Source organism: Lynx rufus, unplaced genomic scaffold (assembly GCF_022079265.1).
Source record: "Lynx rufus isolate CCGP_SWC_20201006 ecotype Redwood Valley unplaced genomic scaffold, mLynRuf1.p SCAF_2, whole genome shotgun sequence".
In the NCBI taxonomy this organism is placed as follows: domain Eukaryota; kingdom Metazoa; phylum Chordata; class Mammalia; order Carnivora; family Felidae; genus Lynx; species Lynx rufus.
The window spans coordinates 58,878,024-58,988,943 of record NW_025814834.1 but is presented as its reverse complement, the minus strand read 5'-3'; the positions used below and the strand labels follow the sequence as shown (position 1 = coordinate 58,988,943).

General features: G+C 42.5%; 1 protein-coding gene and 1 non-coding gene across 8 annotated transcripts; one reads left to right on the top strand and one right to left on the bottom strand.

Annotated features, from left to right (window-relative positions):
- Positions 1-15,586: 15,586 nt before the first annotated feature.
- On the bottom strand, positions 15,587-104,848 carry WIPF1 (WAS/WASL interacting protein family member 1). 7 transcript variants are annotated; one of them, XR_006962691.1, is made up of 10 exons: positions 66,807-67,000; positions 51,919-52,007; positions 47,560-47,689; positions 41,683-41,838; positions 38,046-38,819; positions 32,779-32,991; positions 31,949-32,062; positions 26,757-26,932; positions 22,450-22,597; positions 15,587-16,717 (listed from the first exon to the last, which is right to left on the bottom strand). XR_006962691.1 is itself a non-coding variant. In XM_047083255.1 (9 exons), the coding sequence occupies exons 3-9, from the start codon at positions 51,967-51,969 to the stop codon at positions 26,877-26,879; spliced, it is 1,494 nt and encodes a 497-aa protein (XP_046939211.1). In that variant the 5' UTR covers positions 51,970-52,007; positions 60,899-60,984; positions 104,777-104,843; the 3' UTR covers positions 23,860-26,876. The 7 variants fall into 7 exon arrangements, 5 of the variants coding, with proteins under 5 accessions (XP_046939211.1, XP_046939210.1, XP_046939212.1 ...); XR_006962690.1 differs by lacking the exon at positions 22,450-22,597; XM_047083255.1 differs by lacking the exons at positions 15,587-16,717; positions 22,450-22,597; positions 66,807-67,000 and adding exons at positions 60,899-60,984; positions 104,777-104,843 and having other exon boundaries at positions 23,860-26,932.
- LOC124516768 (U6 spliceosomal RNA) lies at positions 17,364-17,470 on the top strand. Its single transcript, XR_006963168.1, has one exon. It is a non-coding gene; the product is annotated as a U6 spliceosomal RNA (small nuclear RNA).
- Positions 104,849-110,920: the final 6,072 nt, after the last annotated feature.

Sequence of the window (110,920 nt, the reverse complement as noted above, 5' to 3'; positions counted from 1 at the left end):
ATGCTCTCACTAACATGGTTAAAGAGCACTCCATGGCCTATTCATGTAAATGTTCAAGGATGTTTAAAAAGAATGGATATTCTGTTTATTGAACACAAAGTCCTCTTTCTATGTGTGTATATAATGCAATGCATTCATTATTCAAGCAATAAGTATTTACTGAATGCCTCATATGTTTTAGGTACTGCTCTAGGCCCTGGGGATTTGGCTGAAGGCAAGTTACCTTTTTTGAAGCTTACATTCTTGGGGGGTAGAGACAGATAATAAACAGAAAATAATTTTATAGGGTTTTAGTTGCATGAAGGAAAAACCCGGGAAGGTATGGGGTCAGAGAGAGACTAGTCTCGTTCATATAGGAGAGTCAGGAGAGGCCTCTCTGCAGAGGTGACCTTCATGATGAGAAGGAGGGAGCCAAGCATAGTTTGAGGGGAAGGTGTGTCCCAGACAGAAGTTCAGGGATTGTGAAGGCCTTGGGTCAGGAAAGTGGTTGGTGTGGGAGAGACTCAAAGATGGGCCAGCATGGCTGGAGAGTATAGGATTGATGCTCAGAGAGGTAGGCAGGAGCTGGATCATGCTGGCCTTGTTGCTCATAGCAAGACATCTAGATTTTGTTATATTGTAATGGGAAGTCACGGAAGGGTCTTAAGCACTGATGTGGCATGGTCTGATTCATACTTCTAAAAGATAATTTTGATTATTGTGGGGAAATGAATGGGGGAGAGGGGGAAAAAGGAAGTGAACAGACATTTAGGTGTGACCAGAGAGACAGTAGCTTGTGTTAGGTGGTAGCTGGAGAAGTAGTGAAATGTGACCAAAACCGGGGTGTGTCTAGATGATACAACAGGACTTGCTGATGGTTTAGATGTCAGGGTGGGGTGGGACTAAAGGGAGGAAAGGATCAAGGATGATTCCTAGGTTTGGGGCCTAAACAACTGGGTAAGTGGTGGTGCTACCAGCTGAGATAGAGTTGACCGGGGAGGGAGACAGTGGTGCAGTGGCAGAAAATGGTGTGTGCAAGTGCAACGGCCTAGTGTCCATCAACAGATGAATAGATAAACAAAATGTAGTATCCCCATACAGTGACATGTTATTTAGCTATGAAAAGGATTGACATACTGATACATGCTACAACATGGCTCAACCTTGAAAACATGCTAAGTGAAAGAAGCCAGACACAAAAGGCCACATGTATGATTCCATTTATATGAAATATCCAGAATAAGCACATCTACACAGTCAGGAAGTAGGTTAGTGTTTGCCAGGGTGGAGAAAGGGAAATGGGGAGTGACTGCTTAATGGAGGTTTCCATTCGGGGTGACAAAAAAGTTCTGGAGCTAGACCTTGAGGTAGTTGTTACAACACTGAGAATGTACTAAATGGTATGGAATTGTATACTTGAAAATGGTTACAGCAGTAAATGTTATGTATAGGTTCCATTGATCATTCTACAAATATTGTGGGGAGTGGAGTTCCTACTGTCCAGGCATCATTTTAAGTGCTGGGATTCAGTGGTGAATGAAGTGTGATACTGAAATTTTATTTTCCAGTAACTTACTCTCTGAATGCTCTTGTGGTTTGTAGGCAAAATATTCCCAAATATTCCTGAATATACCACATGAACCCCATCCGCCTTTTTCTTAAGATGAAAATTTTATTCTGATCTTATTTTCTTTCCAGTCAGGTCTGTTTGTTCTCTTGTTTTGTCTATTAGATTCCCATGATGTTGGTTTTCCTTGATGTCTGGTGATTCGGTGTTATACTTTTACAAAAGGAAGAACTAGGTCGATTACTAAACATAAGTGGCATGGATTTTATCTGCTTTTGTGTGAGTGTGCTATTTGACAGGCCTTTCCTCTGAATGCAAAATCTGACATAAATTCTAGATAGGTAGGTGAGGACTGTCCTCAGGAAGCATTTGCTTAAAGATAAATGGGTGTAGAGTATTTTTTATTAGTCGGAAATCTTTTTTCTTTCATTTTTAGATTACAATTTTTATTTTATTTTATCTTTATCATTAAGTATAATTGACATACAGTATTGTATTAGTTTCAGGTGTGCAACATAATGATTTGACAATTCTGTGTATTACTTGGTGCTCACTATGATAAGTGTAGTCTCCATCTGTCACCATACAACATTGTTACAATATTATTGGCTATATTCCCCTATGCTGTGCTTTTCATTTCCATGACTCATTTATATCATAACTGGAATTTGTACTTTTAATCCCTTGTATCTATTTCACCCATCCCCCGCCCACCTTTCCTCTGGCAACCACCAGTTTATTCTCTGTGTTTAATGATTTTAACCTGAACACCTTTATTGAATCACATCACTTTAAATTTACAAATCTAGAAGTTACTATGTAGTGTTATGAATACATATATATTGTTATGAATAAATGATATTTTTCTTACATTTATATGAAACATTCATAAAGTTTTTAAATAACTGCTTTGAATTTGTTCCTTCCAAGTTCTTTGTAGATCTCTAGAAATGTATTATCATAAATCAAATTCTAGTTTCAGAAAAGAACATGTTGCCTTAACTTATCTTTTTTTTTTAATTGAACTGTAATTAACATACCATGTTGTATTAGTGATTACAGCAAAGTGATTCAGCAATCCTGTACATTTCTCAATGCTCACCACGCACAGTTAAGTGTAGTTACCATACAACATTATTATGATATTATTCACTGTATTCCCTATGCTATACTTTTCATCTTCATGACTTATTTATTTTATAACTGGAAAATTATACCTCTTAACCCCCTTTATCTGTTTCACCCATCCCCCACCCACCTCCTCTCTGGCAATCACCAGTTCTCTGTATTTAAGAGAATTCTGTATCAGTCAGAATTCTTTTTTTTTTTTTTAAGTTTATGTATTTATTTTGAGAGAGAGAGAGAAAGAGAGAGATAATGAGCAGGGGAGGGGCAGAGAGAGAGCGGGGAGAGAGAGAATCCCAAGCAGCCTCCACTGTCAGCGCAGAGTCTGAAGCGAGGAAATGAGGTTCAGACTTCACAAACTGTGAGATCATGACCTGAGCCAAAATCAAGAGTCAGATGCTTAACCGACGGAGCCACCTAGGCCCCCCAGAATTCTTGATTGTAAGTAGCAGAAATTAGCTCTGGCTAACTTATGCAGAAAAGTAATTTATTGGCTGGCTACTGAGTAGCTCACAGAATTGACTGGAAGGCTGAACATCGGGCTTGGAAAACCAGTAGGAACCAAGGGGGCCACAGCCAAGGGTACTCCACTAGAATAGCCTGGTTAAGTCATAGCTGCCAGCCTTTGTGAGTATCACTCCAGATTCAGGTTCCAGCTAGAACAGCCAGTACTCCAACTGCCAAACCAGAAAGCAGGGTTATCTGCCAGGTACCCAATAACCACATGTGGTAGGCAGAAAAACGTGTGAACATGTTCCCTTATATGGCAAAAGCGATTTTACAAATTAAATAATTTGACAAAGGGTGGTTATCTTGGATTATGGAGGTGGGCCCAATTATTAAGGTGATTCCTTTAAAGTGGAGAAACTTTTGCAGCTGTCATCAGAAGGAGCTGTGACTATGGAAGAGGAGTCAGAGAGATGTGGCACTGCTGTCTTTGAGGATGAAGAAGGGGGCATGAGCTAAGGCATGTGGTGGCCCCTACTAGCTGGAAAATGCAAAACAACAAATTCTCAAATTCTCCCCTTGTCTCCAAAAAAGAGTACTGACACCTCAGTTTTAGCCTGGGACTTTTGACCTACAGAACTGTAAAGTAATGAATTTGTATTGTATTAACCCACCAAGCTTTAGAACTTTGTTATGACAGCAACAGAAAGCCAATACACCATACGTTTGCACTATTTCCCTGCCATGATGCTAAAGTAAGTAAAGTAAAGTTTTGCTCTGGTGGCAGACTGTGCACATTTTCTTCCTTATAGAGTTACCTTGTCATCTCCTAACACTTCCTCCTGCTTTTCTGTTCCCTCCCCAGGCCAAACACTACTGATGTTTTTCTTTCTGTCACAGTTTTGGGGCATAGGAAGGCAATGGGCCCATGTTCTGGATCCACTTCTTTAGTAAATTATCCTCATGGTTGATTCAGAGCCTTTTTCTCTATTATTGCAAATGTCCCTCTGAATTTGTAATCTCTCTGGATTTTTTCTTACCTTCCCATTCCCATTTTAATCACTTATTTAGTTTGTATTCTGTAGCCAGTTCTTGGGATGTAATTTTGCTTCATGCTTGTCAGTGTTGATTTCATTTAACTTCTATCTTCCAGATATTTCAAATTTTTTCTGATAATAGTACCCTTTCTTGTTTACCAGAGCTGTGTGGATTTCTTCTTTAAAAACATTTTCCCCTTGTCATTTTTTTTTTTTTTTTTAAGTAGGCTTCATGCCCAGCCTGGAGCCCAATGGGGCTTGAACTCACGGCCCTAAGCTCAAGACCTGAGCTGAGATCAAGAGTTGGATGCTCAGGGCCTCCTGGGTGGTTCAGTCAGTTAAGCACCCCACTTTTGATTTCAGCTTAGGTCATGATCTCACGGTTCATCCCTTGTAGGGCTCTGCTCTGACAACACAGAGCCTGCTTGGGATTCTCTCTCTCCCTCTCTCTCTGCCCCTCCCCTGCTCGTGCTCTCTCTCTCTCTCTCTCTCCCAAAATAAATAAATAAAAATTAAAAAAAAAAAAAAAAGAGATGCTCCACTGGCTGACCCATCCACATGCCTCCTGACTCCATCGTTGTATGAAAATTGGGGTGGAACGGGACATGGTCTTACGAGCTCAGTTCACCATCTTGATCCAATCATTGCCTATTATTTAGGTTGATTATTCTGTACTTGGGGGCTCAGAATCCAAAAGACTAGAAAGTTCCCTGAAGAGTGGGCTATGTAGTCCAGTTTCAGCAGCATGTAATAGTAGAAATGCAGATTCATGATGGGTTAGCCCTAGGGAAGTCCAAGAGGGAGTAGATGGAACACAGGTATTAGGAGGATCCAGGTAAGCATCAGGGAAGCTTCTTAACAGGAAAAGAAAAGATAGACCTGGATTCAAACCCCGATTTGCTTATTGCCAACTGTGTAACCTAGGCAAGTTTAGCCTCTGTGAGCTGCAGTTTCTGCACTTGTAATATGAGGACAACACCATCTAGGAGACAGGGGTGCTGCAAGGATTAAACGAAGATAAGATTGGTAAAGTGCTTACCGTGGGCTTGGCATGTAGTAATATTGGGTATTTACTGAGTGCTTTCATATCGATTAATCTTGTTTAATCCTCATTATAAAGCCTATTAATATGGATCAGGAAACTGAGGAATAGTGAATTTAAGTAAGCTGCTTAAGGCTTTAACCATTAAGTGGCAGAGCAGGGATTTGAACCTACGCAGTCTGGCTCTGTCATCTCTGCATCTACACACCATGCTACAGTTTACCCCGTGGGTGAGGACTCTTGGGCTAAATGCTCTTCTCTGTCTCTTTAAATTCCCTGTGCATTTATGGGGTAAAGGAGCCAGATTAATTTTAGGAATTGGGAAAGGATTGAGTCAGTAAGAGGTCCAGTAAGAGGACCACTAAGTGGTTCCGGCAATAGGCAAGTTGGATCTAGCAGGTCTTTGTAGGTTATTGTTTTGTCTGTGTTTGTTGGCTTATTTGCTTTATTTATTTTGCAGAGGTGATATTTATATAACAGTAAAGTGCACATATCTTAAGTGTATAACTCAGTGAATTTTCATATATGTACACACCTGTGAAATCACCATCCAGATGAAGATACAGCAAGTTTCTAGGCCTCGAGAAGGCTCCCTGGGCCCCACTCCCAGTCAAAGGGAGTTGTACCAACCACTATCATTAGACGAGTTTAGTCTGTTTTTGAACTTCATGTAAATGGAACATACAGTTTGTGCTCTCTCATGGCCGGTTTCTTTTACTCATTCTGTTTGGTTTTTATTTTGATAAAGAACCAAATGCATTATAGGCCATGAACTTGTAAGCAGATGACCACATTCCACGGGCTTAGATAGCTAAGATCTCCAAGTGTGACCCCCAAGGGGTCTGTACACAAGGACAGCTTTCTATGCATCTTGGTAGCCAGCTGCAGGGGATGGGGAAGAAGAGGAAAAACACGGCCTGGTAGGGCTGCCATCTGCTCGACACCCTGTGAAGGCTCTCAGGACTCCCTGGGCCATGGGGGTAAACATTCCTGGTCCACTACAGGTGTAAAGTGCATGTTAGTTCCTTTTCCCTTTCTGGGGTTCCCCAGAAGTCAAGTTTTAAGATGGACAAGTGCCTGAGTTTGGTTGAGGGTGGCACATTCTTTGCCCTTTGCAACTGTGGTGGAGTGGAAAAGTCTGAACTGCTCTATACACTCGGGTACAATAAATGTCCACACTTCCCTCCAGCCTCTGGGGAGTCCATCTTCTCAGGGTAGAGCCCTGTCTGTCTTCCCTGTGAAACACTGCCTTGCCTCTTCTCTCTTTTTAGGATAATTTAGGCTTCTTTTCTTGAAGAGACAAGAACTCTCAAAGTCCTGGTTGGGGCTTTTTCTAGGATAGCTTTTGAAACACAAAGAAGTTCTTAAAGCTCTTATACCTGAGCATAAGAGTGTTCTGAGCCTCCGAACAAAAAGCTAGGTTTCTGTCCAGAGAGGAAAAGAAGGGGAATAGTACCTTTTCTTTTGATCAAACAAATCTCCACTAGGGGCGCCTGGGTGGCTCAGTCAGTTGAGCATCTGCCTTCAGCTCAGGTCATGATCTCGCAGTCCGGTCTGTGAGTTAGAGCCCCGTGTCGAGCTCTGTGCTGACAGCTCAGAGCCTGGAGTCTGTTTCAGATTCTGTGTCCCCCACTCTCTCTGCCCCTCCCCCACTCATGCTCTGTCTGTCTCTCTCTCTCTCTCAAAAATAAATAAACATTAAAAAAAAAAAGAAAGAAAAAGAACGGGGCACAAGTGACTACATCAATAATCCATCCTGCCCAACAGCACTGGGTCCCTAATCTGCCCTCTCTGACTAATCACAGGGAACCTGGCAAAATTACACACAGTCTCAGCCCACTTCTTCAACCACAAATTGGTGCTGATGCCAACCTGACAAGGACATCGTCATTAGGTAATGAAATTAGCTATTTGAAAGGTTGATTGATACTTAGGGTGTTGATAAGTGTATTTTATTTTCTTTTTGTCTGTAGGAGGAATTGCATACACGGAAGTATGAATATCTTGAGTTGGGTGGCCTAGATTATAGGGCTCTGAGAACAGGGAAGTGATGCACTTTGCCAGGTAGGTGGGAAGCAGGGTAGGGCCACAGAGGCTTTTCTCCCCTCCTCTATGGTTCCGAGCAGGTAAGTGGTATGACTTAGGAGGTACTGGGTGGTACCTCCTCAAAGTAGTGCCTGAACATGACTGATTGTTAGAATTACATGTGCACTGTGAAAACATTCCTACCCCAGTCCTTTACCTTCTCCCACCCTGCCTGAGGATCTGATTTAGTAGGGCAGGGGGGAGATAAAAATGTTTACTTAAAAAAGTCCCCGGGGTGTTCTTGATGATCAGTAAGGTTTGGAGGCTAGTCTTCTAAGATATATTTCTGTCTGAAAGTCCAATAGTTTAAAATATTTCCATATTATCTCAGCAGGGGCATAAAAAGAGGACAGGGGAATTCATGAGCCACCTCTGCTCCCCAGAAGGAAAAAAACTTTTGTGGAACACTCTAAATTACATGAACCTTGTCACGTGCATTGTGACAAGCCTTGTCACAAGCCTAAGGCTTGATTTTTTTTTCATGACAAAATTTTCATCAAGGAAGAAGAACAAAACCTACCAGTACCTTGAGTAATTGGTATCACCCTCATTCCCAAACACTTTTACTAGGCTACACCTTTAATTGGGAGTTTTTATTACATTAAAGTACATTAGAATGATCAGGCATGCTTGAAACCTTTTCTCTGTATCACCTCCGTAGCTTCTGTTATTGAAGTCATCTTTATACCCACCTCTTGAAGATGCTCCCTCTGAGCATTCTGATGAGAGAATATATGAGGATGATAGACCCTTAGGACTGTGAGCTGGTAGCTGAGAATGTCTATTAAATGGAGTAGCTTTAATTCTAGCTTCTAGGTTAGATCAGCACATGAAGAGTATGGGAATTAGAATTTTGATGGAAGATGGCTCAGGGGGATGGGACAATCTATCATTCTAGTAATGTTTTATTACATATTGCTGTAATTGAAACCTTGATTTGGGAATTTGTAATTGAATTTGGGAGCACTGAAAATTTAGAGAGAGGGAAGAAATGAGAAAGGTTTGGGGAAGCTAGAGGGACATGAGCATAGTATAAGCCTAGGTAGGAGATGAAGAGTGACAGAGCCAGAAAGTTAGAAGATCGTGGAGGTAGAAATATACCAAAGATAAACAGTATATCCTTCAGCCTCTTATGGGTCTTGCTGGGCAATTTGCATCCCAACTTTTCTTCACTTCTCACTATTTCATCCTGGTCCAAGAGAGAACCGAACTAGTTTTTTGTGAGCTGGTTTCAAAATGACTCAGAGAAAAGTCTGGGAGCTGCTTAGATATAGCTAGGAAAATAGTTAAATGTATCAGACTACAGTTTTGTCCTATGTTGTTTAGAGGCCTTACTGGGAACAATGCTCATGGATCTTTTACAGATAGTCTGGAGCTTGGAGGTTGTCTTCATCACTCTTTTTTTTTTTTTTTTTTGGTGGGGGGGAGTTTGAATACTGGCCTGTGCTGTTTGTGTGTGTGTGCATGTGGATGGGTATGTTTTGTATTTGTTTTTTTGGAGGGTTGGGATAATGAAGTCATGTTGGGTCAAAATTGGCTTATGTCTGTTAAGAGGTTTGATTTTTGGTTTTGCTGTCATTTATAGCAAGCAAATGAAGTTTAAAAAATAAGTGTCTTGGTTCTAAGTGCACTAGATTTATACCTTCTCAAAATAAACAGAGGCTTTACTGAACATGAACATACAACTGTAAGGCTTCAGACACTAACTTTAATGGCAATGAAACATCACTAGAATGTTATTTTTGTCTAAAAATATTTTCTTTAGGACCACATGGGCTAGAATTAACACTGTGGCCTAATAACACTTATTTCAATGGGATTGTTACTTTTTGGAGGAGTACTTACTTTAGAATAGGCAGGAAGGCTTTTCTCCATTTTCTCATAATAATAATGCAGATAGCAGGAGTACTTACTCCCAGACTGCTATTGTTAGTATTCCCTGAGACATCCTTGGCGAGGCCACTCTGCAGAAGCAGACGGTCCATTCCCAGAAGACCCAGATGCATGTCACAGTCAGTTCCTGCCCTGGACCGTGAAAGCCCAGTAGAGGTTCATTGGCCCAAATGGTTGACTAGTTAGGAGAACTGTTTACCTGACCCTTCTTTTTTTCTTCTTTATACTCCTTTCTCATTTGTTGTTTTAAAAAATTAAATATATAAAAATTTCTATTAAAAACAGGGAACAGAAAACAGAGAGAGCTGTATAATGAGCCCCCATGTGCATATCACCCAGCTTCCCAGTTATTAGTATTCACAGCCTGTCATTCCCCCATCCTCACTCCCCACTCCCACTGGATTGTTTTGAGGCATTTGAGGTAAACTCAGATATCATATCATTTCTGTTATAAACATTTCAGCGTGTGTCTCTAAAAGATATGGACTCTTTTTGGGGCGCCTGGGTGGCGCAGTCGGTTAAGCGTCCGACTTCAGCCAGGTCACGATCTCGCGCTCCGTGAGTTCGAGCCCCGCGTCAGGCTCTGGGCTGATGGCTCGGAGCCTGGAGCCTGTTTCCGATTCTGTGTCTCCCTCTCTCTCTGCCCCTCCCCCGTTCATGCTCTGTCTCTCTCTGTCCCAAAAATAAATAAAAACGTTGAAAAAAAAAATAAAAAAAAATAAAAATAAAAGATATGGACTCTTAAAAAATGTATCTATAATACATTTATCATTCCTAAAGATATTGACAAAAATTCTTCAATATCATCAAATATCCAGTCAGGTTTAAATTTCCGTGATCTCTTCTGGATTTTGTTGACTACTTCCCTGTGATGGTATTTAACAAGTTCTTCCATTTCATGTACTTCCTGTAAGCTGTTAGCCAAATTTGAGGATTAATACCAGTGCACCTTGGATGATGGGATGGAAATGTGGGAAGAGTCCTCAGCAAGGCATTGAGCCACTGAAATAGGCAACCACTAGCAAATGCCACACCTCTGGATTTCTTATTATGTGAGATTGTAAATTTAATCCACTTTTAGTTGATTTTAGCTATAAACAATTGATATACCAATTATATTCAAATAAATCTCTTTTGTGTTTCTGTTTACTATTTAAAGCCCTGATGCAGAAAGAGAGGGGGAAAAAAAACCTATTATACACCTTGACCTTGAGTTTCCCATAAAGTCAAAGTCTTTCTTATCTATTCTAAGAGAACTAAAATGATGATACAGATAGCACAAAACATTGAATGGTCAGAATAAACTATGATGTCTTATTTTAAGTAAAATCTGCTGTTGATAAGATATAAGTTGAAAAAGTGCGTGACAACTTAAAAAGTAGAGATGGAAGCCTAGAAACTTCTATACTGGTGATAGCAATTGGAGTTAAAATATTTTCCAAGGATTATTCCTCAAGTACGTAACTAAGCGTTGACTTTGAGTGTTGGCAACAAAGGGAAGCTTTTCTCCTGTTACATTATGCTGAACATAACATTCTTATTAAGTAGGAAAATTGGAATTTCTGAATCTCCTCCTTTGCAACAAAACAGTTCCCAAGTTTCAAATTGAATGCACGAGATTAGAAAGCAGAGTGATGAGGATTTAATTAAAAACAATAGTATGATATTTGAAATCAGTTTAAGAACTGAACAAGTAAAGGACAGCTGACAATCTGTCCTGTGCTTGCCCCTGCTTCTTGTATTTTGCATTCCCAGACTGTGTCGTTTGGAAGCAAAGCTTCATTGTTTTTTGGTGAGTAGATTACACCTCTGTCTTTGCAGACAAGGTGATGACAGCAAGTGGTTCCAGGAAACCCTGGGTAACAAAGGCTCTTTGTTTTGTGTGATGAAGCTCTGGCTTGTAAATGGATGACATCAGTCGGCCTCCCATCCACTCCTCTGGATCCCTCAGTGTACAGAGACTCCTTGTTAATGACTTTCACTCTGAACAGCTGCTGGCTTCATTTACTGTGAAGATGGTGATCATACATCCCAGATTTCAAATAATCTGTTCTGTTTTCAGACCATGTGTCAGGCTCTCCATCCTGATTAGAAAAATATCACTTTAAGTATGGCACAACCCCTTCTAACTTCTCTCTCCACTGGAGCTTTTCCCCACATGTCTCATTGTTTGGGATACCTCTTCAGGTGCTGTCCCTTCTCCTTTGCCCAAAAAGCAAATTCCACATGTATCTTCAATGGAAATATCCTCTCTTTAGGGATCCTGCCTAGAAGGGATTTCAACTCAGTCCATTCTAAAATTATATTACAATTAGTAGGGCAGGAGACTACCTCTCTGTGGAAAGCTGCCTGATCAGAATTTGAGTGAATGAAATAAAGATTAAAGCCTTTAAAAATGCACACAGTGAGGGGTGCCTGGGTGGCTCACTCAGGGCATGATCTTGTGGTTCATGAGTTTGAGCCCTACATCAGGCTCTCTGCTGTCAGTGCGGAGCCTGCTTTGGATCCCGTTTGGATCCTCTGTCCCCGCCCCCCTTTCTCTGCTCCTCCCCTGCTGGTTTTCTCCTCTCCTCTCCAAACAAACAAACAAACAAACAAACAAACTTTAAAAAATGCACATGGTGATGCATTTGAGTAGGTGAACATAACTTATCTTGGAAAAGTCACTGAAAGGAAGAAGTCAGGATTAGGGTTCAGTTTTGGAGATTAGATAACAGCAAAGAGCAACTTCAAAGCCCACTGTGGGGCTGTCTGCAAGTGGGGGCCAGGCAGTGTGCTCACCATTTACTCTGATGATGTGGCTTGGAGAACATGCCAGAATCTCTGGTGTCCTCTGTGCACTTAAAGCATGAGCCAGGTCCACCACAGGTGCTCAGGGGATACTTGCTGAACGGCATTGACCAGTAACATTTATTTAGATCGACTATGTTTGCTACACTGGATAAATGCATTTGCAACCATCTTTTCTGGTTCAGGGTATCAGACTATGCCTGAAATGCCATGAAGAATGTTTGTACTTGATAGTTTTTCAGGGAGGTAAGGCTTTGATTTTCCTGTGTTTTTTTTTTTTATTGTTTTTGTTTTTAAACCTGACTTTGTATTGAAAATATTAGAAATAAAACTTAGGAGAGGACAGACAGCCCTTGGGTGTAAGGAGATTGGTAATGGCTTGGGACAGCTGAATAAATAACATATATTTATCTGGCTCCCTGGGCCTTACCCAAGCCTTTTTACAACTACCAGGTGTTTTATAGACACATTTTTCTATGAAGTAGTCAAACTGTAAACAGAGTGAATCCTGACTGATTATCACGTCTTAAAAGAGAGAGAAAGGGAGAGGGAAGAGAAGCACCACCACCGTTTTCCTAATAGAAATATCTTTTGTTTTTGTCTTTGGAAGCACAGGACCAAGGGGGTGAGGGTGGATCTGGGGCTGTGGACTGTCACATGGCCCACAGCTCTGCTTTCAACCCATCCCGATTATGGCTTCTATGTAGCGATGTCCCACATATGTAAAGATGGTGCCCTGAGAGGAAACTGCACCCACTGCACTCCAAGCACCATCCCAGAGTGTTTTGTACTTACCATGGTAGGTGCTCAGGAAATGTTTCTTGGGTAAATAAAGCATCATGTATTGTTTAACAATATTCATGAACAGTCTAGCTTCTCCTTCATATTCATAAGCTTCTTGGGTCAAGGATGAAATCTTATGCACCCAAGTATCTCCTGGTGTAAAGATATATGTACTCAGAGGACGCCTGATGGCTCAGCTGCTTAAGTATCCAGCTCTTGATTTGGGCTCAGGTCATGATCTCAAGGTTCATGCGTTCAAGCCCCGCATGGGGCTCTACACTGACAGTACAGAGACTGCTTGGGATTCTCTCTCTCTCTCTCTCTCTCTCTGCCCCTCCCCTGCTTGCTCTCTTTCTTTCTCAAATTAAATAAACTTAAAAAAAAAAAAAGATGTACGCACTCAGTAAATGTGTTTGAGTGGAGGAAGGGAGCCCTCATGAATACCAAGGGGAGCCTGTGTGTTAACCTTCATCCATACTTAGCAACAGAAGTGTTCTCTCAACTTCCTTTCAGGGTATCACAGATTCATGGTAAGAGCGGGAAAAGAACCTGAGAGACTTTTAGGCCAAATTCTTTGTTTCATACATGAAAAAATTAGGTTTGGAGAGATGCAGCAACTTTCCCAAGGTCATATAGCTAGTCTTCAGCAGAGCCAAGAAAAAACTGGAATCTCCCTGAAAGCCATTTTTCCTTCTCAAGTATTTTAAAGTTTTATCTAAAAGATTTTCATTTCAGGGTTATATATATATGTCCTCAAATAGTTGTTATAATCAGTTAGTCCTTAAGAAAACTCTAAAAACTCTAAGAGCTTTTAGCTAGTTATTTCCCATATGACACATTTCAAGATATTAAATAAGAGGTTCTCACTGAGACATCAAGATAAAAAATATGACAAGCAAAAGAGAGGAGCCATAAAAGGATAGAGATCTTCAGAGGGATTATCCAAAAAGTGGTAACATGACTCAAATCCTTGGCCTACATTCAACGTAGAAAGGGGGCTCAATAAATAGCACCTCAATTAATAGCACCCCGCCCAGGTTCTGAACAGACTGGGAAATAAAACCCAAGGTAGCAAATAGAGGCCAAAATACTTCCTTTGTTACTAAAAGGCACCAAACTGGAGGGTAGGGCTTAGTGTGGCACCAAGTGTGGCTGTTCACCGAACCCTAGGTTTTGGCTGACCTTCTAGGCCGAACAGATACACATCTGAGGGTAGGACCAGTGCCAGAGGAAGAAGGGGGGGCCAGGCTAAGCTTTCCCAGTGAGTGGATGTCAGTAAGTGGCTCCAGGAAAAGCCCAGGGTGTAACAGCTAGTGTAGGACTCTCCACAAAAGTGGGGAACAGCCAGTCTCCACAGCAAAATATGAGGGGGGTTGAGGATTGAGAGGGAAGACTTGTGAAGAGGGTTTTTCTCACCCCAAAGACGCTTTCTCACTGAAAAGTCTTAATTTAGAGAGCTTTACATATATCTCCCGCCGCTTGGAGTAGGCTGGTGACTGAGTGGGCCAGCACTGGGGGAAGTGGGGGTAAGGGGAGGGAGGGGAGGAGGATGGCAGGGGAGAGGAAGAGCAGGGGAGGCAGTGGGCCAGGGGGAAGAGGAGGGAGGGAGAGGAAGAGAGGAGGGAGGAAAGGGGAAACTTAGCTCCTGCCCAACAGGGCCACCTAGAGGAGCTCTTAGGCTTCAGCAGGGAGCAGCCTGAGACAGCGGGAGAGGGTTTTAGCTGAGGAAGGAGCTTCAGGTGCGAGGAGGTCCCGGGCCTGGCCTGGGGAGGGAGGGAAGGTGGGGCTCTGAAGCACCGTGAGAGCACCCCTTACCGGGAAGAGGCAGCCTTCAGTTTCATAGCCTAGCTAGTAAACAGAGAAGCCACCCTGCGAGGCCACTAGCAAACGAGGAACTTTTGTCCCTCTTCCCTCGCTTACTTCTCTTCCCCCTGCCGGCTTTGACCCAGGAACAGATGCTGGTTAGTGAAATGGGCACAGACAGTTGGAAACAGTAGGTGGAGGAAAGGAACAGATGGACCTTGCCCCCTTCCCTGGCTGCTCGGCTGCAGAAGGCCCCAGAGGGGTAAAGGGAAAAGTGTCAGCTTTAAATCGGATTCTAGGAGTTGATTATTATGCAAGACTGGATCTCTAACTTCTTGATTGGGAATGTGTTGGAGATTTAAAATGGCTGTAGGACCTCTTATTACCAAAAAATGAATCAAAACAAGTCATGGGATTATGGAGGTTTTTCTGCAGGAGCAGGGGAAGAACTCGTCCCCACTAAGTAATTCTAAAAGAGATGGAATCAAAACCAAAGTTACTGTCCAATTTGAATAGGTGATTTTCTTCTTCAAATTGAACTGTCTGTTGACTTCTTTTGTTGGTTTTTATTTCTCTAGCCCACCAACATGGGCTTGTTGGTGCTGTCTCTACATTTATTAAGCACATTGCCTAAACCAGGATTGGGGACATGAAGAACACTGGAAGCTCCCAACTAACCCAGGGTCAAATCCCGCTGATGGCATTGCTACAGTTCCCCCCCCGCCCCCCATGGCATGGTGCATGCACAGCAGCTCCTGGGCTACTCATGCAGCAGGTTATGAATTCTAGAAGGAAAACAATAAATGCATTCTATTCAGTAACGGTAGTCTTCCTGTGACCTCTTTCTTCCCAGCAAATGGCGCTGTTAATTACACCTGTTGGTGAGTAAAGCGAATGAAATCTGTTGAAAGTCCCATCTAGTCCTGGCCAAAGCCAGGCAGAGGAAGCCAACTGGAACTCCCGTCACCATCTCCCAACACCCTTTGTTGTTTGATCAGAATAGTTTCCCTGTGTACGACATCAGTGACTCCCAAGGCTGCTTTAAGAAGTTTATTTATTATATGTGAAATGATTGAAAACTGCCAATCACGAATCTGGCAATCCCCTCTCATGAGCTTAAAGACTGTTCTGATTACGATAATTACATTTTTATGAATATCCTACCTAGGGAGTAACAATTTTACTATGTCAGACTACATCACACAAAGATGCATCAATTTCATCTGCAATGAAAAATAGAGCCTAATAGCACAGTTATATTTATATGATAGTCAAACATCAAGATGCAACATAAGTACTTCAACTGAAAGAATTCTGATCATTATTTAACCTTGAGATGATGATTAAGGGTGAAGGCTTGTCAGCTTTCATGAATTATTTTTTCATGATTTTTGCTGTTTTGATTTGATTTTTAAAACTCCATAATTAACACTTATTAACATTTGGATTCTACCCCACCCCCCACCCCCGGGTAATGTTGGCAAGGCAACAACAGTAATAACAACAAAAGAGTAATGGATATGATTAATGGCCAAAGAAAGAGTATTGGGAAATCATAAGACACCATTATGTCTCAGGTACAACAGTGCCATACCAACTGGTTTTCTACTTAGCTAAGTTTCTTAAAGCTGATGCAAGCAATGGACACAGTATTTAGGTTTGATGCTATATGTACATATTAGTTTAATGCAGAGAAAAAAAGTATTCTGTTATTATAAATAGTGATCAGTTCCAGTTAAAAAGTGTGGTCTAAAAACCAGTACAACCAAGCATAACATAGAACTCTGTTAGAAATGCAGATTTTCAGGCCCCCTCCTAGACTTGCTGAATCAGAATCTCCAGAAGTGGGGCACAGGGCCCTGTCTCAACAAGCCCTCCAGGTGATTCTCTGAGGTTTGAAACCACTCTTCTGGCAGGTTGTAACAGTTTCCATTGGCTGCAGTGAACCACTGCAGTGCTAGAAGCTGCATTCCCAGCCACAGTGTAGGCAGCCCCCTTAACTCCAGGAGTGTGCGTTCCAGGGGAGCGTAATTGAACAGGCTGTTTCAGTCAAGTCCCTGAGTCCAGAGGTTCCTCTTATGTGGCCTTGGTCTTCTCTTTAGATCTCCTGAGGTCACAAGCCCTAGTGTCTTCCCATTACCAGTCAGAATTGTTAGTCCATCCTTCCTGGTAGAAGAGAAGTTTGTAATACCTTTTATAATGTCAAAAGATTTCCATCACCCAGATCCTTGCTGATTCCTTTTCTCTGTTACAACCATTTACTTAAAGTCACCTTGGGCTACTTAAAAAATGGTAACATCCAACATGGTGCTCTTCTGTATTTCTTTATGGCACTGTGATACCATCTTTTGATAGCACTCTGGATCAAAATTACTGACCAGAACTCACCAGAAAAAAGTATGGAGAAAGGCCACACATTGCAAGCATACGTAATTCAAGAAAACAGACTAGAACATACATTTAGTAAGGAGTGTTGATGCTTACTGGCCAGGACTATGCAGTGCTCTTGTTACACAATTTTTTCTTTGGGTTTGGTAATAGATTAGCTAGCTAGCTGATTTTTTAAGAAAAGCATTTTTAAGACAAACAGCATTGTAATGAATCAGCATGCATGGGGGTAGTATTAAATGGAGTATTTAGTATGACAAAAAGTGGATGCCATCTCATGATTTAATTTTCATATAATATATATGAAATATATGAATATATTCTTTCAAAGGCCCAAATTCAGGGGTAGCACCTTAGAAAAGAGATTCTGAATCTGGAATGTGCATCAGAATGACCTTGAACCTTGTTAAAAATATAAATTCTCATTCTTGGTTCAGCAGTACAGGTACTGAAATTTGAGTGATACAGAGAAGATTGGCATGTTCCCTGTGCAAGGATAACACGCAAATTTGTGAAGTGGGTCATATTAAAAACATTTTCCTGGGTTCCAAGGGATTTTTATTTGGGTAGGTCTGAGGTGGATCCCAGGAACCTGTATTTAACAAGCACTCCTTAAGTGCTTAAGTGGTCCACAACTTTCATTTTGAGAAACACTGGAAGCCTTACTCAGAAAGATGAGGGGGGTGACTGGGTGGCTGAGTCGGTTAAGCATCCGACTTTGGCTCAGGTCATGATCTCACTGTTCATGAGTTTGAGTCCCGCATCAGGCTCTGTGCTGACAGCTAGGAGCCTGGAGCCTGCTTCAGATTCTGTCTCTCTCTCTCTCTCTCTCTTTCTCTGCCCCTCCCCTGCTGGAGTTCTGTCTCTCTCTGTCTTTCAAAAATAAACAAACATTAAGAAGAAAAAAAGATGAGGAAAACACACCTGAGTGTGGGGCAGTAAGGCTCAACCAGTTCACAAGAGTTGTACCTTCTTTGGGTCCTGGTGATGCATTACTTCAAGCTTTTGAATAGGTCATGTATTCTGCCTTGTCCTAAAGTTATTTGTGTACTTGCCTCAGTCCACAAAGGACTGTAAGCCCCCTGAAACACGGAATTTAGGTGGTCCTGACCTTTGTGTCTTCAACTGGATTCACCCCATGCCTTCTCATTACTGAGAAGGTGCTCAATACTATTTGTCAGATGAATGCAGACAACAATGGCAAAAATGCAGTTTGAAGACTGTGACTGAAGTAGTCTTGGCCCCCTTCACTCACCAGGGGTAAGACCTTGAGGTCACTTCCTCCCTTAGTGTGTCAGCCCTGCATTTGTAACATGGGAGATCAGTCTCTTCCTCCACCACAGGGCTGCCATGGGTAAACATGAGGGACTGTTTGTGAAAATACTCTGAAATTCTGGAGCCACTTACTTGACTTCTTTTGAACATGACTGTCTTTTGCTTTACCTTTATTTCCCCTGTGAATGAGTGCTGGGTTGTATGACTGAGGCAAAGAACACAAAGTGTACTTTGTGCCATTATGGGAAAGCAAATTCTATGATTTGTACTTTGTGCCATTATGGGAAAGCAAATTCTATGATTTGGAATTTAAACTTTTCCAAGTTCAAGGAGAGTAAAAAATAAATTCAATACAAAAAGTTTATAATAGGATTGGAAGAAATACTCCACAAATATTGAACAGTAGAAAGCAAGGGAGATACACTGAAGAGCACATTAACTATTCACATTGCAGTTTGGGACTTTCAGAAATCTGTGCTTAATGAAAAATGATGTCTGAATTTTAGAGGCTCCCCTGAGATCACCTTAAAAGGTAGCAAGTGTCTGATGAGCTGATAAATACAGGTACGTTCTTTTGAAAGTGTCAAAATGGTAGTTATGACCACTCCTTAAACTGTAAAGGAGCAAAGAACCAAAAGAAATTAGATCACTTAACAAGAGGCAATGTGCCCCAGCTGGTAAATGGTGGGTCTGGGACTAGAGCTAGTGCATAGCCCAGTGAGGAAAATAAACACAATGTACCTACGAACCTATGTTTGTTCAGTTGAGCCTACTATCTTTTATTCTAAGAGTTTGGCTTATTAAAGTGTCCTTGCTTTTATGAAACGTCAGTATTTTTTTTAAACTTGCATATGGAAAGTTGATAATATTATGACTTCCCATTCAAAGGTATTTATTCAACCTTGAGTTTGAATTCTGGATCCAATCACAGCAAGTGGCTTGAGGCAAATTTCTAATCGATTCAGGCCTCAATTCTCCACGTGTAAAGTCACATTGACTAACAATGACATATGCAATAATATTTGCAAAGACCTTAGCACAATTTGTAGTACATAGTAGATGATCAATAACTGGTGGTGGTTATATGGAAAATGAAAACAATATTTATGTTGTCATCTAGATAAGTAAATTAGGCAATGGGTCTTGTGTTTACACTTCTGTGTTAGATATATTTTTCCATTTTTCTATGGTGGCCCCATCTGGGACCTGTCCATACCTTTGCTCTAAGAGTAAGTCCAAGCAGGAAGCACCAAGGGGGAGGGAATTTCCCTTTCGTGCACACAGCCAACCAGCCTTGTGTTGGTGGTGAGGAGCATGTCTCTAGAACCAGTGGTAGAGTGGGTTTGTGCCTACTGGCTGATGTTGTTAAATCTAGAATGTAGACCCTTGATTCTAGGACTAGTGCTTCCTATTGTATAATATGTATCTTCATATTCCCTATGCGTAATAAATTGTAGCTACTCAATCAGTGTTGTTTATTTGAATGAATACATGTAAAAATGGATCTTTGGGAATACAATAGCTCCATAAGGCATTAGGGTTTCCCAATTATCTGATATTTGCTTCAGGTACCTATCTTAAATAGATAGCATTTTGACAGTTGACCTTTAACTTACTAAACTGCTTGGAGACAGAAAACAGGAAAAGGGTGGGAGTTCCTCATGACTAAAACACATTTATGTTGAGTCCATGATGGATACACCAGCTGTAGGTGTGTAGCTGTGTAGCTGGCAGGCATCTTCCTGGGCAAAATTTAAGCTAAATCTGAGCTCAATGTCTAATAGCATCCAGACTTCTTTCCCAGACCCCTCAGAGGTCAAACATGTTATCTAGATGGGTCACATTGTGGGGCCTTTAAGTGACTCTAATGCAATGTGAGCAGTACAATGATTGAATTATTTTAGAAATATCTACTGACCACTCTGGGAGTACAAAGGAGCACACACTTTTGCTGTCTTCTATTTGTCAGGGACCCTCCTGTCACTGTTATGGAAAGCTGGTGGCTTAAGAAAGCTTTAAAATACGCACTTTGGTTGATTTCTCTATCAGAAGCTGGGAAGGGCAATAAAGCAAGGACAGGTTTTGTGGGGCTGAGCTTTAGACAATTTAGGCTGCTATATTAAGAAAATTAGTATAAAATCATGAATAAAACATTAGATGTAAAAATGAGTCCTTCCTTATTAGAAGGGATCCTTGCAAGTGGAGGTCCCAAAGCTGGAGCTTCCTTAGCTTCCTGTAAATGTGCCTCTGTAATGCTAAGGAATTCGTGGTAGAGTGTTGATGGGACATTTCAAACATTTACCAATAAGAGAAATGTGTACAGGTATCCCCCGATTTTTTGAAAGGTTGCATTAGGCCACTTCACTTTTATGGAAGACCTACATTGTACCTTTTTGCTAACTGAAAGAAATCCAAAGAGAGTTTTGCTTTTAGGAAAAAGGCAAAAAGTGAAAATAGCGTTCAGTGTTTGTTTTGCAGCAAGCCATTGTAGAAGCAGTGCAAGCCCCAAGCCGTGAGGGTGGCACCGCCAAGCCCCTTCCCTGGAAACCACACTGGGCATCTCAGCGTCAAGCTCTGTAGCTTTGAACCTTGCCTCTGAGCATCTGTGCTTTATCTCAATTTATCTTGCACATCCATTAGCAAGATGTGTCCTAAGGGACCAGAGAAGCCAAAGAGAGATTGTTTTTCTGGGTCTGAGAATGCTCAAAAAATTTTCCATGTGAGTTCACGGTAATTGTTTCTTTGCTTTATGCCATTTTGGCTTAGGAAAGTTTTCATAGGAGCGCTCTGCTTTCGGGTAGTGGGGGAATCCTGCAGCTAACTATAGCTCCAGAGACAGACATGAAGGACCAAGTGCTCAGAGTGCAGGGAAGCCAGGCTGTGGGGAAGACAGCAGAGAAAGGGGCCACTCTAAATTATATGTCCAGGAAGCCTTCAGTTAATCGGAATGTCAGGGAACTGGGGAATCCTTTAGGAATTAATAAAAAAAAGCAGGGCACCCGGGTGGCTCAGTCAGTTAAGTATCTGACTTTGGCTCCGGTCATGATGTCATGGTCTGTGAGTTCGAGTCCCGCATCCCACATCAGGTGAGCCCCTGCTCCGCTTCGGGTGAGCCCTACTTCTCCATCTCTCCCTGCCCCTTGTGGGATTCCCTCTCTCCCTCCCTCTCTCTGCCCCTCACTCACTTGCACCCTCTCTCTCTCAAAAAAATTAATCAAAAAGTAAAAAGACATTTTTATAGGCCATCAAAACTTTTTTTAAAACCTTCCCTCCCCCACCTCCAGTTTTCCTGTAGTTTAAAAAATTTTTTAAATCAATTTAATTTGGGGCACCTGGGTGGCCCAGTCGGTTGAGCATCTGACTCTTGATTTTGGCTCAGGTGATGATCCCAGGATTGTGGGATTGAGCCCTGCTTCAGGCTCCCTGCTGAGTGTGGAGCCTGCTTAAGATTCTGTGTCCCCCCCTATCCTGCTCTCTCCCCCTCTGTAAAATAATAATAATAAAAAAAAATAATAATAAATTTAATTCACCCATTGAGATGAAAGGAGAAAAGAAACCAAATAATCCCTTAAGGGAGGAAAATTATAAAGTATTCACTTTCTCTTCTTAATAGAAAACTCTCTGTTGCTTTGGCACTTGTGACTGGTGGGAGCAGGGTAACTGCTACTCCGAGACCATTCCTCAGATAGAGTGGGGACACTATTTGGTTGTGGTGAGGCTGGTACATAAAAATGTACCGAATGGCTGAATGAACCAAATGAATGATTCCAGTTTTAACAAGTGAGGCCAGTTTTGAAAGCAATTTTTATCCTAAGAGTGTTGCAATTAAATTTTATTAGACTCTTTTTTAAAATGTTTATTTTGAGACAGAGAGTGGGTGTAGAGAGAGAGGAAGAGAGAGAGTCCCAAGCAGGCTCCAAGCTGTCAGCAGAGAGCCTCATGTGGGGCTCGATTTCACAAAATACGAGATCATGACCTGAGCCAAAATCAAGAGTCAGACCCTCCACTGACTGAGCCACCCAGGCGCCCCAAACTTTAGCAGACTCTTCTGAATGCACTGAAAATGCCTTCCTGAATATGGCCTCAGTTTGATAGCAAAGGGATTAGAAAATCGAATGGAACTAACTTTCATTGAGCGCCTGACATATGCCCGTTATTTTGCCTGATGTTCTGTATATTTAAGCACTGCAAACATTTTGCAGTTGAGGAAATTAGAACTCAGAGGGCTTAAATACCTTGTCATTGGCCTTCCAGGGAGCAAGTGGCAGAGCTAGGATCCAGATCCAAATTTGCATGTGCTGGGCTTGTTCTCTGACCCTGTAGCTTGTCATCTGGTCTTTTCTTTCCAGCAGATGTGAAAGACACATGAAGCAGAGACTTGCGCTAGAGGTGGGGAGGATCATAATGAAGGAAGCGTTGGGGCGCCTGGCTGGCTCAGTTGGCGGAACGTGTGACTCTTGATCTCTGGGTTGTGAGTTTGAGCCCCAGGTTGGGGGTGGAGATTACTTAAAAATCAAATCTTAAGAAAAAATAAGGGGGCGTGTGGTGGTGAGGTGACAGGCCAAGCTGCTTGTGCATTAGTAGTATGTGATTTGGGGTCTTATATACTCATCTGTAAGACCAGAGGGTGGGACTAGATGACCTCCAAATGGGGTGACCACACAGCCCGGTTTTCCAGGGCAGCCCCAGTTTGTACCTGTTGTGCCAAAGCAACAATTATCAGTATTCCCTCCTACTCTCAAAAGTGTTCTACTCGTGGATCATAAATTCTGAGGCTGCCCTATATATAGGTTCTTTCCAGGTCTTACTTCCAAATGGAATCTAATAATTTCCTTGATGACCATAGCAGCATGAATTTTCATTTTTCAGGCCTGTGAGGTTGAAGGGACATCATGTGAGGTGTCCTCTGTCTGGAGGTTGCTTTGCATTTCTGGTACAGATAGTCTGCCTGCTATCGCCTCTTCCTTTACAGGTACATTAGGAAATTCCCTTTCGGGCAGTTTGGCTCCAGTAAATTTGGGATCATTATATAAATATTTGTTGTTTTACCAAGAGTGGCTACCTGGCTACCAGTTACTGAGTGCCAGAATAAGTCAGGCCAAGTACTGAGTGTATTATCTCATTTAATGCATTTATTAATCCTGTAAGATAGTTACTTACCTTGTAGATAAGGAAGTGGAGGCTTAGAAAAGTTTGCAACTTGCAAGTAAGAGATGGACGCAGGTCTTCTAATCTCTTAACCATTAGACTGCATTAAGATACGTACACACATGTGCGCAGCAGATAATTAAAAAAATTATCGGGCCCCCTAAATTCCCCCTGGCCTTTCCTGTATTTCTCAATGTCAATTCTATTCTTTGTGGTTTCCTGGCCCATTGGTCCCACCATCCATCTGTACCTTACAGTCTTAAAGCATCTGCTTCAAGTAAACAGACAGCAGACTTTGGCTATGATGCAGGTTCTCAGGAAAAGCAAACAAGGGATTAGAAAGTAGATGTGAGGTACACACACCATGAACCTCCACCACTACCTTCTCCTTTTCTTTTCTTTGAGTTTGTCTTTCTTTACCAAAGTGTAAAACAGAAAACAGACACTTGCTTTTTCATTTGTATTTACATAGACAATACTTAAATAAAAACCACCAGTTGACACTCTTGTCATTCTGCTTTTATTTATTGTCTGGCTAACTTACAAAGACGCAGATGTCTAGGGTAGACTCTACCCCACCATTTAAACTGTCCTAATGACATCGATACCAAAATGTGCATGTTTACATAATGCAGTGGTATGAAAAACATTTTTTTTTCCTTTACTGTCCCTGACTATAAACAGGGAAAAATTAATTTCATGCCAAAAAATTTTGGCCACTTTAACAATCATCCCATTTCTGCTACTAAAATAACAAAATTGGTATTACAAGTTAAAATATAAAAGCCTAACAGTTTTTACAAATATGCAAATAATCTGCTACTTAGACATAAAAAGTCGATTTCTTTCAAATCACAAAGTAAGGCACCATTGGATTAAACATTTCTCTCGGCTTCTACTAAATAAAATGCATAGTGAAATAAATATGGAACACTGAATTTTAATACTGTAATACATTTCAATATAAAATGATATGTGAATATTAAAATACTGTATTGCATCTTGAATACATTTATCTGGAAATATTGTGGAAAAAAACCCAAATGTGAGCCCTGATTTCAGGGAAGAAAATATTCATTTTTGTGATTTGCCATAGTTGAAGATTTTAGCATAGAAATTATTCAGTTTGGGCTGCAATTAGGTTGCCAACTTTCAAAGAAAGGGTGTAGGTGTATTAATGAAACATTTACTTAAAAAAAGACCTGCTAAAACTTCTCTGTCCTGGATGAAGAGCAACTCTGTACTGTGGCTCTGTTTCAGACATTAGGAGGGCACTATGAGGTTGGGATATACAAGGAAATTGGCCATTCTTACTGCCCCTTATAAAATTCAGATCCAAAATCCTTTGGATCAGACTTTTCTATGCCATATTTGCTATTAAGGCCAGATTCCGTCTTTTCTAAAGTGGGTCATAAGGCTTTATCATAAGGATTTGTATCAACTATTGATATCTGATCAAAGAATCCAAAATAAAATGATGCTATTACCTAAAAAAAAATGTTTTTTCGAAAATACTTTGCCACGCTTGTTACACTTTTATATTTCTTAATTCTCTTTGGGTAAAGGGCCCCAAATGACTGTATGACAGACAGATGAATGGTAGAGGAGAGTTAGAAAAACCAAGTTCTCTAATCTTCTAAGCCCAAGACTTTGGCAAGGAAAGTTACAAAAATACAATATATTCAAATGGGCAACTTCATAATTTATTAGATATCCCATTTATTAGAACTCTAAGTTCTTTTGCTTTTATATAAATGAAACAATTATTTATTCTATAAATAGGAATGTGTCTTTCAAATTTTTCTTTGGATTGATTTCTCGTTAGCATCTCCCAGGAATACATGAATACACTGAAACCAGGATACAAAGTTTAGGTATACATATATATATATATGTGGCCACGTGCTTTTAAAAAATAAGCAATGGTAATTTTAAACATAATCAACCATATAAAACATCTAAATGGAAATACTCCCCTCCCCCAATCTATAGCTAGATTTAAAAGTCCCAGTAAAGTTTTGTAAACAAAAATCATACAAAAAAAGGGCAAGGCTGGCTCGTCCCTATGGTCCTTCCCATGGAGCTGTATTTGTATAGATCCAAGGCAAGTGATTCCCCCGGCAGAGTCAAGACAAATTCTCTTCAATTTGTAGTAGCAATGTCTCTCAACCCCATCAACATCAGATTTAGATTAGAGTTTTGCCCATCAACCCAAACCTGCTTCCTTCCTCCACATTTCCAGTTTGCCACCTTTTCCTAACTTTCTCGCACAACTGTGGAGCCTACGAGCCTCCCTGCCCTGATGTGCAAGCTAGACAGGGGAGGAAATGAAGTGCAAGGCAGGAATCCAACTGATAGGTGAGCTCAAGGCAGCTGGCTCTGAGCCCCAAAGCCCCAGCTGGCTTTCGGTTTCTTTCCCATGGCTTTATTCCACGTGACTGTACACCCTGTGAGATCAATTTCTGACCTTGGTATTGTGAAGCAACAGATGTTAAGGCAAGAGGGGGAATAAGGTAGCAAAATCTAAGATCAAGCTGTCTGCCAAACAAGGTGTTAGGTCCTAACCTCATTTTTGGTACTTTTTGAATGGCTAAAGCTCATCTTGCATTTTCTTTGTTTGTCTGTTTTTGAAATAAGAGGTTTTTGTACCATCCTCTGTCTTCTGTGCCTGTGCTGTCCAATATGGTAGCCGCCAGCCACATGTGGCTGAGCACTTGGGATGTGACTAGTCGGAAAGGAGATGTACTCTCAACGTAAAATATACCTGCATTTTGAAGACTTAGTACCAAAACACAATGTGAAATATCTCCTTAATAGTTGTTATACTAATTGCAGGTTGAAATGATAATATTTTGGGTATTCGGGTTAAATAAAATATATTAAAATTAATTTCCCCTTGTCCTTTTTTAATGTAGCTACTAGAAATTAAAAAACTGCTTAGGTGGCTCACATTGTATTTCCGTTGGAAAGCTCTATCCTAGAGCTTATCTCAGACTGCCAAAGATTGGACATCCTGTAACTGAAAAATGTTACATGAGCCCTGATGCAGCAACTTGCTTCCATGGTCCTTGGTGCATGCAATCGGACAGAAAGCCAAGCATGCAAAAAGGGCGTGGAAGCAAATAGCTCTCAGGGACTTTAATATTACAGTCTGTAGCAAATAAGCAGTGAATGTTTGAATTTGGTTGGTTGAGAGCTAGGACACAATTCATCTCTGCCACCTTGCCACAAAAGCCTACTGACCCCTAAGCAACCAACGCTGGCGGGCTGTAGCTGAAGCAAGCAATAGCTTTGAGAATATACACAACATAAAAAGCCAGGTGCATTTCTTTCCTGCATTCCCACCCCCCCCCCACCCACCCACCCCCACACACACATTCCCATGTTACCCTACCTTCCTCCCTATTGCCAGTATGAAGGGGCCAAGGGAAGACAAGGGGAGGAGGGTTTGCAGCCCTTGGATAGTAACAACAGAAGTAGCTCTTGGGCTCAGATGGAGAAGAGCAGGTAAAGATCACCTCGGGATGGGAGGGAGTGGAGGGGCACCCCTTTCTCTTCGGTTGGATCCACCTTGATGAAAACATAGACAAAATACAAATTTTGGTTAGAAAGCTTGTGATCTCACTATACAAACTGAAGGATGGTTGCAAAAGTACCCACTACCTCACCCTCTATGACCAAGGCTGTAAATAACTGGCATATGTGAATGAGAAGTAACAAGTGAGGGGAAGAAGCAAGTGAGGATCTGAATGAACATTACTAGAGATGGGTGACCCACCACTGGCTACTGAGTACTTGTGAAATCAAGGGAAAAAAATTGTAAACAGTTTTTTAAAGTTTACTTATTTAGGGGTGCCTGGGTGGTTAAGTTGGTTAAGCATCAGACTTCAGCTCAGATCATGATCTTGTGGTTCATGGGTTCGAGTCCTGCATTGGGCTCTGTGACAGCTCAGAGCCTGGAGCCTGCTTCAGACTCTGTGTCTCCCTCTCTCTCTGCCCCTTTTCTGCTTGTGCTCTCTCTCTCTCTCAAAACAAACAAAAAAAAAAATTAAAAAATTAAAAAAAATAAAAAGTTTACTTATTTATTGAGAGAGAGGGGAAAAAAACCAAAACAAAACACAAGCAGTGGAGGGACAGAGAGGGAGAGAGAATCCTAAGCAGGTTCCATGCTGTCAGTGAAGAGTCCTATGTGGGGCTCAAATCCACAAACTGTGAGATCATGACCTAAGCCAAAGTTGGACGCTTAACTGACTGAGCCACCCAGGAGCCCCAAGAAAAATTTTAAAAAGTACTTGTCTTCTTGCCACAAACATAGTATGTATTTATGACAGATTCAGAAAATATTGATGAACAAAAACAAAACAAAATCTCACCAATGCCTGTACCACCTGGAGATAACCAATAACATTATGTAAATATTTTCCATTTATTTTCTCTATATAAACAGTTCCCTTTTTTCTTCCCCAAATAGGATCATATGTAGTTGGTCTGAATCTTTTTCAAGAGTCGTTACTGTTTATACATATAATTATTAATGACACATTACATTCTATTATACAGTATACTATAATCAACCCCCTTTTGTTGGGCATTTAGGTATCTTCTAATTTCTAAACAATGCTTTTTTAAAAAAAGCTTATTTTGAGAAAGAGAGAGAGAGAGAGAGAGAGAGAGAGAGAGAGAGTACATGCGTGTGTGAGTAGGGGAAGGGCAGAGAGAAAGGGAGAGAGACTCAAACTCACGAACCGCGAGATCATGACCTGAGCCGAAATCAAGAGTCGGATGCATAACTGACTGAGCCAGCCAGGTGCCCCAACAATGCTTTTTTGACAGTAACTATCCTAAAAGGTGTGAAGTTGTATTTCATTGTAGTTTTATTTGCATTTCCCTAATGATCAGTGATTTTGAGCATCTTTTCATGTGTTTCTTTGGCAATATGGATATTTTCCTCAGAGAAATGTCTATGCAAGTATTCAACCCATTTTAAAAATTGGGTTTTTGTTGTTGCTGAATTGTAGGACTTCTTTATATATTCTGGATATTAATGTTTTATCAGATATATGATTTGCAAATATTTTATCCCATTTCGTGGGTTCTCTCTTCACTCCATTGACAGTGTTCTTTTAAAAACTATGCATATTCTGGGCTCTCAGTACCAAGTTTAAAATCCATTCACAATTTTTAAAATTCATTTATCTCAGGTACATTTTTTCTAGGATCTAACAGGTGTTAGGCATGCAGCCAGGTGCTCTGATGCTGTGAGCAGACGTAGCAGGGGCACATGTCAGTTGAGGAAGGCTGCTGTGGCCACCGCTCTGGAGAGACTTCAAGGTGGGCTGGCACTGACAGATTCTTCAGGAGGCATATCAGCAGGGATTTATGAGATAGAACCAAATCTCTGAGCAAGGGGAGGAGTTAGAAGAAGACACTGGCACTCCATTACCTTGCCTCTTCCTTCTGCGTCCCGACCACATTTTTTCTTGGGCCCATACCCAAGCAAAGACTCATCTAAATGGAAACCAGTCATCTATCATGGAGCCCTGACCATCAGCTGACATACCACAGGTGGTTAGAAAAATGAGGGCTGGCCTTATGCAAAGCTGCAATTAGGTGGCACAGCTCAGGGCCGCCTGGGTGCCCTCCAGGCTGGTGCCCTACCTGGAGGCCACGGCAGCTATAGGAGCAGAATAAAGCCACTCGGTAGTATTTTAGTTAAATGATCCAGAGATAATCCATTCAACACCCAGAATGCTGGAATATTTAAAGCAAATCTACAAAAACATTTTTGGGGGCAGTGGACGTTAATTCAATTTAAGAAACATTCTGAAATGCCTACTATATTTCAGGTTCTGTGCCACTTGAGGAAGATGCAATCATAAGCAGGACAGTTCCAGTCCTCAGGCTGTGTTCAGTCTTAAAGACAGAAGGGTAGGGAAGGGAATGTGTTCAGCTATTAAATTAAAAACCTAGGGGAAGGGGGTTGATTCTGTTACTGACTTAAATACACAAAGAGCACTTCAAGTAGATTAAGAATGCTTACACGAAACCAGGAAAAATATTTAGAGTCTATGTGAACAGCTCCTTAAAGTGAATTCATTTCTTAGTGCCCCCCAAATGAAGAGAAACAAGCTGTTTTCTTATCAGAGAGAAGCCCCTCTTCACGCCACACACACACACACAGAACAAAGATACCTGTCCCACACAAAGGCTTATTTTCCACTCTTGTATAAATGTATTACACTTACACCTTTTTTATTAGTTATCTTCTAGGAATAGAGTATTCCACATAAATGAGTTTTTCTAGTAATTACACTTTCCCTTCCAAGCAGCAGTATTCTGTTTACTTCTGGCATTTGTTCATGGAAATTTTAAAAAATATTTTCTAGTGTGCCTGGGTGGCTCAGTCGGTTGAGCGTCTGACTTACGACTCAGGTCATGATCTCACAGTCTGTGAGATCGAGCCCCACACTGACAGCACAGACAGCACAGGGCCCACTTGGGATTCTCTCTCCCTCTCTCTCTGTCCCTCCCCTGCTCTCGCTTTCTCTGCCTCTCAAAATAAATAAATAAATAACATTAAAAATAAAATAAAATATTTTCTAATTCTTTGAATTCTTCAGCAGAGGCACAGAGCACAGTTTGACCTATTCTTCACAACCCCGTGGAAACTCCTGTATTGTCCTGTGCTATGATACAAAGTACAACTCTGTGCCCCTGTCACACAGCCAGTCCCTCTCAGGACCTGGGACTCCCACCTATCACGTCTCCCTGAAGCCACTGATTTTGCTTTTAACCAGCCTTGACTTCAGCTATGAATCTGCTCAGTGGCTGGGAAACAACCAACCAAAAATTATTTAAGAACTGTGTGTTGGGACACCAGGTGGCTCAGTTGGTTGAGCCTCTGGCTCTTGATTTCAGCTCAGCTCATGATCTCATGGTTTGTGAGCTCGATCCTCAAGTGGGGCTCCGTGCTGACTGCATGGAGCCTGCTTAGGGTTCTCTCTCTCTCCCTCTCTTTCTCTCTGCCCCTCCCTGGCACATGCACATGTGTGCATGCACTCTCTCTCAAAATAAATAAACTTAAAAAAAAAAAAAAAGAACTGTGTGTTAAAGGGTCAACAGGCACCGCGTATGTGTGAGGAGCTCCATCTAAGGAATGAGGAGAAGGCTAGGGACGCTTTGGCATTTATTTGAAAATGCTCACTTTTTCTCCATACATTTCTGGTTTGGGAGTTTGGTTCTAAATCTAAGACTGTCACACGTCTGAGCCTCAGCACTGAATCTGTATATTTCATGCTAATTCTTTCTGAATTCTAACCACTTATTGTGTTGAAATTTCAGTTTCACTATTTCTTCTTGTTCACCTTTTTGTTTCAACAGGAGAAAGGAGATTCACTTCTTCATGGTGGCATTACATATTTTAGTAAAACCCAGAAACAATCTAAATGTCCAATAATGGTAAACTAAATTACTGTATGCTGACTTGATGGAATGGGCAAGTGTTTTACTAAGCAAAATCATGTGAATCCCACCAAAAAACTGCACTCTATAATTATAACTACAAATCAATTTGAGTTATATGGATAAAAATGAGCAGAGGACCTGGTAAAATGAAAATAAATGTTATGTGGAGATTTTATGAAGATTATGTAGAAAGATTATGGGTGTATTTAAAATTTTCATGTAATGTTCTAGAAGCTAAAATCATAATATATTTATTTTATTTTACTTTAATATTTTTAAGATTTTATTTTTTTAGTAATCTCTACACCCAAGGTGGGGCTCGAGCTCACAACCCAGAGATTAAGAGCATGCTCCACTGACTGAGCCAGTCAGGTGCCTCTTAATATTTTCATTTATTTATTTTTTAATTTTTTAAAGCTTATTTATATTTAGAGAGAGAGAGAGAGAGAGAAACACAGAATCCCAAGCAGGCTCCGTACACTGTCAGCACAGAACCTGATGAGGGGCTTGGACCCACAAACTGCAAGATCATGACCCAAGCCAAAATCAAGAGTCAGATGCTTAACAGACTGAGCCACCCAGGTGCCCCACCCCTTATTATTTTTTTAAGTATTCTCTACACCCAACATGGGGCTTGAAGTCAAGACCCTGAGATCAAGAGAGTCACATGCTCTACTGACTAAGCCTGCCAGGTGCTCCTAATCCTAATATATTGAAAATATCAAAGCAGTTACAGTGAGTTTTTGTTATAATTATTAAGACATTTGGCTAGTCTCAAAACTGGTAGTAATAGAAGATGCCTCTATTTGTGCTATCTTAGGAAAATCGAAATTGGGAAGGCTGTCCAAACAAGCAAAGCAATAAAATTTAACCTATTAGCAAACCAGTTATTTTGAGCTTGTAATGACACATTAAAATGATCATTTCTCATATGCATTCTGGATATCTCCATTTTTCCCTATTGCTTGTGGAAGGGGAGTTTACCAGAATGTAGACAGCTCCATATGGGGCTCTCTGCCCCACACTAGGCAAGAGGCCTGGATTTCCTATACAACCCTGAGTTGTATATAACCCAGGCTACTCCAGTATGAAGCCACCAAAAGTCCTTGCAGAAATACTCACTCCGGGTTTCATTTCTTGCCAGTTTACTGGGATAACTTTTGGCCGTTGGTACATATGGCTCTGGAGGTGGCAAATCAGAAATCGGATGGAAGTAGAATCTGCTTTCCCACTCATCTGAGAGAGAGAAACGAACAGTATCTTCAGTAACAATCTGCTATAAAGATTTATGTAATGAAAGGAGAGAACTGCAGAGATCACTTCTAGTTGTATGCCTAGAAATTTAAAGCTCTAAATGCTACAAGTCACTGATTAGCACGTCAATGGAATACAAAGCAAATCAAAGCAAAGACAGATAAATAATCCAAGTGACTTTAATTAGAGTGATTAGGACCCAGCCAGTCCCTCTCAGGAGCTAGGGGCTAAAGTCGGAGATACCTTTTTTCCCACCAGTGGGCAAAGAAGTAACTGGGGCCCTCTCATAACAAAGGCAGGGGAAACTGGCTTATGAACTGTAAACCATGGTGCCTCTTGACTACAGCCAACTGTTGAGAAAGGTAGATAAGGTAGGTAATAAGGTAAACTACAAAAAAAATTTTTTTTTCAGAGTGAGTCCTGGGATCTTCTAGAAAGTTAACCAAAATGAGACTTTAACAAGGAGAGAGAAAAATGAACTGCCTTTTTGAAAAGTGGAGGAGGGAGGATTACTACTTTTAATTTGAAATTATAGTGGTCTCTAATGGTTACTTAGATCAGAGCAGTGCAGTGTGATAAGAATGAGGTTCACAGAAACAAGAAATGTTAATGTAAGCACACAAACAACAAACACAAATTTACCATTCAGTTGTTCCATAGCCTGAAAATGTTTCCAAGGAGTTGGGACCCCACCTTACCTTCACCTGAAGAGTCTTGGAAGCCATTTCTAATTGATGTTGATGGTGGAGGAGGGGGAGGTGCCCCAGCACCAGGCCTGTCGGGAGGAAGAGGAGGCCTAGGTCCACTCCTGGCACTATCTACTCCACTCCTGGATGGCAACTGGGGGGTGGCAGGCAGGGCCCGAGATGTGCTGCCATTTCTGCTTATTGGAGGGGGTGGTGGGAGAGGGCCTGGAACAAAAAAAAGGACAACATTTAGTGCAGTACCTTACATCCTACATTACTAACGCTATGTCACCATCAATGTGCAATTATTGAACACCTGCTGGATACATGCCCTATAATTGGAAATGGTGGAGACTTTCTAAGAGATTTTCGTCAAGCAATGAGTAAGCACATATAAACAGAACTGAACTTACATACACATGTTTGTGTATAAAGAGTGCATATTGATAGTTAAATGGCTGTTTTGGTTTTGAGACAGTACTGATACAGTTAGGTTGAGAACAGGTGATAATTAATCCATGTATACTGACAGCTGTATACTTTAAAAAACACTTTATAATCCTTTTAAATAGCTACTGAACTAGTTTCTGTGACAATTATGAAATAAACGCCATTTAAAAAAGAATTACTGGGGTGCCTGGGTGGCTCAGTCAGTTAAGCGCCCGACTTCAGCTAAGGTCGTGATCTCACAGTCTGTGAGTTCGAGCCCCACGTCAAGCTCTGTGCTGACAGCTCAGAGCCTGGAGCCTGCTTCGGATTCTGTGTCTCCCTCTCTCTCTCTGCCCCTCCCCTGCTCATGCTCTGTCTCTCTCTGTCTCAAAAATAAATAAAAACATTTAAAAAAATTTTTTAAAGAATTACAAAAAGAATAAGATAGTTATGAAGTTATTTTAGGTCTTTAGAGGGACTAGATTCTTTAAATGCACACTGGTATTGCTAATTACACACGCATGTTTCCATGATGCATACAATCTGTTTCCAGACATGTGGCATGAGGAAGCCAAATACCAATCATCCTGAGAATGGCAGGAGTTCCTTTTTGGTTCTTCCTCTTTTGGGGTGGCAGACTAACAGGGAGCAACAAACAGCTAGTCCCTGTGCATGGCTACACATGCTGGCGTAGAGCCCTGACCCTGAGCAAGCTGGTTACTACATGGAACTTAATTACTATATACCTAAGAGCACCTGATAGTCATCTCACAGCACTCTTGCCAGGAGTAAGTAGCCAAAAAATCAAATAAAAAGTACTCTTTAAGTATTTGAAACCATTTTAAAAAATTCAGTGGTATGGTAGAATCAGAAAATTTTAATTTCCTAAAAATAAAGCAAAATTCTTCTTTTTGATAATACAAAAGAAACCTCTCTTGCTTGTCCCATCTTCCAAATTCAGAGGCTATTTGGGTTATGAGTAAATGAAAAAAAAAAAAAAAAAAGAACTTGAGCATTCTGATGCAAATCAAAATGGCCTTAGTAATTATTCCTGGTCTTCAGCAGCATGCTTTGCTTGCAAGATGCTGGCATTTTATGTAAATACATGTTATAGCTCTATAAATGTAAATATCTCTTATTAACTACAGAATCAGAAACCAACTGGAGGGCCTTAAAACAAACAACCCAGCCATTGCAGGTATCCCTGCCCGAAGTCTTGGCCCAAACCCCTGATGGGGGTGAGAGGCGTGCCCAGCCCTGGCTGGCCTCTCAAGGAGTCTTCAGTGCTTTTCCCAGCAGGGTTTATTTATTGCCCCATCTGTTTGCAATTGCTGGAGTCCCAGTCAGGAGGAGATGATTTATTGGGGGGCAAGTGTCTCACATGCTGTGGGTGAACTTCACTGGTACTATCGCTACATAACTGTCACTAAATCAAACTAGATTTCCAATATTATGGGGCCTGGTGCTATTAACTTGATCAACCTGGTATCTTTCTCTCTCTTTTTTTTTAATGTAAATGTTCATGTTCCTAACTCTCCAACCTTCTAGGCCCCCTGCTCTAACCCTCGGCATGCATAACAAAAAACAGATTTCAATTTCTAATAATAAAATAATAATAATAAGCCATCATTGAATGGTACTGCGTGCTAGGGATTAAGATAACCACGATACATACTTGTCTCATTTAACTCTTACGACCCTGAGAAGTGTAGGGACAGCAAATGAGGCCTCTGATGTTGGAAGGTTAAAAAGCTCAAGTCAGGGGGCACCTGGGTGGCGCAGTCGGTTAAGCGTCCGACTTCAGCCAGGTCACGATCTCGCGGTCCGGGAGTTCGAGCCCCGCGTCGGGCTCTGGGCTGATGGCTCAGAGCCTGGAGCCTGTTTCCGGTTCTGTGTCTCCCTCTCTCTCTGCCCCTCCCCCATTCGTGCTCTGTCTCTCTCTGTCCCAAAAATAAATAAAAGTTGAAAAAAAAAAATTTAAAAAGCTCAAGTCAGGAGGCTAATGACTGCAAGAGTCTGGATTTGGCTCCAAATATGTCAAATTCTAAAGCCCACACCAAGCCAACCCACCTCTCAAAATACAGATGGTCCTTGATGACCTCTCATGGGATCCTTGTAGGAATGTAAGTTGGTAAGAATTTTCAATTTGGCAAAACCTATGAAATCTATAATTTGTCCTGAATACCTGACCAAAATATTGCATTTCAAGGATTTAATCCAAAGGAAACACATAGAAATGTGCAAAAATATTTAGATACAAGAATGTATTCCTTGCATTGTCTGCAACAGCAAAAATCTAGAGATGGTCCATATGATTAAATAAATTAAGGTACATTTGTAGGCCATTATTATGCAGCCATTAGAAGTTAGGCTGTAGAAGAATAGTTAATCCTATCAGAAAATGTTAATGAGATTGTTAAATAAAAAACAAACTATCAAATAGTATGCATAGTGTGATACTGATTTTGTAAACATATATATGCGTATATATAAATATACACACACATTTTATTTCTTTTTCTTTCTTCCTTTTTTGTTTTAGTTAAGCTCTATGCCCAACATGGGGCTTGAACTCAGGACCCCAAGTTCAGGAGTCGCATCTCTACTGACTGAGCCAGCCGGGCACCCCTATAAACCATACATTTTAAAAAGAATGAAAAGGGGCACCTGGGTGGCTGAGTTGGTTAAGCATCCAACTTTGACTCAGGTGACGATCTCGTGGTTCATGAGTTTGAGCCCCACATGGGGCTCTGTGCTGACAGCTCAGAGCCTGGAGCCTGCTTCATATTCTTGTGACACCCTCTCTCCCTGCCCCTCCTCTGTTCACGCTCTGTCTCTCAAAAAATAAATGTTAAAAAAAAAAGTTTAAAAAAAATGAAAAGATTGAAAAGATAATAAGAAATGTTACGAATGATTATTTCTGGGTGATGGTAGTGAAGGAATACAGATCATTTTTGTTGTCTTTATATTTTTCTGTATTTTCCATAATAAACAGACGTGATTTAGGTAATCAAAGGAAATAATAAATAGGGGCGCCTGAGTGGCTCAGTCAGTTAAACATCCAACTCTCGATTTCGGCTCAGGTCATGACTCACATTGGTGAGTTTGAGCCCCGCCTCGGGTTCTGTGTTGACTGTGTGGAACATACTTGGGATGCTCTGTCTTCCTCCCTCTCTGCCCCTCCCCTGCTCATGCTCTCTCTCTCTCAGAAATAAATGAACACTAAAAAAAAAAGAAAAAAAAGAAAGAAATAATAAATGTTACAGCTATCTGTCACAGCCTATCCTATTTAGGGGAAGAATGAATCTGTTGATTTGTCTATTTGGTAGAGTCATGCAGACAGCTCTTCAATCACCTTGGGGGAAAACCCGTAGTGGTTAGATAAGAAGAAAACATTGCACTTCATTCATCGGACTATCTGTTCTCGTTTGTTCTTTGAAGAATACTTAATGAGATGCCATGATGTGCAGGGATCGGATTGAAGGGACTACTAGTAGCTTTTCAGATTTGTAGCCTACTCTCTGTGGCAGAGTGGTTTCAAGTAGTGGTTCTCAGACTTCGCAGAACATTAGAGTCACTGGGGAGCCTCCAGATATCTTGATGATCTGTCTGTAACCCAGACCAATGAAACCAGAAACCGTGGGGAAGGGACCCAGGCATCCACGTTTTAAAGCTGCCCAGGTGATTCTAGAACGTGGTCATGTTCACGGACTACTGGTTTAAAGAGTGTTTATTAGGTTTTTGAGGTCACAGGGCAAAAGGTTAGCTTCTCCTGAAGAAAAATATGCCCGAGCTCTGTGCCCCGAAGTCTGGATCCTGCTTTGGATTCTGTGTCTCCCTCTCTTTCTGCCCCTCCCCAACTCACTCTGTCTCTCTCAAAAATAAGTAAACATTAAAAAAATTAGAACAAAAAAAATGCCCCATTTCCAGGCATCCTGTATATATAATAAGGTTAAATTTAAAATGTAGATGGTTCTCCTGAACCCATCAATAGCCACTGTGTAATATAAAGCACCTATTATAATTAGGAGAGAGTACAAGCTCTAGGGAATCCTCATTTCATTTCATTTCATTTCATTTCATTTCATTTCATTTCATTTCATTTCATTTCATGGTGTCTCAAAGTTCTTCCCTTAGATCAAGCTTTCTCAGCTCTGGGCAGGGCGGTGGGGGGTGGGCACAGATGAGCTTCAGAAGGGCTTTCAATCCACGAAACAGCCGGCAGATTGTGAGTTTACGCTTATGAGCATTTCTATGAACAAAGGCCTATACCTTTATCTGATTCTCCAAGGGATTAATGTGCCAGAGATGTTAACAAACAGCAAAATGGACTCTAATGTTTGTCTTTAATGAGCAGGGAGGAGGCCTCAAAGTTTGACCGATGAAGAGAGCAGTACGGGAAAAGGTCATTAGCTCTTAAATAACTGCCCTTCTTGTTGGAATAATGGGTCCCTCTTGCAGGAGGTGGGAATTTATTTGCCCAATTAAGACAGCTGAAATTCACTTTAGGAAAGGCAGGGTAGCAGAGCCATGAGCATATTTCAGAACAGAAGGTGAAGGTTCTGGTCTCTTCCAATTAACTAGCTTGTGATCATTTGACTTTGTAAGTTACTCAGTCTCCTCATCTCTAAAATGCAGACAGAAGTAGCAGCTCCCCCTCCCCGCCTTCCTCCGAGGTTTACATGAGGTCAGGATGAAATCGAACGCGATAAGCGTCACTTAAAAGATCTGAGTGGCTGGCCAGAGAGTTCACTTAAGCTTCTATTGGACTCCACTCACTTATATGAGGATTAGTGACATGGGGGCAGGCTGGGCTGTAGGAAGACAACTCACCCCAGGTGTTGCCTTACCTGATCTGCCTGGTGGGTCCCTCACTGGAGGAGGGGGTCTCTCATTGGGCGGGGGAGGAAGAGGGCCCGAACGTCCTGGTGAAGGTAAGGGGGGTGCAGACGAAGAAGTAAGGGACAGATTCCGCTGTGGGAGTCTTGGGGTTTCATCACTGCCACTGGAACCCGGAGGCAGGGGAGGAGGGCCGGGTCTGCTTGGTGGCGGAGGTGGCGGTGGGGCCTGTGAGGAGGAGGAAGGCCTCGGGGTAGAAGGCACTGGGGGCTTGCTGTTCTGAGGGGGAGGGGGTGGGACTGCCTCCCTATGGACGGAGGGCCTGTTGCCCACTGGAGGAGGCGGAGGAGGGGGTTTGTCATCCAAGGCCCTGCTGGGGGTAGGGGGCAGGGGAGGCCTGTTGGAGAAGGGTGAGGAGGAGCCTGAGGGTGTCTGGCGTATGGAGCCTCCTCCAAAAGCAGCACCTCGGTTTCCAGGGAAAGGGGGAGGAGTTGGCCCAGGGTTGGGCTGCCTGGGGGCCCCAGGCACTGGTGGGGACCCTCGGTTGTGCAGACTTGATTGAATGGGTCTTGGCGTATTAGGTACTGGAGGGGGAATGCTTTCAGGCTTTGCGCCCACGTCGGGCCTTGGGGGAGGCATTCGGTTCCTCTGAGGCTCTGGGGGACCACTTCTGTGGCCTGGGGAAGGCACAGGAAATCTCCCTGGGCCACTTGGGGGTGAGAAAGGTTTGGCAGATGTGGATCTTCCTCCCGGTGGCAAAACTGGGAGTCGGCTTCCTCCAGAATCTAAAGAACAGGAAAAAAAAAAATCCAGTTAGGAAATTAGGACACCTCCCCTTAACGAAAATCAGAGAACTAGAGTGTATTCTCAGCTACTGGAAGTCCTTTTCTAGATGCCATAAAGTACAGGTAACTATCATTTATATAAATCAGATTCTGTGTGGTCCTTCCTGGAGTCAGAAAGACTGATCCCAGGTCCCTGTGTACCTGCTACTTCCAGGTTCTACAACCTGGCAGCTTTCAAAAGGATTTTGGAGAGCTCTCTTGGCATTATGTGTGTACAAGAACCAGGAGAAAGTTGGGAAGGGTTCCGGAGAGATAGCCCTATTCATTATGAGAAGACGCTGCAGGTACATGGGATTTCTGCTAATGATTTTCTTTCTCTCCGTCCCCACCCCTGTCCTCCTGTGCCTGCACCTCTCCGCTTTGAAAAAATAACTTAGCCATGTTGGGTGAAAAATCAGTTTTCCCAATGTATAAATCTCCATATGGGTGGGCTTACCTAGTCCCTTTGAACAAAATTCCCAAGAGAAAGTGTAAAAATGTAATGGAAGAATTAGAACGGAAATAAGAAAGAACTAACACAAGAAAAAGAAACTGTCAAAGTTTAATTGAAAGACTCAACACCAGGGGTTGGTCTTGATCTGCAAAGGAGGAGGAAACTACACAAGTGTTTTTCCTTACTGAGTCAACTTCTATTTCAGCAGTGGCAGGTCAGAACAACTCTATTATATCATTAATACTAAACTTCTTCGGTTCAACAAAAGGAGCCAAAGTTATGGAAAAAATTCAAACTACCACCCCAGAATTTCTTGGAACCCAAGGTAATTCTCAAAAAATGGTTAGTCTAAAAACTTCCACCATCTCACCCATAAGCTTATTAAGGTACTAAATATTTATTGAGGACCTGCTGTATATCAGCCATTATTCTACATGCTAAAAGACAGAGGAGTAAACAAAATAGAAAAGATCCTGCTGTCCTGTGGTTTACATTCTTGTGGGGGGAGATACATAATAAGCCGGCAAACAGAAATATTTTCAGATAGTTGTAAGTATTAAAAAGAAACTAAAATAGGTTGATGAGATGGAGAGGCCAGGATAGATGGGGTGGCTGAGTGGGGATGGCTTTTTGGACAATGTCACATTTGAGCTGAGGCCAGTCATAAAAAGGTGAGGAAGAGGTGCTTTAGGCAGAGGACCAGCGGGTGCAAAGGCCCTGGGGCGGGAATGAGCTTCAAGGTGAAAAACTGAGGCCTATGTGCTTGCGGCACAGTGAACATGGAGAACCTAGCATATGGACCCTGAGTGGCCAGCAGGGGTCAGGTCATAAGGAACTTTGAAAACCAGAGGAGTTTAGGTTTTATCCAAGGCACAGTAAGAGATATTTGGATGGATTTATATACTGGAGTAACATGAACTCTAGACAGAATTTTTAATTTCAACTTTGGTACTAGAAAAAAGGTGTATTTCCCTTGACTGTGTGCTATAATTCTGTGTCACCAGCTTTTGATAAATTCTGTTGGAATTCCAAGTTCAGATTAAAGCTGCAGTTATTAGCCATGTATACATCACAGCTAGTATTCCTTATGTGGATGGTATACTATGATGATGTATACATCTGGTATACCATTTTGAGCATGAACTTAAATTCCATCTTCATTTTATTATTAAATTTTATTTATTATTTTTGAGAGAGAGAGAGAGAGAGAAAGCACGTGAGCAGGGAAGGGGCAGAGAGGATGGGGGCAGGCAGAGGATCCAAAGTGGGCTCTGTGCTGACAACAGATAGCCCAGTGTGGGGCTTGAACTCATGAACAGTGAGACCATGACCAGGGCCGAAGTCAGACACTTAACCAACTGAGCCACCCAGGCACCCCTTCATTTTCTTGTTTTATTTGCAGTTATCTTTTGCCTTAATTTCTTCACCTATTGTTAAAGTACTGAATGTCTGCATTTGTCAGCTGCCTCCTTTTTGAAGTGGGTTTTAAATAAGTGAATTTAAAGGTAAATGCAGGTCTGGCAAGATAGAATCTCTCATGTTATCAAGCCTCTTTTTCGATTTTGACCATTCAACTACTAACTAGTCAGATAACCCTGAGGATTCAGTGGCTTTATCTTCATATGATTGTGAGAATTTCATACTTTCCCAGCAGACATTAAACGATCACAGAATTAGAAAGAAAAGTCTTCCAGCATAATAAACATTAATACAGAAAGTTTTATGGTAAAATGTATCAAGCCTTATGCACTTTGCAGGGTTTTTTATTTGGTCATGACCACATTTTTCAATTTTTCTCTCTGCCGTCAGGTTCAAAGACAGTCCTGTAGGACTCATTTCCCTGTGTCCCTGCAGAGAATATTTAGAATCACTGGCCCTCAAATGCCAGATGTCTGTCATGCAAAACACCTTTTCAGATTTAGTGCAATATGTAATTATATTGCATAGAACATGCTCCATAGTGTGTTTGAAAAGTGGCCCACAAGTATTTACTATACTAGACAGCTGGGTCAGGCTACCTCACAAAGAAAGGTGAATTTGCCAGGTCACCAGGCAGACTTTCCAGGGACGGCAAGTTCCATTTGCTCCTTCTTTTTCTTCCCACTCTAGCTCACCCTTTAGAAAAGTACAAAAAAGTACAAGTTACCCCAAGGACACTGGGCAAATACTTGACAGCTCAATGGAGCTGTCTGATTTTGATTTAAAAAAAAAAAAAAGATGCTACATAGAGTCTTTTTTATAAAACAGTGTTAACATTTCAAGCCACCTAAAATGTTTGAAAGGGCACAGTGCCTGAGAAGGGCTGCCAAGCCTTCCAACCACCAAACTCTGCCTCATCTTGTTACTAAGTGAGAAAGAAACTGTCCTTACCACTCTCCCTGTTGGCTGTGGATCTCAGCTTCGGCATCCCAGCCTGGAACAGTCCTCCCAAACCAGGCGGTCCACCCCCTCCGAAACTGCCACCGCCACCGCCACCTCCGCCACCACCAAAGCCACCACTGCCACCAGCACCAGCGCCTTTGGGCTCTGCGGAAGGAAGAAAACACAGTCTCTTCACCATGTACGAAAACATCACTGGAGTCCTTCACAGCCTGAGTCCAAGTAAACAATAAACAATGAGGACCAAACTGGGAGCCAGCTCAAACTGGGCCTGTGGGGGCCTACTGGGATTTCATTAAAATGCAGGATTTTAAGGATTCACCCTACCCCTGGTCAGAAAAGGGTGGGGTTTCTGTTCACTCCAGGGCAGTCACAGGGTCCCCGGCTGGAGAATCAGTAATAGCTGATGACTTACCCCCACACCCCACCTTGGCGAGCTGCTATAGAGTTAACATCTGTATCTTATGATTTGGTAAATAAAAGAATCTTCAAAGAAAGTCCAAAGGGGGAGGGGGGAGATACAATGAGAGGTGAGAAGAAAGGAAACTGTAAAAATAGAAGAAAATAAAATATCTCATAATTTTACTCCCTGGAAATGAAGGTTATTTTGTATTTTTTCTTGTTAGTACTTATTTCTAAATACTTGTTAAGAAATTAAAAAGTTAAGTATTTTTCTTGTTAGTACTTATGTCTTGTTAGCTACTTACTAGTGCGCTTGTTAGGACGTATTCTTTCCTGTTAGTACTCTTCTATTTTATGGATTTTTTTCTTAAAATTAGGACCAGATTCACTAAAAAGCTTTTAGCCTGCTCTTTTCACTTAACACTTTTTTGTTAGCATTTCCCGTGTCATTATCTTTGAAAACATGAGTTTAAGAGACTGCATTGCGTTTTAGAACATGAATATATTGTAGTTTATTTGACCATCTACTTATTTGATGGCCTTATGGATTGATTTCAAATTTTTAATATCATAAAGCCCAACAGGAGGCTTAAACATTAAAAAAAAAATCCCTGCAATTTAAGATGGTACAAAGATTTTGTTTTATTTTACATTTATGTCCCTAAAACTGTGGAAGATTCTGAAATGGGCAAACAAACAACAGCAACAACAACAAAGAAAAAGAAAAAGATTACTAAGTATCCTGTCTAGGCTTTTGGGTTATTTTCCAGGTCTTTGAGCTAGTTTACAACTCTTTAAATTGTAGAAAACTGATAATAATTGTCCATAGAAACGTAAATTAGTTATATTCAGTGGCATGAAATTGATTACTGATGTGTTTTGCACCTATTTGTAAACTTCCCCTCTGATCTGCCTAATGAGTGTGGTACTTTGAATTCTCCTTTGAACTGGTAACATTATACTGCTTCCATCATTAATTAATGAGTTAAATGAAATATCTGACTTATGTTCTTTAAAAAATTTTTTTAATGTCTATTTATTATTTTTTTTTGAGAGAGAGAATGTGAGTAGGGGAGGGGCGCTGAGAGAGAGGGAGACACAGAGTCTGAGGCAGGTTCCAGGCTCCAAGCTGTCAGCAAAGAGCCTGATGCCGGGCTCCAACTCACAGATCCTGAGATCATGACCTGAGCCTAAGTCAGCCACTTAACTGACTGAGCCACCCAGGTGCCCTGACTTATGTTCTTTTTATATCTGTATGAGAGCCATGATTATACTCTCTTTAAAAAAGGATCTCATGACAAAATACTTATGTATGTATATCTGTATTTATGAGGTTAAACATTGTTGAAAGTTCTATCCCTGGAAAACTTTCTAGAGTAGTATATGAAATCTACAAATTAGTAGGGGAGAATTGATACTTGTATGATGTTTAGACCATCTGGAAATATGGTAGATTCTCCCATGGATTCTGGTTTACTCACTGAAGATATATAATTTTCATGATATGGGTCACATATCTTCTTGTTAGGGTTCCTTTGATACATTTTTGTTTGTTGAAATTGTTTCCCCTTTTGTAATTGGTTATCACTGGCATCAGAAAATTTCATTTGACATCTAAGAAACCATTTTGCTATATTTTCTAAATTAAAATTTATAAAACATTTATTGGATTTTTTAGTAGTTTAGACATATGGTCTGCAAATAATAAAGGTTTTGCCTCCTCTTTTCTAATAGCGGTGTATCTTATCTTAGTTCTAGTTTATCTAAGTAATAACTCTGATGACTGGACTTCTATGCAATATAAATTATTAATACTGTTAAACTAAAGACAACCACAGTTTGATTTTAATGAGCATACCTTTAATGTTTCAACTAACTATTGGTTTGAAATAGGTTTTTTTTCCCTTCTAAGTATTCACAGTCAGCAAGGATTCTCTATTTTAGGTTTTTAAGACTTTCTTGGGGGTGTCTGGGTGGCCTAGGTCATGATCTCACAATTCATCGGTTCGAGCCCCGTGTCGGGCTCCACGCTGACAGCACAGAGCCTGCTTGGGATTCTCTTTCTGCCCTGTCCCTACCCCTCAAATAAATAAACTTAAAAACAAAAACAAAAAACAACTTTCTTATGGCATGGAATTTTATCAAATGCCTATTCATGATCTGATATGGATTTGATATGATGGCTTAGTAGACTTTCTAATGTTAAAAATGAGATAAACCCTGGTCTCGGTGAATTATTCTTTTAATATACTATTGAATTAGATGTTTTTGGTTTTAATTAGTATCTTCCCATCTATGATCATAAGTCTATAATAGGGTTTCTTAACCTTGAAACCCCTGACACTTTAGGTCAGATAATTTTTTTTAAATGTTTGTTTATTTTGAGAGAGCAGAGAAGGGGCAGAGAGAGAGGGAGAGAGAATCCCAAGCAGGCTCTCTGATGTCAGTGCAGAGCCTGATGTAGGGCTTGACTTAAGACAAAATCAAGAGTTGGACACTTAACCAACTGAGCCACCCAGGAACCCCTCAGATAATTCTTTGTGGTGGGTGGCTGTGTTGTTCTCTATAGAATGTTTACAGCATCCATAGCCTCTACCCACTAGATGTCAGTAGGTACCCCTCATTCACCAAGTTGTGACAACTAAAAATGCCTCCAAACATTGCACATGTCCCCTGGGACACTGATACATAGCTTTCTTTTTGTGTTTGTGTTGCCTTGGTCAAGTCTGAGGTTAGGATCATGCTAGTCTCATTAAGTGTATCAGATAGCTCTCCATCTCTTTCTATGTTTGGGAATAATTTGTATAGCACTTGAATGAGCTGTTTCTTAAAATCTGGAAGAATTTACTCATAAAACTGTCTGGCTCTAAACCTTTTGAGAGAGAAAGTAGCCTGATAAAGTTTTCAACTTTTCTCTTGCTCAATGAAGCTTCATGAGTGAATTTTGGTAAATTTTAATTTCTTTAAGATTTTAACATGTTTTAGCATATAAATTCATCACAGCATCCTTAATTTTAGAAAACCTGCTTGAATCTCTTACTAATCTACATTCTGAGTCCTAAACTTTATTCATTTGTGTTTTCCTTTTTTCTCGATTAGATTGATCATAAGTCTGTGTAGTTCTGTATATTTTCTAGATGTAGAGCTTTCTGGGCTACCTATGGGAGCTCTGCTGATAGAAGAAATAGTCTGATAGTGAACTGATTACTTTACCTAACAAACAAAATTACAATAATAATTTCTAGAAGTGTATGCAAAATTGCTTCCATATAAAAGTACACATTTTAATTAATTTTAATTATTACCAATAATAACATCATTTAAATATTCATTAATTAATAATACATTTTAGAATATTGTATTTACATAGGATGCCTTTACATGGCACTCAAAGAGACTGGTGATCACTATCAGACATCATACATCAGTCTTCTTAACCAGAAACATTTGTGCACCTTCCAGATAGAGAAGCTGAAGTAGTTGAGAATAACTAATTGGCTCCAGGTTACTTCATTAGTAATCACACTGCAGAATAAGGCTGAATTAAGTTATAGGATGTATGGGGCACTTGGGTGGCTCAGTCAGTTAAGTGTCCAGCTCTTGATTTCAGCTCAGGTCATGATTTCATGGTTCGTGAGATTGAGCCCCGCATCGGACTCTGTACTGACAGCGTGGAGACTGCTTGGGATTCTCTCTCCCTCTCTCTCTGCCCCTCCCCTGCTTCATGCGTGCATGCTCTCTCTCTCTCAAAATAAAAATAAGTAAACTTAAAAAAAAAAGAGTTATATACAACCATGGTCCACATTTTGACATAGGACCCAGGGAAATTTCTGTTGGAAACAAATAAAAAACTATAGATGGATTTTGCCACTTGCAAAGAGCCTGTGGAACAATATAGGAGACCATTAAGTGCATGGACAACAAGGGCATGCATTGGGTTGCATCATGTGTCCACCTAGCAAAGTGCATTCATAAACATCATTGAGCAGCTGGAAAGGAGAAGAACTAATATTTATTTCCATTTAATGGGAGGAGAAGAGGACCTTGAAGAACACAATTAGTTTCCAATAGTGGATTCAGGAATAGGCACTAAACTGTGCAGTCTTCTTCAACATCAGTGGGGAATTCACATCTACCTCTCTCGAGCCCTAGGCCCCTTCCCAGAGTGGAGAGAACAACTGAACTCTGTCCCAGAGGTTGGCAGTTTGTGGAGCTCCTCTGGCCCCACAAACAGGCACCATGACTCACACAGCTTTGGACCAAGGCTTCCCAGAGATGAGTGGTGCCGGCCTCCCCTCAAGGAGAATCTCATGGTACCAATCAAGAGGACTAAGGGGTTATAAAATACCATATCAGTTTTGTGGGCATTTTGACTAAGAGGTAACTGTGTCAAGTCAAGGGTAAAATACCCCATAGTGGCTTTTGGAGATTGGTGTTCTCTCCTCTGTGACACAGAGCCTGGTAACAGAGCAACATGTAAAAGCCTTGTCTTGGCCTTCCTCTTTTCCATTTTCTCCACACCCATGTTCTCGCCTTCTTTCTTCTCTACCCATTAGGCGCTTTTCCTAGAACTTCCTCCTAAACACTTCTAATCCTTTACTTGGCTAAAATCCTGTATCACTTTCCAATGTCTACAAGGCTCCCTCTGGTGATTTTGGAAAGTCAGTCTATTTCCTATGGAGTCCAAACGGGATGTGTGTGTAGGATGTATTTTGGGGACATCTAGCTGGCAGTGGAGAGGTCTAGGAACATGAGGAGACAGTCTCGAGGCCTGGTTATTAACTACCAGTGGATTCTAGTCATGGGTACATTTTCATTCTGTTGTAAATGTTAACAGGAGCCCTGTTTGTTTATACATACCCTGCTTTGTTCTAGAAAGTATCTCAGACTTATGATGGATAGATAAGCAAAGTTGTGATCTCATTTCCTCTCTCTCTCCCAGCTCCTGAAAATCGCATCTTACACTTGAATGACACATTCCAGACCACAAAACACTTTTGCATGGTCTTGTTTGATGCTCACGGCACACCCGCGAGAGTAGCAGAACACATATTATCTCCACTTTACAACTGAAGACAGTAAGGCTCGGAGATGGTAAGGGAAGGATGTGCCAGAACTCAAACCTACGTCCTCCGATTCTAGGGCTCTTTCCATATTGCACGCTGCCTTTTGATCTGCGGTGCAAACAGTAACGGGTTAACTTCCAGAAAGTGTTGTGAATAATTCAGAGAATCGCTGCTGTGTGTGCCTTGGACAAAGAGTTATTATACTGGCTTCCTGCAGCATTAGAGGGAACCCAAGCCGGAGCTGTGGCTACACTGAGTGATACAAGTCCCTTATTTTGCTAGCTTTGCAGCTGTTGTTAACCAAAAAAAAAAAAAAAAAATCTTTCTGGAAGGGTAGGGTTGGGTTGATGGTTAGGCCATAAATCATGTATCTCCATGGAAAACAGCTTTTTTCACTTACTGTCCAGTATCGGTGCACTTCTGTCATTGGTGACAGTCTTCTTCAGTTTCTTCCCTTTGCTGATGTCAGACAGAAGGGCATTTCTCCCAGCCTGTTCGGACTTATTCAAGGTAGGCTTTTCTGTATTGGCCTAAAAGGAGAGCACGCACACTTGTATTCATCTCTTGAATTAAAAATCATGTACCACAACACTCGGTGGGGACAGCTAGAGTATTGGAAGCTTGTTATTGAGGTTCTTGGCAATAGGCTGTAAATTCTCCACAAGTTTTAGATCCGATGTCATTCTTTTTAAGACCCAGACATTTGGGAACAGATGCAGCAATAAATTACACTCATTTTTAATGCAGGAAGAGTCAGTCCCTGATAAAAGTCTCTAAAAATTCAGACCACAGTCTGGCCGTAACCAACGGAGCCAGGGATGGATGCGAAAAGACGAGAAGGGAATTTTAAGTCTAAGAGGATTCTGCTGGATACTACGAGGCTTCACCCTCCAGAACGTGCCCTGAAGATCAGCTTCTCCTTCACATCTTTTAGAGCTAACCTGATGCAAGGGGCAAATGGTCTCTAGCACAGAGGGTCAGCTCTTTGTTCTTTAAATCCACCAAAGTTTTAGAAAATAATTCCCTCTCTCTACATTGCCGAAGACTTTTTTTTTTCTTTTTAATTTAAGCCAGACCTGAGGTGTATTTTACATGTAGTAAAATCACTCTTTTAGTGTAGAGTTCCACCAGTTTGACAACCATACACAGTCATGTAACCATCACCACAATGAAGATACCGAACATGCCCATAATCCCAAAAAGTTCCCAGAAGTCCCTTGCCGGAGGTGTTTCTAATGTCCAATCCCTTTGAAAGCTTGGCTCACAGAGATTGCAGGGTGGACAAAGGTGGTGGTTTAAAACGTTTAGGTATTTTCTCCCTTTTCCAGAATTCCTAGGAAAGATTCTCGCTGTGAAATTGAGATCTCACTTTCTCAGGGTTATTTGATGGAGTGGGGACACGAGAAGCCCAGCACACAGGACTTGGAAGTAGGCATGTGCCTGTGTCTGCCACATGTAGAAACTGGCTTGGTCTGGCCTGGCCCCAGGGACACTTGGCTTCCCCAAACCCAAAGGTCCTTCCAGCAGACCTGAGAGACCTTCTAGGTTGGCCCCGGCCCTTCTTGAAGGATCTGACTCCAGAGGAGCCAGCGAGGGGCACAAGAGGTAAAGCTGGGGCATTTTAGCTGGAGCCCTCACCCAGCGATTTAGTATCAGAGTCGGAGGCAGAGGGAAAGCTTAGGAAAACCCGGAAGCAGGCTACATGGAATCTCTGTGTTAAGCTGGAAGGGTCTTGAAATAATTACAGAGTACTATTTGCTCATAATAACAGCAGTTATCATTTACATAGTTTTTCCCCCGGGCCAGGCACTGCTTTTAGAACTTTTATGTGTATTAATTCATTTGGTCCTCATCAACCCTGTGAGTCATTATTTCCATTTTACGGACAAGGAAATAGAGGCACAGGGAGGTGGAATCATTTGCCCCAGTCACCCAGCTAGTCAGAGGGGGAGGAGGTAGGATTCAAAAACCCTGGCTGTCTGACCCCACAGCCTTCCCTGTAACTTGGCAGAAGGGTAAATGTGGGATCAACAAATGCCCCTTTGCCCAAATTGGGGAGATGCTGTTAAAAGGCACAAAATCAAACTACAAGATGAATACATCCTGGAGATCTACTGTACAGCACAGTGATTACAGTTAACAATACTGTATTATAAGCTTCAAAGTTGCTAAGAGACTAGGTTTTAAATGTTTTCACCTAAAAAAAAGGAATGATAATTATGTGATGTGAAAGAGAGGCCAGCTAAAGCTAAGGTTGCAATTACACCGCAATACATAACTGTAGCAAATCAACCCCTTGTATGACTTAAACGTACACAACGTTCCTCGCCAGTTATATATCTCAGTTAAAAAAATAACAAAGTGCCCCTTCCCCACCTGCCTCCAACACACCCCTGAAGCAAGCCTGTTAACAGCAGCTTCTCAGCGCTCCTTTCCAGATGTGCTTTTTACGTGTACAGTTCACTTTTGCTAATGGAGTCACCTTCCATTCCTCTGAAACTTTTTTTCAACTCAACAACACATCTTGGAAAGAACTATTATTTATTTATTTATTAAAAACATTTTTTTAAATGTTTATTTGTTTTAGATAGAGAATATGAGCAGGGGAGGGACAGAGAGACAGAGGGAGACACAGAATCTGAAGCAGGCTCCAGGCTTTGAGCTGTCAGCACAGAGCCTGATGTGGAGCTCGAACCCACAAACTGCATGATCATGACCTGAGCTGAAGTCGGACGCTTATTAACCAACTGAGCCATCCAGGTTCCCTTTAGAAAGAACTTTTAAAATTCCCTGTCTTCATTTTAAGGATGAAAAAAAAAAAAAAAACAACAAAAAACAATCTGAGGCCCAGAGAGGTTAAGCACTGGCTCTCTTACCACCTTGGGGTCAGCAATTTTCACCGGCCTCCTGTTATGCCTCCGAATTTATCTTGGTGCCCAACCTCCTTGGGTGCTACTTCTGCAGTCAAGAACCCTTAACTGAACTGTCCCACTAGACAGTGCCCCAGGATGGCCACTAACCCCCCTTTCCCTTTGCTCATCTCTATATCCGATTTCTTTAGGATCTTGCTTTCAGTCACAGAATAATGGATGGAAATGAGTTAATAGGATACATTTCAGTCACTCTGGTACAACTTGTATAACTTGTGTATCTTCTCAGCTACCTGTATTATTTATTTAGTATTTTTCATTAAGTCAGTCCACTATACTATTATACTATTTTTCAGGTGAATATTTTCTTTTAAATTAACTCACTATTAAACCCTCAGTTTGATGTGCTAGTTATAATTTTTAGAACATGCATTAAAATCATTACATGAGCATTAAAATAAAAAAAAAATAATCACGTACTTACCCAGCTAGTGGTATAAAACCACTCTTTTGGGGAAATACAGATAAACAAGCCTGCTATGTTAGCCAGATCAGAACTTTTCAAACTTCTCTGAGTGAGGGACCAGTTAAAAAAAAATTTTTTTTTTCCAATGCATCTTGGACTGAAACTTTTGTAACAATTAATTTGTAGAAACATGAATTAGTTAAAACAAGAGACACACAACAGACACAATACTATTGTCAAATTGCTGTGTATCTTCATGCTTACTCTCAATTTCTGTAACTATCTCCTTGGGGCCCCTAACCAGCAGTCAGAGGACCACACTGAGTAGCAACAAGCCAACTAATTGTTCTTCCAACTAGGTTCCAGCTTCAGATGGACTCTGTAAATGTGTCCTGTGGAAGCCTGGGCAAGAGACTTTTCCTCCCCGAGCCTCAGTTTCCTCAAATGAGAAATGAAGGACCCATCACTGTGAGGCTCCTTAGTGGGGAGGAAGCCTCACAAGCTGAGGGAGTTAATGGGGCGATGGGGTGTGTCTGTGAACCTTTCTGTATCACCACGTGGAGGGCTACCGGTTTCCTGTAAGAGGGTGCACTAATTTCTGAGGACAGGTCTATCAAGAGATGAGGAGGAGCCCAGTGAAGATATTCCATTGGAAAGTGGACATTTAAATGCAAGGACAGTTTTGGGGCGCCTGAGTGGCGCAGTCGGTTAAGCGTCCGACTTCAGCCAGGTCACGATCTCGCGGTCTGTGAGTTCGAGCCCCGCGTCAGGCTCTGGGCTGATGGCTCAGAGCCTGGAGCCTGTTTCTGATTCTGTGTCTCCCTCTCTCTCTGCCCCTCCCCCGTTCATGCTCTGTCTCTCTCTGTCCCAAAAATAAATAAACGTTGAAAAAAAAAAAAGTTAAAAAAAAAATAAATGCAAGGACAGTTTTAAAGCAGGATATGAGTATGGGGGAAGCGGGGATAGGGGGTGGTGGATGATATCTGCTAAAAATACAGGTGGGAATAAAGGGGAAAAGGCAGAGAAAAAGAAAAGAGTGAGTCTACAGGAAGCTTTAACGGATGCATTTCATACAGAGACCTGGGTTTCTGGATTGTCCTATCCAGAAGTTAAAGGCTAGAAGTCGAGTCCATTTGAATGGAAACAGTGCACACCCGGCAGAACCCCTGTGAACACGTCTCGGGCTGGTGTGTGGGAAGGAAACCCAGTGAATGCACATCCCACACGTGTACTTGGCATTGCCTGGGATCTTTAACAACCAACCTTTTGGGATCTCAGGGTCTGGCTCACCCTGCACTGGGAAAACCTGCCGCACAGCACTTACCCAGAATGCGAATACACTGAAAACAAATACATGCGTGGCAGGCTTGCCTTCATCTGGCCTGCTCTGAGCACCAGTGATGGATGGTGAGGAGCTACTCACCAGAGCAAACGTCGGTGGGGGCGGGGGTGCCGGAGGGGGAGGGACGGGCATCTCGGACAGTTACACTTTCAACAGCCTTGCCGATGAATCTGTAAAAACAAAACAAACAGGAACAAAATATGGTCACGTATTAGACTTTTTATTTACTTTTATTATTATTTTTTTATTTTAGAGAGACAGCAAGCAGGAGAGAGGGGCAGAAGGAGAGAGAATTAAAACAAAAATTTTTTTTTTAATTTTTTTTTTCAACGTTTATTTATTTTTTGGGACAGAGAGAGACAGAGCATGAACAGGGGAGGGGCAGAGAGAGAGGGAGACACAGAATCGGAAACAGGCTCCAGGCTCTGAGCCATCAGCCCAGAGCCTGACGCGGGGCTCGAACTCACGGACCGCGAGATCGTGACCTGGCTGAAGTCGGACGCTTAACCGACTGCGCCACCCAGGTGCCCCCCCAAAATTTTTTTTTATGTTTATTCATTTTTGAGAAAGAGAGAGACAGATTGTGAGTAGGAGAGGGGCAGAGAGAGAGGGAGACACAGAATCCGAAGAAGGCTCCGGGCTCTGGGCTGTCAGCACAGAGCCCACCCAAGGCAGGGCTTGAATTCACGGACTGTGAGATCATGACCTGAGCCAAAGTCAGACACTTCATTGACAGAGCCACCCAAGCACCCCAAGAATTTTTTTAGATGTTTTATTTAGTTTTGAGAGAGACAGCACGGGAGGGGGGTTGGCAGAGAGAAGGGGACAGAGGATTCGAAGAGGGTTCTTTGCTGACAGCACTGAGCCCAATGCAGGGCTCGAACTCACACACCGTGAGATCATGACCTGAGCTATAGTCATCTGTTCAACCGACTGAGCCACCCAGGTGCCCGAGAGAGAGAGAGAGAGAGAGAGAGAGAGAGAGAGAGAGAGAGAATTTTAAGCAAGCTGCATACTCAGTGCAGAGCTTGACAGGGGACTTGATCCCAGGACACTGGGATCATGACCTGAGCTGAAATCAAGAGTCAGAAGCTCAACCGACTGAGCCACCCAGGCCCCTAGACTTTTTAGTAACACTCTGTCCTAATCTTCCTTCCCTCCTTCCCACCACCAAAGTGACAGCTATTCACATAGGCCAAGTTTTATAAGGGATGGGAATTACCTTTACAACATTGCTAAGATGTTACCCTTCTGGAAGGATCCTAGCAGAGGAGGTTTCTGAGCCAAGATGGACAAAGACAATGGAAGCTAAACTGGCCCCTCACACTTCTTGATTCTTCCACCTGCCAGAACAGGTCGGGGGAATGACACCTGGAGGGATCTGGGCCTGGGGCCTGAGTGAGCTGGAAGGTGGTCTTAAAACTGCTAGAAATGAATCCTAGCAAATCTGATGTTCAAGCGTCTCCTCATCCCCACTCATTTCCATGACAACATCCTATCTTGCTCTCCTGCTCCTGCTCACTGCGTGTCTTCTTGCAGATGCCTGGCATTCGCCTGGGTCTGGGCACACACTGTGGAAATGCAAAGACCAATCTTTTTCTGGTTTTGCCTGCAAAGGTCTTACAGTCTTCCAAGAAAGAGGACAGGGATAAAGTAAAGCAGGCAGGGAAGATGGGCAAGGGGGCTGGATTCCTATCTTTGTGCTACCTGGCATTTCCTTACAGGATCTAAGTTTTTAAAAAGAGGGGGGAAAAAAGAGACCAGGTCCCAAACTCTGACTCCCAGGCTGTTTACTAGAAATACACCTCACTAGAAAAGCTTTGTGCACAGTGTGACAGCTCTGGGAACAAGAGGAAAGCCAGAGTCTGTGATGGTGTGGGAGAGTGCGGGGAAAACCCGGCCAGTGGCAGTGGGAAGGGGGAAGCCTGGCAAGCATCAGGAGCTGAAGAAACCACGGGGCAAGGAAGTTTCCCAGGAGCTCCCTAGCCACAAACCCACCCCCCTCGGAGTCCCATTCCGGAGTCTCATCCAAAGCCCCAGATCCCAAGCACGGGCCGGCCTCACCCACTTTCTCGCCCCTAAGTAATCCCGTCTTCTCCCATCCAGTCCTTGCTACTCAAGTGCGGTCCTAGTCAGCAGCAAGGGCATCATCACCCTGCGCTGTTGGAAATGTCAAATCTCAGTCCCTCTCCCCACCACTGAATTTGTTTCGGCATTTTAGCAAGATGCCGAGGTGATCCATGTGCACTAAAATAGGAGATGCCTGTTGCAGAATCTGAGCCTTAAACCAGTGGGCAGCCTGGGACACTCACCACCTGAACTACATGGAACATGTGTCCTGAATTTCAAACACCAGAATTCTCTTTCTTTTGTTCTCGATGTCTCTCCCTTTTTAAAAATGTTTATTTACTTATTTTGAGAGAGAGCACAAGCATGGGAGGAGCAAAGAGAGAGGAGAGAATCCTAGGCAGGCTCCACACTGTCAGCACAGAGCCCGACGTGGGGCTCGAACTCACAAGCTGTGAGATGGTGACCTGAGCTGAGATCAAGAGTAAGGTGTTTAGCTGACAGGGCCACCCAGGCGCTCTTGTTCTCAATGTTTCTTAAGTGAACAGAACGATTTATTTAGAATTAAAAAAATTAATTCCGTTCAGGCACTAAAGGTTAGTGTGTAAAACTTACACCCTGAAACAAATACTTTCTCTTCAAGTATCGCTAGATGGCTTGCTTTCTTTTTTTTTTTTAAATTTTTTTTTCAACGTTTTATTTATTTTTTTTGGGACAGAGAGAGACAGAGCATGAACGGGGGAGGGGCAGAGAGAGAGGGAGACACAGAATCGGAAACAGGCTCCAGGCTTTGAGCCTTCAGCCCAGAGCCCGACGCGGGGCTCGAACTCACGGACCGCGAGATCGTGACCTGGCTGAAGTCGGACGCTTAACCGACTGCGCCACCCAGGCGCCTCTAGATGGCTTGCTTTCTGTGCGCACAAAGGGAATGTAAGAGCTAAAAGGACATGGCTGGATGTATCAGAGCCGCTGGATGGCGGGAATGAAGACAGTTTGGAACAGTTCCGTTCCAAGTGGACCACTGAGAAAATGAATTTTTAGAGCCTCCACAGCAGCAACAATAGCTGTCAGTTATTGACCATCAAGTGGATCGAAGGCACTTAGAACATCGCTAACTTGTAACAGTGACATTGCAAACTAGCGTGATTCCGCACACCTTCCAGAGGACACTGAGACTCAGGGAGTCTAAGGAACTCACCAAAAGACAGAAATTCATTCACATCCAATCCTTTCAATCCCTGCTGTTTTTAGATAAGCATTTTTAGGCAGGTAAAGGGCTGACACCTGTACACTAGGTCAGAATTTGTTTTTCAATAAGAGACGGTCTCAGATTCTTTTAAAATGTGTTCCTTAAATTGGCCTTTTCTGGATGACACCAGCCAGTCACCTGTGGGGCCAAGTGGCATAACCAGTGCTGGGCGCCTGTGCTATGATGCCTGTATTGGAGCAGGAGTCACCTTCCGAGGCCTCAGTGTCACACGTGTCTTAGCTCCAGGAGGAAGCATGGGGATCGGAAATTGGATTCAGGAGCAACTTACTGTGAAAGACACTGCAGCCAAAGCAATGGTGTTAACAGAGCCGGAGAAAGCAGCTTACCAAGGAGGGGGGTGGCCAGGTCCGCCCACAGGGCCCCAAAGATGCTCTCCAGGGAATAGATCATCTGTGTGCTTGGTGGATGAAATGCCCCTCAGGCCTCAAAATCATTGTATCAGACTCCCCCTTCGCCAGCTAACCTGTCATCCCGTTATCCTAACACCGAGCAAGGAAGGGCTAGATTCTGGTCAATTACCAGGAACCCTTTTGGGTTTGGTTCTCGTGAGTCGGTCCCTGTTGCAAAGATCACAATGAACTTCTATCCAATACCTCTCAGGGGCCAGGCTGTGGTACAGGGACCCTTTCAGGGGACTGCCACCCCGTCAGGCTTCTTTCATCTAGTTGTTTTACAACTTTCTGTTGTTGCTATTATGCTTCTGTCTGTGCACTAACTGACTTACAGATAAACCTGTGGACCACAGAGGCTCAGCCTCCCTGCCCCCCTGTGCTCCCCACCCCGGCCACCCCAGATAAATCTCGGAAAAGGGCTACATTTAGATTCAGATAGGCTGAGCGGTATCCTCAACGTCCCAAAACCTCAAACGAAGCACCATTATGAGGTTTTCTCAGGCTACCTGGCTACTATCGAAATTGGATTCCAAACTTTTCTCCTGTGGCCCAACCCCTATATGTTTTACTAAAAAAACAACAAACCATGGGGGTGCCTGGATGGCTCAGTTGGTTAAGCATCAGACTCTTGATTTCGGCTCAGGTCATGATCTCACAGTTCATGGGATCAGGCCCCGCATCGGTCTCTGCACTGACGGCACGGAGCCTGCTTGGGATTCTGGGATTCTCTCTCTCCCTCTCTCTCCGCCCCTCCCCTCCTCAAAATAAATGAACAACAACACCATACAGCATATACATAAATAAACGACATACAAATAAAAACAACAACAACAAACCTGACCCTATTATTTGGGAAGATCAGGATAACACAGACTTGGGGACCTTAAAGAAAAGCTTAATAAAGCTCCCTGCCCTCAGATATCAGGGAGGTTCTTTTCTCCCCCTTTTTGTGAGAGAGAAGAGAATGCCCTTGGAACACTCACCAAAAAATATGGAAACCGTCATGGATCCATAGGGCATTATTATAGCCAACAACTGGACCCTCAGGCATGAGGATACCTCCCTTTTCTCAGAGTCATTCCTGCCACACTGCCTTTTTGGTTGAGGCCACTGAAGAAACAATCATGGGACCCCCTCTAACGATCTTTGTCCCATGCACCAGAGGCCCTCCTGAATTCTCACCACACAACACCTTTCAGCCAGTCGCTTCATCTCCCGTGAAATTTCCCACTAACCGCTCATCATGTACCTCTTTCTGCAATATCCTTAGCCATGCCAGTCTCCTCTCCCTCTTCAATGATGGAGCCTCTCACAACTGCGTGAGGCTGACACAGCACCTTTTGACTCCCCGTGATAATTTACAGAAAACTTCTCACACCAATGCAGATCTTTCATGGTTTACTGATGGGTCTTATTCAAGGGATGGAAATGGTAAATATGCCGGGCACACTATTACAACCCTTTGTAAAAGAGTTTCTTTACCTTTACCCCAACAGGCTGAATTATAGGCTCTTTATTCAGTCTTGAACCTTAGCCAAAGGCAAACTCAACAAACATCTACACGGACAGTCAGTATGCCTTTGGGGTGGCCCATGACTGGGATGTTATGGAAACAGCAAGGTTTCCTTACCTCTAATGGGAACAAAACTAACACTTTTATTAGATGCCATACTTTTGCCAGCTGCCGTAGCTAGTATTAAGATAACTGGGCATTCCAGACTTGACTCCCTGGAGGCTGAAGAAAACCGATGTTTCTGTCAAAAATGCCGGTCTTCAGGGAACAAATAAGCAAACCTCTCATGGTCCAAAAGGATGTTCCTCCAAAAGAAAATCTCCAAAATTGACAAGAGATGCCCAACAATTGGCCCCGGAGAGGAAAACACGATATTGGAAATCTGATAATTGTTGGTTCAGTAGAAAGAGAGAACTCTGGCTTGAACCAAATAACAATGCAGTCCTGCCAAAGATTCTCAAATTCCCATTACTAACCACTGTACGTGCATGAAATCATTAGTCTGCTGATAAGATGATAGGCTTTATGAAACAATACTGGTGGGGAAATATTAATAAGGCTGCAAAAAGTGCCTACCTTGATTGCCCTCCCTGTGTAAAATACAAGCTTGGGAAATACGTCCATGCTGCTCCTAGGCATTTTAAACTGCCCGATGGACCGTTAGAGGCTTGGCAAGTGGGTTTTATTCAGTTCCTCCCATCTCATGGATAAAAATGTGTTTTAGTCTTGATCTGTGTGTCTTCTCACTGGACTGGAAGCTTTCCCTGGTAGACAGGTTATGGCCTCTTTTGTGGCTAAAATCCTATTAGAAAAGATTATCCCTACCTGGGGAGCCCCTCTCAAGCTTCACAGTGACCCAGGAACTCACTTCACTCATCGAGTGCTTCAACAGATCTGTGCTGCGTGCCCAGTTCTATAGTTCTTCCATGGTGCCAAACACCGTCAATCCTCAGGGCTAGTCCAACGCACTAACAGCATTAGTAAGACTCGATCGGCAAAATTTGTAGAGACCTTTCAAATAACCTGGCCAAAAGCATTGCTGTTGGTCCTTCTAGATCTCAGATCCAACCTTTTGAGACTCATAAGCTCTCATCCTCTGAGAATGTCACAGGGTGCCTGATACATCTGGCTCCCATGTCTTTTGACAGCTGATAAAAGGATATATACTCCAATACTGTAAAGGCTTACTTGCTTCTATTGAAAAGGACCATGTTTTAATAGAACAATGTTTTTTTTCATTGCATGCTCCCAGGAGGTGAAGACCTTAAATATCACACCTTACAACCTGGAGATTTCATCTATTAGAAAAGACACCTCCAAAAGTGTCTTCAACCTCACTCGAAGAGCCCCTACTAAGTACTTTTAACCAACCCTGTGTCACCAAACTTCAAGGAATAGACCCCTAGATTCTCATGTCACATATAAAGGCACCAAACCCTGACTGGAGCTGCACACCAATTGGTCAGAAACTAAGGTTTTGAGGCATGGAAGCCGATGACAGCTTTCTCAAGATGGCTGGAGCAGGCCTGTAGGTCCTTTTCTCATTGTTGCTTCTTACTCTATCTTCTCCCTTTCTTCCTTGGACAGATAATGCTCTTATTTACATTTCCCAATCCATTACAAAAGGGAGAAACTCCTCTGGTTGTTGGATTTGTCACCAGAACCTTCTGTCTGTCAGGACAACGTGACTCCTTAGCTTATCCTGTAAGTAATTTTGCTGGAATCCCAAATGCCACTGCATGCCTAAACTGTTCCTCAGGTCCCTTTCATAAGGTTAGATTATTATATCCATACACCATTGCTCCCTGCCTCAATCTAACCCAATCTTTGGTTGGAGAAATGAGCTCTCTCGTATATATATGTACAGTAAAACCTTCAATTGTGAGTAACTTATTCTGTGAGTGTTCTGCAAGACAAGCAAACATTTCTAAGAAATTTTAACTTGACAAACGAGTGATGTCTTGCAATACGAGTAGTACGTGATGCTGAATGTCACATGATCACAACTGAGCCAATGGTTCTTTTCTCTCTCTCTCTCTCTCTCTCTCTCTCTCTCTCATTGTGGGATTGTGGGTGGCGGTCTCCCATGCTCAGACACTTGGTCTCAGGCCACGGTGTTTGGCAGAAATCAGTGATTTTTCAGAACGCTGGAAGGTGCCCACAAATGGCACTAGTGTATTTTTTGTCACTTCAGAGCACCTATGGACAGTCCGTTGCTTTTCCATACAAGATAAGCTTAGGAATGCTTTGCTTCATTCTAGGTCAGGCTGCCTGTAGACACACACCCTTTCCTCCGCTGTCTTATTGCCAGTTACATTAAATACAGTATGTGACAAGAGTTTGTTAATACTATACTGTAGTTAACATCTGAGGGAGCATCTACAATGGCCCCCATGCAGAAAAAGATTCCATTGAGCCAACAGATAGCAGTGATTCTGTTAGTGAAAGTGAAAATCGTCCTACACAATAACCCTCCTCTGGACTCCCTCACACCAGCCAGGAAAGTTTTCAAAGTTAAGTGCAGGTTAATTTGTTTATTTTTATTTATATTTTATATTTTCTTTATTATTTTGTATTATATTACAGTACTGTAATCATTTTTATATGAATATTTTTGGATTGTGAAATGAATCATCTGAGTTTCCATAAATTCTTATGGGGAAATTCGCTTTGATATACAAGTGCTTTGGATTACAAGCATGTTTCCAGAACTAATTATGCTTCCAAACCAAGGTTTTACTATATATATATATATATATATATATACACACACACACACACACACACATATATATATCTACACACACACACACACAGACACACACACACACATATGAGAATGACACTGCGGACAGCCAGTGTAAGTCAGACCATTTGTAAGCTGGCTGTCATACCCATATGTTTAGGAAGACTTTCAATACATGATAACATGGTATTTGAGTCTTGGTTGCTAATGCCTGCACTCTGACGAATGAGTTCATAAATGCTAATCCTTATGAGGGAGCCCTATGTGCAGTCCTGGCTGTATTCACCACTCTCTTTTCTCCTCATAACAAAAGAGCAGCTTCCCAATGGTCCACCTCCCTAAACCTTCATGGCTCATTAAATGAGAACTTCTAGGGGCACCTGGGTGGCTCAGTTGGTTAAGCATCCGACTCTTGGTTTTGGCTTAGGTCAAGATCTCACGGTTTGTGAGTTCAAGCCCTGCATGGGGCTTGATGCTGACAGTGTGGAGCCTGCTGGGGATTCTGTCTCCCCCTCTTTCTCTGTCCCCTCCCCTGTTCACTCTCTTCTGTCTCTCTCTCAAAATAAATAAATAAACTTCAAAATTTTTTTTTTAAAAATGAGAACTTCTAAGAGGCATGTATGACTTGGATTTGTCTCCATAGAGACAGTCTTCACCCTTTGGTCGAGTAAGTGCTAATGAATGCTTGATGAGACATCTCTCCCTAAAGTCAGGAGAGCTGCCAGGTTCCATAGTCAAAGCAGGGGCAGCCCAACAATGATCACATAAATTGCTGGCTAAGGTAGTTTTGGATAATCACATAGCTTTCGATTACCTACCTGCTGAGCAAGGAGGCATTTGTGTGATGGCAAACACCACGTACCGCACATGGATGAACTCCTCTGGGCAAGTAGAAACCCAGTTGCACAAAATTAGGAAACAAGCACATTGGCTACCATGAACTTTGTCTAATTCTCCACGTTCCTTTGATTTGTTCAGTTGGCTACCTTCAGGCCCAGGGTCAGCGTGCAGAATCATACAATTTGGAATTGTCACGTTTTTGTGTTTTGTATAATTATTTTTAAGTTCCGTACCTGATGCCTGTCAAAACTTTGTAGTAACGATATGCAAGAAGGTGATGCTAACCCAGTGTTGCAAGATGGTCTCCGATGTGTACAACCTTGACAAGAGACAGGAAATGCCTGTGAGTTCTCCCTCTTAACCTTCCTTGTTACTCAAATGTGGATTTAAATGGTGTCCAACTGCTATGCACTTCCCTTCTGATATGGGACACAACACCCAGGAAAGCTCCTTCCTGGCAGTGAGGGATATGGACGAGGCAACTCTTTAAAGATTTTTTTTTTTATTTTTTTATTTTTTATTTTTTAAATTTTTTTTTTTTTCAACGTTTATTTATTTTTGGGACAGAGAGAGACAGAGCATGAACGGGGGAGGGGCAGAGAGAGGGAGACACAGAATCGGAAACAGGCTCCAGGCTCCGAGCCATCAGCCCAGAGCCTGACGCGGGGCTCGAACTCACGGACCGCGAGATCGTGACCTGGCTGAAGTCGGACGCTTAACCGACTGCGCCACCCAGGCGCCCCGGACGAGGCAACTCTTGATCAGCGATACTTTTAAGGAAAGATCTTGATCAAAAGGGGGGAAATGTGGAATCAAATAATGGAAACCTCATTTAAAATGGAGTCAGGGGCACCTGGGTGGCTCAGTCAGTTAAGTGTCTGACTCCATCTCAGCTCAGTTCTTAATCTCAGGGTCGTGAGTTCAAGTCCTATGTTGGGCTCCGCCCTGGGTGTGGAGCCTACTTTAAAAAAACTAATAAATAAATAAATAAACCAACAAAATAAAAAAAATAAAAGGGAATCAGGAGGCCAGAAAAGGGAGCTCTCAGACCCTACTGACATGTCCTCAATTGCAGACCCCAACAGGAAGAAGCATTTTTCAATAGGAAGAAGCCTGCTTTACTACCCCAGCAGGCAGAAGGAAGATTTTCTTCTTGCCCAGCCAATGAAAAACTGCCACCACCTGAACTGTGACTTTCCTCCAGCGGGCTTTCGATCAAAGCAGCCCCTTCCAACTTCCTCCTTTTTCTCTGTAAAGTAACCTTCCTCTCCTTTGATCTCACGGTTTGCCTATGATTTTGCCATAGCTTGCATGTGCCCAACTGCAATTTTTCCCAAATAAACCCAACTGGCTGTTTTAGTTTCAAGAGTAACAACACAAAGATGAAAATAAAACCTGACAGTTGTATTTAACCACTGAAAGAAGCGTTCGATAAAAACTAAATTTTAGGTGGGGAGCTTGGGTGGCTCAGTCGGTTGAGTGTCCAACTCTTGGTTTCGGCTCAGGTCATGATCTCATACTTCCTGAGTCCGAGCCCTGCGTCGGGCTCTGCGCTGACAGTGCAGAGCCTCCTTGGGAATGTCTCTCCCTCTCTCTGCCCCTCCCCGGCTCACATGCTCTGTATTTCTCTCTCTCAAAATAAATAAATAAAATTAAAAAATAATAATCATTAAATTATAGGTGAAAAAGCGTTGGGGTTAATAATAAGGCAGATAATTTACAGATATTCTAAACATTTTCATGTAGGTCCGTCCAGCTTATGAACACACACATATGCCCCCTCCCCCCTCTGTCTCTATATACACACATGCACATTTGTTTGACCAATAAATATTAAGTTATAATATATATAACTCAACAGTGTTTTAATAAGAAAAGGCTCTTAAATTCATATTGAGTTATTACAACCATAAAAAGTTATTGTAGAAGCATTCATTATAAAGGCAATGAATCCACTCCAAGTTACACTGTAGAAATAAAATCATTTAGCCAACTCAAATTGCTACTAAAATCCTGAATTTTAAAAAGCCCATAGTTTGGGGATGCCTATCATAATTATTATGGATTCTATTCTTTAGAGACTCTTGCATGATGCAAACTTAGTTGGATGTGCTTAAGATCTGAAGACCATTAGAACTAATTAAGATGAAGTTGGCTTTGTTCTTCAACTTCCTGTAAAAATGCTCAACAGGAAAATTGATGCTCACAGCAAACCACAGCCATCCTGTTTCTTCAGCACAATCTTTTCACAGCTGCAGTTGCCTGTAGTTTCTATTTTCTGATACGAGTCACAGCGCAACATCTCTGTTGCCCCACCCCACCCCCACCCTCCAGCAGGACCAGGCTCAGAGGGCTGTAGGCAATGAGGCAATTAACACAAAGAGGAAAAACAAAAGACTGCTCAACTCAAGAGGAAGCAAAAGGTAGAGAAAAGAAACGAGCTTTAAGCAAAGCAGCAGCATCATCTAGTTAGTGGTCTCTGTTATTCGCAATCCCAGCTGGACCACACGCTGTCTGTACACGGAACCCGTCATTTCTCAAAATGTACTTGCTCTTTTCTTGATCATCATTTAAGACGATAAGTGAATTCTGCATATGGGTTGTCTTCTCAATGGTAAGGGTTTGTGTCTTGCTGTATTTAGAGCGTCTTTGGCTAGTTCAGAAATACTTCCTTTAGAGTTCTTTTAGATAAACAGTTAATTTTGGAGGGGGGAGTGGGAAAGGCATTTTTCAGAGAAGACGTTTTGAAACATCTACGATGTCATTGTGATCAGTAGCACACAAATTCACAGTTTCACTGTAAGAGTAACTGGTAGGGAAATAAAGGTTGCTATGAAGTCAAGTAATTTTTTAAATCCACTGTCATACATGCTTCATTTAAAAATGAATGCAAATTTATAGACATCCAAGCCCTTTTAAAAGTGAGAAAATGAAGATAAGTTGAACGTTCCACCTGTCATGGTTTAGCTGTGGGAAAGGGAAAGGAAGCCTTTCTCTGCCTTATCCACATAACTAAAAGGTATCGAGTTTCTTCCCACTACTTCCCGTCTCTTCTAAGTTTTCTCTTTAAGGGGATCAAATTTTAAAGCCAGAGTTTTCCTAAATCTTCCAGCATATTTAGTTTCACTGGAGGATTAAGATCTACCCATGTGCCCTTACCCCCAGCATATATGTCAACACACTCAATATATTTTATTCATGTTATCACTGAAATGTAGTCTTACAATACAAGCAAAAGTATCACCAAATTTACTTCTAAAAAGGCCAAAAGACCTAGGAAGGAAAATGTCTTCCTTATGGTTATTCACTTTATTTTACCTTTTTTTTTTAAGCTTACTTATTTAAGAGACAGAGAGCACGAGTGGGGGAGGGGCAGAGAGAGAGGGAGAGAGAATCCCAAGCAGGCTCTGCACTGTCAGTGCAAAGTGAGATCATGACCTGAGTCAAAACCAAGAGTTGGACGCTTAACCGACTAAGCCACCCAGGTGTCCCCTTTAAACCTTTTTTAAAATGTTTGTTTATTTTTGAGAGAGAGAGACAGAGACAGAGAAGCGAGCATGCATGAGTGGGAGAGGGGCAGAGAGAGGGAGACAGATATCTGAAGCTATGTGGGGCTGGAACACATGACCCATGAGCCCGATGTGAGGCTCGAACCCATGAACCGGGAGGTCATGACTTGAGCCAATATCAGGAGTCAGACACTCAACCGACTGAGCTACCCAGGTGCCCCTGTCGCTGTGACATTTAAAACAAAGCATTTGTAATCTCAGTCTTAGGACTGCAAGAGAGCACCTAGTGGCCTCTACACTGCATTTATGAAAGAAGCTCTTGAAATTCTAGAAAACTTCACATTTAGTTGTTAGGTGGCCTTGGGCAAATTGCATAGTCTAAATCCAGTTTAGACTAAATCCATTTTATTCAAGAGTGAAATAAGGCAAATGCGTAACAATATTCACTATTTTTTTAAAAATAAAAGCAGCAAAAGAGCCTAACATGTAGCAAGTGCTCAATAAATGCTACTGTCTCCCCGCTCTATTTAACCATAAGAAAGAAACCAGGAGTCGATTGAAACCTTAGCCCACATGTCCATATCCAGGCAAACCTCCATATTACAAATGAATGGTGAAGGGAGATGTGTATAGAGTGCATTTTAAATTTCTCAGAAAAAGCATACTAATTAAGGCATTCCTTATTCTAGTATTTTTTTCAGTTTTAATTTTTAGGAGTGAGGGTTGCAAAATACAGACAGAGGTATTTATGATAGTTCAAGAGAAATGCTCTTTTCAACAAGACATAAATGTATGGCAATTTAATTAAACAAAAGTGAAATGTTTCACAATTTAAACAGCCAGAAACTTAGAAAGTAAAGTGACATGTTCATGAAATGTTAAGCAGACTTCCAAAGGGCATAAAACTTGAAAGCTCCAGAAATTAGGGAGCTCACTTCCTCTTACATTTTAGCACAGGTTGGACAACTTCCAGCCTATGGGCCAGATCTAGAATCTGATTTCATCAATGAGCAGGGTGAGATTGCTGCTGACCCCAGGGAATCCTTTTTATCATGGACAGTTCTCGGAACACTGCACTTTATCCGGTGTCTGTATGATCCTTAAAAGTTTAAATATTAGAGTAATTAAAGAGCTGTGAACAATGAACTCATGTATGAACTTTTCAAAGAACAGCAAAAAGCCTGATTGGGATTCTAGAGAAATCATTTAAACCTCTTTAGACTACAAAAGGAAGGGTTTTGACTAGATGACATGCCAGTTCAGAAGCAGCATAACTTTAAGAAGTTAATGGGTAACACTTAAGACCCACAATCCAAATGAATTGGAAGGACGTGGCTTCCACACTGACTGACCAGCCTTTCCAGCCTCTCACCTCCCTCTCTCACTATCCTGTCTTCTTCTTTCTCTTGCCTTCTCACTTATCTATCTTTCTGTATACCAAGCTGTTCTACTTTTCTTTTTTCCTTTTTAATTTTTTCTTTATGTTTATTTATTTTTGAAAGACAGAGAGAGACAGAGCACAAGCAGGAGTGGGGTGGAGAGAGAGGGGGACACAGAATCTGAAGCAGGCTCCAGGCTCTGAGCTGTCAGCACAGAGCCCGATGTGGGGCTTGAACTCACAAATGGTGAGATCATGACCTGAGCCGAAGCTGGACGCTCAACCGACTGAGCCACCCAGGCGCCCCCTGTTCTACTTTTCTTAATCACAATCTTCCTGAACCTTTTCTCCATTTTACCACTTCTCCATTTTCTACTGCACACACTACTTATACCATTAAATTATTTAAAAGAACTTGTCCTTATTGTCCAACTAAAGTTGTATGGGCCCTCTTAATATTTTCAAGCTTTATTTTATATTTCTCCATGGGGAAAAAGGAGTATGTCAGGTCACTTTTTCATATGTGCCCCACAGAGGGGAAAATGTTTTTTTTTATACAAAGTTTCCTTAATCCTGTTCTATAGGTCTCTAGGTACATTGCTTGAAAATTTTAAATTACAGTATTTTATGACAAAGTGTTAATCATATTAACTGTAAATAGTTATAATGAATGCTACAAAATTTGGTTAGCAGTATTTAAGGTGTTAAATAGAAAGGTTCTAAAGACAGACTGTCTTTTTCCTAAAATACTCCTCTTTGAAATGGTTTAATTTGGGATTTGAACTTAAGTGACATATCTGTAGCAATAGAATGGCAACAGCTTAGTTCCATGGTACTTTCCTTTGAAGTTTCCAATGACTCCCTTTACGTTAAAAGCACCTAACTGCTGCTTGCCAAAGCGATCACTCAGAAGCAGCGTGTGGACAACTGTACCATGCACTGAAAGGATATACTTACAGACATCAACCCTTATTTTAAATGGAAAAAAAAAATTCTTGTAGATTCAAACTTGTCCAGGGGTCAGGAAAAATTCTACTGAAAATCTCGCTTATTTTTTGGCACAAAACACAAGTTACAAATTGCCCACAGTCACAACAGTGTTGAAACTAGCATTCTGTGCAACAGGAATCGATTACGTGGTCTTATACTGAGAAATCAAACTATCCCAACATACTACGGCCCACTAAAAGCCATTTAGTTCTTCCCTCTAGCTGATAAAGGAAATACATTCAGTTTGAATATAATTTTTCTTACCGTTAGAGGATACTGTAGGAAGGCATGATCGGGGACACAGGTAGACAGACAAGCAAGATGTGAGCCCAGAGAGAAAACGGTCCCTGAAAAAGGCATCATCTTCTAACGCAAGTATGGGGTCGTTTTTAAACAGCCATTTTGGACAAGTTCTGGCCTCTTGTTAAATGTGACATACTGAGTCAGAGGCAGACGTCTTTCTGTGGTTATTCGCTTCCTGTCTGATTAATTTGTTGTTTGTTCCTTCCTCCTTTGCTTCAGAAAAAGAAACTAGATTGGTTTTACTTAAGAAGCAAGCAAGGAAAAAAAAACAACAACCCTAAATTAAAAAATTAAATGTTTCTCTTTCCACAAGGTATAACAAATCTGTTTGGTACAGTCACAAGAGATCAGGGTGTCCATCCAGTTGGCAGGCCAATGTTATTCTGGACACCTGCACAATTATAATTGTTCACAGAGCCTGAGATTCCTTCAGGAAAATGCCGCTTGAAAGTATTACTCTCAAGGACTATATCATTCGGTATTACTCTCATTGACTCTACCATTTAGTATTAAGGAAAAGAGTCACCCAAGCACTAGAAGCTCTCAACTACATCAATGATTAGGGTAAGTGATTCTTCCTCATCTACAGAGCGTTCAAGTGTGTAAAGAGAAAGTCAGAGATGCAGGTGAAGAGAGCTGGTCAGGTGTATGAAGGCAAATGAGTTCTAAAATGTGATTCTGGTGCCCAAGACAGGATAAATGATACTCAGCTCAAGTCATATGAAGATCCAGAGCTTTCTGTTCAAAAATGTTTTGTTTCTGTCCTTCATACTTAATGGGATAACAATAACTCTCCCAGAAGATGCTTGACGAAAGCAGAGATAATGAGTGCAGAACAAGGAAAGGCAGATTTCTCGTTATTAAAGGTCTCTAAGAAGTGGATAGGCAACGGGCTACACGTAGAAAATACTATGCCAAAATCTTGAGTTATTATAAATAATCTGAAAATGCTCATAATTCTTGCTTGATCCATCTGAAAAGTTCAGACTTATATTTGCAACACATAGCATGTAACTCTGAGAAGAAAAACTTTGAAAACAAAAACATATCTGTAGGAAGAATGAAAAACAGAGGCATATTTCAGAAACTAACTTCATTGTAAAATTAGAACTTTGGATCCTGATTCTGCTGGGTTCAGAAGGAAAAGGCATGAAAAGACCACAAGTTGCCTAATATTCCCTTCCCTGTAAAATGACAGGACTGGGTAGACCAGTGGTTCTCAATTCAGGAGGCGGGTGGAAATGTGTGGATTCATTTTTAGTCGGGGGTGAGAAGCAGTGGGTTGGAATGGGGAGCCCTGTGGGATTCTTGGGTAGAGCCCAGAATGTGGAATTTCCTATGATGCTTTGGATGGTCTTACCCAAGATACTGACAGTGCTCCTACTGAGGAGTACTGGGATAGTTGATGTCTAAGGCTCTTTCAGACTCTAAATTCTTTGTGATATGAATCTAGCTGTATGAGTAGAGTTTTATGACGCTGGGCCATGGCAAAATTCCTGGAAGTAGAGCACTCAAGGATTAGTAATGGAGAGTCCTCCACTTTGCCTGGAGTCATCTAAAGGCAGGAATGCATCGGTCTTGCCTAATATAGGATCTAGAGTCCAGGGGACATGCAGTATGGGAATAAATACATGCAGGTATGGGGCACCAGACAGAGGTGGAGGCCTGCTGCTGGCATCTCCTTCCCTCTCCACTAACCTCAGGAAAATAGAAAACTTGGTCAGCTACCAAGGAAATGCTTGAGAGAACCTTGGGGAAGTCTAAGTATAGTCTAACTAGGTCTAAAAAGGGAACATGGAGATTGTGATGATTTCTCTCTGTATTTTCAGAATTATTTTGAAGGTCTCTAAGTAAGGCATCGCAAATACACACACACACACACAAATACACCCACACCCGCTCAGTACACAGGCAGTCCCGTCCATTCCCATCCGTCAGGGATGGTTCAATTGTTAGGGAGAATCACTTAGAAGGCTTCAGCCCCCAAGACGCACAAGGGAGTAGTTGTCTAGATTTCAGGTCTGTTTTCATCTTTAATGAAAACTTATAAATACAGTCAACTTTGGACACATTTATGAGGTATCTATTAGGTACCCTAGGACATAAATCAGATAATGTTCCTCCCCTGCCTAAAATCCTGCAGTGGTTTCCCATTTCACCTAGAAAGTCCAGAATCTTTCCCTGGGCCCATAAAACCCCACAATATCTGGCCCTGCCCTAGCCCTCTGACCTCCTCTCAAGTAACAGCCCTTCTTGCTAATTTACCTTCCAGTTCTTTCTGTTCCTTAAACACATTAAGCTCATTTGCATCTTGGGGCCTTACACTTGTAAGCCCTCCTCTCCCCCCTCCTACACTCATCTCCTGGTTCCTTCTCATTCTTCAGTTGTCAGCAAAAATCCTCCTCCTCATGCCCCATCTCTGTGCCTATTTTCTTTTATGCACAGCACATGTCCCCACTTGACATTCTTTTACTTAATGGTTTATGTACTTGTGCGTCCCCACTAGAATTCCAACTCCATGAGGACGGGGACCTTCTTTCCTATGGTCACCTCAGCATCTACAACAGCCTCTGACACTTGGTAGGTGCTCAGTAAATGTGTTGAGTGAAAAAAAAATCAATATCTCCTAAAAATTCTTCCATAATATAACATTCCCTTAAGAGCTTCAGATTGTTTCCTCTCAAATAGTGAGTGAGAAATGCCAAGACGAGACTTGCACCCTCTTCTTGGGAAAGTTCAAGTTAAAAGGGAACTTTCTGGGGTGGCTCGGTCGGTTGAGTGTCCAGCTTTTGACTTCGGCTCAGGTCATGATCCCAGGATAGTAGGACTGAGCCCTGTGTTGGTCTCCACGTTGGGCGTGGAGCCTGCTTGTGATTCTTTTTCTTTCTCCCTCTGCCCCTCCCCTGCTTGTGCACACAGGCATGCCCACGCATGTGCTCATGCGCTGTCTCTTTCTCTCTGTCTCAAAAAAAAAAAAAAAAAAAAAAAAAAGACATGTAACGGGAACTTTTCCAGAGGAAGGATGCCACAGATCTTCAGGGAAGCCTGTTAGCCCACCAGTGGATGCAGTGCAGGTAGCTTATGTAATTGGGCAGTAGGGAGAGAAAAATGTCAAAAGTAAACAATCCGATCAGAAAGGGAGAGGAAGAAAAAAACAAAAAGAGGTTAGAGTGGGAGAGAGCCAAAGCATAAGAGACTCTTAAAAACTGAGAACAAACTGAGGGTTGATGGGGGGTGGGAGGGAGAGGAGGGTGGGTGATGGGTATTGAGGAGGGCACCTTTTGGGGTGAGCACTGGGTGTTGTATGGAAACCAATTTGACAATAAATTTCATATATTAAAAAAAAAAAAAAAAAGGGAGAGGAAGAAATAAGATAAAGGAAATGAGGCCAGAAAAGATCAGGGAGACGTTGTGTGGTGGACTGGGGAGAGTTCCAGCTGCATCGAGGGCTACAGGAGACTTGAAGGCCACACTGCAATGATGACACACAAGTCTGGGATGTGAAGGTGCTTCCTGCCCTTCCTCCTCAGTGAGCGGTCTCAGATGGGTATCAGCTTCTTGAAAGAAGGAAGTTTAAGACTGCATGAGACTGCAGACATCGAAGTTCTCACTGTCACTTACAGATGAGGAAATGGGGGTCCAGGGAGGCTAAGCGACCTGCTCGTATCACACGGCTGGCAGCAGCAGAGCAGGAGCCACAAGCCTGGTCTCCTGCTCTGCAGTCCAGTGTCATTACCGCCATAAGCTTCATTTTAGGTTCTGAAGGAGGATTTCACTTACTTCCTTTCTATAAGCATAAGGAGACAGAAGAAAGAAAAGGTGTAGGGAGAAGGCTGTGGTGTGGAGGGAAGAAGGTGAGGGAGGGTATGATTTGTGTTGCTGTCGGGGCCATTATTATAATCAAAGGCCAAAGGTAAATGGATTAAAAATCCACAGCAAAGAAAGACAATCATAGTTCTGGACTTCAAAGAGAATTAAAAAAAATTTTTTTTAATGTTTTGTTTTATATTTGAGAGAGAAAGAGAGCGTGAGCAGGGGAGGGGCAGAGAGACGAGACAGAATCTGCGTGCTGTCAGCACACAGCCCCATGCAGGGCTCGAACTCACAAACCACGAGATCATGACCTGAGCCGAAGTGGGACACTGAACCAACCCAGCCACCCGGGCGCCCTGAGAATTTTAAATGTGTATTTCACCCCCATTCAAAACACAGACCAACTGAGCTTAACGGTAGAGTAAAACAAAATCAATAAGCTCTTGAACCAATCAGGTAAAGAATCCTCCATATTAATGTACAGGAAAAAAAAAAAAACAAAAACACCACCACAAACAGACAGAAGATTATAAAACAACAGCACAGTTTTTACCAGTCTGGGAAAAGCAGTAAAGGACCACAGCCCACGACCCTCCCGTGGCAACCCCAAATCAACACAGAATGAATCAGGAGAACAGCAACATGTATAAAATATGAGAAGCCTTGTTTGCTTATAATTCTGGTTTCCCAAGTTGTGTTTCCATGACTACCTGTTATAGTATAGTTTTTGCCCTGATAGTAGAAAGATGTTTTAGAATACTGGTTCCTCAATTCTCAAACACCTTCCTCAATAGCAACATGCCCTCCCTTATAGCTTCTTAGGGGGAATGAGAAACCATGCCAGATTAAATGTGCACATTTATTGTGTGAGGAAATCCACTTTCAAAATGTTAAAATATGAGAATTACATTATTTAAAACAGCAGAAACAAAGAAATTTCCCTCTTCCCCCAAAATAATGAGTACAGTTACACAGGTTTGATCGAATTTATTTTTTTTTAAGTTTATTTATTTATTTTGAAAAAGAGAGTGTGTGTGAATGGGGAGGGGCAGAGAAAGAGGGAGAGAGAATCCCAAGCAGGCTCCATGCTGTCAGCGCAGAGCCGGATGCAGGGCTCAAACCCATGAACCGTGAGATCATGGCCTGAGCCAAAATCAAGAATTGGACGCTTAACCACCTGAGCCACTCAGGCACCCCAGAGGTCTGATCATTTAAAAATAATCTCAGAAACACAGGGAAATTAAAAACAAGTTTTGTACCATTCTACACCCTATCAATATAAATTAGTGTAATCTTACTGGGGACAAATTTGCAATATATTTCCATACGTTTTGGCAGCTTGGCATTCATTCATCCTTCTTATACTGATGCCCTTCAATTTTTGTTTGGAGACCCCTCTCTCCCTCACTCTCAGAGCTGTGGGTCTGAGGCGTGTGCTCCCACTGCAGAGACAGGAAGAGCATGTGATTCAGGGTCAGCTAATCAGAGCCTTGCATTCATTTGGCCCCACATGCTTTTTTAGTGACGGCCAGTGAACTCATTAAAACCAAGGGAGCTTGTGGTCTGAGGCGAGGCCATTTCGGCTGGATGGGCTGGAGTTGGATCTGTGAGGATACGGGGGCTGGAACAGCCACACTCATCCTTTGACGACATGAGGTCTGAAAGTGAAACCAACGAGTGGGGAACTGGGGGTGGGGGAAAATCAGCTACTGATCCTGTTGGTTGAATACATCTGTACCACAGGTTAGCCCTGTTTCTGGGCTTTTATTTTATACTAACAAACAAATTCTCTATTTTGTTTGAGATAGGACAGTCAGGTTTTCTATCACTGGCAATACAAACACTCTTGGGATGTGGAAATCGGTACTAGAAGCGAGTGTTGCATGTGGCTAACCCTAAAATGCGCGGGTACCGATTTAAGGTCAGGTGCAGGCTAGTGCAGGCTCTCCTGGGCTAGTTGGCGTCCTTGTTATGTGATGGCAAACACCACCACTGCCACCTGTTGAATCCTTGGCCTAATACGTCCATGAGCCTACTGATGGTGCACCACTAGAGGATCTGGAGGAAACATGTAGAATGTTGGCATGTGTGGGCTGTTTCTTGCAGTAAGAACCACAGAAGAGAGATAATTTAGGCTGAAGCTTACTGAAGGCACAGAGAGGCAAAAAATACAACTGTTAGAGGCCTTTTTTTTGCCTGTGGTCTGTAACAAAGATGGTTGAGGGTCAAATAATATGGAACCTTGTGGTTTGGAAAACTCAAAATTTCTATGCTATGCTAACATTGGATAAAGTAGCGTTGAAAGGTAAGAACCCTATCAAGAAATACACCTGGAACACAGAAGCCCGATACCCCAGTGTCCCTCCAAAGACATTCTGTTAGGTCCTCTCATCTGAACATACGGCCAGTTACTTTCTTTGTGATACACTGGGATCCATTTCAAGAGCGAGGAGTAAATTATGAATGGTTCTACCAGCTCAGGCCATTGTTTCAAATTGTACCTAATCAGAGACTAAGATTGAGGCCACAAAGTTGGAGAGTGGAGGATGGTTCATTTGGTGGGAGACAGAAGTGCCCAGACTTGGCCCCACATTTAAAGACTATGACTTGTGGCCCCTGGGTGGCTTAGTTAGTTAAGTGTCCCACTCTTGATTCCAGCTCAGGTCATGATCTCCTGGTTGTGAAATCGAGCCCTGGGTTGGGCTCCGTGCTGAGCCTGCTGGGGATTCTCTCTCTCCCTCTCTGTGCCCTTCCCTAGCTTGTGTATGCGCATGTGAGCATTTTCTCTCTCTCAAAATAAATAAGTAAATAAATACTAAAAACAAAAACGAAAACAAAGACTATGACTCAACACAATCTTGAGTTTTGGTTACATGGAGTTCAGGGATTGGAGACACCTACCAAATTTTTAAGGGCACTACACTAGAGGATAAAGTCCAAAACTAGTTAAAAACAGATTATGATTGGGGTGTCTGGGTGGCTCAGTCAGCTGAGCAACCAACTCTTGATTTCAGCGCAGGTCATGATCTCACAGTTTCATGAGTTTGAGCAGGGAGGAGCCTGCTTGAGATTCTCCCTCTCTCCGCCCCTCCCCTGCTCTCACTTTCTCTCTCTCTCAAAATAAATAAATAAACTTAAAAACAAAAAAACATATTATGATTGCTCAAACCCTAAGGCAATCCCTAGATTCCTGATGACAATAGGTGGGTTGAGGAATAGGGGGAGGCCTGCTCTTCAAGATGGCTCTGGAAGACGGCAGAAACGGAAGATCCTCGCAGAGAGCAGAAGCAGGGTAAGCCACTGGCTGGCCAAAGTTCTCATCCCACTGACAGCATGGGGAGAACTTGCTTGGTGGGTTATAAAATATTCTAGAGACTGGCAACTGATGTCTCATTCTCTCCTTGCCCAAATGGGAATTTAACCACAAGATTCCTCTACTGTTCTCCCCCCAGCCATTGTACGCTGGGTATCACACCATATTGGAGCCGTACAGGCAGTTCTATATTTTCTACCAACTACGTTATAAAGAGTTTAAAATGGGAAATTATAATAATATATTTAGGGGTGCCTGGGTGGCTCAGTAGGTTGAGTGTCCGACTTGGGCTCAGGTGATGATCTCGCCGCTCCTGAGTTTGAGCCCCACGTCAGGCTCTGATGACAGCTCAGAGTCTGGAACCTGCTTTGGATTCTGTGTCTCCCTCTCTTTCTGCCCTTCCCGCTCTTGTGCTCGGTCTCTCTCTCTCTCAAAAAATAAATAAACATTAAAAAAATAGTAATTTACTTAACACACTATTTCAAAAATATCATTATAACATGTCCTCATAATAAAAAGTATTAACTAGGCATTTTGCATTCTTTTCTTTGACTAAGTCTTCAAAAATATGTATTTTACACTGGCAACATTTCGGATGCTCAAGAGCCACTACCATACTGGACAACACAGCTCTAGATGGTGCAGCCTGGTGGGAAGGAGCCCCATTTTACTCCTCCTTTTCCTCGGTAGGATACACCGATGACACTTTCACACATAATCAAAGTCAGTCCTGGGGAAGTCTCGGGGCTGCCCAGACGCAGCCCCGGTCTCTAGATTCAGGGCTAACAAGAGTTTGTCCTGCTTGGAGCCATCTCTTAAAACTTCTTGGGCTTGTGGCCAGAAGAATTAAAGACCCCAGTTGGCTTCTCCTTCCTAGACTCTTAGTGCTGACAATCCTAGCACAGGACTTGAATCCTCAGCCAAGATATACTGCATATGATACCTTCAAAGTGGGGGCTCAGAAAAGATCCACAGACTCAAAAGCCTCCGTGGCTTTCCACTGTTCACCAGGTAAAATCTAGAGTCCCTGAAGTGACTAGCAAGGCCCATGGGGACCTGACACTCGCCCACTGATCCGCTTCCTGGACCACTGCTCCACCCCGTCCCCCATCCCTTGTCCTAGGGCATTTAGGACCATTTTCTCCTGGTTTTGTGACTTGCTCCCCTCACCTGTTCATATTCTGTGTTGCCTGTGCATGGGTCTGCTTTTCCAACTAGAGAAGGAGCCCATGGGGCATAGTGTTTGCCTTGTTCACTGCTGTCCCCCCAGCTGCTTTAGATCACTATCTGGCATATCACTGGGGCTTGAAAAATAGTTGTAAATGGATCTTAAAAGCGTCCAACTCCAGGCGCACCTGGGTGGCTCAGTCAGTTGACCATCAGGCTTCAGCTCAGATCATGAGCCCCGCATTGGACTTGCTGTTGCCAGTGTGGAGCCTGCTTTGGATCCTCTGTCTGCCCCCCGCCCGCCCACCCCAGCCTCTGCTTTCTCTGTCCCTCCCCTGCTCGAGCGTTCTGTCTCAAAAATAAATTTTAAAACATTAAAAAAAAATTAGGGGCGCCTGGGTGGCTCAGTCAGTTAAGTGTTCAACTTCGGCTCAGGTCATGATCTCAGGGTTCATGAGTTCAAGCCCCACGTCGGACTCTGTGCTGACAGGTCAGAGCCTGGAGCCTGCTTCAGATTCTGTGTCTCCCTCTCTCTCTGCCCCTTCCCCGCTCACATGCACTCTCTCTCTCAAAAATAAATACATATTAAAAATACATTTTAATAAATAGATAAAAACATTAAAAAAATTAAATAAAAGTGTCCAAGTCCAAGTTTAGTTTCATCCCTCATTGAACCTAAGGTTGGGGTTAGGCTGCCACAGGTTTGGGTGTAGGTCGGGAAGCACCAGGGTGGGGTAGGTTTGTGCTGGATTTGTTCCTCCCAAAGGTCCTGGGAAGGCTCTTGCTTCTCCTGTCATGTGGTGACACAGGACAGACATTCACAAAGACAACGTGGGGACCTGCCAACACATGTAACAGCTCTTTCTCAAGCAGGGCTATTTGCCAGTGTAAGGGATATGACAGAGCCTCTTACTTAAGTTAAAAAATGGTGAGGTGACTCCCTTGGTAAGAAGAAAAGGAGAACCACATCCGGAGTGGAAGAAAGAGACCCAGCACCATCCAGAAAGAACATTCCCATAATGGTTTCATATATTCATACTCAACCAATCAGTATTTTATCCCCAAGGACCAGCTGTCCAGTACATTAGGTTCTGAGGACAAAACGGAAGGCCCTGTTTCTCTACACTGACAGTTTGACGTTTTTATTCTTTAATTTTTTTTAATGTTTATTTATTGGGTGGGGGGAGGGAACGGCAGAGAGAGAGAGGGAGACACAGAATCTGAAACAGGCTCTAGGCTCTTAGCCATCAGCACAGAGCCCGAATGCGGGGCTTGAACTGGGAACGGCGAGATCAAGACCTAGGCCAAAGTTGGACACCCAACCAACTGAGTCACCCAGGCGCCCCCAGTTTGACAGTTTTATACTCAGCAAATAACAACAACAAATGCTAAAATTGGAACATCACTGATTTTATGTCTTTGACGGACAAATGCTTTTTACGTGTGGAAAGACCATTCACGTTTCCTTTGAAAGCACTGTCTCCTCTTAGGTAATTTAATTAAGATGCAAAAATTTCCCAGTTGGTCACCAACATCCAATACAAGTGGCCCCCAAGGGGAAAACCCATGTGAAATATAGAGAGAAGTTTCTTTCAACCCAAGGGGAAAACTAGTGGAAAGCCCCATTTTCACATCCTGCTGTGTATCCACTTGTATACACAATAGGGAGAATCTACTGCCATATGGATAGCCCTGGGTTCCTTTTGGTTGCTAATCATTAAGCATAAAGCCCAGGCTGGGGCCTTTACGATTATTTCTGGGGTGGGACAATAGCCATATTGTTCCTCATTCAGACTTCTCTAGATGGTTACCCAGTGTCTGTAGCTGAAGGATAGAAACCACGGGGACAGGAGAGCCTGTACTCGGGAAACAAGAGCCTATGTAACTCTGCACCTTTGGGCCTGACGTCACCCATCTGAACACTGCAGGAAGGGCTCCATGACCCAAGACTTCCCCTGGGACCCCTGACTGCACAGAAGCCAGGCCTGGCTGGTGCAGCTGTTACCTGGAAAAGGCACGCCCAACCACTCTGCATGTGGTCAGGAAATGGAGGCATTTGTGGGTGTCAAAATAGTGGGGGGCCTTTGGGGACTTCACACCTGGGGACCGGAGACGCTAGACAATTTGCAGTGTCCCCGACTGTCCCACTCAGTGAAGAATTGTCCCATACGATTTTCAAAGGTCCTCTTAGAGACTGATGTAGGAAAGAAAGTGTTTCTAGTGATCTGATCCCAGACCTTGGCTCCATGTTAAATATAAACTCAAAGTAATTATGGCGCTGTTGTATTAGCCCCTGAATGTTCCAGTAACGCAACCGTCCTATAAATGAAATACTATGTTTTGCTCAGTTTTACTAACAGGTCTTCACCCCTCTTGGCAGATCACGTGCCCAAAGGCATTGCCCCTGGAGGTACGTAATTCTCTAACCCTTATCCAAGTTAGTGTGAAGGTGCAGTTGCCCACTGACGGTGGTTACAGGTGGAGATGTAAACACCCAGCCAATTACTTCATTTTGTTTGCTAATGAGTTGTATCCGATCCCTTACAAATTGAAGTTATTTAATAATAAATTATGTTCCTTTTATTTCTCTCTCCTTTTTAAATAAAGTTTATGTATTTTGAAAGACGAGAGAGAGAGAGAGAGAAGGAGAGAAGGAGAGAACAAGTGGGGGAAGGGCAGAGAGAGAATCCCCAACTGACTGCGGCACCAGCATGAAGCCCCGCTCGGGGCCTGAACTCACAAACCGTGAGATGACAACTGAGCTGCAGTTGAGAGTCAGACGCTTCACTGACTAAGCCACCCAGGCGCCCCTAGTTCTCGTTTTAATTGCAGGTAAAGATAATATAGATTTTGGAGGAAATTATCTGTCAGGTCAGATTATTTCACTGATGCAGTTTCACTGAAGGTTGTGAAGTCGGCACTGGAAAATAGTGGAGTGGGTGCAGAGTCACACAAGGCTGAGGGCCACTGTTCCTGGGCTTATGGTCAGGGATGCAGTTTCATGGTTCTGCTCATCTAGCCCAGGAGGGAGAGAAAGGAGCCACGGGGACCACAGCCGCTCACCTACAGTCCAGGGAGGGAATTGTGCACTTATTTCCAAACAGGTCACAGACGCACGGTGCTTCCTTCTCCTGTTTCTTAGCTGACTCTGCTTCTCTCAGTGGCTTGGCTGGAACAGAATTTATTCTACTTCAGTGACCCCAGATTCCCGGGGGGATTCTGCTACTCCAAGAACTTTCTGCCTCCCATTTGGCTGCTCTGGATTCTCCAAATGCCTGGGAAAACAGACTGTCGGGAAAACACGTCCAGGTTGTCTCTGGTGGGATGGCTACCCTACCAGGACATGGGAAAGACAATGGAAAGTGATTCCTATGGGACCAAGTGCATGCACGTAGTTCTCTCAACTCCAAATATGGGTGCAGGAGCCATAGGATCAGGAAAGGGCACGATCGCAAGGGGTATGTGCGTGCACACGTTTTGCTTTTGTTTTGTTTCGTTCCCTTTGCTCAGTGCTGACCACATGACTCCTTCCCCTGCCTCATGGAACTGCTTAACTCAGCCTTGGACCATTTTATTCTGCTTCAGGACCATTCTGACAGTATGATTGATCAGTTGGCGGTTTATGTAAAAAGCAACTCCACAACTACATTTAAATATCGACTAGTGCACCTGAAACGGTTACAAGATTGCACGTCAATTATTTTTCAGTGAAAGAAAAAACAAGATAAATAAGTAATGACTAGTTTGGGAATAACAAACCACAAAGATTTGAGGTATAAGAACTACATGTGGTTTATATTTTTGTAGGACACCCTCAGGAAGATAAATGGGCAGAGTTAAAAAAGAAAAAAAAATACCTCCATGGCCTCTCCCTGCCTCATCCCGACCACCATTAAAAAAATAAAAAATAAAACAAAACAAACAAACAGCCAACCCCCCCCCCCCCCCCCCGAGCCCAGGCTGCTTGTTACTCTTGGCTCCTAGGAGGCAGTTGTGTTTTAGGCAAGGCAAATAAGTAGCTGCCTGGGGACTGTGGCTAAGGTCAAGAACAGCCTGCTCAGCCTGCTAGCATAACCTCCACTTCTGCCAACAGCCCCTGCCAGGCTGAGCGCGGCCCCTCTCCAGCCCCGGGCTGTCTTCCTTCAGATTAGCTTCTCCAACTTGACCCTGTGCCATCACCGCCTTTCCTACCCTTGACCTGGCCCCACACGCAACATCTCAGCAGTCTTCTCAGCCAAAAAGAGAGACACGAAACAGGGACTTGCTTTCTAGAAATAAAAAATATTTTCTACGATCCTTTTATCTGCTTACACTACGTGTGTTTCCCTGCCTGCATGGCTACCTAGTGAGCAGGGCCATCGCTAGGGCTCCGATGCACAGCAGTCATCCAACAGAGACCTTCTACCCATCACGTGACAAGGGTTGCCGGTGACACGAGAGCGATCAGACAAAGCTCTCCACGCACGTGGAGTTCACATTCGTATCTGAGCTGATGACACGGTGGAAGGAAAACGAATTTATCCCCTGAATCGTGCAGCCCAGGTGTTCGTTTCAGCCCGGCTCACCTTACACGGAGTAGCCTCATGAAGCTGACCTCCTGAAGGAGGCCTAATTCGGGCCCACTCCAGTTTAAGTGCACAGCGCTCTGAAGTCCTTAGGTGGGGATAGGCATTTTGGTTTGAGAACCATTTCCATACAATCATACTTGAGGGCATCCTGCCAGGCCAGCCCACAAACGTCTACTTAATTCATAGCGTGAGTAACCAGACTTCATTTCCAAGTCTTCAAAGGAAAGGCCTCAGAGACGATGGAGGGGTGAGGGCTTCATTACTCTGGTGCACTCCGGCCTCAGCCTCTACCCCCTGCCGCTAGGCTGCCCTGCAATTTCCCCACTCAGGACCCTGAGTGGCTTCTGTCCCTTCCCCACGATAAGATGATCTCACCAACATGGAAGGAAGAAACAGGTTGTTTTGAAAGAAAGAGGAGCTGTTCACCCAAATGATGTTGAATTAGTGGGCGTTTTGTCGAGACAAAAGAATACAGAGGCACCTGCGTGGCTCAGTTGATTGATGTCGGGTCATGATCTCAGGGTTGTGGGATTGAGCCTAGAGTGAAGCCTGCTTGAGACTGACTCTCTCTCTCTCTCTCTCTCTCTCTCTCTCTCTCTCTGCTCCTCCCCCCCATCATTCTTTCTCTCAAATTAAAAAAAAAAAGAAAAAGAATATATAGGGCTGTAGTGAGATTCTATGGCAGAATCACACTGTCTGGGGGGTAATTTCCTTAAGTTTCTCTTACCTTTTATAGTTTCCTTCCTTCACTTAATATATCTTTTTCCTTATTAAAAATTCATACATGGAAATGTTTAGAAAATATAAATAAATTTTTAAATGACCCATAGTACTCAAAGAAACCAGTTAACATTTTGGAATTTGCTTCCAGTCTTTTTTTCCTCTGTGTGTGTGTGTGTGTGTGTGTGTGTGTGTCTAAAATGGGATCATACTGGGGTGCCTCAGTGGCTCAATCGGTCGAATATCTGACCCTTGATTTCAGCTCAGGTCATGATCTCAGGCTCATGGGATTGAGCTCCAGATTGAGCTCCATACTGAGCATGAGCCTGTTTGAGATTCTCTCTCTCTCTCTCTCTCTCTCTCTCTCTCTCCCTCTCTCTCTCTCTCTCTCTCCCCCTCAGCTCTTCTCTCCCACTCACATTCTCTCTCTCTCTCAAATAAAAAGAATAATAAAATGGGATCCTACTGTATATATGTAGTTTTATATCCTTTTTTCACACTTGCTCATATTATTAAATATTCTCCGAATGCAATTTTAATAGTTGAATATTTCATTTTATGTGTGGTCTATTACCTATGTAGCTAATTTTCATTGTTAAACATTTAAATTGCATCCAATTTCGCTGTTACAAATCCTACCAGGTTAACAGACTAAATATTTGTAGTCATTTCAGATTATTTTCTCAGGATACATGTGTTACAGTACAATTACTGGAATGGAAGATACAAAGGTTTCTCTTTTAATGATCCTGATACATATTGTTAAACTGTTTTCTCACAGCGGTAGCATTTCTTATCCCATTAGTACCTACTTCATTTCTTTTCTTTAAAAAAATTTTTTTTTATGTTTTTATTTTATTTTTGAGAGAGAGAGAGAGAGAGAGAGAGAGAGAGAGAGCACAAGCGGGGAAGGGCCAGAGAGACAGGGAGACCCAGAATCCGAAACAGGCTCCAGGCTCTGAGCTGTCAGCCCAGAGCCCAAAGTGAGGCTCAAACCCACAAACCATGAGATCATGACCTGAGCTGAAGTCAGATGCTTAACCCACTGAGCCACCCAGGCACCCCCCGGGTGCCTTCATTTCTTTTCAATATGTTCTATTATTAGCACTTTTAAAAATATTTACCAATTTGATAGATGAAAATTATACGTATGGACAGTTTTGATTTTCATTTCTTTTATTAGTGAGGCTGGCAGTGTTTCATATATTTCTTGTCTTCTCCATTATTAGCAAATATTCCTCCATTAATTGTCTGTTATCCGGATTTTTTAATCACAAGGTTTTATTCTTTTCCTTATTTCTTCCATTTTTGAACCTAAAGATTACTTAAAATTCCACGACTTTCCATAGACAAAATAAAATGTCCTAACCTTTGAAGGACTGGATGGGTAAACAGTGACCCTTTCTGAACACCAGTAAAGCAAATTTCATAAATTAAGGACGGCCTCTATTGCCGACAGATACACGCCTTCGTAAGAATTTTCTGAGATGGCGACAGTGGCTAATTTTGTGTGGCCTGTGAGAATTTTCACCATTTCCAGAAATGTCTCCGTCTTAAGTCGGGAGGAGGGTGCCGGAAGTCTGGGCCCATCTCACTGTGACACATCTACCTCAAAGGCAGAAGTAGGAATGCTTGCTTATTGTTACACACATGCATCCGTGTGCGAAGCTCTAAAGGCCGAGTACAGTCATTATGACCCTGAGTCACCTCATTCCATCTTCACAAGACAAAAGTTCCCAGGAACTAAGGAGTGATGTGGGCTGACCCAATGAGTCTCCAAAGCTTCCTTTATCTTCACTGTCTTCACCAGCCATTAAACAAATATTTCGGAAGAAGTCAAATCTAATTTAGAGGGACGCCTGGGTGGCTCAGTCGGTTAAGCGTCTGACTCTCGGTTTCGGCTCAGGTCATGGTCTCTCGGTTCATGGGCTTGGGCCCCGCATCAGGCTCTGCGCTGATGGTGTGGAGCCTGCTTGCGATTCTCTCCCTCCCTCTTTCTCTGCCCCTCCCCTGCTTGCTTGCATTCTCTCTCTCTTTCTCAAAATAAATAAACACTTAGAAATCTAATTCAGAATTTTTTTCTTTAGTGATTAAAAACTTGGTGACCAAAACCACTTTTGAGCATAGATCATTCAAAGTAACCACAGTTTGGTACCTGATGATTCACCCGAGGACCTGGGCTGGCATGCCATCCTCTGGCCTCCTTTCCACTGGGTCTTCCCAAGTCAAAGGCTCTTGCCCATTTCCTACAGTACCCTCTCCCTCTCCTTGCCAATTTCCTACAGTTCCACTCAGAAGGTGTTTGATGCACCTAAGTGAGAAAGGCAGCCACTGTGGGGTAAAGTGCCTGGAGCATACTAAACACTCAACAGTGTCAGCTATCATGACTAAGTGAGCTAAGTGTCTCCATGGTTAGTGCTGCTTCATAAAGGAGGAAACAGAGCAGGAAAAGTGGCTCTTTCTGTTCACAGAGGGATAATTCAATGCAATGTGAGAATGAAGAATTTACCCTATTTGACAGTTGAGAAAAGTTGGGTACTAGTAATTCCAGTAACTCTGTTTTATATCATTCTACAGCTAGGTTTCAAATCCCCTCAGGACCATTTCAAAAAGCTGGTGTTGATCCACCTGATTTGTGACGGTCCCATTCTCATTCACCAGTGCTGCCGCATTTTTGTGCATTTCCAAACATCGCTAGATTCAAGGAACACAAATTCAGAAAAAAAAATGCCCCAGCAACTTCCTAAAAATACTGTTTCTCCTAAAATTTAAAGAGAAATAGGGATTAGTAAATAGATTTTATGCTCACTGCTTTGTTTTCATTCACCCGGATGGGCTCACTGCCCATCAGTAGGCTTGTCACCATCCCTCCCAGGAGGAGGATAGGAAGCCACTTGTCTCAAAACCCTCCAAGGCAGAGAACAGGACTTCTCTTCTAGGGCACTAAGAAGATGCCCCAAAGCCCTTTGGGGTGGTCTCACCCACCTGGGGAATAGAAAACAGCGCTGATTTTCCAGGCTGCTTTATTCTCGCGGTTAAGGAGCAAACAGAGAGAACAGCAATGGTCTGAGAATGTTTTCGGAGGGGGTGCAAAGTGAACTGAAAGAAAACAGGCTTTGAAGCAAGGTCTGATTTTTCTCTGAGCAAATGAGGAAACAAAACCACGATACCTATCATTATGCCCAAGTTCGGTCACCACAAGATGAGGATGACACTGTGACGCAAAAGACAGCCGTGCCAAGAGTCAACTGAAGCTTCAGCAAAACTGAACACCACACCGAAAACACTCTTGAGTATGCAGCTCTCGTCAGCAGGGAGCTCACGGAGAACCAATATGAAGATGACCGGTGTGAAAGTTCATTTTCCAAAGTACAATGGCTTCTGTACACACACCTTTCTACTCCTCTGAAACTTCTTCCTGCCTCGTACAAAATCCTCTGTGGAGGCACATGTTTAGCATTCTTCCCTAGCAGTGTCCGCTGAATTCCCTTCAACCTCTAACTGCACACCGCAGAGATAAGGGTTCCTTCTTTGGCTTTGTTCCCCCCTCATATCTTGAAAATATAGATGAGCTTCTAAATAATGCTGAGAGATACAAAAAGATGAAGTATCTCAAAATCTTTACAGGCATAAGCAACACACAAAAGGTTAAGCAATGGAGAACAAGAGCAATACACGTTCTACTCTGGAGTCGTTAAAGATTACTGTCGGTGACGTGTATATCCTCAGTTTCAAAAATGCCGACTTGAAGGGGTACCTGGCTGGCTCGGTCGGTGGAGCACGCGCCTCTTGATCTTGGGGTTGTGTGTTTGAGCCCCAATTTGGGTATAGAGGTTACTTAATAAAATCTTGAGGGGCTCCTGGGTGGCTCAGTTGGTTGTGCGTCTGACTTTGGCTCAGGTCATGACCTCGTGCTTCGTGAGTTCGAGCCCCGTGTCGGGCTCTGTGCTGACAGCTCAGAGCCTGGAGCCTGTTTCAGATTCTGTGTCTCCCTCTCTCTCTGACCCTCCCCTGCTCGTGCTTTCTCTCTCTTTCTCTCTCTCTCTCTCAAAAATAAATAAACATTGGAGTGCCTGGGTGGCTCAGTCGGTTGAGTGTCTGACTTTGGCTCAGGATCTCACAGTTCAGTTTGTAAGTTCGAGCCCTGCTTCGGGTTCTGTGCTGACAGCTCAGAGCCTGGAACCTGCTTCAGATTCTGTGTCTCCCTCTCTCTCTGTCCCTAATCCACTCTCATTCTGTCTCTGTCTCTCTCAAAAATAAATAAATGTTAAAAAAATTAAAAATAAAAATACAATCTTGCAATTTTTTTTTTTTTACTTAAAATGCAGCTTTTAAAAAAGATTTAAATTATAATATGACTGTATCGTACACAACGTTACTCAGGAAAGTAACCGGTACACATTACTGCGCTGCTAGAATTTTGGGTTTTTACAAAAATAAAGTCCATGAAAGGACTAGGTCACCTCAGTGATTATTTTCCTTAAGTGTAACTCCTCCCACCCCTGCTACCCCCCACAAAAGCACTCTTAAAAATATAAGTTCAGAATTTAATAAAAGTGAAATCAGTTTTGTAATGCATAAGTCTGGGAATATTAAAAATCACTATGAACTTAACAAAGTTATATATTTTAATTGTTTAAATGTTTACTTAATTTTGAGACACAGCGAGAGACACGGAGTATAAGCATGGGAAGGGCAGAGAGAGAGAGAGAGGGACACAGAGAATCCAAAGCAGGCTCCAGGCTCCGAGCTGTCAGCACAGAGCCTGATGCGGGGCTCAAACTCATGAATGGTGACATTATGACCTGAGCTGAAGTCAGACACCTAACTGACTGAGCCACCCAGGCGCCCCAATAAGATTATATATTTTAAATCTCTCATTCTATTTTCCTTAACATAAATACAAAAGTAAAGTACTTAAAGGTTTAGGATTTACCCTTGAGATACTATAAACTATTATTATCTTCATGATAAAAGAAACTTATGAATCTATGGAAAAGGGAATAATATTTATAAAACATATTAGTAAAAGCACTGCATATGTTTGTGTATTGACATTCACAGGTCGTTCATTAATAAAAATATTTAAAGTATAATAAAAGGAAAGTTAAGAGTGGTTTTACTCAAACTTGCATTTTCCAAAAGGTATCATCTGAAAGTACCAAAGATTAAGTAGAAATCCACATTCAAAAAAGAGTTCCATGGAATTCTCAGAAAGAGACAGTCGCAAAGGGTCATCTGAGGACATTATTTTAGCCTCAACTTTGAGAATCATTCAAACGGGGGAGCCAGTGCCCGATATTGACAAAGTGCAGTTTCTGGCTGGCAAGCTCAGATGCCAGCCCACCCTATCTGCCAAGATGAGTGGATGAGAAGTCATTTCATGAAGTCATGCACAAACATGAAATGCACTGTAAAGGTCTGCGGCCATCCCTCCATCATTGCTTTGCTTGCTTAGGCTGCTGGCCAGCAGGGATAGCTCCCTCTGCAAAACTGTTTCAAAGTAATGACCTGGAGGAAGTGGTGTGCTGATACCATGAAAAAAAAAATCCCTCAAACACAAAGATAGTTCAAAAAGCATCAGTATATGGCTCAGAGGAAACAAACAGCTCAGCTAATTTCAACTCAAAAGAAACCTGAGAGACCAGTTTACCTTGGCTGTAGCTACACACACACACACACGCCGGAAAACTGAAGGGTGGCGATTATCTAGTGATTCTGTTTTGTGCCAAAGGGGATGAAAGGGCAGGGTTATCCATCCTGGGGTCAGGATGGAATAACAGAATATATCCCACCCCACAATGCTTCAGACACAAAATGACGTGTATATAAGAGGACTTCTTCACACTGTTCTCTCCTTGAGACAGGGAGGGGCACCCTGGACCTTGGCCGGAATGGTAAGTCTGATGTTCCTTCCTGAAGCCACTGGGAGATCAGAAGCTAATTCTGAGCCTCTCACACATGGTCTCTCCATCACTGGAGCCTTTCCATGGGTTTTCCTTCCACAGTGGTGTCTTTACAGAGCTAAGAGAGGAGCAGGGCATCTAAAACAGTTGTTTCCTGTGTGCATCGTGGGCTAAAATCCATCTGCAATCTTTAAAAGATGACCAATACTGAATTTTCAACTCCCGGGCACTTAACAATACTCTTCAAATGAAGTGAATACATCATCGACAAAGATCACATTCTATTTGGTTTTAAAAACCATTTGGAGCTTTCTGTAAAAACAGCTACTTTTCTGAAAGAATAGGCAATGGTTGCTACCAAAATCTTAAAATGATCCTTATTTTATTTTCAAATAACCTTATTTGAGAAGGTCACTAGAGGTAGGTATCAGCAGAAGGCTAAAACTGTTTTCTCAGTCCTGTTTTGTACTGCTATTTTGACATCTTTGTTGCTAATTGGGTCAGGATGCCCAAAAGCCCTTTGGTTTTGATCACTCGAGGAAATGCACCTCACAGCAGAAGACCTAGTTATTTTATTTGATTTCCAGTTTTGTGAAGGGAAGACAGGAAAGAGTGACGACCTTTAGTATCAGAAGTGTGTGTTGTTGACTTTCAGTTGGGTAGTGAGATTTTCAGTTCAAAACATTCAGTACCCAGATCACATGTGGTGACAATTAAAATGTTTTAAATGATGCTTTTCCTTCTTCCAGTGCTGGCCATAATATTCAAGCTGGGCACAGGAAGCAGAGATTTTGTCTCAGCTCAGTAGCCGACTTAACAAGGGCAGCTCCAAGCTCTGCAGTTTTTGCCATTTGTCTTTCTAGGTGGTGCACCAGTCAGCAATCCTCTGCAGCTCATAAAACCCAACATAACCTTTTGGGATGCTCTGGAAAAAACACATTGGGTAATAAGGGATAGAATGCTTTCTGTTCAGTGTTTCCAGTGCTATTTTCTGGCCCAAAGAAATACCAAATCATAGGCATCTACAAAAAAGAGAGGTGGCCCAGAAATGATCTTGCATAGTCTGTGAGTGCTGACTACCCCCCCATCCCCACCCAAAGGTTCATCTACCTGTGTCCTGCTGTGTGTTTCACGCAGAGCTACACAGGCATTGGAGCAAACAGCCATTTCTACCAGACTTGGCTCAACTCAACTTCTAGGGTGGTCTTAAAGTGAAAATAAAAGTGCCCAGAATGATCCTTAGCACATAGTAATGGCACAATAAATGTTAACTATTATTATTATTGTTCCAGGAAATGAAATGGCATTGTCCTGATCACCTTGAGGATGCGAGGAGGGGTGAAAAGATGCAGATCCATGGCAGTGACAGTGAGACGAGTATGGTCTAGGAGAACGTGAAACTTTGACATTTATGTCCTCCATGTGAGCTTTCCCCAAAGGTATCCTTCAGCTATGGAGCTAATCAGAAGGCCCATCGGCATTTCCATGTGTAGTTTACACACCACACTGTGGTTTCTTGGCCAGTCCGTGGCACAAAAGGAACTGAGCAAGACATCACGACGTAGACAAGCTGCAACGTGAACGCCACAGAGGTGGGAAGGTCATGGCCCACAAAGGCAGAGATTCAGTGAAGGCCTCTGAGGTTTCACCTCATCTCCACAGTTCTTAGTCACACAATTTCCTTTATGGATCTGAACAGTAACAAACGGGCCTTAGAAAACGAATCAGTGTGCCAGGTGGAAAATGCCAAAAGTCATCTTGTCTCTCCAAAGGGTTAAGCTGCTTTTCCGTTTTGTTTTTCTACCCTTTCTTTATTCTTCAAGCCCTCTTTGCTGAATAATTTAAAATTCACGGTTACAAGGGCTTCCTTTGTGCCCACATTCCCCTGCTGAGATCAGATGCAGCTGACCCCACCCCAGTCAAGGCCAACTGGATGAGGGCAGGACCCCGGCCCAAGTCTTCCTGCTGGAGAGCACGCTGTGAGATGGCCGGGTGTGAAAAAGCCTGCTCTGCTCGAACAAGGCAGTCTGTTTCCTCTTCGTCTCAGAAGTATGAACTGGGAATCGTGGGGACAGGTAGGCAGTCAGTCATACCAGAGAAATGAGAGGAGACAGGAATAGCCAGTTAACTGGTGGACATAAGAGAAGAGATGATCCGTCTCCTGGGACTGAGGGCACATCGTGATTTTTCAGGTACCTAAACTGTACTGTAGTCTTTAATAACTCTAACAGTAGCAAAGCTAATGGTAACAATAATAGCTAGCATTTATTGTGCCCTTACCATGTGCTAAGGATCATTTTAGGAATTTTACAACTATTCATTCATTCAATTTTCACAATGACTCTTGATGATGATGATGATGACGCTGATGATGGCACTGAAGCACAGAGAAGCTAAGTAACTTGACCAAGGCTACACAGCTCATAAGTGGCCCAGACACAATTTGAACTCCAATGGCAGGGTTCCAGAGCCCATCCAGCATGTGCCTCCCTGTGGGGTAGTCCTGAGTATCCTGTGTTCTTTTTTGCCCATCCTTACAATAAAGCTCCCCTATTAAGGAGGCCTGACAGGGGGTCTATTGCTTGCTCCCTATTGCCTCACAACTAGCATTTTTCTTGGCTCCGCTCATTATGAATCTTAGTAACGTAAGCATACATTTATTAATTCAAGAACTATTTAATGCTTACTGTGTGCCAGGAACTACTACTGAGCTCTGGAAGCTGACGAAGACTCCGCCCCGTTCCAGCTCTCAGGAACCTCTACTAAGTAGGGAAAGACTCGGTCTGCACACACCGCCATGCCAGAAAGAGCTTCCAGTAATTATACTGTATAGTCATACTTCTACGACCTTCTGCAGAATCTACGGGACATACTGTCTTTGTAAACACACCGTGTCCTATTTTTGCATAATGATATATTGTATCCCGAGCTCATCGTTAAAATAACGCCTCAAAAGAACATCTTAAATATCACCAAAATAGAAACAGACACGGCAAAGATGGCTTCTTGGAATGTCTTCCCAGGATTCTGTGTCAGTCAGGCCAAGGGATGGCAACACGCATGCGCACACTGGCTGACCTATAGGCGGCGCTGCAGTGTCCCCCAGAGCCTGAAGGTGCCTGAGAAATACGAACCATGGCCTCCTCCTCCGTCCGATCATATTTCACTGCTGGCAACTTGTTCACGGCATCAATCCCCATTGCCGCCAAGTGGGTATTTATTTATGTCTACGGTACTTGCAAGACGGTGCTCTCAGACACCAGGTGTCACTCTTCTCATCTTTCCAAACCGACAGCACCAGCACACTGCTTTGCACCTGACAGGTCTTTAACCCGTTTTAAACGACCGTTTTGTAACAGTATTACACCAGCACCAGTCTATTGTGGGAAATGGTGAACTCAAATTTAAAGGAGAGAAATTACGTATAATCCTACTAGAAGTACACGTTAACTTTTTGGAATATTTCCTTCTGGTCTTGATACATAGAAAATGTTTCAAAATGAAGATGATAAATACGCAGTTTTGAATCCAGGTTCTGTTAGCCTTTCCTACCGCTAAATACTCTTTGAAAACATGATTTTTTAATGACTGCATGGAATTTTGACACCAATTTATTGAACGTTCTCTTGTGGCCGGTCATTTACTTTATTTCTTACTTTGCTTTTATAAATGTGCTAATATCAACATCCTTATACGCAAATTCTTGTGTTCAGTTAGGTTTATGCAATAGAAAAAGAAGTATTGGATCAAAGAGTTTGAACAATTTAAACTCTCTTGATACGCAGTGCAAATGGTCCACGGGGAAGGCTTATACTCCCTCTGGCCTCGTGAAAGAATGAATGCCCCATTCACCATACGCTCGCCAACACTGAATATTACAGTTTTAGAAAATCTTTATCTTAATTTGGTTTCTTCAGTGGGTCGTAACAGAGCCTACATTTAAACTCTACGTTCCTAAGAAAAGTGCAGATGGGTCACTTACAAACAGGAGCAAAAGAGCCTATGAGCAACAGTCCCCACCTCAAGCCCTTGAAGCCATAAAGAATTTCAGAATTTTAGAATTGGCAAGTACTTTAGAGGTCACTGAACAAACTGTTTCAGTTTATAAATAAAGTAACCAAAGCTCAGAGAGATGAAGTGACCTGGGAAACATATTTGAGTTCGAACTAGAATCTAGTTGTCTGGACCCGTGGTCTTGACCCATAAGCCATTTCTTTAGAATGGGCTGATAACCTATGGAAGCAACAAACCATTGTTATCAGAGTGAAAAAATAGAGGGAAAAATAGTATGAGAATGTATTTGAAAACGAAACCGTTATTGTTCTAAATTGTTTTATCTTCATGACACCAAGTGAGAATAAGCTGTTTTATAGACAAAGGCAAAAACTCACATGTGAGTATTACTCTATTCTTAAGATCCCTGCTTACATCTAGAACAGATATTTTTTTTCCTGGAACCATTAAAATATTCAGCATTGATCTACCATCCTCTCATCGAGCCAACATTTACTAAGAATGTACTGTGGCCAGGCACGGTGCCAGGTACTGGAGCAGCAGGGGGGAAAGAACCAAGGTAAGAAATGAGGGATTCATTCTGCGGGGGGAAGTGGGCAGGAAGGCATGTGAACAAATGCTAATGCATGTGACTGGGAGGTGACGGGCTACACAAGGTGCCGTGGGAGTGGGCAGAGCAATGGACATGGAAGACGTCACAGAGGAGCTGACACATGAGCTATGCTTGTGCTTGAAAGTAGTCTACTGGGCGGGGTGGGGAGAACAGCATCCCAGTCAAGGCTGCTCGTCGGATGGGCCTGAAACATGGCGGCTGCACACCTGAACTCATCGAACCCTCACCCTCCTATGAGCAGACTGATGCTGTTCACTGGATGTTTCTTAGGCTGGTGTATATTCTGACTGGTTAGCACTTGTGCCTATCAGCTGTTTGATATTTAGATATCACCTCTGCCTATAAAGACATTATTATCTTCACTTAAATTTTCCAGAGGTTACAGAGCTGATAAGTTTGTGATTTGAGCTTTTAACTACAAACCCCACAAGGCAGAAACAAACTATAACACCTAGCATGAGGCGATGAGGCGTTATATTTCTTATTAACTGGTCAATTTTCAATTATGAGCTTATATTTCTTGTTAACTGGTCAATTTTCAGTTATGAACTTGAAAAGCCTGATGACTTTAAGAGACAAGAACTGGTAGATTTCGGGGGCACCTGGGTGGCTCAGTTGTTTAAGCATCTGACTCTTATTTCAGCTCAGGTCACGATCTCATGGTTCGTGGGTTTGAGCCCTGTGTTGGGCTCCACACTCACAGTGTGGAGCCTGCTTGGGATGGATTTTCTCTTTCTCCCTCTCTCTGTCCCTCTCCTGCTCGTGCTTACACTCTCTCTTTCAAGATAAATAAATTAAAAAAAAAAAAAGAACTGGTAGATTTCTGTGGTGGGGATGCATGGCATCAATATGGCTAAAACAAATGTGTTATAAATCAAAATATGTGCTTGTTTATTAATGCACTAAACAGTACGATCTAGTGGCCAGTCTAATGACTATGATTTTGAAGTAATAATGAGGGCAAACGATATTTGGAGATATCTGAAATTGTACTGTATAAAAGTTACTCCTACTTTTTAATTGAATCATATTTGACATATAACATTATATAAATTTAAGGTGTACAATATGTTAATTTACATATTGTAACATAACTGCCATTGCAGTAATAATTAGTACTTCTATCACATTATACAATTATCCTTTCTTTTTAGTAGCTGGAATAATTAATAGTCTCTTAGCAAGTTTGATAAGTATAAGAGAATATTGTCTATATTCACCATACTGAGTATTACATCTTTACGACTATTTACTAGTCATAGCATAAGTTATCTATTCTTATGCAACAAATTACCCCAGAACTCAATAGCTTAAACAAACAAATATATTATACCAAAGCTTCTGTGAGTCAGGAATCTGAATACAGGTTAGCTGAGTGTCTTTGGCTCAAGGTCTATCACAGGACTGCAATCAAGGTGGCAACTGGGGCTGTGTTCTCATCTGAAGGTTCAACTGGGGAGAATCTGCTTCTATGCTTATTTATGTGTTGGCAAGAGGAAGAGGTACTTACTTGTTGGCTATTGGTCAAAGGCCTCCTTCAGGTCCTTGCCATGTGGGTCTCTCTTCAAGGTAGCTTAAAACATGGTAGTTGGCTTCCCTCAGAGTGAGCAAGAGAGTGACAGAAAGCCCCCATCATGGACACCATAGTCTTTTTATAACTAAATCTCAGAAGGACATCTTATCCTCTCTGCTGCATCTCGTTCACATGAATCACTAAAACTAGCCCACATTTAAAGGGAAGGATTTAAACACAAGTATATTTAATTCCAGGAGGTAGGAATCATTGAGGGCCATCTTAGAAGCTGCCTACCATAGGGTCACCTGAGTGGCTCAGTTGGTTAAACGTCTGACTTCGGTTCAAGTCATGGTCTCATGGTTTGTGGGTTCAAGCCCTGCATCGGGCTCTCTGCTATCAGTGTGGAGCCTGCTTCAGATCCTCTGTATCCCTCTCTCTGTCCCTCCCCTGCCTGCATGGGCACACACTCTCTCTCCCTCTCAAAAATAAATAAACATTAAAAAAAAAAAGAAGACGCTGCCTACCACCTAATGACAAAATATCTATGACTTCTATCGGTGATGATACCACAAGTGCTGCTAACACTATTGCGGTTTGTGGGTACATTCACAATTGAAGGAAATGCAAAATTTCAGTGAGAGGTTAGTGAAAATAAAGACGTTTTATTCCCCCCACCGCCAACTCACAGACTTTAGGTTAAGAACTCCTGTGTTAAAGGATGCAGCGTATCTCTCACCATCTAAAAATCAGTCTGATGCTTTGTGGATAGGCACAAGGATTCCTCACATACCCCTGGAATCCACTATGTGTGGGCATTTACTGCGTTTGCAAAAGATTCCATTTTTGTTTGTTTGTTTTTAAACCATGCGGTACTGTTAGTCCAGCTCAGAAATAAATCGACTTTAAAAACTGTTCCCACAGCTGCAAAAGGCAAGTGTTTGGCACTAATAAATCAGGATTAGTGGAGCTTGGCTTATAATGAACCCTTCACCTCCCCTGGGCAGGTGGTCACCAACTGATCTATGGGAACAAATAAGCCATGCTTTGAGGTAATAACCATTTTTCTAATGCTACGTAGGACGCGAGTAGAAAGCAAGTAGAGGGAGATATTGTATTCCTGCAAAATTCAATCTTCTTAAACTTGGAGGCCTCTCAAAACATGAATCAAAATTATGTTTCCAGGGCCACTTGCTTGACCTCTGCTTATTACTACCTTTCCCTTCATAACTACTGTGGGGGATTTTCCTTCTAGATAGTGAAGGATGCTATCAACAGGCCCATATCAGAGAATCAGTGAATGTGGAGCCCAATTATACGTTTAAATTTTACCCTCTTGGACCCCAAATGAAATTTGGCATCACCTGCTCACAGAAATGCCTTCACTGTTCCATTTTTGGGGGGTGGGGTGGGACAGGGGTTATATTCAAAATATGTAACAGCCAATAAGGCACAGTCACTAACCAATCAGAACGATGTCTCACAGTCCTGGGCACCCCATGCTGTACTAGGCACTAATGCTTAACTACTGAATTATGAGACAGGTCTTAGGGGTTGAAGGGTGCACTCAAGTTTCTGAGATCAGTGATGATTCATCAACTGGTACTGAAGCTTGTCAATATTTTAATAACCAGCATGGCTGTACCACTGCAAAGAGTATCAACTGCTGAGGTGGGTGGGAACTGTTCCTCCCCTGGGTTCCCGTGGAGGGTTACTAGTGTGGGAGTTGACTCTGTCACCTTTCAGCACTCCATGTGGCCTCTACTGTGGGGACAGAGCCCAATCCTGCTTTCTGAGCCTTGAGCTGAGGTCTTGGAGTCTCTTGGAGTCCCCCACTCAGGTCTCCTCAAGGCTTGCTGGCTGTAGTATCCCAGCTCTCAGGCACCTGCAGCCTGGGACAGCTGTGTCAAGCTGGCACCAAAAGACTTCTGTGCAAGATGGGGTTGGGTGTTTCCCTGCAGGTTTGATGGAGGCGCATGTTCTCTGTCCACAGGTGTCATACCACCCAAGAAGTCCCACCACTGTATGGGGTATAGGACAAAAAAAAAAAAAAAAGAGACCTTTTTTTTTTTTTTCCATGTATCCTCTCATTACAAGGATTAGTTTAACAGCTACCTGAAATTCCTGATTGGAGCCCCAGTGTTTTAGGTGTATTTGGATACATCTAAGAGGTCATTCTGCATTGTCTCTTGGTCTACATTATTTTACTAAAACGCTCTGGTTTGTTCTACTTTGCTCCATGCTTCTGGAAAGTGGATTAGGGAAGGCTTTAGATACAGCCAGTCTGCATTCTGGCTCTGTGGGCTGTGGTCCGGTCACTTCACCTCTCTGAGGCAATGTCCACTTCATACAGTGCCTCCCTCATAGGCTGGTCAAAAGTCTAATAAGATGAAGACATATTTGATAGATGCTCTTCTTATAAACCGAGCACAAGATCAAGAATAAAAACATTTAGCGTGTATCTGGGGTAGGAAATGCCAGTGTACCAATCTAGGTACTTTAAAAATAGATCCTTGGGGCGCCTGGGTGGCTCAGTCGGTTGGGCGTCCGACTTCAGCTCAGGTCACGATCTCGCGGTCCGTGAGTTCGAGCCCCGCGTCGGGCTCTGGGCTGATGGCTCAGAGACTGGAGCCTGCTTCCGATTCTGTGTCTCCCTCTCTCTCTGCCCCTCCCCCGTTCATGCTCTGTCTCTCTCTGTCTCAAAAATAAATAAACGTTAAAAAAAAAAAAACAAAACGTAAATTAAAAATAGATCCTTTTTGTTCACTCAAGCTGACTAAAAAGCAGACAAAAAGTGAATTTAGAGATTAAGATGGAAGTTCTGTGCAGACTTACAGCCAACTCATAAGAACTCAGAATTCCTCCTATTGAATGAAGATAACATACCTTCTTTTCCCCCAGGAAAATAGCTAGCATAGGTTAATTCATTAATACTTACATAACGATCTAACATCTGTCTCAATGACAATAAATGCAATTTCAATTATCAAGATATTTACGTAAATGTAAAAAGATGAAAACCATAATATTTTCTCTAATTGTCTTGACATATATGCAAAGAAAAGCTTGATTTGTTTAGATATTGAGCATCTGAAAAAATAAACCTTGCTTTTGCCCACTTTGCTAACTTTTTTTTCTTAAAGTAATTATGAAATCACTGGGGCTTACGCAGCGAAACGCAAGGCCTGAAACAAAACTGACCCTTCCACTCTTGTTTACCCAAGTGAACATTGTCTGATTTCAGTCCCAGAAATCAGTCACTGAATAAGTCCTTCTGCAGAGTCTCATTCTGTTTTTTTTAAATTAAAAAATTGTTTTTAATGTTTATTTATTTTTGACAGACACAGTGTGAGCGGGGGCGGGGGGGGCGGTAGCGGTTGGGCAGAGAGAGATGGAGACACAGAGCCTGAGGCGGGGCTTGAACCCACGAGCTGTGAGATCATGACCTGAGCTAAAGTCAGACTGAGCCACCCAGGTGCCCCCCATTCTGCATTTTTAATAGGAGTTTTAGAAGCTACAGATATATTCAGGAGTAAAATGAAACCATTAAGACCATTAAGAAAGATGAATTCTTCTAGGAGTCTAACTCCTACGTTCATACGTGTATATCTAACTGCCTACTCAACATCTCCACGCGATGTCTGTTTAGCAGACCACTCGGACCCAACAAATCGCCAAATAAACTCCATATATCTCTCCCCTACCCCTACCTGCTCTACTCACAGCCTCCCCCAGTCGGGTGGCATTTCCTTTCTTCCTTTGCTTCTTTGTAGTCTTTCTTGACTCCTCTCTCATGCTTATTATTGTTCAATTTAACAATTAATCTTGTTGGTTCTACCTTCAAAATAATCAAACTCAAGGCACCTGGGTGGCTCAGTTGGTTGAGCGACCTACTTTTGATTTCGGCTCAGGTCATGATCCCAGGGTCATGGGATTGAGCCCTGTGTTGGGCTCCGTGCTGAGCATGCAGCCTGCTTGAGATTCTCTCTCTCTCTCTCTCTCTCTCTCTCGTCCCCTCCCCCTCTTGTACACTCTCTAAAAAAAACTTTTAGTGAAAAAATTGAAAAAACACAAAATAACCAGACTCTAATTACTCCTCACCACAGCTAATGCTGCCACCCTGGTCCAAGGCACCATCATCTCTCATGGGAAGATTGCAACAGCCTCCTAACTGGTCTGTACCTTCTCTTCTTGCTCTCCTACAGTTTATTCTCAATATAGTAGCTGGAGTGTAAAAGCCAGATCATTGCCCTCCTTTGCTGAAGTCCTCCCAAAACTCCCTCCTACAAAGGCCACAAGGCTTTCCAGAATCTCACCGTCCTCTTCTCCCTGCCTCACTTACTCTGTCCTCATCACACTGGCTTCTGTGATTCCTGGAATATGCCAGGCGCGCTCCTGCCTTGAGGCCCTTGTGTTTCCCCCAGTATCTGCAAGGCGAATTCTCTCACCTCTGCTAAGTGCCACCCCTAACCACCACACTTTGATCCGCATGCACCACGGCATTCCTGCTTCTCCTCGCCCTGCTGTACTTCTCTTCCCACCGTGCTCATTCCTTCCTCACATAACATACTATTTCATTATACATACATAAATATTGTTATTGCCCACGTCCCCAACGAGAACAAAAGATCCACACGGAAGTTATTCGGTAAATATTTCTGAATTAAGGGAAAATGCCCTCCTCACAAAAAAGGCCAAAAGAAAACAACAACAACAACAAACCCATAAAACAACCAGTATCCAAAAAGGGTCTTACAATGTCCAATAGGACCCACATATTATATATCATTTTCTTTTTATAATGCTTGTGGCTTTAGGAGGAGGAATGAAGAAGTAGGACCGGCACTGGGAAGAGGCTGCTGTTTTGCTCAGGAAAGACCCTTAAGAGGGGCATTACAGGGGAGGGGGAGAGGACCACACTTTGAGCACAGGGACTTTGTCACAGAAGTCCTAAAACCTTGCTTTTCTTTTTTTTAATGTTTATTTATTCTTGAGACAGAGACAGTGTGTGAACAGGGGAGGAGCAGAGAGAGAGGGAGACACAGAATCTGAAACAGGCTCCAGGCTCTGAGCTGTCAGCACAGAGCCCGACAAGGGGCTCGAACCCATGAACTGTGAGATCATGACCTGAGCCTAAGTCGGACGCTTAACCGACTGAGCCACCCAGGTGCCCCCTAAAACCTCTCTTTTATCTGAGAGCTAGAGGGATCAGACCTAAAATGACTGACCCACATTACAAATTCACAGGAGGCTTCCGGGTACACTGGAATTTATAAATAATGGCATTTCTTTCCAGTGGCCATGTCCACTCTCCAGAATATACTCTTCTGAGGTGATGGTACCCAGGAAACTAATTTAGTGTGCAGAAGGCGGTTTAGGGATTTTGGAATCAGGGCTAAGGACGGGTAAGCCTCCCGAGGGCTACTCAGTTTGGGCCACGGTAAGCCATGGTCTTCATCTATGCTTCACAATGGACAACCCCTCTCAATCCATATTCATGTCCACATGACTCAGAGTCCCTCCTCCTGGTCAATCGTGGGCAACCACTGGGAATTTTTCCTCTATGGATTTTGCTCTATGAGGATTTTCACTGTTCACTGGGCACAAACTTTCTCTGGGTAAGCTGGATTAGTTGTTTACATATATATATATATATATATATATATATATATATATATATACCATCTGTACTATAATACTTATATTATGCTTATCTATACACTATCCATGTTGCTCTGCTGTTTTCCAGGAATTACATAAAGGTCACTTAACTGGAGTTTTGGGAGTTCATTAACTCCTCAGTCTCTTGGCCCACTCCCACTTGGCAGGAGTGTGGTCCCTGTAGATGGTGTTCCAGAAGGGCACCGACATCCAGACTCCCCGTCCTTGGGGCCTCTCAACCCTGCAGCGGGTGGACCCACGCTGCAGTCAGGAACCTTGGTCTATGCTCACTACTCTCACTAATTAGCTATTTTGACCAAGATAAATCACCTCTAACCTTTCCGGGCTTCAGCTTCCGAATCTGAAAACAAGACGATTGAACTCTTGAAGGTCCCTTCTATTTCGAAAAACCCAGGATTCTATTTCTGACCTACCTCTTTAAGTTTTAAATAATGACAACGGCATCTGAAAGCCTCTTTTCCTAAACTTTTCCCAAGGCCAGATGTTCCTGGCACTGACTTAGGAGAAAAAAATAGTTTTTGAATAACCTAACATTTTTGTCTTTCAGAGCAAATTATCCTCTGGCCTTTTCAATTCTTTTTCCCCTACTGCTCCCTCCGTATGAATCTTTAACAGAAGTTTTAATAAAGTAAACTATCTACTCTTCCTGATTTGTCAGGCAGGGTTTATCTTGTAACAGCATTATTTTTTTTTTCTACTTTAGTATTCCTATATAAAACCTCTCCAACACTGTTAGTCCGGTAACTGTGCCTCAGCCCCAATTTGTCCCTGTTTTGCAGGAAGGTTATTAAATGCTCTGGGGATGAGGAACAAAAAGCTGAGAGACCGGGCTGGAGAAGGAAGCAAGCTGTCCATACAGGTAAGTGCTGGCCTGAATTTTCACGAGGTGAGGGGCAGGGAATGGAAGGAGAGTGAGAGGAGAAAGAAGAGGAAAGGCAGAAGGAAGGAGAGAGAGAGAGTGAAGGCACACATTGCTGGCTTTGAAAGAGGTTTTAGGCAAAGCCCTCGTGGCAGTTCATCAAGAATGTTCATTTAGTTAAATGACTTCTGGAACTGGGACTTTCCTAAGAAGCCACACCGCAGTTAGAAGGCAGAGTTGGAACTCCAATTCCCTTCCTCCCTGTGTAGCCTTCTGCACGGCAAGCTGGCGAGGTGCAACGCAGCCCCTCTACTGACCCCACACCCCGTTTTCAGGACTCTGGATCGTTCTACAGGCCTTTAAAGCCTATAAGAAAGACCAAATCTTTCTACAGCTGGCCTGGAAATCAAAGAAGTGGCTTCTGAATCACCATGTAATCACCATTTTGGGTAAATCAGTGATTTACCCAAAGAGTAGCAGTTCGTTAGCAAACCTCCAAATGAACCTATAGGTGTAATATATGCACAACCTCCTGGTCTAAGATTAGCTGCATATTCCAAATAATTGTAGGTCCCAAGATATCATCTAATGACTTTTGGTTGAGGGAATATATGCCCTAAAGAATTTTTGCCCTGTTAAAAAAAAAAAAAAAATATATATATATATATATATATATATATATATATATATATATATATTTGTATGTACCTGTGCATGTGTGTGTGCAAACATGTGTCCTACTGCAAAGAAAAACCTCTTTGTTTTTAAGCCACACTAGGATTACAAAACAGTACAATGTGAGAGCTTAAAACCTGACACATTATTAAAATCCAGACACAAACAAAAGTAGAAAGGAAGCCTAATTCCTACCAGAAAGTATCAAAACAGACTCTGGTAAGTAACTTCTAATTAGTATTGAGAAATTACAGTGTTAGTGATATGTAAGGACCAGGTAGTGGAACCGGCAGAGTCCTGTAAGCCAGGAATAGGTGCCTCTTAAATTGTGTGGAGTGCACCATACAAGGTTCCGTTCAAGGGCTCATCTTTTCCCAGTTTATTAATTTCTGAAGTTTATTTATTTATTTTGAGAAAGAGAGCGTGCGAGAGAGAGAACGAGAAAGAGCATGAGTAGGGGAGGGGCAGGGAGAGAGAGAGAGAGAGAGAGAGAGAGAGAGAGAGAATCCCACTGATAGTGTGAAGCCTGATGTTGGGCTCGAACTCATGAACTGCAAGATCACAACCTGAGCCGAAATCAAGAGTCGATCGATGCTTAACCGACGGAGCCACCCAGGCGCCCCACCATGTAGTTTATTATTTTTGAGGAAAAGCCTTTCATAAACAAATAAATGCAACCCATTCTTGTCATTTTCTGATGCCTTTTTGGTGGGTGGGGAGGGGGACACGTAGAGGCTTTTTTGGGCAGGGGGGGAAACAGCACCAACTTTCCAACTGGAAGAAAATGGGAAACTGAGAGGGCACAGTGAAAAATCAACCAAGCATGTGGGCAATCCCTTCCTCAGAAACATCAGAGTACACATAAGTGTTAATGATGTTTTATTTAGAAGACAGCACCTTCAGCCAAAGAAGACCACAGAGCAGTGCATGAGGCTGTCCATCATAACTTCCCTACCATTTCCTTCCAGAAAATCTATAATCTAAACAAACAGCATGGCCATGGCTCCAGAATAGGCCTTGCTTCTTTTCTGGGACAACAGGCCAAGTCGTCTTTGGGTCCTTATGACCCAGAAGAAAAATACAACATTTTGTTTGAGGCATTCATGAAGGAAAATGATACTGATCTTGTAATCTGAGGTATCTTCAAGCCTGTGGGTTTAGAAGGGAGGATGGTATAAGAAGACATAATTACTGGATGATTCTCAGAAAGTGTGTTTATTCCTGCATGAAGTCTGGTTTAAGTCAACAGAACTGAGGAAAAGGCTTTTTCCTGAAGATTACGTAGTCAAAAAGTATAAATTATGGAAAGAATAAAAAGCATTACCCCATGCTATCTCTTCTGTTTCCTTTATTTTCCTTGCCTTCATCCTTGTCAGCTCTTGAAAACTGAACTGCTTATAAGCTGAAAATCACAGAGATTTTGTCAAGCATTCCAGAGTCAAGATCAAAATCAATGGTGTTGAAAAAAATCGCATTATTGAACCTCCTGGTCTTTTTCAAGAGTGTATACCACGAGAGCAACTGGCTCGTAGCAGATGATGTGAACATTAGAGCACATACAATACTTTAAAGAACTATTTATACTTTATAGTTCCCTAATGGCTACAATATGTAAACAACTCCTATCACTCAACAACAAAACCCAAACAACCCCATTTAAAAAATGGGCAAGGGACTGAACAAACATTTCCCCAAAGAAGATATACAAATGGTCAACAAGCATATAAAAAGATGCTCAGTGTCGCTAATTGGTACGGAAATGTGGATCAAAACTACAAGATATCATCGTACACCCATTAGGATGGCTGCTATGAAAAAAACCAGCAACCAGTACTGACTAGGATGTGGAGAAATTGGAACCCCCGTGCACTGTCAGGGGGACGGTAAAATGGTATAGCCGCTATGGAAAACTGCATAGCAGTTCATCAAAAAATTTAAGACAGAATTACCAGATGATCCCTCAATACCACTTTTGGGTATATATACAAACAAATTGAAAGCAGGGTCTTAAAGAGATGTTTGTATACCCGGTTCACGGCAGCGTGATCTACAAAGGCCAAAGGCGGCAGCAACACAAATGTCCTCTACAGATGAATGGATAAAGAAAATGTGGTGTATACACATCATAGAGTATTACTCAGTCTCAAAAAAGGGCGGGGGTTCTGACACATGCTACAACATGGGTGAACCTGGAGGGCATTACGCTAAGTGAAATAAAGCAGTCACAAGAAGACAAATTCTGTATGATTCCACTTCTACAAGGTCCTCGGAGTAGCCAAACTCAGAAACACCAAGTAGAATGGTGGTTGCCAGGGGCTGGGGGAGAAGGAAATGGGAAGGAGTTGTTTAACGGTTTAACGGTTAATGGTTTACAGAATTTCCATCTACACACTTAATGATTAAGATGGAAAATTTTAGGTGATGTCTGTTTTAACACAATTAAAAAAAACCCACCACCTGTGGCTCCCAATATTTCCCAGCATAATGGTGATGACAAAACTGTGATACTTTACCCACATCCAGAAACATCTCTCTGAGAAGCCCGGGGGGGCTGGGCCTCCAGACTTGGTGGTGACAACTCAAAAAGATGACCAATGATGAATTCAACTGTGAAAGCTGCACTCATCAAAGTTTTATTTTTTCTTTTCTTTTCCCTTCCAGCATGAATGTTTTGTATATCTCACCAGCTTGTCCTTCTGGAACCCAGGCAACCCCATTATCCGTGGAGGCTGGCTCTGAAGTGTTACTCTACTACCCGGCATCCTGGGGAGAAGAAGCCTGCCTATATGTCAGGGTCTAGGAGAAGAGGAATTTGCAAAGTCAGTCCCCTTCTTCTTATTTAGAGAATTCAGTAACATGTCTATACAGTCCTCCTTCCTCATAAAATTCACAATTTTCTCTCCAGATAAAAGGTGACTATTTATCTCTTCCTGCTTTTGACCTTCAAACTGAACTCAGTGTTCAACTTGGCAGTAATTCCTGTCTAAAAATGACAAGCTAGAATAATAGTCCAGGTGCTCTCCACCATCTGACATGATCTACCACCCTGTGCTGTTCCATGTCCTTTTTTTCCAGAACCACTTCCAGGTTTGGGGCTCAGAGGCACTACATCATAACATCATAAACCTTTTCTTGCACTTACAGCACAAAGGAACACCCCAAAGGTGGAAAGCTGGAGAAGGGGGTGAGAAATTGGCTAGGGAGAGAACAGACGCCCCCAGAATAAATGGAAACAGCTTTTGGAAGGATGCATTAATAAAAGAGACATTAGGGTCCATCTGGAAAATATTCTAACAAAAAAAACAAAAACAAAAAAAAGCCCTTTTCTACTATGTGCAGCAGATTAGCAGAATGCAAAAGTCCCTGAGCAACAAAGCTCTATGACCAACTGAAAAAGCAAAGCAAAACTGAAAGAGCTCCTTCTAGGGATGTCCAGCCACCACGAAGTCGTGAGCCTCTTTTTGGTCTCAGGGGCACTCCTAGTGCCGTGTGCAAGAGACCTTCCTGGTGTGTGTGCAGTTCCCCTCTGGTGTGTGTGCGTCTCCTTCAGGCACTGATTTGTGCACAGGGCTCCAAACACCAATGGCGTCCAACCTCCCCTCCACCCCCAACCCCGATGGAAAGGTGGGCTGCCTCTCCGAGCGAGTGCAGGGGTTCTGAAGCCACTGGGGCCGAGATTTCCGACTTGGAATCCAGCCCTATTCTGAGAGCCTCCCCTCCATTTTCTTGCACAACATGGTAGTAAAAAATGAAAAAAATGTGGCCATCTGAGGACATAATCAACAATGATTTTTCTCTTTCATCACTGTTCTGGTTATTTTGCACTACTGGGATGTAAACAACACGTGAGTCCTCTAACCCCTCACCCCTTTGTTGTTTTTTCAGTGCAGACACTCTGGAGAACACCATGGGCTAGAACGACAAGAGGAACCAAGAAGCTCCCAACTCAACCTCTCTTCATTACTCTCCCCACCTCTATCAACACGTTAACGCAGCCACGGAAGAAATCTAGTAGGTTTTCAAAAACATCCAGAAAAAGACTCAGCACCCTCTCTGGCCAACCTGTTCTAGTGCTTGATAACAATCCAAGAATGCAGTAACTTCCTCCCTCTAACTCAGATTCGAGACACTCTCCTTTTTCGTACAGGTCTGAAAGTATCAGGCCCTTGCGGAAGAGCCTTTTATTGACCTGATGCTCTTCATTAAACTGTCCCTCACCGGCCAGAGGATGAATAACCTTGGACCACTGAGCTGTTTCTAGGCTCTAATTTCCAGTGCTTTAACCGTCCCTCTGGCTCGGCTCTAGACTCTTCAAGTCCTCCTTCGTACAAGTAGCACGGCTTGTGAAGACACACAGCTCTAGTGATGGTCCCCACCACATGGCTTCTTCAGGCGCTGCGCGGTGGGAGCCTGGGGCCATGCACGCGCAGGCAGGGGACTTCCTCACCTCACATTCAGGCTGTCCCCGACCCCCTCTTCTCTACCCTTGCTTTAAGTTAATAGAAGAAAGAAAGGAAGAAAAAAAAGGGAAGGAAGAAAAGAAGAGGGCAGAAAAAATACAAAAGGGAACTAAGATGTATAAAAATATGAGAAATGCATTGTAACAGGAAATACAAGCCAAAAGATTCATTTTACCAGATGAAAAGTACATAAAAACAACATTTTTGCGTTCAGACTCGCAGCATGTTTCCACACATAATATTTCAGTATTTTCCACCGCCCTTTGAACACCCCACGAGTGCCCGCAAACACAAGCTGATTTGTCCTGTTTCAGCTTTATGCTAATAGGTAAACGTGAGGAGAGGCTTATAGCTGAATTCCATGAAATAAGTTATTGCATGAACATCTGAAGGTTGTTTTTTAAAGGTAAAGAGGGAAGCAAGAGATTCTGAGAATTTCATTTTCATAGTAATGGCTCGATGTTTGTTCCTCTAACAAAGTGTGGCTTTCAGCTATGCCCTGGCTCTCACATTCAAAGCCAGAGCAATTTCTTCGCATTACAGAAAGACAGTTTAAGGAAAGAGAATAAGTTAGGTAGTTTAGAGTGGCTATGGAAGATTTTTCGGAGGGGGGGGGGGAAGCACTAACCTGTGTTGTTTTAATCCGCCGAAAACGACAAGTTCTCAAGTTCCCCTGCAATCTTCTAGCCAGTTTCCTGTAAATGTCGCATGTGACATTATACTTCCTCACTGCACCGTCTCTGCCTGCCTCTCTAAGTGGTCAGAGGCATGTGATAAGATCGTCTCGTTGCTTGCTTCACACTGGGGTAACCCTGCTTCTAAAGGAGACTTTGTCACTCCAAAGGGGTCCCCCAGCTTGCTTGAGGCATCCCTAGGACACAGGTAAAGAGGAGATAAGCTTGGGAGAAAGACAGAGAAGAATAATGTCTGGACTCCTGGCACTTGTGATCTGGCAAGGATCAGGGGTAAGGGAGAGACGGGGAGTCTGGAGCCCCAGAGTCGTGGAGTTGGGGCAGCAGCTGAGAAGAAGCAGACTGCTCACACCACAGCCCCGGGGGCCTCTCCAGTCATCTGGACAGGGCCCCCCTGTGGCTGCCTTCAGGACTCCCCAGGAAGGGCCAGCTTTGGGCCATGGTGCTGAGCCCAGGAGGTCCCCAGGCTCCTCTCTGGAGGGCACCACCACGGAGAAGCACACCCAAGGCTCAGCTCACACTTCTGGATCCTGCAGTGACAAGACCCACTCACCCTGAATCTCCCCAGCCAGTCTCAAGTTCACATCCAGTCTTTTCAGTCCTGCTGTCAGGCGGTGTGCCCTAATTCTTGGTTCAGCAAACAAAGCCACGGTCCTCTCTGCCTCCCAGGCAAAATAACTGGCAGACATCCCCCACTCCCCCCCGGATTGTCTCCGAAATATGCCAGGGTTTTGGTTTCCCTGTGGGATGGTGGTGGGTTCCTGGAGGTATGTGAGTCCCGGCAGTGGGGGGCCTTGATGCTGGCCAGGCAAGAGCACCAGGCAAGTGCCCTGGTGTGAACCTCTGTGCCCCCAGCAGAGGGGCGACTGGAGAAGAGCTGAAGCAGGACAGTGCCAGAAGCCAGGGTGCCGTTTCTAGCTTTCTTGTTCCTGTGGTCAGTGCCTTCCTTTCTCCTTCCATGATTCCTCTCGCTCTGTGGAGGTCCACACACATAGAATTTGTGGATGTAGGAAGTGGTGCGTGGGAGTTAAAACCATGTCCTGGACCGAGCGGAATATTCTGCAATTTGTACAACCTGACTCAGTACAGAAACCCCAAAGTTGTTTCTATTTGGCTACCCTAGCATAATTCTTTTCTTTAAAATGCTTTTAAGAGGATTTTTTGTTTTTTAGAAAGGTAATTGTAGAAAACCTCACTGTTCCAAGTCTTGAAAATATTACCCTCTAATTCCCCAATGAAGTTTTCGATGTGAGAACACAGAGTAAGGAAACGAGTCCTGGGATCAGGACTCTGGACAATTGCGAAGCTCTTATGTCTCACCACTTGATTGCATTTCTGGCTCTGAAAACGCGCATTAACTGGCCCACCGGTCTGACAGCTGATGGCTGGTTTTCTGACTGAACTGTGCAGTTAGAGTAGCCAGTTGAGTCAAGACGGCTATAAGCATGACAGTGGTTTTAAAATGGGAATGATGGTACAATTTTGCTATCTTAGAAAAGCAAAATACTACACAGATGATAAACAATGATGACTTCATTTGAACGCATTTAGAAGTGTTGCATTGTGCGTTAAACTGCCAGTTCCATTTTTCAACTAAGCAGTGACATATGTTCTACTTAAGCCATGCTGTGTGGAATTTTTAAAGGTCTTAACAAAATGCTTTATAATTTTCCTTTAAAATCCCTAACCTGGCCTCCTGTCTGTGAATTTTTTTTTTTCATTTGTTTTGGCATTTAACAAATTTTAGCAGACTTTGTTTTTTAGAACAGGTGTGAATTTACAGAAAAATACAGAGTTCCCACTCATCTGCACCCAGTCTCCCCACTATTAAAATCTTATATTTAGTATGGTATATAAGTAACAATAAAACAGTACTGAATTTTTTTTTTTTTATGTGGGTCACTTTTGTTTTGAGAAAGAGAGAGAGAGATAGTGTTCAGGGGAGGGGCAAAGAGACAGGGAGAGAGAGAGAATCCCAAGCAGGCTCCACACTCAGCCCTGAAGTGGGACTCCATCCCACGACCCGGAGATCATGACCCAAGCCAAAATCAAGAGTTGGACACTCAACTGACTGAGCCACCCAGGCACCCTGGTACAGTGTTATTAACTGAAGCCCACAGTTTATTTAGATTTCTTTAGTTTTTTTTTTTTTTTAATGTCCTTTTTCTGTTCTAGGATCCCATCCAAGACATCACATTACATTTACTCATCACATCTCCTTAGGCTATTCTTGGTTGAGACCGTTTCTTAGACTTTCTTTATTTTTGATAACCTTGACAGTTTTGAGGAGTACTGATTAAGTAGTTTGTAGAATGTCCCACAATTGGGTTTTATCTGATGTCTTTCTCAGGATAAGAATGTACTTACAGATTACTTGTTGGGTTTCTCCTCCTTCCTTACTGGATGCTCTGCAAGGAAAATCTTGAGGGTGGAGTATCTACATAAATTATTTGGAATTCTTCTGCATGGAAGATTTGTCTCTTCTCCCCATTTACTAATTTATTCAATCATTTATTTATATAAGTATGGACTCAGAGATACTGATTTTATACTTTGGGTTACAATTCAGCACCACTTTATTTATTTTGTTGTTCAAAGCGTTCTACTCTTGACCACTGGGAGCTCTTTCAGTCGCTTACTGGGCTCCTCTGACATACTCCTATCAGTGTTTTTTGAATTTTGTTCTTGTCTTGACAAGAGAATGAAAGAAAATACATCTATGGCCCTGAAAAGTTTTTTTTGGCCTTCAATTTTCCTTAGTTCTGCCCCATGTATTAGTAAAAATCTTTTAACTGCTTTCATAAAATTAATCCTCGCCTCTAACAGCCAAGAAAACACCAAAACACCAACTGAGGTGAAATTCTGCATTTCCTTAATTCCAAGATGCATGTTTGTGTTGGTAGTGGTTTTTTTCCTTCAGATTTTAACATTCCTGGAATCGGAGTGTACATTAATATCATGTCTTCATTCCCTGCCTCCTCACCTGTCATTAATTTGATGGTACACCTTATAGTTGATGGTGTCTTGGGAATGGAGGAAGCAGAGCCATCAAGTAGTTCTTGTTTGGACCACAGACATCATTTAACTACTTTCACAGATTCTTCCCCCCACTGAACAAATATTTTGATTAAAGTGGTTTGATTTGTGGCATCCAAAGATATTTTTAAAAAACCCAAGATTTTTATCTACTCCTGGACGCATTCTAACTTTACATCAAACCACAAAATCTCATCAAGTCCTAAATACAGATAAAAGGGGGGGGGTTGTTCCCATTTTTTTCTCTGGGTTTACTCTTTGACCCCCTTTGTGTTTACCATGTCACTTTTTCAAGACTTCTCAAATCCATCATCGTTCCTGAGGAGCCCAATGTTGATGCCGAGGGGTGGGAAGGATGAGGTTTCACATTCATGGTGATGATGGGTAATGGTGCTTACCGGTCAGAGGCAGGTCAGGAAGGATGCTGTGATTCTGCCTTTCCTACTCAGGGGAGCCAACCAACTGCAGAATGGAGAACTGACCATTCCTTTCTCTGTGCCTAGGATCTTCTCTCCAGCTCAAGAACCACTACTGCTTTAGCAGTACCATTCTTAACAGATTTGTTTTTTTCCTTTTAATGGATGGAGACTTGTTCAACCATTCACCATGGGCATAGTTCCCAAATAGTCACAGGTGAAATGCCCCATCTCTTCATGCAGGTAGGCAGAACTTGGCCACTCTAAACACTAGTTTCCGTCCCAAACCTGGGTACGATGTACTAAGATACTGATGGTGCCCTAGTGATCTCAGTAGCTTCCATAAGAGACTGGAAGAGATGCTATACTGACTTTTTTTAGTCAGCCATCGACTAAGCCCTTGCCACCAGCCACTTCCCAGATCCCCACTTTACAGACAAGCTAACCAAGTTAGAAAGGCTAAATAGCCTGTCCAGGGCCCCTTGATAACTGTGAAGCCAACATGTAAATTCAGCTCTGCCTGAAGCCAGAGACTCAGGGACTAATGCTACTCTTGCCATAGACAGGTGTACCACTTATAAGTAGGCACGTTACTCAACACAGTCCTGTTCCCTAATTATTTTCTGCACGTGCTTTTCACCTTGACTAAACCGAAGTGGCAATGAGGGCAGGGACAGGGTCTTCTATTAACTCAGCCTTCCAGCCTTAGCCCAGTAGCTTTCCTGTTAATCCTGTACTTTTGCTGTCCTGCCAATCTTTTTTTTTTCTTCTAATTTATCATAAAATTCAGACTTTTTCTTTTTTGAAATTTGATTTTTTTGAGGAAGAGAAAGAGGTGGGGGGAGAGGGGCAGAGAGAGGGAAAGAGAGAGGAGAGAGAAGAGAGAGAGAGACAGAGACAGAGAGAGACAGAGAGAGAATCCTAAGTAGGCTCCATGCTCAGCACAGAGCCCAATGCAGGGCTCAATCCCACGACCCCTGGGATCATGACCTGAGCTGAATTCAAGAGTCAGACACTCCACCGAATGAGCCACCCAGGCACCGCTAGACTTTTTCTAATAAAGGTAAATAATTTACCTTCTCTATTTCCCTCCACTACTTTGTTTTACTTTATGTTTCACTTATTAACTTCTAAAATACAAGCTTGTCTATTTCCAGTCCTTTTAAATAAAATCCTTAACTTTTTTTTTTTTTAATTTTTTTTTCAACGTTAATTTATTTTTGGGACAGAGAGAGACAGAGCATGAACGGGGGAGGGGCAGAGAGAGAGGGAGACACAGAATCGGAAACAGGCTCCAGGCTCTGAGCCATCAGCCTAGAGCCTGACGCGGGGCTCGAACTCACGGACCGCGAGATCATGACCTGGCTGAAGTCGGATGCTTAACCAACTGCGCCACCCAGGCGCCCTAAAATCCTTAACTTTTAATCTAAGTATATTTTTAATCTTATCTCACACATTTCAAGGCATCATATTCTCACCGTTAATTTTAGAAGAGCCTATAGTTTCAGTAGTGATATCCTTTTCGACCCAAGAATTAGTTAAAAAGGTCCTATTTTAGTTTCCAAGTGCTTAGATGGAGGTGAGGGCAGAAGCCATCTTGTGTTAATTTTCGATGCTATGTTTTTTGTTATATGTGGCTAGTACATCTACTCTTTGGTTAATTAAAAAGTTTCCTTGTGGTCTAATATTTCATCTATTTTTGTAAATGGTTCATGTCCTTCTAAATATTTGTGTGTCTTTCCTACTTGTTGGTTTAGGTTGATAATGATAATGATGCTATTAAAATCTTCTTTTCCTACTTATTTTTGCCTACTTGATTAAATTCTGAAAGCATTTTGTTAAAGTCTCCCACTATGATTATGGAAAACTTTACGTTTTGAAATTTTTATCTGTTAATTGTTTTATTTGCGTTATTTATTTTTTTTTAACAGATTTTTGTTTTCTCTAACTCCGTGCTAAGATGTTCAGTGCACAAAGGTTCATCATTATGGACTCTTCTTTGATTTGTATCTCTTATTCTTCTATGTCTTGTTTAGTATTTCTTTTTACATTTAATCCTACACATTTTTTTAAGATTTTTTTTTAAGTTTATTTATTTGAGAGAGAGGAAGAGAGAGTGAAAACGCGCACGTGTGCACAAGCAGGGGGAAGGGCAGAGAGGATCCGAAGCAGGCTCTGCGCTGACAGCAGAGAGCCAGAAGCGTGGCTGGAACTCACAAACCGTGAGATCATGACCTAAGCTGAAGTCGGACGCTTAACCGACGGAGCCACCCAGGTGCTTCAATCCTACACTTTTTAATATTAATGCTATCATCCCTATTTTTGTTTTGTTAGTTAGCATTCACCAGCCTGTAGCCCTTTATCTTCTTCCTTTCTGTGTAATTTTGCTATACATGTGACTCTTGGAGACAGCATATAGCTAGGTTATCTTTTTAATCAATGTGAGAGCCACTGATAGAGGAATTTAAGCTAGGCACTTTTACTGTTGTATGTTTGTCTTTTTGTTGCCATTTTATCATTTATATTCTGTTACATTGTTTTCTTCTTGTTTTTTCCCCTATTCTTGACTTTCCTTGATTGACCATGCTTTTTATTATTACAGTACCCTCTACTCCTGGCTACATATGT

Bases quoted from the DNA above. Each gene is read 5' to 3' on its own strand.
- WIPF1 (XM_047083256.1), bottom strand. From the start codon at position 51,969: ATGCCCGTCCCTCCCCCTCCGGCACCCCCGCCCCCACCGACGTTTGCT. The intron at 41,839-47,559 runs GTAAGTGAAAAA...TTCCTTCCGCAG, and splicing joins AAGTGCACCGATACTGGACA to AGCCCAAAGGCGCTGGTGCT. The intron at 38,820-41,682 runs GTAAGGACAGTT...CCTGTTCTTTAG, and splicing joins CACAGCCAACAGGGAGAGTG to ATTCTGGAGGAAGCCGACTC.